At 37.3% G+C, this 144,179-nt stretch overlaps 7 protein-coding genes across 8 annotated transcripts; all 7 read left to right on the forward strand.

Annotated features, from left to right (window-relative positions):
- The first annotated feature begins 26,854 nt into the window (after positions 1 to 26,854).
- LOC104445314 lies at positions 26,855 to 29,836 on the forward strand. The gene is made up of 2 exons (XM_010059166.3): positions 26,855 to 27,321; positions 29,334 to 29,836. Exons 1-2 carry the CDS (start codon positions 27,013 to 27,015, stop codon positions 29,520 to 29,522), a joined length of 498 nt encoding a protein of 165 aa, XP_010057468.2. The 5' UTR covers positions 26,855 to 27,012; the 3' UTR covers positions 29,523 to 29,836.
- Positions 29,837 to 41,437: 11,601 nt separating this feature from the next.
- LOC104445315 (protein STRUBBELIG-RECEPTOR FAMILY 3) lies at positions 41,438 to 49,991 on the forward strand. The gene is made up of 15 exons (XM_010059168.3): positions 41,438 to 42,276; positions 42,715 to 42,844; positions 42,917 to 42,985; positions 43,403 to 43,468; positions 43,637 to 43,708; positions 43,791 to 43,862; positions 43,946 to 44,011; positions 44,140 to 44,205; positions 46,759 to 47,138; positions 47,224 to 47,612; positions 47,806 to 48,077; positions 48,288 to 48,426; positions 48,890 to 49,023; positions 49,173 to 49,329; positions 49,480 to 49,991. The coding sequence occupies exons 1-15, from the start codon at positions 42,198 to 42,200 to the stop codon at positions 49,540 to 49,542; spliced, it is 2,154 nt and encodes a 717-aa protein (XP_010057470.2). The 5' UTR covers positions 41,438 to 42,197; the 3' UTR covers positions 49,543 to 49,991.
- A 5,895-nt stretch (positions 49,992 to 55,886) lies between these two features.
- On the forward strand, positions 55,887 to 64,221 carry LOC104445316 (katanin p80 WD40 repeat-containing subunit B1 homolog KTN80.1). The gene is given in 20 exon segments (XM_039313809.1): positions 55,887 to 56,221; positions 56,778 to 56,908; positions 57,254 to 57,371; positions 57,547 to 57,773; positions 57,858 to 57,960; positions 58,613 to 58,683; positions 58,961 to 59,035; positions 59,113 to 59,256; positions 59,390 to 59,572; positions 59,574 to 59,712; positions 60,483 to 60,998; positions 61,560 to 61,616; positions 61,702 to 61,770; positions 61,841 to 62,444; positions 62,531 to 62,547; positions 62,648 to 62,772; positions 63,184 to 63,258; positions 63,351 to 63,463; positions 63,943 to 64,059; positions 64,149 to 64,221. Coding segments are annotated over 20 exon segments (2,982 nt in total). The 5' UTR covers positions 55,887 to 56,196.
- A 2,085-nt stretch (positions 64,222 to 66,306) lies between these two features.
- Positions 66,307 to 70,909, forward strand: LOC104429585. Its single transcript, XM_010042430.3, has 5 exons — positions 66,307 to 66,665; positions 68,631 to 68,680; positions 68,956 to 69,033; positions 69,370 to 69,919; positions 70,192 to 70,909. Exons 1-5 carry the CDS (start codon positions 66,528 to 66,530, stop codon positions 70,699 to 70,701), a joined length of 1,326 nt encoding a protein of 441 aa, XP_010040732.2. The 5' UTR covers positions 66,307 to 66,527; the 3' UTR covers positions 70,702 to 70,909.
- Positions 70,910 to 82,968: 12,059 nt separating this feature from the next.
- Positions 82,969 to 90,318, forward strand: LOC104447263. Of its 2 annotated transcripts, none has more exons than XM_039313049.1 (16): positions 82,969 to 83,321; positions 84,323 to 84,424; positions 84,532 to 84,639; positions 85,024 to 85,059; positions 85,216 to 85,326; positions 85,467 to 85,571; positions 85,648 to 85,766; positions 86,411 to 86,512; positions 86,871 to 86,987; positions 87,071 to 87,136; positions 87,436 to 87,502; positions 88,314 to 88,367; positions 89,242 to 89,337; positions 89,449 to 89,475; positions 89,585 to 89,620; positions 89,782 to 90,318. In XM_039313049.1, the coding sequence occupies exons 2-16, from the start codon at positions 84,365 to 84,367 to the stop codon at positions 89,932 to 89,934; spliced, it is 1,257 nt and encodes a 418-aa protein (XP_039168983.1). In that variant the 5' UTR covers positions 82,969 to 83,321; positions 84,323 to 84,364; the 3' UTR covers positions 89,935 to 90,318. The 2 variants fall into 2 exon arrangements, with proteins under 2 accessions (XP_039168983.1, XP_039168984.1); XM_039313050.1 differs by lacking the exon at positions 82,969 to 83,321 and adding an exon at positions 83,337 to 83,516.
- A 5,055-nt stretch (positions 90,319 to 95,373) lies between these two features.
- LOC104445317 (secretory carrier-associated membrane protein 3) lies at positions 95,374 to 99,962 on the forward strand. Its single transcript, XM_010059171.3, has 14 exons — positions 95,374 to 95,530; positions 95,636 to 95,716; positions 96,070 to 96,126; positions 96,271 to 96,387; positions 96,486 to 96,548; positions 96,993 to 97,026; positions 97,326 to 97,448; positions 98,127 to 98,189; positions 98,285 to 98,378; positions 98,621 to 98,666; positions 98,752 to 98,819; positions 99,204 to 99,252; positions 99,389 to 99,454; positions 99,578 to 99,962. Exons 2-14 carry the CDS (start codon positions 95,660 to 95,662, stop codon positions 99,662 to 99,664), a joined length of 924 nt encoding a protein of 307 aa, XP_010057473.2. The 5' UTR covers positions 95,374 to 95,530; positions 95,636 to 95,659; the 3' UTR covers positions 99,665 to 99,962.
- A 2,541-nt stretch (positions 99,963 to 102,503) lies between these two features.
- On the forward strand, positions 102,504 to 103,319 carry LOC104445318 (putative glycine-rich cell wall structural protein 1). Its single transcript, XM_010059173.3, has one exon. The coding sequence runs from the start codon at positions 102,519 to 102,521 to the stop codon at positions 103,083 to 103,085; it is 567 nt and encodes a 188-aa protein (XP_010057475.2). The 5' UTR covers positions 102,504 to 102,518; the 3' UTR covers positions 103,086 to 103,319.
- The last annotated feature ends 40,860 nt before the right edge of the window (positions 103,320 to 144,179 follow it).

Here is a 144,179-nt window from a genome sequence, read left to right on the forward strand (position 1 = left end):
CAATTCACTTGCAAATTGCATTATCTTCATGGCCAAAAACCAAAATTTATAACAAGCTAAACCCAGAAAAGAAGCCAGAAAAAAAAAAAAAACCCAGAAAAGATGGGGGGTGGAAAAAGTAGGCCGAAAACAGAGAGAAAAAAAGTCAACATTTTTTTTTTTTTTCTTGCTGTTTTGCCTAAGGTCAAACAGTTGACCCAGAAGTCCTGCCCCCCCTGATCTCCGGCGGGCATCACTCCGGCTTGACCCACAAGACGTAAACGAAGACGGCGTCGGCCCTCTCGATCCTCCCGATCCCGTCGTCGAAGTTGAGCGCGTAGCTCCACGGATCGTACTGGAACTTGTTGACCCGGTTCTTGCCGCCGCCGCCGCCGCTGCTGCCGCTGCTCCTCTGCTTCTTCTTGTTCTTGTTCTTCATGGCGGCTCTGGCCCTCCACAGGTAGCTCCTCCACTTCCTCTTGCCGTACTCGGTCAGCCACTCGTGGAAGCTCCCGACCAACCCAACCATCCTCCTCCTTCTTCTTCAAGTTAAAGGGTTTGACAGTAGATTGCAGAGAAGTGAGGAGGGTCTGTGTCCGTTTTATGGGGGAGGAGTCATGTGAAGGAACGTCTCTTTAAAGGACTGCAGCCAAGCTGCTGCACAAAGAGAGAGAGAGAGAGGAAAAGCGAGCTTTTTGCAGGTTTAGAGAGAGAGAGAGAGAAAAAGTGCAGAGTCCACTGAGCAGGAGCGTAGAGAGAGAGACAGAGAGAGAATGCCCTTTTGGTCTCGCTCTTTCTCGCTCTTCTTGGGATGCTCAAATTCGGTCATTTATGTCGATGCGCGCAGAGAGAGAGAGAGAGAGGGAGAGGGAGGGAGAGGGACAGTGCGTGGCGTCGCCATCGCAAGAGATGCAGCAGCATCTAACGAATCCCCTGTTCCTCAGTAGTCAGTACCTAATTTTCGAACTCCTCCCCACCACTTTTCTTTATTCCCCCCTTCTCCCTTTTTATCCTATGATCTCTTGATCTCTTTCTTTTTATGGATATTACATCATTGAAAGCCTTAAAATTTTATGCCATTGAATCTCAAAACCTTTTTCAATTCAAGATCTCTTTCTTTCCTTTTAGAGGTAGCATTATTAAAAATCATAAAACTTACCAAACGTTCAATTCAATCTTAGAACTTGTTATAATTGATGCAGTTGAATTCTTCCATTAACTCCATTCAATTATATTGACGAAAAGATGCTAATGTAGCTTTTTTTTAGCATTTTATCTCTCTTACGTGGCGTTACCTCACAAAACATGAAATATAAGACTTAAGTGACGTTGATTTGGCAAATATCCTAAGTTTTTAACCATAATATAAATTCATTAGATTAAAAGGTCCTCATTCTACTGAAATTAAAAAAAAATGGGGGTGCTGCCACCCAAGGGTTCTTTAATACCCAGACCGCTAGCAAGGGTCACTACATCTTGAAAATCAATTGTCTTAATCGACAATAGTTCAATACAGATATAGATAATTTTCATAATTAAAATATATATATATGATTATTTATCATTTTCTTTCTTTATTTTCCTCTCATCATTGGCCCTCATTGGTTTACTAGTGCAAGTCCCAGCCCTCACCCAGGCTTTTGCCAGATTTGGGTTTACCGGCTCTCATTGGCCAAAATGAAAGGAAAAAAAAATGAAGAGTAATAATAATAAATTCAATATTTTTATAAAATAGTGATAATTATCTATGTTAGCACTGCCTGCATATATAAGACAATTGTACCACGTAAAACAGTTGGCTTCCATATTAGTTTTAGAACTTAATTGTACTAATTTAACAATTTTAGAATTTAATTGCATTAATTTGACAAGTTTTAGAACATATTGCAATTTTGTGATAAGTTTAAAATTTTCAGTATGGTAATACTTAAAACAACAAAAATTAAAAACCAAAATAAGCTTAAATTTTTCAAGAAAAGCACATACTAACTTAAGAAAAACGTAAAGTCCATAGGAGCAATTTCCCTATTAAGGAAACATGCTGCTTTCCCCCTGGCAAAGGTCCCTGCTTGCACCTTGCCTTCTTCGAGGTTTGATTATATGGAGTTGATCCCTGCAAAATCTCCCCCTACAAAGAAAGGTGTAAAGGGTTAGCATTTCAAATCTCAAGAGTGCTCCCTCAAAGAGAACGAGAGTGAAATTTGGAACACTCGTTAAGGATAGAGAAATCTGACCCGATGAGAAAGAAAGGGATCACGTCCCAATTGAATAGAGCTTAGCTGAAATTTCCAGCAGAGAAAACAGAAGGGATGGGGGCCAATGAAGCTGGACGATGATCAATCAAATCAAAGCTCCTCACTTTTTACAAGTAGCTGCTTTGTCTCCAGCAGAAGAGCACCATCGAGCTGTGGTCCTCATTCATTATATTGCACATATTCTGATGATCCAGCCTCTTCCTTTTGTATCCGTCTCCAGCTATTTCTTGCTTTTCCATATTCTTCATTAACTCCCTTTTGTCATTCATTCTCCTGCTTTCCTTGCTTTTTCCTTTTTGTCCCCCTCATCCGTTTTTTCCCAACGCCATTTTCATCTTCTTCTTCTTCTTTTTTGGCTTATGTTAGTATCTTTTTTTCATCTTTTTGTGGGGCTTATACTAAGATCTTGCAGTATATTAATATGATGAGGTATACTCATTGTATGCAAATTACTGCCCTTACCCCTACAAAATGATAAGAGGAGGGAAACTGGCTAGCGTTATATTTGGAGTCAATTTTTTTTCAAATTTTTTTTTTTTATGAATATTGAATCTCTAACAAATGAAATAGTTGATTTTCTTGACAGGTAAGATATAACAAGTGGACTAGTATTAATTGTACATTTACTCTTATTGGTAGACAACTTAGAAAGGTATTTAGCGAAGAAAAGAGGAATATATATATTCTTAAAAACAAAGAAACTTAAGCACGACTTTTTAAAGATTACTTAAGGGGTTTGACCCCAAAAAAAAAAAAAAAGATTACTTAATGGTTGAATGCAGATTTAGTCCTTTAAGTTTTAGTATCAGTGCAATTTGGTCTTCCAAATTTTATTTTGTGTAGTCAAATTCTCTAACTTTTTTAGTTTATGCAATCAACGACTTGTTCCCACAGTAACTAATAGTGGCATGATAGGAGTTATTTCTTCTAAAATTTGGAATATTTAGTTGAACAAAATAAAAGTTAGAGAATCAAATTGCACGAGTCTTAAAATTATACATAAGCCAGTACTTATTTACTTGTTTGTCTTCAGTTTTATGATTTGGAAATTTTCGTAAAGGGATTCAAGTAAGAGGTAAGGTGAACTATTCTTAGAATAGAATAAACTCTCTTTTTGTTACGTCAAAATAAAATAACTCAAAACTAGTATTTCTCCCACTTCTTATATCTATAATATTCACCCCCACATAAATTTTTGGAATTACCCACCACACCATTTTTGACGTTTTTTTTTTTCCAAAAATACCCAGTACTACCCTATCAAATTCCTCTTCAAAGAAGTTAGTTTTTTCATGCACTCAATTTTAACAGTGTTCAATAAAATGAGCCTCGACCTATCTAAATTTAGAGGTATCCAACGAAAAATTTTCAGGCCTCGCAATGATTTTCTACTCCATGTCAACTGACAGCATCACATATTGGCTAAAATCTGCCAAATTCAAGCGACGTCGCAGTCAGAATTAGCTGGAATTTTGCATCACTTTGTGTCATTTCACTTCGATCTAGTTGGAAAGTGCCTCGTCATGGAATGTATCCCCTTTCGCAGAAATTTCTCTGCGCAAAAATTTATGGAATTTTGGCTTTTAGTATTTTGCCACAAGTCTTTCGGAAACTGCGTCAACCCCGCAGCGTCTTTTCCTGCTCTCTATAGTCTCTTTCATTCTCTCGTGTCTTGGGTACAATTATTGACAGTAAAGTTTTATTTTATAAAAATATGGATGCAGTTAGTGTATATGCTATGAAAATTACTATTATGGATTACCGAGTTACTAGGATTACGTTAACATATGTTAAAAAATTATTATCATATCAACATAGTGCTATCTTATACTTATGAATTAATTTTGGACACGGTCTGATACTCAATTTTCAGATCAACATTTAGCATCCAACATAAATGTTTCAAAAGATGATAGGAATATAAGTTAGTAATTTGACTTGGAAGCATCCATGAACTGGTCGTGTATCTAATTTTGTGAATTAGTGAATTAAATCTCGCATCCTGCCCGTGAAGTTAGTTACTTAATCATGTAGCTAGAAGGACGCCTAGTAGTGTGCAGAAACCGAATCCTAGGGTTCACGTGGGAAAAGATTGCTTGGTACAAAAAGTCATAGGATCCCAGGATGAACAGGAATCAAAGTTTAAGATCATAGCAAGAAGCTAGGTAGGCTAGATGCCCAACAGGCCCTAATAAGTTAATAATAAATGTACATATTTAATTAGGTAAAAGGACGTAATTGGTATGTATGGGAACCTTTGCTTGGACCAAAAAGGGGTTGAAACAAGAGTGATCTTCAATGGCAATAACAAGTTCTACAAGTTGGCAACAACTCTAAGTCGACATGTTGGGATTATGTGCCCTTGTTGTTCATGGTCCGTGATCATGTTAGTCTATAAAGACCGATGCACGATGATCCACATGCTCAATGTGTTCCTAATTTCATTTTCACAAAGTTCAATTACCAAAAAAAAAAAGAGTAGTGTTTTAGGTGAAACTGTTCCATAGTCAAAACAAGCATAAGGAAATAGTAATATGATAACGACCATTTTCAATGGCAACCTCTATCTATATTGAAATTTCATATGTGTCATGATGTAAATTTCAATTGCATTTCTTCCTTGAAATCTCGATAATGGCCAAGTCTCTAGCAAAGATGAAAAGATACATGGAGTGGGAGATCCTATGAACTTTGACTAGGGTCAAGTATGAGATCCTAGGAACAGAGGGCATGCACCAATAAATATTGTCACTTTATACATCAAAAGGTGCAAATCTTGCCCCATTGTTTGCTCTGCAAGCGTTGTTCAAGATTCTCATGTAGATCTGCTCCCCACTCTCTCCTCATTTTGTCCCTTTTGAGAGTAGCTTCAAGGGATGGCACGCTCAGAAGATGAGCCAAGAGACCATTAGAATAATCAAGATTAGGTTGCTTGTAATTTTTTTAATTAGTAGGGTGTCCTTTGGTTTATCTTTTGACCTCATTCCAATGAACCTAATTAGCAGCTGTCGTCTTTTGTTAAATCCACGTGTCTATCTTTGGATAATATTCTATAAAGGTCCGCAATTTTTTGCATGATTCCAAGTGCACCCAAGCACAACGACTCTAGACAACCCTCCAATTCAAAAAATGGCAGGAATTGATGGGCTTGAGTGACTTGATTCCATCTTGTTGAGCCCATCTTAGAAGGAGAACAGCATTTTGAAGCGGAAAATTGTGGACCTTTATAAGGTGGGATCAAGTTACAAAAGCCCATCAATTCATGCCATTTTTGAATTGGCATGTTCGCCACCTCAAATGTTGCAGGGGGACCCGAAGAACTTGCTCATTCATTAAGTGTCCCCATTCGCAAACTAAATCAAAGATCAGCCTGACACCAAGAAGTTCTCCCGCTGTCACCTATAGGTACTGTTTAAGATTTTTTTTTTACATTAATTGTTGCTAAAACAAGATGTTTCGTGTTACGCCAAAAAAAATTATTTCCTGGTCTAGCCATGTAACTAGAATCATATCCTACATGATTTTTTAACAACTCGGCCCGACGAGAGCGTGAAGTTATTGCCAAGGAGCGGTTTCTGGCAGGCTTTTAAGATGGCAAAGGGGCAATGCATAATCTCGTGGAAAGTGCCCACCTGTTTGCCAAAGAACAAAATTCCCAAGACTCAATTTGGGACGGGCCAAAGTGGACAAGACTTTGAATGAATTAATTCAAGGGTGTTCAACATGGTATCAAAGCAAGACCCCATGCAAGAGATGTGTGGTTCAATGATGAATTATGTGAAAGCTAGTGGGCCTATAACAATCGATTTGATAAGGGCATGGGAAGTGATTGTTGGGGCTAGGGGGCTTGAACAAAAATCAATTCCTTACGGGCTTTTAAAATGGCGAATGGGACAAGAATGAACCCGATTGTGCACCAAACAAAGGAAAGCTTTTTGAGAATATATATGTGAAACTTGAATTAACTCACAAGCCTTGTAACAAAATGGCAACACTTAGTATTAGAACTTCAATTTTTAAGCATGCTTAGGTGAGAGCATAATCAAGATAGGTGACCTCTTAGGAAAGTATCTACCTATACATCAAAAAGCAAAACCATGAGGTTCGATAAGAGATAAGCCAAAGTGAACAATATCTCAAATGAGTTAATTTAGAATGTCATAGTAACATCTAAATTTATTTACTCAATTAAGTAAAAACAAAGTCACCTGCACATGGACGATTAACAAGAAAATTACTTCAATTCTAATTAATAAGTCTAAATAAGACCAAACCAGAAAGATCACAAACTCAATTCTTTTTTGGTGATAGATCACGAACTTCATTAAAAAAAACAAATCCAATAGAGTTTCCATTCACTCCTCAAATTTGTTAATTGTAATGTCTCACCCAACTTAAAACTAATTGAAGTTCAAATCTTAAAAGTAACTAATTCATTCACTTTAAACTTTTCTGCTATGATTTCTAGTCCTAGTAAAAGTTACACCTAATTTACACAACTTAAGTCATCAATAAATTCAGCTCAAGTCATAGCAAGCCAAGTTAACTCGAAAGTCAAAATCATAATCATCTTATGACTAGCAAAAATTGAAATTAATTTTTAAAAAATAAAGTATATTGAATTTGTTTGATCAAATTCCTTCCCCATTCATTTTTTTTTCTTTGAACCCTAGTCTTTCACCATGCTAACCAACTTTCTAATCAAAATAACTTCACTAGATAAATGTATATCATGGCTAAATTCAACAAAATGCCAACAAGAAACTTACTGGAATATACCAATTTTCATTTGTTTGATAATTTTTTGAAATCTCATTAAATTAGGTAAAAACATATGGATTACTCTTTTACTTTCATTGTATCTATAATAGGTGAAAATTGTTTTATGCGAGTTTCACTACAAAATAATTGAATTTTACATATAAGGAGTCATTATATTTCCCTCATGTTGATTTCATTTTCTCTTTTGGTCAAAAGAAAACTGTCCAATATCCGAGAATTTTCTATCGAGAATCCTTTTTATATGTACTCCATCTCCATCTCTGGTTCTTGCCAATTCCATTTCAGTGGCAATTTGTGGTCGAAAAAGCACCATGACTCATAGGAATAATGGTGTCATTACCATAGGAACAATCACATTTATATATGTCATACCGTCAAACTAATTGTTCATTTTATCTAAGTATATTTCTCTCTTAGCAGTCTTAACTGTGAAAAGGAACTTCAGTAGAACCCCTCCTTAATTTGAGATGGTGTTTACAGTTTATTAAGCAATCTTCTTCAGGAAGTTGATACGGCCGTCTAAGATGTTGCACCTTTAAATCAAGTCTTACTAAATACAAAACTTATATCACTTTTATAGTATCAGCACCATGTGGTTGGCTCAATCATTAAGGAACAGAAATGTGAGCATGGATTATGCACATAACACGTTTGATTCCTTATACCACTAGGCACAAAAAATTGATAGTTTGAACACTTACCCGGACTTTGGTTCACATCTTACCTAGTCCATAAATATACTACTTGCTCCATGAAATTAGGGCAGTATTTCAGGGACCTCCGGCTTACCTACCCGAGTTGGAATTTCTAGTCATAAACAGAAAGACCATAACACAACCACACCTTCACCAAGTGAAATCTAGGTTGGGAGGTGTCTGATGTTTTAGCCCACTATGAGTTAGAATGTTTCACAAAATTGAATCTGAACGTAGCCAATTGAATCGAGGGTATAAACTCGATTGATCAAATGAAAGAGCCTCCAAGTTGGACTGCTCAATCGATATTAACCCTTGAAAAGAGAGTATGTGGCAAAATCTCTCAAATCGGCATGCAACGTGCACCTTCGAGATCGTCGGCCGAAACTAGACAATCGCTAAAAACCTTCAGAAAGAAACAAGTCCAACACCAATCATTGGCAACCGACCTTATTTGGAGTAAAAGAGAGTGGACTGCGACCCCAAGGAAAACCTAACTAGGTACAATGTAAGGGACAATGACATGGGGGGTTTCCTCCAAAATGAGGGATTACTCTCGTAATTTCCCCCGCGGCTATTACAACAATTCGTCCATTCGTTTGGGAAATGAAGAGTCCAATGTACGGGACAGCAACCCCCCAAGAATTCCGTCAATAATTAGAACGATCTTTGCCCTAGGAGAAATTCCTAGATTGTAACTCCTAAACCCTTTTGTCGCCGCTACCTCGATTCACTTCATAGTCGATGTCAACGACAAAGGATCGAACCATTGTTGTTTCCGCCAGGGTCCCTTTATCATCTTCTCTCCCTCTTTACATGGTTTTTCTCCCTTTGGCATTCCACGGGAAGCACGCACCCTCTTTTTCAAGGCAAAATCTTTACTCTCTCACTATAGATGCTAATGAGCTGCCTCACATCCACGCCGCCGCCCGCGGCACCCCCACCGTCCTCGGAGTTTCCCCCCTCGTCGGGGCATCTCGTCTACGTGCCGTTCTGCCTCAAGGACCCGACTCTGAAGGCGGACCACTTCGAATTGGATAGAGCGCTACGATCCAGCTACCAATTCCTGGTCCTACGTGAGCCTAATCCCTCACGTGGTGGAAGGACATGTCTTGAAGGGCTTCGCGATGGTGTCGGTCGGAGAGACAGTTTACGTCATCGGCGGCCGGCTCTGCCACAAGGAATGACTCACGTCTCCGATGTTCTAGCCGACTGGGTCGACGTCGAGGTGGAGATACTCTCGACCGTCATGAAGTACAACGCGAGGACCGAACAGTGGTCCGCGTGCGCGTCGCTGGGGACCCCGCGTTCGGATTTCGCGTGTGCCGTTTGGGACGACAAGATCTATGTCGCGGGCGGGCAGTCGAATTTGGGTTGCGCTAGGGGGATTTCGTCCGCGGAAGTGTATGATCCGGTTCTAGACGAGTGGAGCCCTTTGCCCGGACATGAACACCATGAGGTACAAATCGGTCGGAGTGACATGGCAAGGCAAGATCCATGTGGTGAGCGGGTTCGTGGAGCGGCTGAACTCGGACCGGACGTTCCCGTTCATCACCGAGCGAAGCTCGGCCGAGGTTTTCGACCCGAGAACCGGGACGTGGGAGCTGATGGTGAGGATGTGGCAACTGGACGTACCCCCCAACCTGATCGTCGCGGTCGACGGGAAGCTGTTCAGCTCCGGAGATTGCTTGAAAGCTTGGAAAGGCCGCATTGAAGCGTACGATGCGGAGCTCAACATGTGGAACGAAGTCGAGAACTCGTGCCACCGCGAATTGTCACAACCGGCCAAGAGGCTCTTTCTTACTGTGGCACCCATCGGGACTAACCTGTACTTCTTGCGAGGTTATCGATTCTCGGGCGAGAGCCGCCGCCGATCGTCTCCATGGCCTGCAAATTCGACACGTTGGCGACCACCCGCGACGCGTGGACGAGCTTCGAGCCAGTCGTGGAAGCGGCGGAGAAGGAGCTTTGCAGCCACTGCTGCGTCGTTAAGCTCTTGTAATAAGCTTGATCCGAGCCTAGACATGATCCATCTGGGTCTCAACTGAGCCTACGCTATGCACTTGAATCATACTTTATAAGGTTCTGTCGCGTAAAATCTTGTTTTGGTCTCGTCGTACTATCACTGCCACCTGAATTTGTCCGTGGTGTTTGATCAAACTCAAAGAAAAATTTTAGTGAAAAATCGCATGAGCAATGGAGCTAAAGATCAATTAATGGTCATTGCGAAATTAAACTTTCTCCCGAATATTAGCTTTATCGACTGATAATATTTTTTCCATTACTTCTATGCACCATCTCTAAGAAAAGGAGAGGAGAAAATTTTGAGAAAATTTCATATAAGGATTTGAATTGTTGTCATTTTTTCAAATAATAGCTTATAATATACCTTATTTTAAATAAATGTCTGAAGTGCTATCGTATTCTTAAATAAAAGTTTAAAGTGGATCTTATTTTAAATAAAGGCTTAGAGTGCCATTATATTTTTAAATAAGGGTCTGAAATGGAACTTATTTAAAATAAAGATTTGAAGTAGCCATATTAGTCTTAAAAAATGACATAAACTTATCAATCGAAGGGAATTTTTTCGTCTTTTACCTTTTCTAAATCTTTTCCTTTTTCTTTTATTTTTCTTTTTTCTTTTTCCCTTTTCCCTCTGCTAGACATGGCGAAGGTTGCCAAAATCAAGCGAGGGCCGCCCAATGAGAGCAACGGCAACCCTTGCCCTCGCTTGGGTTGGAAAGGCGAGGGCGACCCTTGCTCGATGTCGGCAATGGCCGAGGGGGGAAAGTGGAAAAAAGAAAAGAAAAAAATCAAAAAATTTAAAAATATATATACTCCTTCTCCAATAATCAAGATAAGTCACTAACCGGCAAAAACTATTTGAGACAAGGTAGCCACTTCATGCTTTTATTTGAGATTATTTGACCACTTTATATCCTTATTTGAAATAATATCTATTTCAAAAACTTATCTGAGAAAATGATAATACTCCGTACATTTTTTTGAAATTTTCCCAGAAATTTTCAAAGTTGGCTTATGTTACGGGATCAACCGATCAAAGGACTAGTATGCCAATGTTTCGACCGGTTTGACTGATTGGACGAAATGGAGTGGAATGCCCCCCCTCGGTTCGACCCGGTTTCGGATTCCCTTTGACTTGACTTGGTAAAACAGCGACGGAGTCTCCGATGAGGATGTTTTATTTTAGTGTCCTTTCTCCTCCCTCCCCAAATTGCCCGCAATTGGAGGGGCTTCCCCTACACACAAAGGATGATGACATTAGAAGAAAGCCCAACTTTGTTTGGAAAGCATTGGGCCTCTCAAGCAAAATGGTGGGGCCCAAGCACTTTTGGGACATTGGTGGGCCCCCACCAACTTCCTCTGTTTTTTTTTTTTTTTTTTTTTTTTTTTTCCCTTCTTTTCATTGGGTCCTCTTTCAAGGATAGATTGGACTGGATCATTAGGAACCTAGCCCTAGGTGATAGGCCAGCATCAAGACTCTAAGTTTGTCTGTCTCTGTTTTTTTCAAAAGTTCCTTGGAACGGGCACAAGATGCTTTTTTGGATCGAGGAAAGACGGGGAATTGATTCTAGGGTAGGGCGAGCACTAGGACAAAGAATCAAGAATCTTCCATGTTGGCCGGTTTTTATCTTTTGGAATTAGAAACCGACCAATGGATCTTGAAACCAAACTAATCGATCATATAAATTGTTATTGCAAAAGTTTCTATTTAGAACGCCAATACGACCTGCAAATTTTAGAATTCAACTTCTCCACTTTTGAAAAAGTTCTCAATTTAAAGACTTGTAGGATTTAGTTTTTTGAACCAAGTCCACACAAGTGTTACCAAAGTTTATTGCTCAGAAACCGAATCGGTCTCCATATCAAACAACTCACATAAATCGGATATGACTAGTTTAGTCCAGTGGTTCTCAGATTGAGCTCACCTCCAAAGGAAAGAGGATTTCTATGATTCTTGGAGGATCGATTCACGTCCTCAATAAGCCATGTTCTAGTATGTTTTATTATACTTTCTATCAATAATATCATCATACAATTATTTTAAAGATTTCAGATAAACATACGACAAATATTCTTTGTAATTTAATGACCACCATCCTCGAAAATCGGATTATTGGAGATTCGTAGAAAATTCGTCCCTCCAACAATTTCAAGTGTCCCCTAGGCTAGGCATAGCGTTTTGTTTTGTCATAGATTGAATTGACCCGATTGCTCATCCCCAGAGAGGTAAGATGATTCGCATGGTTGTCAAAAGTGTTCTTCCCTAATCCGACGATCACTAATCCTCAAGGAGTCCACATCACGAGGGATTCATCAACAAAACAGCCCCTCCCTTTACGAATTCCAAGTGGTCCTCCAAAAGGCTAACGAGACCTAGTCCTCCCTCTCTCTCTCTCTCTCTCTATCTTTTCTCCTTTTGGGTCGTGTCTTCAGGGGCAGAGAGAGAGATGAGTGAATAGAAAAATGGGGTGGCGGTCCAAGCTGGGAAGGAAGACCAACAGGTGCCATGAAAAGAAGAGAAAGCGCGAGAAGATCACGTGAGAGCCAAGCCAATGGCTCTCGTTCCACGGCCGTAGGGAGACATCGCGCGACCCACACGCACCGTGAGCACGAAGAGTCGAGTTAAGCCCGCCCCTCGCGTCGCGTTCCAACAGCTTTTCTCTTCCCGGTCGAAGTCGAAGAAGCTTTTTCTGGGGCCCCCTTTTTTTGGAGCCGAAAGCTCCTTCCTTTTTCCACGACACTTCGACCCCCCCACGCGTTTTTGCGCAGGGACTGTGCGGGAACAGTTTTTCGGCTTGTCTGGCACCAAGAAAAGAGGGAGAAGAAGTTGATAATGATGCCATTCGTGATCTTTCGGCTGATGGTATTAGATTCTTTGGAACTCTTTTTTAATCTGAGATAGAATGTCGTCTCGGAATTTTCAATTGAATCGAATAGATTTCTGGATTGTTTGGAGAATGTTCGATTGCATTGTTCGTTGGTTCGGAGGAATTATTTCAAATCCTGAAAATGCCGTTCATTCAAATGGAGGAATGCCGTCTTCTCCTTTGAACTTTCGATTCATCATCACTTTTTAAACTGAGAATGAAGGGATGAAACTAAATCCTCCACGCCTATTATAAGTAGGGAATTATGTGTCGCGTCCCTTGTTCTTCCGTGTCCTTGCACAATTTTTTGTCGAATGAAGTCATCCGAAAGTCACTTTTGAAGATGGTTGCACGATTCTTTTTTTGATTTTGTCTTTTTCAATGTTTATGGTCTCCTTCTTCGTTCTCTTTTTAACTTTTTATTATTCTGATTTTTCTTTTTCTTTTCCTCACTATTCATCTTCTTTTTATGGCGTCCCACGGTTGCTTGATAGGGCCAGTGAGGGTTATCGAGGTCTCGGCAATGGTTGACGACCCTTGTCCAAATCTTTGGCATGAGGGAGCTGCAATCCTCGCCTACCATCATTGAGGCCCTAGTGAGCCTTGCCTGGCTCTTTTCAACTATGGTGGGGCAAGATAAGAAGAAAATGAACAATTGTCTTCTTAGTGACGAAGTGGGAGGAGATGAAGACATAATGAAGAAGATGAATAATGGTGTGGAAAAAAAAAAGGAAAGGAAAAAAATCTAAAAAATAATTGCAAAAGAACGTGGTTTCTTTTCATTTTTCCACATCAAGCATCAATTTTTCCACATCAGCTATCAACTATTTTATATATCAATCACTAGTAGCCATGTCACATAAAATAACCAGTGTAAATTACACCACCACATAAAATTTTTTTCCAATTTAAATTTCCCAAATATACTATATTGAAAAATCATCAAAAGTTTTAGAACTACATTAACCGAATTAAAAAGTTTATAACTGAATTTAATTTTTACAATATATTTGGGACTTTTTGGGTAATTTTACTTATCTTGTTACAGCAATCTCTATATCCTTGCTCAAAATTTAAAGCTGTTTAATTTCTATTTTCAAAATGATTGATGTACTTTTAAAATGGCTACTGTTGGTGTTTGGATCATTCTAAGATGGATTGTGCTGACAAAGACCTATCACTGTCGAAAGATGCTGACTTAGATCGATCTAGATTTTCTTATGCTCCGGATGTGGTGTTCTACGGTACAAAATATTGGGCTTAGATGGCCTTAGGTGCCTATTGGCATTGCATATACGCAAGATGTCCTAATAAGAATGTGATATGTCCAATCTGTCCAAATAAACATTCTCGACATCTAATGCAATATTCCTGGGAGCAACTTCAAGGGATAATATGAATGTTGCTAAAAATGAAGACTATTTGCAGACGATTTTGTAAATCAACTAAAAGGACAACTATTATAAGGATGTGAATAGAAGGCAAAAATAGACGTAATCAAATTTTGAAATTTGTCAAATTAATGTCATCGAATACCTCCTTTGACTCCATCTAATTTGATTGAAAGAAAATACTGATTTGGAATACAATTTTAGTGTTTTCATTAAATGCATTGCGATGATGTAGTGCCAAGTAAGTAATAAGCTTCAAAGACTAAGAAAAAGGAAATATTATATTTGTTTCTTAGAAAATTTTCTATGGAAAAATATTTTCCTCATTTTTTAGCATTTGAGTTGCTTAAGAAAACAAATTAATGAAAAATCATTTTTTAATCAAAGGAAAATGTATACTTAAATTCACAAAAATAATTGATTTTTTTTACAAATAAAAATTCATTTTGAATATGACTAGACATAGGAGTTTGGATCAAAAAGCTCGATGCTTGAGCACGGAACCTTGATTCCTTCACTCGGGTCTTCAGCAATCAGGTCCACATCCCTAATGCTTATGCTTGGATTTCTAGTGGCCATGCCCTCGTATCTTGGTCGTGGGCCCCAATACCTCAAGGTTGAGATTGATTTCTTAGTGGCCAAGCTTGGGTCCACAAAGGCTAACCCTAGGTCTCTCGAAACCGGTCCCAAGACTTCAATGCCCATGCCAAGGCTATCCTAGTGACTATGCCCACATACCCAGTTCCTTCGCCCAAGTCACTAGCACCAGGCCTCGATCCATTGAGGCTGAGCTCAAGTCTCCCACAACCATGTTCAGAACAAGCAGTGCACTTCCAAGTCCTTAGGGCGCGCATGACAAAATTTTTGGAACATAAATCAATTTCTATTCTCCGGACAAGTTTCTAAGCAAAGAAACTCATTTGATAATGACTCAAAATTTTTATTTCTGAAACAGAAATTCGTTTGATAACAAAATAAAATTCTTGTTTCTAGGAATATAAATTGATTAGATAACAAATAGAAAATCCTCAAATATAAAATAATAGTCGAAATAATAGCAATACATTACAAAAATTGAAAATACAATTTCATGGAATTTTCAGCATATTATGATCCCTTGTTATTTTATTGACAATACTTTTCCTAAACGTATTCATTTGGTTTCCTCATTAGTCAATGTATCGTTTTCAAGCTCATCTTGCGTAGATTTAGACAAGTACTGCGGATCTCCATTTAGGAAAAAGTTCTTATCCATCTTGTCCTGATCACGGATGTAATTATGCATGGCACAACATACAATTACAATATGTGCTTGCTTTCGAATTGCAAATGAGGGCATGTGCCTCAAAATGAAAAAAACAATTCTTTAATGCCCCAAATGATCTTTCGATTACATTCCTTAGAGAAGAATGCCTATAGTTAAACAATTCTCTTATAGTTGTTGGCCTTCTCGCTGTACCCCTATAATCATTTAAATGATATCATTCACCTTTAAAAGAAGTTAAAAATCCTGGAGTTGCTGCATAACCAGAATCAATCACATAGTATTTGCCTGCAACAAGGTATTCATACATCGGTCATAATGTGTAACTATAAATATGATCATAAAGAAAATTACTCTTTAAAGAACAAGCAAATACCTGGTGGCGGCCAAGAAAATTCCAAGTGAGAAGTCTCGAGTGCTGCTAAAAGCACTCAACAATCGTTGGCAGAACCTTCCCAACCAGCATATACACAAGTAAATTTCATATCAAATGAACAAATGCACATCACATTCTGAGTGGTGATGCCTTTTCTACCTCTAAATAGGTATGATAAACTCTTTTGCCAATTTGAGAATTGCTTGCAATACTTTAGTAAAGTATTTGCTGATAATTTGTCCTGAACGTTGGAATCTCTTACATAAATCTCTATTTGAGTTTTTGTGACAAATCATAGATAAGAAAATCATGATTTGTTCATCTACCCCAATATATCGACTATCTTCCAATCAACATTTTTCCTTCATTAGATCACAAAGGTTGAGAAAGATATGTCTCTCCATTCTAAAAGCCTCATATACTCTATCGGAATGCCCATAAAGAACCTCCCTTATCTAGTGCGGTCCTAATAGGTTCTCTTGTGTGTTTGGACATATCCACGGTAACAGTTGCCAATCATGTTATCAGTATATCAAGATCAAAATCATGTTATCAGTATATCAAGATCAAAATCATCAAAATCATGCTCAATTGATTCAACCGATGCTACTTAACCATTATACATGCTACTTTCACCTCCATTCATATTACATATATCATCACACAAAATAAGAACATAAACCCATTAGATAATGACTCCAATAGTAATCAATAATAGCAATAATGTCATCATAATTGCAACTTAAAAAAAAAACAAAGTCTCAAATACATAAGTCATATAATGAAATTAAGCAAAATATAAATCTATAGCATGTTTCTTAACAACTACTTAAAGAGATTCAAGAAATCCACGTCTTCTTTTAGGTAGAGAGATGATGGAAAGCCTCTCTCCAAGTGGCATTAAAGGCATGCCTAATTCACAGCTTTATTGTAAAGATTCTGCTCCAAATCAAGCATGCCATTTAGAACGACAACCACAGCTCCTATGGAATAAGGGTCTATAGGAGGTGGGACATGTGAGGTTACCGAGCCACTTATTGATTGAGTCGTCCTGAATTTGAACATTTCTTGAATGGCTTTACAGGTGCCACTAACATCATAGTTGTTACTCTTTCTTCTCCTCTTGGAATTTAGAGTCTTATTCAACTTATGCTTCTCACAAACTGGGGTGGTAGTCGCGTCAGATGTAAAAACTCCTTCATCAACATAGTGTTCATTAGATTCCTCCGGATCACTTATCATAGCATCACCACCATTGTCGCCATTAACACCATTGTCTTCTCCCTTCGACACCAGTAAGTCTTCTACATTTCCTGCTGCATACTCCCTAGTGGCATATGTATCATCAAACACAATACAAAGATCTGAATACTAAGGAAGCCCATCATTCTTGAATTTAGCACATTCATTATTATTCTGCAAATTTCATACTAATGACATACATCAACAATTACATCCACAATAAGAATAAATGGACCCAAGTAAAGTAATACATTAATATGAGAATCCCATACACTTGAATCATCCACAATAACCGTTTTGTTTACATTATCCCATCCAAATCCAAATTGTGAAAGAAGCTTCTTAAAACTACTATTCTTCTACAGAATTACATTAAATTCGAGTTCTGTTTGTTTGTTGAACTCGGCATGTATGTTATTCTACCCTACTTTATTGTAGGTACAAGTGGGGCGATTTCTCTTTTTCACCTCTTCTATTAACAAACTTATAAGCGAATTGGTCAAAGGCTCAGTCCACTTTGCTAGAAATGCTTCTTTGTAGGGTGCCATTTAACCTGATTGAGTATTCAATGAACCATATCATATAATGTACCAATTCAAGAACAAAAGCTTTGATGTAACGTTCTATTACTGCGCATGATAAAATTTCTACTTCTCTATTTCTCTGTTTCTTTGTTCCCCGGAACAGGTTTAGAACAGAAATCCGTTTAGTAACGCAATTAATCAATTTCTAACTAGAAATCAATTTCTATTTCAGAAATTTTGTCATGCGCACCCTTAGTAGCCATGCCCAAGGACCCTTTTCCCGCGTTCAATTCATTGGCGCCTAGGCCCAAATCCATTAAGGCAAAGTCAGATCCATAGAAGTTGTGCCTAGATCCATCAAGGATGAGCTCGGGTCCATAGAGGCCGGGCCCTAAGCCTTGATGTCGATGCTCATGCCAAGGTCACTAGTGGATGCCTAAGTACTCGGCTCCCACACCCAACTCACTAGCTCTTGAGCTTTGGTCCAATAACATTGAGCCCCACTCCTCAATAGAGTGGCCTAGGTTCGTAAAGATTGGGTGCACGGCCGCGATGCCTGTGCCCTAGTCCATAGCTACCATCCCTTGCTCTTTTAAGGCTAGGCTTGGGTCCACAGAGCCAAGCCTGAGACCTCGATGTCTATGCCTGGATGCATAGCAACCATGCGCATGGGCCCTTCGGCCAAGATCCATTGAGCTCAAGCTTAGGTCCTTGACTACTCAACCTCAGCCCCTTAGGGCCGTGTGCAAGACTTCAGTGCCTATGTCTAGGTACTCGATTCCCCATGCCAAAGTCATTGACACTCAAGACTTGGCCGAGCCTCAGTCCACAAAGGCCAAGTCCAAGACTCTAGTTCACGCCCAAGTCCAAGTGGTTATGCTCGGGTACCCAACTCTTACACCCAAGTTAAGGCCCTTGTCTCTAGAGGCCAAGCGTAGGACTCCAATACCCTTGCTTGAGTCCGTGGCCGCCATGCCCTAGAATTTAGCTCCCGCACCCAACTGGTGCTTGGCCTCGATTCCTCAATCGTAGGGCCCGTGTTCATAAAAGCTGGTCCCAAGTCCCTTCAAGTTGAGCCCAAGATCGCGATGCTTAAGCCTTGGTCCCTTGCGACCGTGTTTGGGCACCCAGCTCTTGTGTCAAAGTTACCAACGCCGGGGTTCAAGTCCATCAAGGTGGGCCCAAGTCTCTAGTGCTCGTGCTTGATTCGTAGTGGCCAAGTGCAAGAAACATTGGCTAGATGTCCCTAGCAATAACTCTCGCGCCCAAGTCATTGGGACTCTGGCAAATGGATGTCCCTTACATCACATGAACATCGTACATCGCAAATCAAGCTTATCCTTCGAGACAAAGGAAAATATCTTTTAATTCATTTTTTGGATTTCAATCAAACACTAGATAATATCATTATTTTTCTTGAAAAAATGAATTCTTTAGAAATGGCAAATTTTCCATAAAACAAACGGAACAAAAAACTATGGCCTTTTTACCAACTTAAATAGATCAATTAGTTGATTGAGTAGGGTCACCGAACAAAATGTACGTTGATCTGGTAAACTCCCCGCGATGAGAAAAGATTAAAAGAAACAAGGCTAATTAAAAAGAAAAAATGATTAAAAATTTAAACAAACGTACTTGCTAATGTGGGTTTTGTACGGAGTTATATTAATTAGGTGATTAAGTAGCGTCACCAGGCAAGAGATAGTTGGATATGGTAAATCGTCTGCAATATTAAAAGATTAAAAGAAACAAGGATAAAAAATTTAAGAACAGGAAAAAAAAGGTGCAAAATTTAAGAAAAAACAGAGCAAATTTGGGACATTGAAGAGATTGGTGGGTGGCAAGGCCATCGATCTTCTCCCGAGTCTCGACAAAGAGCTGGTGACCTTCCCCTCCGTCGTGAGTTCTTTCCTTTTCTGAAACTTTTTGGCCTTTTTCTTCTAATTTTTTTTCAAATTTTTATTTGGCCAATGCAGTGACCATGTTAACATTATTTTCCTTCAAAAAAATATTACAAAAAGAAAGTCGAGTCAATGTTTTCGGTCACTCAAAGTTAATGAAATTAACGAAAGCATTTGATTGTATTAATTTAATAAGTTGTAAGACTTAATAACACTTTTTTATATAGGGTTAATACTCTGAAAAACCCCCAACTAGTACATGTGTGACAAATTTACTCTAAACCATTTTTTTTTTACTATGAAAAATCTAAACTAATACACCTATGATAAATTTACCCCGACTAACCATAAAAAAAAACCTTAAATTGGTCATTTACCCCAAACTAATTTATCTGATTGCCAAAAATCACAAATTGATACATTTATAACAAATATAATCCTTGTTAAATTGGATTAATATCACAAAAAAATCACAAAAATTGTAAACTGTGACAAATAGAGAGTAAAATCCCAAATTGGTATACCAGTCAATTGTCACGTGTCATTTAACTTAATAATTTTGCAGTAAAATTTTACGGAAACTAATATAAGGTAAATTTATCACAAGTGTACCGGTTTGTAGTAAATTTGTCAAATGTGTACCGATTTAGGGTTTTTGGTGGTCAAAAAATTAGTTTTTGGTAAATTTGTCACATGTGTACCAGTTTAGGGTTTTTCAAAGTATTAATCATTTTTTTTTATAACTATTAGAACTCGACACCACTTCACAATAAGTTTAAGGATTTTCAATATACTTATCACTTTATTTGCATGTTTCGATTTAAGAGGCGGGTAATCTCTTTTCATATTCTTTTTGCCGAGACCACATAAAAGGAATCCATGACTCGAGATACAAGTCGACATAATCTCATAATTACAATGATACTGTCAGCCTAAGCCTACCAAGCACCTATATATTCCACCCTTTAATAATTGATTCAACTATAGCCAAATCAATCCTAATTCTCAAGGAATAATAAATAATGTGTTTCGTGCGCACGTGCATGTAGAGGGAGTTCTAAACCCTACAAAATGAAGAAAAGGAAAATCTATTAATGGATACCAAACTGAAAGCACTAGTCTCCCCACTATCAAGAATTAGTGGAAAATTAATTGGGTTTAGTGGAGAGGAAAAGTACTAACAAAGTCCTAAAAACTTATTGTAGCTTATTGTATTAGTGTAAATTCAATTCCTAAATTTTTTAATTGGATCAATTTAGTCCTATATCTTTCACATTTATGTCAATTTTGTCAATCTAGCCAATTTTAATCGAAAATCGCTGACATAGATGTTGATTATCCTATATGGTACGATCAACTAGTTAACATGAAATTTTTTTGATAATATATCAATATTATCTTTATTTTTTATGATTTTTTTCTGTTTTCTTTTTTTCTCTTTATTTTGATTTTGGGTTGAGGGCCAGTGAGGGTCGCCGACCTGACACTTGGTGAGGGCCGCAATGCCCTCACCTAGGGCCAACGAGGTTAGCTGGCGACCCTTGCGAGCCCTCAACCCCCAAAAAAATTATAAGGAAAAAAAGGAAAAAGCATAAAAATATTTAAAATAATATTTAAAAAAGTGTCCACGTCATGTAAAACGGCCGACGTTTACATCAACAATTACCGATTAGAATTTATCAAATGGACTGAATCGACACAAATACAAAAAGCTTATGATTAAATTGGTCAAACTGAGAGGCTTATAATGGAATTGATATCAACTCAATAGCTTTAAAACTACTTTTTGATACTTCTCTCTCCGGCGGAGTATTTCCAAATTAAATCCTTGGAGTTTGATAATATAAAAAAGGGTTAAACACATCATCTTTCACATCGTGATTTAATCACCTTAATCTAATCACTCAGTTGAATGATCCGATGCAAGGGAAGGAAGCAGGTGGAGCCAGATGGAGACAAGAGGTTGGGGAGACGTGATGGGGGCAGGGGCAGCGGCCCGACACGGCGCATGTGAGGATTCAAATCCGAGCGGTTCTTCGGCTTTTTTTTCGAAGTATTGATGACGACCACGACGGTGTCGTCGGACACGGTCGCTGTTCGTGGGGGATGCCTGCATCCGTACGATCGAGCGGGGGCTTGTCTTTGCCCCATTTTCGCATGGACAAAAGTACTATGCGGTATCAATGCATCGTCCAGAGACCATCAATGCTTTCCGGATTGATTTGGTAGTGCCGGTTGGAACATTTTTGAATCCGTGGCCATGGAGTGTTCCCTAAGCGACTCACGAATTTTCAATGAGCTCAGGGTTGATTATGAAAGGAATGTTTCGGTGGGTTACAATCATGGCTCGATTGAGTCGGATTGTGAGCATCCGGAGTACCATCGATCCTCCTTTTTAGCTGTCCGATCTATGCTAACATATGCTCTTTTGCTCTGCTCTCGAGTCGATGGCTTACGAGCTTGGGTTTGCTAACGACGAGTATTTTTTGAGACCTTCATTTGTGAGAAGGTCCATGATGATCAATAACATCGGGAGCGACATGTGGAGTGACCTACTTTTCTTTACTAACCATATAAGCATGACAGGATTTTTCCCATTCTTTTTATGATTTGAAAGCCTTTTTTAAGATATGCACATTTCAAGACGCACAAACAGCTTGTAAAGTTACTATAACCAGCTAAATTACTTTTTGTATATTGCAATTGCTGTTCATCAAATTCTGGACGTTGAGTGAAGGACACTACGAAAATTGAGAATTAAAAAATACAAAAATTCGAAATTTTTTTGTTTATTTATGATTATTTGGAACTTCCTTGCTTCACCAGGTAGGATCTTTATTTTTTTATCGGTTGGGCCACGACAACAAATGGAAAAAGCTGAGTTTTGGAGCTGTCATTTGGCCCAGGCTGAGGAATCGCTTTTTGTCTCGATATCAGCCATTCATTGGGTTTCCTTCTCCTTTAAAAAAAATTTAAATTAAATTCCAAGAGGGGAAAGTTAGGGGAAAATGTGTATTTTCTTGGCTTTGGCTGTTCTGGTTTTTGGGCACAACATGCATGGTCGATGGGGATTTCCTCATCTTTGAATGTTGCAACCATGTGTTGCCAATTATTAATTTCCCCACCAACTTATTAGTGTCCCTTTGCTATGAAATATCAACGTGGACATGTCTGGGATTCCAAATCGTAACCTCATCTATTATGGACATGCGATTATTTGCAGTCACATCTAAAATCCGCTTGATCGCCAAGGCTTGACCCGTTCAATACAAGAAATTTCTCCTTTTTTTTATTATCATTAATGCCCTTCATTTATCGTAATCATAAAAACAAACAATTGTTAATTAGGGTCTATAAATGCAAAGATAGAGATCCCTAAAATAAATTGCAGGTAAAATGCTGATGTTAGTCTTTATTTATCAACTTTGGTCGATTCAAGTCCCTATGTAAAGATTTAGGTCGATAAAGCCTTAAATGTTATGTTTTTATCGGCTTAATGTCGTGCGGTTGACCTCATCACTAATTTCGTATTTCAAATTCATTTAGATGGGACTTGTGTTTAAATGACAACCTTATCGATGTAAACCACGTCCATCATGGCTGTCTGTAATAGTTTTTTGGCTAATTATTTACCTTTGGCTTTAATTTTTTAAAATTCAAAATCCAACTTTGTTGTTATAAAGAAATCGTATATTTGAGGGAAGAGAAAATGGAAGGCGTGTAGAAAATGGGGTAACACAAAATGTCTCACGAGAAAAAATGTAGAAAAAAAATATTAAAATTTCCACATTTTTCTTCACCTATTTGCTCTTTTCTCTCCACCATCTTCCAAACGAAGCATTGGGGTCACTTAAAATTATTCCTTAATAATGGTTTTGGCTTGCTCTGAAGCCACCTCAATTATGATATTAATAGCTCCAAATGGACGAATCTTGTCGAACAGTGACTGAATAGACTAGTGGTAACCTGTGGTGCTGATCAAATACTACTTAATATTAACATGGTGACGCAAACAATTTAATTAATTTATTTCTTGCCTCAACATGAACAAAAAAAGAATAATAGATAAATTTCATATGATAGTCAATGATCTTCAGTGAATTTTGTAATCACTTACTCAAACATATTCGGAATGAATATTACGTTTTGCTCTTTTGCAATTTGTATAATACACACATTTTGACATTTTCCAAAATGTAAAATATTTGAAGCCCTCGCAAATGAATTCCCTGTAATTCTTTGAATTTTGGATAATGTTTGGAATTTCGCCGGAAAATTAAAAATTCGGACATTTCAAAAGTCCATCATAATCTTCTCTCTCTCTCTCTCTCTTTCTCTCTCTTGCACTCTTCAGTTGAATTATTAAGCCCCTTTGCATCAAATCAAGTAGCACGTTCGGACCCCAAAGCCCAAGGGCACAAGTCAATTAATTCGGCGTCTATCATTTCCTGTCCCCTCGCCATTTGTTGGCCAAAGCAATCTTTACTCCTGGAAAAAAAAAAAAAAAAAAAACTGCTTTAACTTTCATTTACTCTGAAAATCTTACGATCTTTTCTCAGAATAATTACTTGAAAGTTCAACTTCTCATGGAAGCATAAGGTGGCATATGACCATGAAACGAGTAGCTTTTTTGAAAGATTTTCCTAACTTTTAGGTCTATAATTGAAGGATAAATGCCGCATTTCATACAGTTGGTAACACAAAAGTATGGTCAAAATTTCCGGCTGGTGGTTAGGAAAAAAAGGGAATGAAAGAAAGGAAGAGAAAAAAAAAAGGAAAAATATAAAATAAACAAGAGCATTAATCTATTATTAACAAATTATCCACATCCAATAATACCGTAGGATGGTCAGCACCCACATCAACGATTTCCGGCCAAAATTTGCCAAATGAAATGAATTGGCATGAATACAAAAATGTGCATGACTCGTTTAGCAAAAAAAAAAAAAGTTTAAGAATAAATTGACATAATTACAATAATTTTTGAATATTTTTGGTAATTTTTCCATTTGAGCGATTGTTTTGACTGTCAAATTTGTTCAGGCCTTTTCAAGTATTGACTTCAACCAAAAAAAAAAAAAAAAAAAAAGTATTGTCTTCGCCTTGGGCAGGAAGATAAAAGGCGAGAGAGGAAGGAAAACATGGCTTTGTTCCTATATTTATTCCCAAATGGAATTCCCTATGTGCCTGTTTGGTATGTGGTTTTGCTCTTTATTAATGTTGTGACGTTCGCCGTTTGACTATAATGTAAGCTCGCGTAAATGAAACTTTACACAATTTAATACATTGGCATGTGGATGCACTTAATTTTCTTTCGTAACTTTTATATGCTAACAATTGTTTTTTTTTTCTTTTCAATTTACAGATTTTGGAGGCAAAATAGATAGGGATTGATTAATAGACTTTCTTTTGTCGAAAAAAATTATATTCATTACTCAAAATGATTCAAAGAGATGCAAAAACTCTAGCGATCATCATTAAAGCCAGGGGCGGAGGACTTGTACACAAATAGAGTAGAGAAGTGTCGAATCCCCAAATATATTTTTATTAAATTTCCAAATCTATATCGGAAGAGGATAACATTCAGATCTAGATCAAGAGAGTTCAAACTCTTAAATCAAGAACCATATCGGGAGAAAAGAGCTCTCAAATTTAAATCGAAATAGAAGAAAAAGCAAGAAAAGATTGATAAAATGCAAACAGGATCGACAAAAGAGGGAAAGTTGTGTTTGGCATAGTCTTCTATATGCTACGTTAATGCATTTACCACTCTCATTTTTCTTCTCCGCATAACATAGATACGAAGGTCCTTTATTTCATCTTTTATCTCATGTGTGTATATCTTTATCATCATAGCCGTTGATCAACAAAAATAAGCTTTCAATTTAAAATTGTAACTGAAAACGTCAATTTTTGAGAACACGATTATATTAGATGCTTTTGGAGCAACTGAATTTTCATGGAAAAAGGCTTCGTCGATTAGTTCTGTGCTTGTCGTAGGTCGTGAAAATATGATCGAACTAAGTAAAAAGAAATAAATCTATAGAAAACTGTTTATATGGACTATAACTTCATCGAGCAAAGTATTTTTCCTTTCACTTTATATTTTTGTCAATTTAAATTTCTCCACCGATTGAAATCGTTCCACCAGAAATAATGAGATCAGTCCTGCAAAATTGAACTCGTGAGTTTCAATAATTACTTGGAGTGCATGAAATGATGAGACATCATATGTAACAAGATCAATCGAGTGCTCAAAGAATTTTGATATCTCGTTTGTTTTTATGGAGAAAATATTTCGGGCATGTTTGGGAAAGCTTCCATCTGTTGGCCCTTGCCTTTAGTATTAAGCTGTGCATGTCAATTCCTAAATCAAGTCCATTACATCATAGAAATGTTAAAGTCAATTACTCAATGATATCATGCTTTTTATATCTTGGGAAAGTTGTTTGGGGCTTTCGGCCATTGGATCACTGAAAGATTTTATGGCGGCAATGGTTTGAAAAAAAGAAAAAAAGACACTTAAAGTATTTATATGACGTGTTAAAATCACGACACATTATAATTGAAATTTTAGGGCCGGTAATGTTGGACACAACCTATCCACGCGATACGGATACAATACAGATTGTTAGATAAAAACCAAATATGACATTATACGATAAACCTTATATATTACACGAATTACCACATTTTATCTTAATTTAATAATCTGAAATGCAAAACGTGGAGAATGCCTCTTAAGTTTGAGCTCGTAAAAGTAGACATATATAATATGATATAAAAGGAGACATATATAATATAATCGGTTGGTACATCTTGGGGACCGGCTCTCTTGTTGCATAGGCACTATACATTTAGATCATAACACCTAAATCTCTAATTTCAAAAATGCACTAAAACTCCTAACACTTATCACGAAAGTGCAATTGATTTTTAAATTACAATCAAGTCTTAAAATTTGTCATAAATCTACAATTAAATTATGAAATTTTCAAAAAGTATAATCTAATCCTAAAACTTATCACGAAGTGAAGACATATATAATATAATTGGTTGGTACATCTTGGGAACCAGCTCTCTTGTTGCATAGGCATTATACATTTAGATCATAACACGTAAATCTCTAATATTCTTATATTTCAAAAATAAACTAAAACTCCTAACACTTATCACGAAAGTACAATTGATTTTTAAATTACAATCAAGTCTTAAAATTTATCATAAATATGCAATTAAATTATGAAATTTTCAAAAAGTATAATCTAATCCTAAAACTTATCACAAAGTGCCATCGAGCTTTAAAACTTTCGAAATAAAAAATACAATCGACTTCTAAAATTCGTTATGACGTGCAACTGTATCCTAACAAGCATTTCTGTAAAATTTTAAAATTCAATTGTACTTTCGTACTTTCTTTCGAATTACAAAACTCGAAAGTCAATAGTTTTTTTAGAATCGATACAATTCGTGAACACGATCACGACACGCGAACAGAATTGCAAGCGAGCGCCCTTTCTTTTTCCAGGGCTATAGAAGTGACCCTCCGTGCTTGTCGTCATAAAGAGGACACTCTCCAGGAGAGAGAGAGAAGCAGCTCAAGCAAGCACCTCTCCACCTCCCAAAACTCTCTCTCTCTCTCTTTCTCTCTCTTCCCCCCGCCGGAGGCAGTGCAATGCGGTGACACGGACGGCGGCGACGGCGAGGAGAGATGGAAGCTTCAAAGTGGTCCGACGGGTGGTCGCCGATGGGAGCTCCCGCGGTGAGGCAAGAGCACTGGCGGCACTTCGACAACTCGGTCAACGCGGTGTCGTTCGGGTTCGTCGCCACCGCCATCCTCATCTCCATGTTCCTGGTCATGGCCATCTTCGAGCGCTTCCTCCGGACCAACTCCCCGGAGTTCTCCGCCGCCGCAGACGCCGGGGGCGATCCGGGGCGCCGCGGAGGCGGCGGCGGAGGAGGCGGCGACCTCGAGTCCCAGATGGGGTTCAACCCGAAGCTCAATTACCCTTCCCCGAAGGTTAGTTCGGTTCAAGCGAAGGCATTGTTTTTTGAACTTCCATTTTCGCTGTTCTCTTTCTTTTCTGGCTCTGGTTTTCGGGATCAGTCCTTTTTAAGCTCGTTTATGTTCTGAGTAACATTTCAACTGCAATCTTAGCAGAGGACAGAGCACATTCTGCCCTCTGCTGGGTTCGCATTTTGAGAGATTTTCTCTTGCTTTCTCTGTTCTTGTTCTTCGTCTCCGGGACATAAATTTTCTTGATGAGCCAAATGGGAAATCGGGTGTTTCCAAAGGATGATGTTGGGAGCGGATCCCGGCCATGGGAGATGGCATTTGCTATGGGGCTGATTTGCTCTTTGGTTTGGGATCATTTCTGACAATTTTCTGGATGTTATTGGCTTTTCCCTTTTCCCTTTTCCTTTTTCATTCGCTGCACGGTGTTCTCATTAGTGGCCTGACAAAGTCTCGATGCAAAGGCTCCATCTCTCTCTCTCTCTCTCTCTCTCTCTCTCCCCATGTTAGTCTCTCTCTCTCTCTCCCCATGTTACTGTGGTTTTTGTTTTTACTGGTGAACTTGGTTTTACCCCCTTCGTCTCCTTTTTCTGTTTTCTGTCCTCTCTTTTGTTCTTTTTCTCTTAGTCAACTGGATGATGTTGGCGTCAAACAGGGAACCCTTTGCGCTAAAATTGTCATTGCTCGTGAGTAAAAAAAGTTATCTACGAGACTTACGGCTGACACTGCTTTGCACTAACACTGTCATGATTCCCCTTGTCTATCCCAGTTACTTGAACTTTTTTATCAGGGATACAACTGCGTTGCGATATGGAAAATCTAAAGTGTGATATGCCCACATTGTATAAAGAACTCATGTGCTCCCTCACTATCTTTTGGTCATTTAGCACCATCAATGTCGATTGAAGACGATTGGACCTTTTTAATCCTCTGCTGTTCCTTCTCACACTGACCAAGAAAGGAGAACATGATTGTGGTGAAGTGCAAATCTTTGTTTAAGTTCTTGCTTTATCTGAACCAGCAGCTAGCACAATCAAGATAGGGATGAGATATACCACCTTTTTGAGAAGTCCCGTTTTGTGGTTTTATTATTTTTAGTAGGGTTAGGGTATTATACTATTGGAATCTGAGTTAAGGTGTGGTGTAAAGCTTCCATCATTACTAGGATTCAAGCACTTATGAAGCCAATAGAGTGGTCTAGCATGAATTGTTTTTGGCCGAATTTGTCCAATTATTCGCGGCAGAGCCCATAACTTTGCATCTTGTCTGGCCAGTAAGTGAAGTCTTTGCTTTACCATGAAGAATGTGTCGGAAAAGGCATTTTTATATTTGTGCACCTGCATCAGGAGATGGCAGGTGGCGCATGGCAGAGTTCGAATTGTCTATTCCGTGAAAGCAGCATGACATTGACGAAAATGTAGGGGTTTTCAGTACGACATTAGGCCCAATTTCGAACCAAGAAGGTGTTAATTGTAATTAATTAAGACAGATCTGTTTCTGTATGAGGAGAGCGAAAACTTGAGTAGTTCTTCAAGCAGGTTTGAAGTAGTTCTTCAAGAAGATGATTTCACTGCCCTCGAACTACTGCTATGCTACAGTTTAGAAATATTAACGCAGTGATGACTGGGGATACTAGATTGCAATTCGGCGGACGTTTTATCGCGCGACATGTTCTTGTTGACAGATGTTCTCTCTGTTCAAGATATTGGCTATACTGATGCCCGTGATTTGTTTGTGAAGTTTTTTGTGTCCTGTTTCGTTTACTGCCTAGTACCAAAGCTTTCCATACCCGATACAGAGTCGACATAATACCCAAATCTAGCTGCAATTTGTTACTAAAAAACTCAGTGGCTGCTGCACCAATGCGATCTTCTGTTATGTTGCTGTATTGAGCCCTTGTTGTATAAGGGCCTGATTAGATCTAGCTGTTGCTCCATTGTGTCAGTTAATCGCCATCGCATACAAAACATTTGCTTTGACATGCTTTACATAGCACTAAATGGATGTCGTACTTGCAGATGACTGTCTACACAAGCGGCGTCTCCGTTGTTATGCCGGGAGACAATATTCCGACCTTCATCGCACGCCCAGCTCCCGTGCCTTGCCCACCAGAGCGCGCCTCCTGGCCTCTCCATCAACACCTTCCCTTCCCTCATCATCCAGCACAAGGCGCTAGCTCGAACAGAAGCTCATCCTCCGCTCAATAACAAGCAGACATGGGGAATGGCAGATTTCGTTGCGAGGATTGTGGTGATTTACGATAGGTTCAGAGCACAAGTTGCCAGCTCTCAGAAGCGGCACCCCAAACCCGGAAGCATGTCTGCCGGAGATAGAGGTTGGGATGCTCTATTTTTTACTCCTGAGCTCTTGTATTTGATGTACATAAGATTCTCGAGGTTAGGCCTGTGGCTAATTTATTCGAATCATCCTGCAAAGTTGCAGAGAAGCCCTGTATGAGATTTAGTAATGCATAGTCCATCTTTGAAGAATGTTGTCATCTGGCAGGTTGGTACTTTGGCAATTGACCTTTTCATCAAAATAGATTTCTTACAAAACTATATTATAAAAAATAGGCTTTAGGGTCGCTCATCGCCCTCTTAAACCTAGCACAACTTCTAACGCTTCGCATAATATTTACTTCCTTTCAGAATTTGATTTGTCATAAATAGTCAAAGCCAGAGCAAATTTTGCACCCATTATAAAGCCAATTCGAAATTCAATATGTGGATAAAAGAATTTGAAAGGCATTTTTCGAACACATAAAAGGTCATTGAATTTAGAGATTGTTATATCTTATCAATTACTGAACTTCTTCTTATAATAATATTTTTGCTAAAAGTGATATTTTTTTTTTTGGGTCAAAACAAAAAGTGAAAATTGACTTAGTAGGAAAATTACACCGAAACTACAATTTGAAAATGAAAGAGAAGATTATACCCTATTCCAAAGATAACTAGCCCTTGATATAGATATATATTTAGTTTTATATACTGATTTTAATAACGGAGATACATAATATAAAAGACCTTTTTGAAAAGATATCCATATCTTTGCTCAAAAAAAAAAAAAAAAAAAAGATATCCATATCAAGAATACATAGATTATTCAGTGTATAGCCGATTGAAGTTAAAATCAAAGATATCCATTTTGTTTTACTTATGTCGTTTAATTATTGCAATAAGCATCGGTTTGTTTATCTATTCTAAAATGAAAGACGTGACACATAGAGTCATCCTCATAATCAAAGGTGTTACCATATTTATCATGTCATATATTTTAATTTATATATGAGCTAGTTTGCGGAACATGTGAATAAAATTAATTCACCTAAGCCCAAAAAGGAAAAAAAGAAAAAAAGAAAAAGGGGTTCCGATTCTGGTGCATTACAATGTGCCTATATAATTGGAAAATATCATAATATTGTAATATCATAGGTTCATAGTATCTATTTCTATTGGTAAATAACTACAGCATGACAGGGGATAATCTAGTCACAAAAGTTAGGGAAAAAAGTAGGAAAAAAAATCCCATGTGATTTTGTTCAAATTTTTAGATTTACCATATGTTTATCTAAAATATTTCAGTTTACTTCAATTTAATTAAATGGACCAACTTTATTTACTTCTATAAGCTACATATAAATAAGCTATCTTATTATGATTTTTTCACAAAAACTCTCATGTTTCTTTGTCTTCCTTTTTCAAACCAGGAATTCTAGGTAAATTAATTTTTTTAATTGGATATAGTCTCATTGTAATCTTTCAATTAAGTGAAATGTATATGTTCAAAGAAACTTTGCATGATGAAAATGATTTTATACTTAAAATTATATCAAATTTTATTTGCTCTCAAGAAATGGAAATATTCACATTCAATGAATTATATTTTTAAGAGGAATTTCACTTAATGAAATAATTCTACAACGAATATTGTGAAATTCTAATATTTAATAAAACAAACATGTTATAAGGTTGCTTAAATTTTAATTTTTAATTTTTAATTTTTAAATGTGCTTTAAATTTTCGAAGTGAAACAATTTATTCAATGTTGCCTTATTATAATTATTCTAAAATGTATTTCAAAATTATATTCATATTTTTTAAAGTTAAATCTGTGTGACTTTAATTATTTATGATGGATGGGATTTCGGAAAAGAAAAGATCGGGAAAAGTTATAGAAATTTAAACACTTTTGAAAATAGAGTAATTGTGATAGGATAAAGGTGGCGATGACTAGTAGGTAATCTCCACCACAACTGTCACGGCAATAAGAAACCTATTTTGGTAAATAGCTTATAGAGAGATCTATTTCAGAAATTAGTTATGGAAAAATATCTATTTTGGATTGAAAGTCAATTCTCATTCGGAAAAACAAGGATGACGACAGAATTAATGGTCATCTTCTTTTAATGAAAACTGTTTTGGGGAAATTATTTTCCAACTTTATGTTATTTGAATGACAAAAAATTAATAGATATACATAAAGCGTTTCCTATAAATTCAAAACAACAAGTTTAAATTGGAGGAAATGATTTTCCCTTCGGTAAGAAATAAATCATTTTTCCTAAATCATGGAAAATATTTGTCTTTACATGAAATTTGCAGTGAAACAAACGCACACTAAATTGGAGATTAGTTTCGAGAACTGAAAATCCAAATAAAAAATATATTTCCTGAGGCACATATAAGAAAGGGTCTAGAATGATCCCAAGAAATGACACAGCAGAAGCGTGAATCTAGGTGCGGTCATTGTCTAGTGCACGACCTTTTCGGACAATAAGAATTGAGCAATGAGATTCACTTAATTGATGTGGAAGTTTCGGCGTTCTACACTCCTCGTGTAAGTCGGGATACAAAGCTTGTCATTTAAGAAAATCACGGCATGGAAAACCGAAGGAGAAGCAAGTGTTTCTTGTCGTTCATGACCATGAACACCAAACCCTACTTGATTACAAGTATTTGATTAGTATTTGCATTATCACCCAGAGACAAATCTCAAATCTTACAAATGAGCAGCAGAAGCTTAAAGACAACAACCTCTTTCTCGTCTCTTTCCCTCTGTTTTGTGATAATTACCTCATGTGACAGTGACATATGACTAATAAGTCAATCAAAAGTGAGAACAAATTTTATTTGGCCCCACGTAAAATGAAATCCATTGCATGCGGGCGATGATGAGCGTGCATAAAGTGAGGCGGTAAAGGAAACTTGAGTTTGGCGGCAGCAAGTTTTCATGTTGATTTGTCTTGATTTACTTGCCACTTTAACTCTCGTTACTTGGTTGTTTGAGGTTGAGTGTTATTTCACTTGTTAGAGCATTTAAATATTAAATCATGTGTTCATCTAATGATGTAAGTTTTTGGATAAATTGTTGGTGATCCCACAACATTTTATATGGTATTTAAGTTAAACATCCTACTCCTAAACCTTAGACCAAAGTCCACCCTTTGTACGAGGGGGACGTGAGAATATTAAATCATGTCTTCATCTAATAAAAAAAATTCACATGTCTATCTTTTAGAAAATCACCGATGACGACACGATAAAACCGATTAGACATTAGTAGAGAGAGCGGCTAGCACAATGGTCTCATGCTCATTTGCCTTCCATAGGATTTGAGTTCAAATAATCTCATGAGGAAACCTTTACACCCTCAACTAAAGAGAGGTGTTATTTTCGAGTCAGAGATGATCATCATTCAGACCTGACTTTGAGGTTGAGATCGAATTTTATTCTCGAACTTGTCCATTATTACTTTTCTATATTTAAATCTTCAGGTTCAGTCGAGTTATAAATTTAATGCATTCAATTGTCCTAAGTTGAATGCATATTGTCTTTTTAATCATAGAGGCCAGTTTTTTAGGGTTCAATTGGAGAACGTGTTAAGTAGCAAAATGAGTGATGCGAGATCAAATCTACGGAAAGATTGAGATAGATTTGGGATTATTATCTTTGTGATTTTGGTGCTATGATTGCATAGCAGGTGCTATCATTAAGCTTTATAATCTTTACATATGTCCCATTTCATTTTATTTGTAAATAAGGTTATTACAGGATTTGTTTGAGTGTCAAAGTTGTTGAGATCCCAATCCTCAAAACACTTGGATTTTCAAACTGGGTTCCTCCTCGAAGCTGCTGCCACTTAGGGGTGAGCATGGTCCGGGTTGGTCCCGGCCACCCCTAACCCTAGGACCAACCCGCGGTGTCGGTCCTCAATTTTAGGACCGAGGACCGACCCTATTGAGCCTAGGACCAAGGACCGGACCAACCCAATGGGTTCGGTTCGGTTCCTGGTCAACCGGGACCGATCGATAATTTTTTTCGTCTTATTTTTTATACTCCATAAAAAAGCAAACCTACAAATTCAAATTACACATCCATCGACAATGCGACATTGTGCAACTAAATTATAAATACCAATACATATTTAGCAAATTTAAGATGACACAATAATAGAAATTTTGTACCTGCTAACCGCTCATCGAGATATGAGACAAGATGGAAAGTTCTTGTAATCATCTATCTTTAATATTCATAACACCATATGCAAAAGCATTTTCCTGCATTTGATCATGCAGAGTCCACTTAACCAAAAAATGAGCTACACACCACTTTTTTTTTTTTTGGTCGAAAGCTTCACATCACTTGACTAGCATTTGATCATGTAGAGTCCACTCAACCAAAAAATGAGCTTCACGCCGCTTGACTAGCAAATCACCGTAGCAATTGCAGTACTACTCTACTCTTCAAAAACTTCTACCATTTGACACAAATTGAAAAGCAAAGTGTAGCTGAAATTCATTAGTAAAATACAATTAAACCATAAAAAGTTCAAAATACTTAATATAAACTATGAATATATAACTTCACATCTTGTTAATTCACTTGAACTTCTAAACACCTGAAAACAAAACAAACGACGCATAATTAATACTTAACAAAAGTTTTAAATTGAAATTACTATTAGTGCTATTGTTACAACATCTCAATATAATATAATATAATATAATAGCCATTTTACTTAGGTTTGAATATATAAAAGAATTATAAATAATATAATATAATATACGGGGTTGGTCCAGGTTGGACCAACCCAAAACTTTTAGGACCGAGGACCAACCCGCACAGTGTTGGTCCTGGAATTTCAGGACCAAGGACCGACCCAGTCCCCTTGGGAACCGGGACCAGACCCGGCGGGGTTGGGCCGGTCCAGGTCGGTCCGGGTGGTCGACCCTAGACCCGCTGCTCACCCCTACCTGCCACTTGATGTCAGGTCGCAAAGAAATCAATTAGCTTTGCACCCAAGTCTAGCCGGACATGATGTGCCTCCGACCAGACTAGGAACTAGGAAGGTGGATTTAGAGCTCCTCTCATAATGGTTTTTCTTTTGTCGGGCTCCTTTCAGAATGTTGGGCTTGTCAAGTATTATAATCCATATGTTTAGTAATATATGATTTAAAACTATAATATTTTAATGGAGCGGCTAATTCAATTTTAAATATTTTAAGCATTTTGATAATTTATCAATATTATCCTCTGGTAGGCAAGGACCGCCGTCGTGGCTTCTAGCAAAAGCTTGACCCTTGTGGTCTCTAGCAAGGTTCACCCTTGCCTAGACCACCCTAGGCAAGGGGGCCTCTTTGAGGCTTGGCAATCAAATAAAGGACATAAGAAAAAAAAAAAAATGAAAAAATGAAAGAAAATTTTCAATTTTTTTTTAAAGATCAATATCACGAAAAACCTAAGAATGGTATATAGTAATAAATTTACTTAAAACTATTTTTTTACTAAAAAACCTAGTACACGGGTGATATATTTACCCTCCGTTAATTTTGTCAAATATTGTTGTTAAATTGCCGATTTGGATGCAAGTTCACGTGGATTAATTAATGGGCTAATATTACAAAAAATCTTAAACCGATACACCCATTACAAATTTATCATAAATTTATAATTTGTGACAAATTTACTTCAACTAATTTTTGAATCACTAAAAATCACATATTGGCGCATGCGCGACACAATTATCCTCTATTGATTTCCGTTAAATTTAGCAAGATTTCTAGATTATCTTCCCTCCATCAAATCCTTCATTGCCGTCTTTGCCTAAGGTCGGCGAAATTGCAAATACCATTTAACAATAACTCTTAAATGACACTTTTAGTAAATCTAATAGTACTCTTGACAAAATGGCTCAACTATAGAATCCGGAATGTTGTAATTGTTAGAATCCCTAGATTTATGAAGAAAAGTTGCCAACTCAATTGCTAAAAAATACTGCTTATGCTCACTTTTAAGAGGAAGTATTGATAGAAGGTCAAGTAAAACTCACAATGGCTTAATCGGTCGTTAATGCTCTTACACGAAATGCCACAAGCCATATGGTGGGGCTTGGTCAAGCAATTTTGTCATGGGTGGCACTAGGGTTACTAAATGCGTCACTAAAGAGTTTTTGCTAAATGGTATTCACAATTTCTACCGTCTTAGACAAAGACGATAACGAAGGACTCAATAAAGAGGAAGACAATCTAGAGTTCTCACTAAATTTAACAGTAAATTTTCAAATACCTAACAGAGGATAAATGTGTTATGTGTGTATTAGTTTGAGGTTTTTCATGATACCAATTTAGAATTTTTCGTGGTATTAACACATTAACTGATAGCAAGTCCATTTGGCATTCAAATCAGCAATTTAACGGCAATATTCAAAAAGCTATCATTTGTGTATCACTTTGGAGTTTTTGGTGGTCAAAAGATTAATTTCGGATAAATTTGGACCAATTTGGAGTTTATCATGGTATTAAACTAGTAAAATTTTTAAAAAAAAAATTGTCCATGTCAATGTTGATCATGCCACATAGGAGACTAATATCCATATTAATGATTCCCAACCAAATTTGGATAGAAGAATTATATTGGTAAATCGTGAAAAAGTTTAAAACTAGTGAAATTGATATAATTAAATGGTTTAAGATTAAATTGGACATTGTACTATAGATTTAGGACTTTTTGAATAATTATCCCCCTTTTGAATCTAGATGAGATAGTTTCGTGAATAATGTTGTAACTTTGGAGGTACTCAGACACCTTATAAAAATCGCAATACCCCTGTTTAACTGTTAAATTTTTTAAGGAAACCGTGCCAAGTAACCTCTTAATTTCTGAGTGAAAGACGACTCTTTTCTTAAAAAAAGAGCAAGAAGTAGTTGCTGCTTGTTAGGAGGCGCTCATCTATTGGTAATTTTATGGAACATTTAGGCGCTCAATCCTCATTCTCTCTTCTCCTACTTCCATGAGCAGGCCTTACTCGATGGACCGTTAGATTTGCATCACGTGTCCAGTAAGCACAAAGGAAAACTCTCTCTATCTAGTTGGGCCGTGGAGTAGTTGGAGACGTCTACGGCGGCGCCCCCAAGTTTTTTTTTTTTTTTTTTTTTTTTTTTTTTTTGTCATAAAAGCATTTCATTCATTCATTCATCAGTAGAAGTGCTACAAGCGATACTAAGAGAAGATTCTGAATGTAAAATGTCCCACAGATGTTGGGAGGCCGAAGATTTCCACACTAGAGGAAGAGTTTTTGTGCGGTGTGCTTTCGCAATCTAATCGGCTGCTTGGTTGGACTCTCGCGGGATATATGTAATACTCTTCAAAGGTAATTGGGCCAGCAAACGTTTGCCTTCTTCCATTATATTGCCATATTGCGCAAGGCCCATGGAATTTCTTCCCGGCCTATAAACATCTCAACAGCTAGAAACCATCAATTTCGCATTTGTACTTGCATTCCTGATGCCCCTTTTCCTTCACGTGCCGTACGTGCCCAAGTTCACTAGGCGAGGACTCGTAGAGAGAGGAGGAAGTGATTGCGGTTTTTGGGTGTTTTTGCAAACACTATTTTGTCTTGTTGTTGAGTGCGTAAGTGGACGATGGAGACGTTCAGCGATCAACGGCTACTCATAATTCAAACAAAAGAGAAAAAACAAGTTCACCTGTACCCACTTCAGCTAAACTGTCTTAAAGTTTTTCCACAATGACGGTTTTTTTTCTATAAGGAGCGAGGATATAAGATATATCTAGGTTATCCAGAATAGTCTGCATCATGCTTGAGAGCTTCATGTAACAGTTAGTTAACTTAGAAAAGAAAAATTGTAATCCTGGTGGCAATACGCTTGTCCCCACTACCCAAATTGTATCTTCAATTTGAAAAACACCATTTGGTCGTTTGTCACAAGAAATGAGATTCCAACCCATCATGATTACTTTGCCCAACCTACATGCATTTTGTATAACTATAAGACAAAGGTAAGTTATTTTAGGATTGAGGATTACTAGTACGTCACATTACTTACCTTATAGTAATTTGCAATGATTTAGATATTGGTGTTGGTGTATATTCCAAAATATGTACAAACTTGGCGGCACCCTTTGGACGCTGAATGCGTTTCAAAATTTGACGAGCATGATATTGATCTTTTAACCACTGATTAACTTGTAAGAGATCTTCGACAAAAAAAAAAAACTCGTAAGAGATGATTGTGCATGAAAGAGGCCCCCAATTTCGAACCAACGTGCTCATTTTATATCTAATTCGTTTTCTTTTTTAAATGACTGTCAAGAAATTAGTACCAACCTCATTTACACTAGCTGCGACAAGTAAATCTCTCGAGAAATATTCAAAGGGCCTTTGCCTCTAGTTCTAGACAAGTCCGAGAGCACGGCAAGTTGAAGGATTCAAGCTCGCATCACATGATGGGATCGAAGCACTATTGCCAGTTGTGTAGTGGCCCATGAGAGCCTAATTCTCCTTTGCCATGGGATTCACATTGTCACATATAATTAATGTATGATCCTTTCTGGAGATTTCAGGCATTTTTACATTTAAAAATATCAAAATACGCTAATCGCATAATCAAGAGAAGAGTCAAAAGTCGAAAGTAAGAATTACTCCACTCATAACGGCCGATACCCTTTTGAGTAATGTGTACATACACTCCAAAATCTATTGTCCATGATTCTTAGCCTCATGAAGCTTGCAGGTAGTTTTTATATTATGGTCATATGGAATCCTGATAATATCATCTAATCATCGTAAATAATTGATGATGCTTCCACCATAAATCTTGTACGCGCATTGATTTCCGTGTTCTTAGTCTTATTCATCTAGAAAGGGTTAGAATTTTCAAATCTTCAATAATTGTGCTGACTGACTACGAATCTAGGAGATTTCGTCCGAGAAAGCAAGAGTTCTTGAGATCAATTCCTATTGATAATTCTCTGAGTCACTCCCAAGAGCCCATCCCATGTGGTCAAGATGGGGGCGTCGCTGTGCCATCGAGATTAGTCAATTATCAATTGGCGCTGGACATCTGAAGCAACAAATCAAAACCCCCAAATTAACTCCAAAATTCAAAAAGGGAAAAAGGGAAAATTCCCAGTCATATATATAATGTACAATAAATTCCATGAGCAGGCCTCGCTTGATAAATCATAGGATTTGCATCACGCGTCAATTAAGCATGAAAGAAAACTCTCTCTCTCTCGTTGGGCCGTGGAATCGCCGGAGATGTCTGCGGCGGCGGCGGCAGCGACCCCAAGTTCGCTAGGTGAGGACTCGTAGAGAGAGGAGGAAGTGATTGCGGCTAATGGTGTTTTGGCAAAACTACTGTGTCTTTCTGTTGAGTGCGCAAGCGGACGATGGAGACGTTTAGCGAGCAACGGCTACTTATAATTCAAACAAAAAATGACAAAAAAAAACAAGTTCGCCTGTACCCACCTATAAAAGCTAAATTGTCTGGAGATTTTCCACAATGCCGTTTTCTCTATAAGGAGCGAGTATATACAATAATATCCAGGTGTACGACATTAGTCAACATGTTCGAGAGCTTCATGTAATAATTAGCTACCTTAAGAAAGAAAAATTGTAGTCCTGGTGGCGACACACTTGTCCCCACCACCCAAATTAGATCTTCAATTTGAAAAACACCATTTGGTCGTTTGTCACGGGATTGGTAGAAGCATACAAGAAATGAGATTCCACCCATCATGATTACTTCCTCCAACCTACATGCATTTATATACCTACAGAGCCAAGGTAAATTATTTTAGAACTGGGGATTGCTAGTATGTCACATTACTTACCTTATAGTAATTTGCAACGATTTAGATATGTTGCTGCTGAATATGCTAAAGCTTGTACAGACTTGGGGGCACAATTTGGGCACTAGATGGGTTCGAAATTAGAAGAGCATGATATCGATCTTTTAACCACTAGTTAACTTGTAAAAGATGATTATGTGTGATGTGTGAAGGAAGCCCCCCCAATTTCGAACCAACATGCTCATTTAATAATGACTAATGAGAAATTCATATTCTCCTTGTTTACACTAGGGGTGAGCATGGTCTGAATGAGTAATTCCAAGATAGGAACTAGGAACTAAGAATCACCCATTAAGGATTGGTTCGAAAATATTAGAATTGGAAATCGCCCATTGATTTCATAAACCTATTCGAGAATCGAATTGGACCGGTGGTCCGGTTCCCGGATTGGTCCATGGAGCCGGTCCCTAATCCTTATGAATTAATATCATGGTAAACCTAATTTCTGTGTAGAGTACTAAAGCTTGTTTGGCCTTAAATTATAGGGATGATTAAGGAGAGACCTAATTATACTCTTAAAACGAGCTATTAGCTCTCAATTTTATATCTTGATGACAAAGCGCCATAACATTTATGGACATCACCACGGTGTCATCCATCCTCTTCATTTGTTTATTTTGTTTTGATTGAAAAAGCAAATAAATTGATTATTAGAATGAACAAAAAAATAAGGAGTTAATCATATTATGCACCCAAGAGACCAAATTAGTCAATGATGTTTAAAACTACATATATATTAGTTGAAAAACTACAAAATAATTAAGTAAATTGAGTTGGAATTTCTTTTTTTAAATATATATACTTACCGGTCGGTAATCAAAATGGCAGTGAGCCAATGGCCCAGTGATGCTATTTTTCTTAGCTGCTGAAGGACTAAGCTATAGCCTTTCGAGTAGGATTGTTGTTTTTGTTGGTGGCTATGTATCCTCGAATGTTGCCATATTTCATGAATTATCTACAATTTCTAGACTTAAAAAAGCTTTTTGATTCAGATCATGTGAATTTCACATGATAATTCATCTTTGGTCGAACTCATTTGAATCAAAATCATAGTAGAATTTTATAGAGTCGTGTTTACTTTTTCTAATTTTGAGTCTCGAGCCATGCTTATTTGTTTTTTGGTACTCTTGAAAAGTCACAATCAACCCTTTTTAACTTTTCCATTGAAATTTAAAATATTATTCCTATTTCCAAATTTATAAAAGAATTAAATGAAAAGCTACGTATAATTAATATAAAACCCTTTTTGGAGATTTCAAGCATTTTTTACTTACAAATGTCAAAATATGTTGATAACAAAATCTAGCAAAGAGTCAAAAGTCGAAAGTAAGAATCACTCCGAACAAAGTGACTAATACCTTTTTGTGTGACATGCACGTGGACCCTCAAAATCGATTGTCCATGATCAATAGCCCCATAAAGCTAGCATGTCGATTTTATATTATAGTCATATAGAATCCCAAATCATCCAAAAACCGTAAATAATTAATGGTTCTTCCACAATAAATCTTATACGTGCATAGATTTCCATGTTCTTAGTCTTATTCATCTAGAAAGGGTTAGAAATTTCAAATCCTCAATAGTTGCGACAAGTGATCAACCATCTGAAAGCTTCACCATGAAAAGTAAGAGATGTCGAGATCAAATCTTGTTGTTAGTTCTCTTCGAGTCACTCGCAAGAGTCCATGCCATGACGGAGGTGCTCGTCGTGCCATCGTGATTAGTCAATTGTCAACTGGCACTGGCCATCCGAATCAACAAATCAAAACTCCCAAATTAACTCCAAAATCCAAAAAAGGGGGGAAGAAAGGAAATTTCCCAGTCATATACATACAAATAATATATATATAGGAGGACCATAGCAAGACCAACAAAGAATGCGGTGGGCCCAATCCTAGGACGAAGTCGTGGGTTGCCTTGCCGCTCGTCTCGCTGTCCTGTTCGTCAAAGTGCAACCTTTTTTCCTCAACCGAGTTCAAAAACACCATTAAAGAAAAGACGTCCCGAGAAACGAAAAACATCGATGACGTGACGTTGTTATTCTCTCTCTACGCGCAGCTTGCAGTGCTAAAAATCGCGACTTTACAGAAGGAAACTCGGCTCTCGAGCTAAAGTTAGTACCGACCGACATCGAGAACCTGCTTTCCTTGGCAACCCTCCTGCTGCTTTCGCCCCCGTCTGATCACGCACGACCCTCGAATCTTGCCCTTTTTCAAGCGCATTGAAGGGGATAGATACCGGGACATCACTCGCCTCGATTCGCTTTCCCATTTTTACTGGAGTTTCTTGTTTCGGTCCGGCAGGGTGGTCTGTGTACGAATACGTATCTCGTGCGCTGCCTGCCTTTCTGGGTCTCTCTCTCTCTCTTTCTCTGTGTGTCTCGGTCCTTGCGCTCGCGGGCTGTTTCGCTTTACCCTCCTCTACTTCACCGCCAATGACTTGCGGAGAGATCATTCTGGGTCTGTGCCTGTGACGTCCCTTCTTGGGATTTTCGTGCTTCATTCTTCTGGTACACTCCTCGTTTGTAAAATCCCGGTTGGCGAGCTGGGTGGAGTGTTTCTTTGCGTTTTGTGGTCTTTTAGGCTCTTGGGTCGTCGTTGTTTTGGCCATTGAGGCCGTTTCTTGTCCGTTTCCTGGGAGAGTGAGGTGCGCAGACGAGAACGGAAGGAAAAAGGTGGGAACTTTGAAGCGTGGACTGTACGGAGCGTCGTGGGCTCTGCGAAATTGAAGATGGTTTTCCGACGATTCGTGGTGATGCTCTTCATTTGCACGGCGTCGGTCTGCGCTGGCCTCACTGATCCTCGCGATGGTGGGTGAATCGTCACTCGTGGCAATTTGCATTGCGTGATCTGGGTTTTGAAATTGTGTGCGTGCGTTGGGTCCGTTGTTTTAATGTTTGTTTGGTTCATGCGAAAGAAAATAAGGACTGCTGAACAAGATTTGTAGCAGCTTGACTTGGCAAACACTCGCATTTTTTTCCCAAATTTTACAAGTGTAAATCTCTTTGGTTTTGTTTGCGAGCTGTCCTTTCTCTGTCCTTGGTTGTTGTTCACTGTTAGGTGACATAGTCGTTTTAATGAACAATTTTCCCGAAGCAAGCCCTAGTGGAGATGCATTTCAGTAATGCATAACATAGATTTGTGTGCTTGTGTGGTCTGTTTCTCTGTAAATCATCAGCTGTTGGTTTAACGTGTGAACTGTGAAACCTGAATTATGTACCTTATGCTAGCTTCTTTCTGCTTTTCAGTGGCGGCAATCAATAGCTTGTATGTTTCACTGGGCTATCCGCCTCTACGTGGGTGGTTACTTGTTGGAGGCGATCCCTGTGTTGACAATTGGGAAGGTGTCGAGTGTGTTATCTCAAACATAACGGGACTGTAAGTCAATTTCTCTCGCTCCCTTTTACAAGTATATTGATTTAATTTACTAAGTCATTTTGAGTCGGACAGAAATCTGAGCGGAGCCAATTTGGGTGGAGAATTGGGCGACACTTTGGACTTTGCATCACTCTTGTCGATGTAAGTGAATTATTTGCCATTTCAATATTTGATTGACATCATTACAATCATCATTTCGTGAGATCTGTATGACCTTGCTGCGTGTCTGCTTAGATAGTATCAATGGGCCTTAATCTAGTTTGCACCTCTTATGACTGAAGTGTGTGACACGAGGTTCCTTGGGAAGCTGAAAACTCATATCTGCTCTTTTCAATGCAACATCAGAATTAAGGGGTCCATAGTCAACTCTTGATTCTTGAGAAATCTCATAGATGATGGGCATAGAAGAAAGAATTAGCAGTGTCTGCTATGTTACTGAAACTTGCATGCATCATGTTGAATGAGTGAATGAAGATACGTACTTCTATATGTAGGAAACTGAGTCGTGGACATGCATTACTGGCAAACCTTTTGATCCTTCTAATTATTTTTAAGCAGTGATTTCAGCAACAATCAGATTGGAGGGAGTGTTCCATCCCATGTGCCGCCTACCATTCTTACAATGTATGTGCGAACTTTGCCAATGAAGTTTCTCTGTTTTCCTAATATCAGAAGCTTTCATTTATGAATTGCTATTATTATCAAAGGGACACTTCATGTTGGGCCTTCCTTTCTGTTGTGGATTGTATTTTATGTTTCCCCATCATCTGATATTACTGCTTATTTCTTTAGGTTGTTGGGCAATAACCATTTCAGTGGAATAATTCCGGACTCGTTTGAAGAGCTAACGAGTTTGGCACATCTGTAATCAACCATTTCTAGTTTTATCGTTTTTCTCCTTTTTATTTCTTCTTATGTTTCACTCTGATCTGACTTTCTGTTGCAGGGATTTGTCAAGTAATAACCTCACTGGTCCTTTACCTCCATCATTTGGAAACCTGTCAGCTGTTACCACATTGTGGGTACATATCATTGCACAAAAGGATCATTTCCTTCAAAGATTTGATATTTCTAATGGATCATATAATCTTCTTCTTACAGGCACTTGCAGAATAATAAACTCATTGGGACTCTGAATGTTCTAGAGGATCTCCCTCTAATTGATTTGTATGCTTCTATTTACTCGATCCTACTTCCACTTTGTCTGCAGATTCTAGTTCTTACAGAAACTTCTCTTCACTAGAAAATATATGCTGCCTTCATAAGTTGAAGACTAATAATATATTTATGTGTAGGGATATAGAGAATAACTTATTCTCTGGGCCTATTCCTCCAAAGTTGATGACTATTCCAATTTTCAAGTAAGTTTACTCTGACATGCTGCTTAAAGGTGAATTTGACACTTGCTGCTCGTATTCCCCTGAAGTATGTTAATGTTGGGCTTGTTTCGTACTCACTTTCAAATTAGTCTTGATCATTGATATTCCAAATTACGATATTGTGATGAAATCTGTTGTACTTTGTGATGTTTGGTTATCCATTTATTTATCAGCCTTTTCAATAATCTCTCTTGAAAATCTAGTACCCTTGGGACCTATGGCATCTCTAATATATATTACTAGAGATGCCTAGATTCTGAGAATAGTAAAATTAGAGATTCAAAATGGAAAAATAGGGTGACAACTAGTTTACGACACCATTTCAAATAATTACTAGGATTGAAGAAAAGGAAGCATTCTTCAAGTTTAAGATGACGAACAATTCACAGTGGGCCTTCATATGCTTTTTGTTTCCTGTGAACTCTTACTTTGGAATGAACTAGACCCTACAATAAACACTTCCCTCATTTCCTATCCATTTCTTGTGTCAAGGATTTGTAAGTGTCCTTCTGGATCCTAAACTGTTGGTGTTTCAATTGGTAATTTTAAATTTCTAGTTTCCATTTCTTCAATCTTCAATTTATATTCCAATTTTATTTTATTTTATTTATATATTTATTTTGTAATTAAATTTTAGTTTTATCTTCTATACACAGGTGGTGCATGAATTCATGCATAAGCAAGTCTTATTTCCGGTGACATATGTTGAGTAAACATAACCATAGTTACTTGTATGGTGGCTAAATTGAAACTAGGAAAGTTTCAACAAATACCTGTTAGCGAGTATTAAAATTGGAAGATCTTATTGCATTTCTTAATTTGTGTTTGTTGTTGTAATACCTGAGAAAAAACACATACCTTATAATTGAAATCTTTTTAACACAAAAGACTGGTATCTTCCAATTTCGAAATAAATAAAAAATAAAAAATAAAAAGGTTTTGAAGACTTCTTGCACTTTAAATCCATTTTAAACCACAAACTTTTTGAAAATTAGATTCTCAAGTATTTTCTCTTATTTAAAAAATAAATTTCATTGTCTAAACAAAAAAAATGGGATTTGATGACAATAATTAGATTGGAGAAGATATTTCCACACTTCTTTGGCTTTGTGAAGTCTGAGAAGAAAAATTCCTTCTGTTGTGTATCGCTTATTAATGCATCCTCATCATGCAGTAAGATGAGTGGTTATGGACCCAGGAGACCATCTGCATGGGAGCTGTGAAGGTAGAGTCCCGATTGGTATAAGAAAACCCGGGGGTGCTATCATCTAGCTTTGTATAGGCTAGGTTCATGAGTTGGCAATTAGGGGACTCAAGCCATTGACATCTGCGACAGGGTTAAACCACTGTGTCTCTGGCCCCCGGCTGATTCTACCGTACAAACCAAGAATAGAAATTAATTCCCCCGGAACACAACTTGCAACTTTCATCGAATCGTGCTCTCCAAAGAGCAACTCTTCTCAAAATCTCTGGGGTTATTGAGTTGGAATCTCATTATAACTAAGGATTCTTGTGGTTTTGGGGGTTTAGCTACAAGGAGAATTAGGAATGGAGAGCTTCCCCCCCCCTTTTTCACCCGATTCTTTGGTCTTAAGAATGATGATACAAATTTGATTATCTTTCTCTCATCTTTTCAGTTTTCACATTCATTTGAAAGATTAAACAAGCAATAATCCTATATTTCGTGCTCTTATTTCTTTACTATTTCATCTTCTATCTATCTTCCTTCTTTATCCTTTCCCCTCAAGAAAAGCTTCTTGGTGTTTTCACTACAAACAAAAGATAGTGAAGGAACTTATTATGGTCTTACTTGGGTTGTAGAAAAATTCATCTTCCTTCCTCTCATCCAATCCAACATATATTCACATCACTGAAGCTCAAGATTATGGAGAATCCAATCAAACTTTGTCTCCATTCATCAAAAGAGCTAGAGTTTAAAGTATTTAAGAAGAAGTTCAAATGATTTTCGTGCGATACAATTTTAACAATCGTTGATGGTCCACCTTCTTTTAGAAACAATTAGTTTTTAAGGAAATTTTTACTAATGTCTGGAAATAACTGTAATTAACAAGAGGTTGCAAGGTGTGGTTAAGTGGACCCACTTATGGATGAAGTTGCATACGCCCAATGTATGGAAAATTTCTCCTTAAAATTTTGTTTGTAATCTTGCGATATCTAATTATCAACAAATTTATCAATTTCTTCAACATTCACATCTTCAAATGTACTGCTGTCTGATCCTGTGGCATCTCTGGTGTGTGTCCATATATGTATAGTCAAATCTGGTGGAGTTGCTTAATGGACCAAGTAATCATGATGCCTGATTCCAAAGCCACTGATGTTTGAGAAATGACTAGTGTGGTGAACTCTTGACCTTATGTAATTAAGAATTCTCCTCATGCTTCTTTTTGGCAATTAACAGCGCTGCTATGATCACACCCTGGTGATTATCAGGCAGTGTGAACCAATTTCCAATTTCTAGTCTATACTTGGTTTTGTACTTTCTATATTGTCACCATAGCGTTGGTCATGCAGAAAAGGTGGAAATCCTTTTAATACAAGTGTAATTCCATCACCAGCACCAGCACCAGAGCCAACCTCTGCACCTCCTCCATTCATAGGCCAGCCACCTCCGAGCGTGCCTTCTAAAGATGGAAATGGATCTAGAGCAGAGGCACCAAAATCTGCTCATTCAGAGGGAGGGTTGAGGGTTAAAAAGGTCATTTTGATAGCTGTTATAGGGGCTCTGGTGGTCGTTGCGATTACATTACTGTGCCTATGCTTGTGGAGATGCAGCAAAAAGAAGCAAATGAATGAGATGGGCGAGAGACATAACATGGGTGTATATGCAAACAGTCAAGGGGCTGCTAAAAGCAAAGATTCATCACGACAACCTAACATATATACGGAGAGACGTTAGTCCATGATTACCTAATTTTTTGCTATTAAATTTATTATTACATTCGTGTTTAGCTTGAAAGATGGTTTAAATTTCATCAGAATTTCCACGAAAAGCTGTTCCAGAACCTTTAGGCAAGATGGGAGAAGACCATGGAAGAGCCGGTTTAAGTAACAGACAAATGGATGTGACCAAAGCATTGAGCTCGAGGCAGAAGAAGGACCAAGTAGGAGACTCCAGTTTGCCCTTGCAGCCTGTGGTTTCTCCTCTTGCACCACCCATTCTGAATGAGAAGGTTATCAGAAATCCTGTTGTTTCTGCTCAGCCAACTGTACAGAAACGGCCTTCTGAGAGAACAGTCTCTTCACCTTCAGTCCCGTTTTACAGCATAGCATCTCTTCAGGAGTTCACAAACAGCTTTTCTCCCGAAAACTTTATTGGAGAAGGCACACTCGGAAGTGTCTACAAGGCCGTGCTTCCTGATGGAAGGGTAAAATATCATTTGAACTTGATCACTGTTTTTGAGTTCTCTGGAAGGCAGCTTTTGAGCCTGTTTGTTCCTAACGTGAAACTCTTTTTCCTCTCACCTTTTAGATGCAATCTTGCCAACTCTATCTAATCTCCTATATTCACATTATTCCTGATTTAATATATCATGATTTCGTTCTTTATGATTATTTCAGCTTTTAGCAGTCAAGAAGCTAAAGGCTGCGGTTTCCAGGCACCAGAGCAATGAGAAATTTGGTGATCTGGTGTTGAGAATCTATAAGATTCGGCATAGCAATATTGTGGAGCTGGTGGGCTACTGCGCTGAGCATGCTCAGCGGCTACTTATTTATCAGTATTGCCGAAATGGGACACTGTATGATGCCTTGCATTTGGATGATGAGGTCCATGGAAAACTTTCATGGGCTACGCGGATTCGTGTTGCCATTGGAGCTGCAAGAGCCTTGCAGTAAGTAGAGTAACTAATTTTCTTTATCTATTGTAAATGTGAGCTTGCGGTGGAAGAGATTGGCACAATAAAAGTAATGGTTGTTATGGCTACTTGTTTATTAACCTCCTTGCTCATGTCTTAAGTTTTAAATGTTCTAGGCGGGCTTTCACGTCCCAATTATAGTCATTAGGCCGGTAAACTCACAGTATCTTCTTATTTGGTGGGAAGGTATCTGCATGAGGTTTGTCAGCCACCTGTTGTGTACAGGAACTTTAACTCTACCAACATCCTTCTAGATGATAAGCTCGAAGCACGAGCCTCAGATTGTGGTCTGGCTTCTCTAATATCATCTGGCTCTGGAAGTCAGGTAATGCTTCACAAAATGTACCTTGTTGACTTGAATCATGATCTTGTCTAAGTTGATTACGCTATATTTCCATTCCATTGAATGATGTATAAGGAGTTATTGGGAGTAGCCATAGATGAGATGCTGAGGAAAATTAAGATTGGTGGATAGGTTTTTTAGGCCCAGATATACTAAGTAGGATAAATTGAATCGGGGATCTCATGGCTGATTTGGTAAAAATTTCTTTAGCTGTAAATTATTAGCTTTTCCTTTCTTTGTTGATTAATCCTTGCTGAGAAAGTTGCTGTCTCAACTTTTTGGAGAGTTTATTGTTTCCAAGAAGAAATTTACTGAAGGTCAAACTGACTATTCAAATCAACGAAACTTTCATGAACAACATGATTACATGTCTATGTCTACCTTATTTTAGATGCTAATTTGGGTTTTGGTTAAGTTTTTTTAACATTGACTGCTTATATCTCAGCTTTCCGAGCACCTCAATCCTAACGGTTACACCGCCCCAGAATCTGAGTCAGGTGCCTATTCCTGGCAAAGTGATGTGTATAGCTTTGGAGTTGTAATGTTGGAGCTTCTCACTGGTAGGAAGTCACTTGACAGGTACACAATTACCTAGAAAAGCCTATTCTTTTCTTTCTTTTTCATGTCTTTTTATTCTATTCTGATGACTTTAGATTTGAAATCTGGTGCTTGTCTTTGACCTTCACTGCTTCTTTTTTTTGCCATGATATCTTCTCTTGAAAAATTAGGTCAAGGCCTAGAGGGGAGCAATTTCTGGTTCGATGGGCAATACCCCAGCTTCATGATATCGATGCGCTGTCAAAGATGATGGATCCTTCGCTTAGCAGTTTCTATCCCACCAAATCATTGTCGCGCTTTGCTGATATAATCTCTCGATGCGTGCAGGTATAGTAGCCTCACTCTTTTTTGCATTTTCCACATAAATATGTTTGATTAGGCCTTAAATTTTTCAAGGGAAACAATTTACTAATCCTTTCAAAATCAAGCATAATTATTGGCAGCTGCTTGGTTAACACAGATGCATTGTTTCTGCAGAGAGAGCCAGAATTCAGGCCGCCGATGTCTGAAGTTGTGCAGGACTTATTGCGAATGATGTGAAGCAAAGTTCAAAAATCACCCTGAGACTGAAGTGTATTAGGTAACTTAATAATGTCTATAGCAATGGTCATGGAGGAGACAACAGAACCCAGAATACTTTGATATTTAATTACAGTGCAGTATCAGCTACGGTAACCTCTCGTCCGTTCGACCGATGGATCAGATGTTCACGTCGGGGTCAAAACTTTTATCGATGTAACAATAGATGGGTTTTTTAGAAACTTAGAGATAGATGTCTTGTGCAGTTGATGACAAGTTGTGATTGTTTGGTTTTGTGATTCTTTTCCTGTGCACCAGATGGACAAACATCTTCTTTCGGCTTGTTGGACATAGGATTGTCCCATGATTCAGTTTACTCAGTTCTTTGTTCATTTCAACAGTTTCTGTGACTGGTGAGAGACTACATCTCTTGCTGTTGATCTCTATAAATCTCTTCTTTTTCCCTTCAATTTCCATTTCTCAGATGTAATAATTGAGTTTGGCCAAGAATGATTCTCATGTCAGTTATAATTATTGCACATCATGAGGCATCTTTCATCATCAAAACATAAATACTCCAAGGTGAAAGAAATGAAAAAACGACCAAACGATAGATCAGAGAAAGCAGACAACAGATTTAAACGAAAGAATAAAGACAAATGAAGGTGGAGACAGAGAATATTAAAGCCTGTCTTAAGGAGAGAGCAAAGAGGGACCATGTTGCTTGCACATGTTGCAGATGGGAGACGGGCCAATGGGGGGGAAAAGAAGGTCATTCTGGTCTCTTTAAGAACATGAGTAAAGAAGAAATAAAGTGAGCACATCATGCTCTTGTCTCTGTCATTTTTGCTTGGGACGCTTCTAATTCCATAATGACATCTCTCTGTCTCCTTCTCAAGTCTTGAATAATTCATTATTCTCCTCTTCTTTTCAATAAAGCCATTATGCCTCTTAAGACATTTTCTTTTTGTGCCCTTGATTTCCATGATCTTTTAGATGCTTCTTAGAATAAATTATATATCTGGTTTTCAAATATTCAAGAGCCTTGCTATTGTGCAACTTTTCATTCTCTAGGTTTCACGTGATGTACTTTTTATGAGTCCCCTTTACGTGGTAACCTCTGTTGCCCTAATTTTCAATTACGATCAGCCATCCGTTTGCAAGCATTGTCGTTGCTTATCTACTTTTCTTTTTTCTATAAGTAGGGTTAACCGGAAGGGCGGAACGTTAAATTATGTTCTACACAATATCCATAATGAGAACGAACATAACTTTCGAGATGTCGTATGAGTTTGGATTAAATATTTCGAGATAGGTACAAATGCTGACCTAAATTAACTTCAAAAGAAAAAAATACGGGGTGCATATTCTTCTTTCCTTTTTTTCTTTTTTGATTGAGGGCATCCATTATTTAGTAGTACTTTGGGATCATAATTAGTAAGACATGGACAAGCACCAAAAAATCTTAAATCTGTTATAATTGTGTCGATTCAATCATAAACTTTTTTATTGTGCCAATTTAGTTATGAACATTTGCATAATTTGTCAATTGAGTCTTTTTAGTCAAGTTTGGCCGAAAATTATTAATGTGAATGCCGACTGTCCTACATGACAAGATTAGTGCTGACATATTTTTTTCTTCTTTTTTTTTCCCTTTCAATTTGGTCAGCAATGGCTAACGGGCCCTCGCTGATTGTCCCCATGGACGGTGAGGTGGCCCTTGCTAGCAGCCAACGTCCGTTGAGCAACCAAAATGAAAAGGAAAAAAAAAAAGAAAAAGAAAGAAAAGATAATAAAAATTTAATTTTTAAAAAAAATTATAAAAGTTATTTATATTAGCGCTGATTGTGCCACGTGAAATAGTCAGTGTATATATCAACAAATTTCGGCTAAGATTAGGTAGAAAGACTCAAATCAACTAATTGTGCAAAAGTTTATGACTCAATTAGTACAACTTAAAGGTTTATAATTGAATTGGTATAACCGTAATAAGTTTAAGACTTTTTTGGTAATTTTCCTAGCAAGACACTGCATATGTCTATTAGAATCTTTCATTAGCCAAAGTGTGAACCCATCAATTGGAAATGGGAATAATTGCTCAACTTGTTCCTGTCAAGCCGACTACAAGTATGTTATTTGATTGAAAGAATTTTTCGAAACTTAATTTTCTGGATTTTCATACATTTGGCTTGCTGAAAATAATCAGTCATCGAAAAATTATTTACGGTCAAAGAAAATATACATACTTGAAACTAAGAAAATAAAATTTCTTAACTTGAAAACTGGGAAATATCCTCCTAAAAATAATTTCTCGAAAAATATTTTCCCAAAATAAACACGCACTAAGCTTACAAATTATTTCCTCTTAATTTTAGGTGCCATTCGGTCATTTCGAATGTCGAGAAGACATCATGGACCGATTCATAAATGCGTCGACGAATCAAACCTCCCCATTATAACGGTCAAAAACACAGCGGAAGTATGTATGTTCGAACCGGGATATGCATTGATGATGTGCAAACAACGTGGTGCACAGTGTCATTTATCACCTTGTTTTGTTGAAAAATAACTATATGACCCCCACAAAAAAAAAAATATATATAAAAAAAAAAAGAATATTCAAGATTATTCAAGATTTTTTTTTTTTTTTTTTTATCAACAAATCATCCGACTTAAATTTAAGATTTGTATGTTAACGTTCCAATTTTTTTCTTTTGCTTTTGATCTTTTGTTTCCCAGAATAGATAAAGAATAGAAATTCCGTTGGTAACATCAGTTAAATTTTTCATTCCTTGGAATAGAAAAGTGGCAAAGGAATAGATTTAAAACATAAATAAAAAGTAGAAAAAATAACTTCTTATTCTCGGAAAAAATTTCTAGATATAAGTTTCTTTCTTTTTTTCTTCTTCCTCTTCTAATTAGTTGTTGGAGCCTTGCCGCCCATTGCCATCAGTGCTCGCCACGGTCATTTGCCACCTTCAGGGCTGTCATCCCCTACCGTCTGGCGTTTGGCTATAAGAGAAAGACAAAAAGAGAGAAAAAAAGAGAGAAAAATCTGAAAAAATTATTTTAAAAATTATGTATAAAAAATTTGTAGGTCCTACCAAACATATTCATTTCTTTTTATATTTGATAATAGAAATTTTATGAAATTACCAACATATTATTTTATTCGGAAACTGTTCCAAGGAATAAAAAAAAAATAATTATTTCTGAAAAAAAATTATTCATGAAAACATAAATGTTATCAAATGCATCCTTATTATTTTGTTATAACAACTTTTTTTTTTCATGATTTGCATGTCCACACAAGACCCAAAAAGCCTGCATGGCTCCTTGTTGAGGAAGTTTCCTCTCGCGATCATTGAGTTGGAGGAAGGGTTACCATCAAGCAGCAGTAACACCAAAAGCAAAAATAAGTTTTTTTAGTGGTTCGTTATTGAGGCCAATATGAATACTGAAATTTAGATGTTTGTAAGCCAAAATGTCCTCCAAATGAGAGAAATAATGGGGGTGTTTATAGAAAGGGGATTAAAAAAAGATCGGTTTAAAATATTAAGCCACGTGGAAATCTTGGTGTAAGGAGCTGACCGTAAATAGACAATTACTTGTCAACGGATATGAGTCGATCATGAGTTATTGCGTGTCAGGAGACACGGACACCGAGCCCACTAAAAAGGATTAGCGAATAGCGTGAGCTATGCTTGATGAGCTCATCTCCGAGACCACTTAGTTAAAACTCTTTAAAACATTCTAAGACAAGAATAATTTAGCATCCTACCATCCATCCCAAGTCATTCTTACATGAAGCAAAGCTCTGGTGAAATAAACCGACAACTTGCCCCTATTGACTCATTTAGCTTTCATTGAACTATAACAAAAAATTATGTCAAGAGGGTTAAAAAAGTTAATGTTCCATAAATTTACGTCAAATTAATTTTTTGTTCAACTTTTCTTGAAAGCTAGAGGAAAAGGTTGACTATATATATGGGTCTTCACAAAATAGGGGGACTAAGGAAATTAAGCATAGAATTTGCACCCTAATCATCTTCATGGAATTGATTCTCACATACATCAGGGCTTGTTCATTTAACAATTAATGAATGATTTGAAAAATAGTTTCCTATAAATGAAAAATTTTTTCATTATCCATAATAATTATGTCTAAATATTTTCATGAATGATAAAAATATTTTTCCATCCATACATTTTGTAGAAAATAAGCAATCATTTCAGAAAAAAATATTCATATCATATATTTTTTGCAAAATAAACTGAGTCTAGATTTTAGAAAACATCAACCAAGTATACTTTCCTAATTTGCTGAGTTCTGGGCCAAACGAAGCCATCAAAATGTTTAATTGGGCAGTTGAGTAATTGACCCTCAGGTGGTTATATCTAAAGATTCAACGAGAAGGGAAAAAGACCTTTTTTTTTTTGTCCTAAGGCATCTTTATTTTATTTTATTTATTTATTTTCCGCCATTGAAGAAGAGAAAATATATATTAGCGGCAGTTTAATGGTAGGTAACTCGACCTTTCATTTGGTCACTTTCCATGAAAGAGAAAGAGGCTATTAAATGGAATCACGAATCAACTGACTTTACATAATTCAGGAAAAAAAAAAACAATATTAATTTTTGGGGCTTTTAAGGTGTCTTTGACGATAGATACAGCGTTGACCCGTGTACCTGTACCTTAGCTAATCTTTTTATTAAAATTTTATTGGCTTATTTTTTATTTAAATTTTATTGGTTTCTACAAGTCTATATTATAATAATTAAATCGGCCACCGCCATTTCCAAGATTTCATCGGTATTTGAGTGAATCTCTCTTGCCGAGACACAGTCAAGACACCTTCCTCGTCACTATAAAAAAAAAAAAAAAATATATATATATATATATATATATATATATATATAAAGCAGAAAAAAGGATAAAAATTAGTGAATTGCATTAATATATAATATAGACACAAACCCTTTCGGATTCAATTTTTTTTATTCAAAATGATGGGATCATTTTATTAAATATTCCTCAATAAACTCTATGGATAAGCTTAGTGATTAGGCGGCGAAATGGTATGCACGCATGACGCAAATTGGATTTCACGTACAATGGATTCTATGCTCATGCCACTCATCAAGGTTTCAGCTCACATTTTTACCTCTTTTGAAAAATTTGTAAATTTTTCCAAGAGTTCCAAATTTGTATATTTAAACAAAAAATTTCCGTTACGAGGAAAATCCCCAAACATAAAGTAATCATACCTATGCAAAATTATCGACATGTTCCTCAATCATTCATAAAAAACACCATTTCTGTTACTTTCTCTTTTAGTTCGACATTTCTCACCATCCCCATTTTTTGGCAGCACGATGGAGTGCATGCTAATCAGAAGTCGGGTTGAATCTTGAAACATAGTCATGTATTTTTACCTTTCGCACTCCTGAACGATGGAAATTTATCCTTTAGTGCCTACATGCCTTGGATGATCTTCATCTATCGTCTTCTATTGATGATTCTCAAGATTTTCGCAAATGAATTTCTCTTGAATTTACTTGTCCAATAGGGTCCTTATAAATTAGCTTGGCATGCGACCAAAAACAAATATGGCTGTGAAAGTTAGCTGAGCGTGTGAAGGTGAGGGAAGGGAAAAAGACGAGGAAGATGAGAGAGAGAGAAAATACCCCTTTTTCTTTTTTTTCTTTTTTTCAAGGTGGTGCCACGTTAGCATTTACATTGAAAAAGCTTTTCCACATCATAGGTTGGCAACGTCTGTCAACCACCTCAACTGGATCTCACCGAAATTGATGGACGCGATTGGAAATTTGTGCAAATAGAAGGATTCGATGAGTCAAATTAGAGGCAAACGAATTTAGACAAGTTTTGACCCCAAAAAAAAAAAAAAAAACAAGAAAAAAGGAAACCAGAAGGACGAAAATCGAAACTTTTACCAAAGGAAAATTTACGGAATCCGATCCCAAACGACTCAAAAGTATGGTACATCTAAAATGTCATACTTCATATCCCAAGACAATATTCTAATTGCTACTTAGAAACGTTCCTTTCCAAACAAAATAAGTAAAATAAGATAAAAAAAAAAAAAAAAAAAAGCCTCGTCCACCGACCGACGTGCACGAGTCTAACAAAAGAACAAACCCAAAGAAAATTAGAGAAAATCCAAAGCCACGTCACCCAATTTTCCACTAATTAATTAATCAATTTCAAAAACAAAAATAACAGACAATTTCAATTTTGGTGGCCCAGGAAAATCCCAGAAAGAAATTCCAGGGGGGCAATTCGGTCATTTCACTCGACGGCCAAGACCAGCCCAATCATGGTCTGAAGAAGAAGGAGCGTTGCCTCAGCAAAGAGACTAAAAAGGAAGACTGTCTTCCTCAAGAAAAAGCAAAGCGGGGAATCAAGAAAGCAAGGCCTTCCCGTTCTTGGCGAGCACTGTCGAAATCTCACGCGCGAATTTCTCGCGAATCCGTCGTCCTTCCTTCGTCCCTTCCGAATCTGTGAATCCGATCCCCATCTTTCGTCTTGTCCGGAAGAGCGTGAGTTTGTTGTTCAGAGCTTCCTTCGGGCTGGAGGAAAGTCTCGGGTTCCGGCTGCTTAATCTTGGGGGTTCTGGGTTCTGGGTTTTGGCTCCCGAGTGGCTGGGAGGAAGATGTCCAAGCGGGGCTACAAGCTGCGTATCCTTCTCGTTGGCGTTTTTTTTTGAATTTGGCGTTTCTTGAATGTTGAGGTTGCCGTTGGCGTCTAGCGTTCCTTCTCGCGGTGTGGCGAAGTGTTTGAGTTTTTGGGTCGGGAGAGATCTGTGGGTGCTTTAGGTTCGTGGGCAAGCCGCGCTTTTTGTAGTTTGCTCGGAAGGGTGAGATTTGATTTTGGGTCAGTGAATAGAAAGATAGCCTTTTTCTCTTCTTCTTTTTTCGCGGTCGGAAAATCCAAGGAGGTTAGGATGTGTTTATAGTGCTGCTGACTGGGGGGGCTGGAAGGAAATGTGCACTAGAAAGATTCGTCAATGCCGGGAGATTTTGTGTCAAGGGTAGTTCTTATCCTCTCGAAGGTTGGCATAGTCCTCGTTAGGAAATTAGGAGTCTGCTTGTTTCTAAATGCGATGGCCCTGGTGATAGTCCTGAATATTAGTATGCTTTTCTTTCCTTTGCGATTTTCGGTTTTTGTGTGGTGGATAAAGGGATGTATTGCTTGCTGGGTGGATTTGTTTCCTTTGACTCGGATTTTGCGCAGAGGAATTTGTGGCCCATTCGTCCAATGTCAACTGTCTCAGTATTGGAAAGAAGGCATGCCGGCTTTTTCTCACTGGTGGAGATGACTGCAAGGTCAATCTATGGGCCATCGGCAAGCCGAATTCCTTGATGGTTAGTTGAGTTAGCATTTTATCTTGCCTTTTCCTTTTTCTTCTAATTGATGTGCTGCTAGATAAATTCTTTGTGCTATTCTAATCTTCTCTTCGCTGTAGTGCAAATTTGAAAGGTTACTTCTTAAGTAAGTAGTTCTGTGGTTACTTGTAAACAAACGTCTTTAGGCAGAATGAGCGCTGATGCTAACTCTTAATGGCAGTCGTGTCCTTCTGTGTAACTGTAATTTATATCACGAAAACTGAAAACTAATTTGATTACCTAAAATTTGGAAGAGAGCGAATTAGTGGTGACAACATCTGCTTGTAAGAATGATTAATAATGTTTTTATGCTTGACAATGCAGAGCCTTTGTGGTCATACAAATGCTGTAGAATCCGTAGCCTTTGATTCTGCAGAAGTGTTGGTGCTTGCTGGAGCTTCTTCTGGTGTCATTAAGCTGTGGGACGTGGAAGAAGCAAAGAGTAAGTTGATTAAATTCTTCAATAGTCAAGCATTTGAGTTATCACTTGTCTGAATAAGAAACCTAGATATGTACTCACTTGATCACAAGCAGGAGTCTATTGCATATATGGCAGTGTCATTATTGTTTTTTTTTTTTTATATATCAATTCACTCTTAATTACTCTTGAAGCGTAGTGGTTCGTGGTCTTACTGGACACAGATCCAATTGCACCGCTATGGAATTCCATCCATTTGGAGAGTTCTTTGCATCTGGTTCCACCGACACAAATCTGAAGATATGGGATATCAGGAAGAAGGGATGTATACACACGTACAAGGGTCATACTCGAGGCATTAGCACCATCAGATTCTCTCCTGATGGTCGCTGGGTTGTTTCAGGGGGAAATGATAATGTTGTGAAGGTAAATTGGTTACCCTGTGAGGCACAGCCTTTGGCAAGATTGCTCTATTCCTTCGTCGAGTAAAGCATTTGACTGTTCATACAGGTGTGGGATCTAACTGCTGGAAAGCTTTTGCATGATTTTAAGTTCCATGAAAATCATATCCGATCTATGGATTTCCATCCCTTGGAGTTCCTACTTGCTACAGGTAATTGTCGCATTGAGATTTGTTGAATCCATTATTGCCATTAAAAAATTACTTTTGGTCCTGACATTATTAAAGCATAATTTGTTAAACACAATGATGGAAAACCTAGAGTAAAATACTTAGGATTATGTAAAGAGTGTCCTTAGGAGACTTGAGACCGAGTATGTGAAATGCTTTTGAAATTGTGTTTTTGTTATGACATACTAGAAGAATATGTTTCAAATTCTATGTACTTTCGTGTGCATTAAAAAAATTGTAGGAGCAGTTTTAGGTACTTACTGAGTTGCCTTAGGGCACTTGTCAACAAGACCTAATAATTATTCAGTAATGCGTGATATCTAGACTTAAATTTGTGTCTTTTTGTGATGGAAGCTCCTGAAACACTTATTTATCTCCGGAATATATTTAGTAACATCTGCATTTGGCCTTTGGATGAGTAGACCTTTAATTACATTTGTCAATCCAACAAACTATTATAACTCACTAATCCTCTTTCACTGTTCACTATTGTCTTTCTTTTGTGTGAAATTCAGTCTATTTCATTTGTATTCTCCTTTTTTCTTCCTTTACAAGTTGGATAGTGTAAATATTCTTTTGAATTTGTCTGTACTTCTGATTTCCAGTAATCCAATATGGATGATTTCTTGTCCAGGTTCGGCAGATAGAACGGTTAAATTCTGGGACTTGGAAACGTTTGAACTAATCGGATCTTCCAGACCTGAGGTATCTAATGGCTAGGTTTCTTGGAATTAATAGTATCATTTCCATTTAGTTATTTAGGATTTTTCTACTCCCTGCTGTCGGGGTCAGAATATATCATAATAAGAAGTTGCAAATTGTCCTGCGTCATATATGTGAAAACTTACCTGGAATTTTTCCTCATAATCGAGATGCTTGTTTTTAACTGAATCTTCGCAAATCTCTCATCTTTTATAATAATCATAGGTTCCTGAACAATGCTGGCTTTACCTTCATGACTGAATTTTATTGTTTATTTCAGGCCACAGGAGTACGTGCAATTGCCTTCCATCCTGATGGGAGGACCTTGTTCTGTGGTTTGGAGGATAGCTTAAAGGTCTGAAACATCCTAATCATGAATTTTATCACATTTTGGAAGATGCTGGCATGTGATTTCTTGCTTGGTAAATGTAGGTTTACTCATGGGAGCCTGTAATCTGCCATGATGGTGTTGACATGGGATGGTCAACCCTTGCTGATCTTTGTATTCATGATGGAAAACTCTTGGGTTGCTCATATTACCAAAGTTCTGTTGGTGTTTGGGTAGCAGATGCGTCGGTAATCTCTAGTCACCTTCATCTTTACTACACTAGAATTCCACTACCCTTTTCTCCTGTAAAGATGGCTTTTCCTATACAAGTTCATTAGTTCAGATGGATTTTTCTCTGATGGTGGTACATCCTCTTTTCAGCTTATTGAACCGTATGGAACTAATGTAAAGCCTCAGCAGAAGGATAGTGGGGATGATGAAATTGAACACCAAGAAAGTCGTTCCTCGGCTAAAGTTGGGACCACCATAAGATCAACTTCAATCATGCGCTGCGCCTCTCCGGATTATGAAACCAAAGACATAAAGAATATATATGTGGATAGTAAGTTGGTTTTTATGTACTTTTATATTACTGTCAAATTCATATACCAATATGATAACACATGGTCCTATGCAAAGTACTGGAAGCTTAATGGCCTGTACTACTGGATGGAATGTATATATACAGTGCTCATCAGATGAGGGTAAGGAAGAAAGCTGTAGCTGCATATCAAAAGTAGTTTGTTATTTTGAGCATCTATCACAATAGTATTTAGTGTGATTGGGTTCACCATCAAGTACTTTGGGCAAAGTGGAGGATTATCACTTTTTTTTTTTCTCTTGTTCTAATCTATTGTCAGCCATAAATGTTTGCATACATAGGGTTTTCCTTAGCAAGTTACTTTCTAGTTGTCAGTCTTCACAAAGGAAAGTTTGACCTTGAATCAGAGACAGATTCTAACTTGTGTAAAGGATAAGTAGTCCTTGAACTTGGTTTTCTTTTCTTCTGTTCTTCTTGAGTGTACAAAGCTCTGTGAGTCTGACTTTGCAAAGCTGCATCTTCAATTATTGATGCTTCCATTCTTTGCTGGAGGCACTTCTGGTGGAGAGTTTCTTTATCCCAAAGACTTGAATCCTGCCTATCCTCTTCCTGGAAGACAAAAGTTTGCTGGCTTTAATTGGCATCATTTCTTGCCCACAGTTTCAAGTCTTCTTCCTGCACAAAGCATTAACTCCGTCAAGGAGTTTAGTTTCCCACTTGGTTGGTGGTTCTTTGATGAGATATGAGATGATTTAGATCCTGGATCCTTTAAGAGTACTTTTAATGCGTATCAGACATATTACTTTCCCCACGTTTACAGGTGGAGCTTCTTTTAGAATACTCATGTAGTGCATGTATTATTGCTGAACACTGGTTTACATCCTAAAGTATATTATCTTGTTGTTGATGTGTTGCTCCATCCTCTTTGTGCAGCCGCTAGTGGTAATCCTGTTTCTTCACAGCGTGTTGGTACCACAAACTTTGCAAAAGTGACTCAACCGCTGGATTTTAACGACACTCCTAATTTGACACTACGGAGGCAGGGTTTGGTAACAGAAACGCCAGATGGATTAAGTGGGCATGTTCCTAGTAAATCTATTACTCAACCGAAAGTTGTTAGTAGGGACAGTCCTGATGGAAAAGACTCATCTCGAAGAGAATCTATTACTTTTTCAAGGACTAAACCGGGCATGTTGCTCAGGCCTGCTCATTCGAGGAGGCCGTCGAGCACCAAATATGATGTCGACAGGTTATCAGCATGTGCTGAAATTGGAGTGCTTAGCAGTGCAAAAAGTGGTTCTGAAAGTCTTGTAGATTCATTTTTTAACATCAAAGTTGCACCTGAAGATGGAGCAAGAAATGGCTGTGAAGACAATCATTCGAGTGTCAAGAATGTCTCTGTGGAATCTGAGAAGGTGCTACCACTGCAGACACCTAAAACAGAAAAGTGTAAGCAATTTCTCTTGAATATTGATGGTTCATTGGGTCATGTCTACGACTTTGCATAGAAAATACGAATTCAAATTGAATGAATGCAAAACAATGTTACTGCATGAATTTTTCAAAAAAGAAAAAAGAAAAAGAAAGAATAGGATGAATCCTTATAACAATATATCTTGCAATGCTTATTACCCAATGAGTGACTAATGGGGAAATTGTTAAAATAGTGTTTACCATACTTTTCATTTTCTCTGAAGAATCTTAAGCAAATCATTGCTGTAACAGTTTCTGCAGTTCAAAAATATCGATTTTGCAATGCTATTGCTCTAAGACCATGGTTGTTCATGCCGTTGGTAATGTAGTCCTAATCCACTGGTTTTACGTAGGAGGTAGAAGTATGAAAGCATATCTAGAAATTAGCCAGTGCATAATTTTCATTGGTAAAGATACAGCAGTTGCTTCTTTTGAAAGTATTTATGCCATAGTTGAATAGTTTTGTTGGAGACTCAGATGCCATTTTGTGAACTAGATCTGAAAATCTGCTGACGAAGATTTGTTATTGTGTTCAAGGTGACCAAACTGTCAGTTTCAGAGAAGAAATCAACTCTGTCAAGTTTGTCAATGGAGGTTAGCTGCTGCTTGCTGATTAGGTTTAACTCCTAGTAACTATTGAATAAAACTGACCTTTTCCCCTCAAACTTGGTTTTGGCAGTTGCAGTTGTGCCAGGCAGGACGCGCACTTTAGTTGAGAAGTTTGAAAAAAAGAGAAAAATTGAACAGCACTGAAGATCAAACAATCAATACACCTGAAAATCCCACGTTAGATAAAACCCCTCCTCCCTCTCTTGCAGAGAACGAGGAAAAGAGTGACAGATTAAACATCGTTGAACAAAAGGCAACAAGAATGTCTTCTCATATGGTAACCCCTGAGGATAGAACACCTGTTACCCTTGTTGGCAGTACTGAAGATCAGTCAACTGTAATGGCTCCTCAAAGAGAATTACCAGCTGATGAATCAAGTAAAACTCCTCCATTGCCGGTTGAGGATTTGGAGATTCATCATGGATCAAATGTCAGTGAAGATAAGGCGACTATTTTGTCTTCTCAGACAGTATCAGAGGAGGATAGCAAACGCTCTACCCTTATTCGCAACTTCCGTAGAAGAGACAGATTTAAAAGTACTGAAGGTCGATCCCCTGTAATGGCTACTCAAAGAAAACTACCAACAGATGAATCAGGCAAAACTTCTTCTTTGCCAATGGAGGATTTGGAAATCAAAGGTGGATTGAATGTGAGTGAAGATAAGGCAACTAGTTTCTCTTCTCGTGCACCACCGAGGGAGGATAGAGCACACTCCGCTCTTGTTCGCAATGTTCGAAAAAGAGACAAATTCAAAAGTACTAATGATACAATTACTGTAATGGTTCATCAAAGAGGACTATTGACAGATGAAGCGTCAACTGTCTCAGTTGAGAGGGTTGAAAGGAGACAATTATCTAACAACATGGAGAACCCACTAAATAATTTGCCCCCTCACTCAGTACCTCCAACGACCACGGTAGAACTTTAAACCTTTTTAAATGGTTTAAGCGGCTAGCATCGAATCCATGATAGTGTGTTTTGTTTCCTGGTTGCTTATCATGTTTCTCAACTTACAGAGAGGGGAACCTCAATATGTGGGAGTGAGTCAGACTCTGTTAACCATGAGGATGTCACTGAACTTCTACTGGGAAATCATGAAGTTTTCTTAAGTACTCTCCGTTCTCGCTTGACAAAACTACAGGTAGTTTAGCTCTTTTTGAATGTTTACGTGGTTGAGTAAGGCTAATTTGTATATTGCATGTCCCTGTATACTTTCGTTTTGTATGTTGGCCTCCTTACACTCTGGCTATTCCTCTAATAACTAGTCTTTTATTCCCCACCACAATCGTACGACTTGCCAGGTAGGGTTAGCTAAGGGTTGCAATTATGTTGGCACCATTTCTAATACTTGAAAGACATAGTATTAGCAGAAAGTATTGCAGTTTCAGCAAAGTGTGATGACCAAATGCTTCTAAATTCTAATGCGTAAATCTAATCACCAAATGGATGGTTCAGAAGTCATAGAAATGGCATTTTGACCGACTATGTATTACTTTTCTTAGCTGCACTTCTACTTGGTAGTTGCCTTGACAATTTTCTCTTGTTTTTCCAGGTAGTCAGGCATTTCTTTGAAAGGAAAGATATGAAAGGTGCTATTAACGCATTGAGGAGGTTGCCGGATCATTCTGTGGGTATCATCATATGCAGTTTATCCTAAGATCCCTGATGTATGATAATTCCTTTATTTTTCTGAGACACGTGATTGTGATTGTGGTGCAGGTTCAAGCAGATGTAATCAGCATCCTTACGGAAAAAATGGAGATGCTGAACTTAGATTTATTTTCTTGCTTGCTTCCTGTTCTTGTGGGTTTACTGGATAGCAAGGTAGAAAGGTAATGTGGTCACAAATATATGCTGTTCGGCTTAGTTATGTTGCTAGAAATAGTTATCTGTTTGAAATGGTGTTTTTACCGTCATTGCTGGAACTGTACAACGGGAGTTATGAATGCTTTTAGTATCTATAAAGGAGCAATGACATGATTCTGGAGCATTAGTTATTGTATTTCCAGAACCTAGCATGAATTTGTCATTCTTATGTGTATTTAACCTTTGATACCTAACTTGTTTGCTTACTGAAGGTTTCATGATGCAATGATCTCTTGATTTGTTCTTTTATATTATAAATCCGGTGCTGAAAGTTCTGTGTTGATTGCTTAAAAGAAATGGTTGATGCCTAGTCCTTTTAATCAGCAGTATAACTGAAATCCTTGATATAGATTATGTACATTTTTCAGCGATAGTAAGTCTCTGGATTTGGTAGCTTTACATCCTCTTAACTGATTTGACATTTTCCTTTTTCCAAAATTTACAGGCATTCATGTGTGTCTCTCGAGATGCTACTAAAGCTTGTAGCAGTTTTTGGTTCAGTAGTTCGGTCAACAGTTTCTGCACCTCCGACTGTTGGTGTTGATCTACATGCTGAGCAAAGGTTTTCTTCGTTGGACTGGGCACTTTCTATCTCTCATTTGGCTGTGTTCTTGATACTGGGTACTGACAGATTTGTATACTTGATCTCAGGCTAGAGTGCTGCAACCAGTGTTTTACAGAGCTGCAAAAGATCCAGAAAATCATACCTATGCTTGTGAGGTAGGCATGTTGGGAGTTGTTGATGAAGTTTATATCATCCCTTTTAACTTGGAAGATGTGTAACCACCCACTGTTTCATAAATATCAGGACCATCTTTTTTTTCTACAGTATTGCATGATGTCTTATCTTTGGAGTTTGGTTGATGAATTCATGAGCAGTGTTGCTTCATATTATATGCTTAACGCTTAATGGGCAAGCTGTAGTTCTGACGCACCCACATGATTGGTGTGAACCTTGTATTCTGAGGTGAAAGCAGAATGTTGCCAGATGAATTTGATTTGCTTTTCTTTTCCTTTTTCTTCATTTTATAATTGAAACTAGAGAATAATGGGGCCTTTGTTCATTCGTGGATTCCACATGACATAAACTTCTCTGTTGCTTCTATTGCAGGAGAGGTGGTGTAATTGCAAGAAGCGCTCAGGAATTGAATCTAGTCCTTCAACAGTGCTGATGGACCATACCATCTGCATCCCTTTTCTGCTTACCTGCAGAGTCCAGTTGGATGACATCTAACAGAATACTCGTGTACATGGACACCGTCTGTCCTTAACTCGGAGTTTGGCTTTACGGCTACTGATTTTGCCGCTTCCATCGATCAGTTTTGCTTGGTTTCTCATGAGGCAAATGCCCGAGCACTACGCGCATGGAAAATTAAGCTCGAAGACTCAAGAGGCCTTGTTCGGGGCATGACTCCATGATATTCCGAAAGAGTAGGATCTCTCAATTCTTTGATTCTGTTGTATGGTGTATCTTATTGTATCTTCTATCTGCCCCCCCATGTAATTCATGTGTACTTCTCGCTCCCGTGTAATTCATGTGTACTTCTCGATGGTATAGTGAAAATCCACTTTGTTCATCATAGCCGAAAGAGCTTGTCTACTGTGCATCTAAGTTGTTAGAATTTCACTGTAAAATGAGGATGCAATTGTATCTTGTCATGAGGAAGCCTCCATTAAAGATCAGATTGTCTTAGCTTACCGAGTCAACATTATAGGAATCACTCTGATCCTTGACACATTGGGTCCATTGCCAAAGGATTCATGCAGAAGTGAGTTGAAAGAGGGTGGTGAGCCACAAGGCTTTGAGTGGGAATGAGCCTAATTAGTGTGGTGCATCTGAGAATGAGCATAGCAGAGATACGTGGTTAGGTTGATGCTGCATATTCACTTTGCCTCCTTGAATGTAACTTTCGGAAATTTATGGCGTCGATTAGAGTCCACAGGACGGCCCTGTCATCGGAGGCAACAAATCCGATGACACGGGTTGGTGCATGCTAGAGGAGCCTGAAGATTAAACCCGTTCTGCTGGTGCACACAAGCTGGACAACGTGCCGCCTTGTCAACTATGCCATTCTCTTAGATAAAATTTGACTGTTTGATGTTCAATTACTACAGCTCTACGTGAACCTGAGGATGACAAACTTGGTCACATCCCCAGAAAATGAATGCCGAAAGTTCTGCATCATTCGAATATCACAATATCAAGTTTTACGAAAGGTTCTCACTTCTTTGTTTTTAACTTAATGTTAAACAATAAGGGAAAATCGGGACGCAATCGAGTAGCTGTGATCGATCTAATAATGCGTTTTTGCTGCAGATTCATAGAAAATGTTCATATTACAAACCTGAAAACACCAGGGAAAATAAATTAAATGAACAACTGATTAAAACCGATCATGATCAACATGAATTGCAAGAGTGATATTGGTATTCGATGTTCACGTAGAAGCTGACAATGGAGGCCATCCATTCCAGAGTAGCTATATATATATCCTCTTTAAAATTCCTCTAATTCTTTCTTGTCATTCTGTTGACTGATTCCCAAAATAGATAACAGAAATTAACCTCCTTAAGCCATAGAACACCAATAACTTATCCTCCAAGAAAGGAAAAACTAGAAAAAGGTTAAAAAAGCAAAAAGAAAACAAAAAACAAAAAACAAAACAAAACAAAACAAATATATCTCATAATCTTTATATCAAAACCCAGAATCACATATCCTCTCTCTCTCTCTCTCTCTCCAGAAACCTGCTTTCCTCTTCCAATTTTTTATTTTTATATTTTGGTCTTGTAAGGCTTTGTCAAACCTTTTTTTTTAGGATTGAGGTTTTTAAGTAAGGTTGGTTTGGAGTCAAGACGGGTCTCGAATGATCTTCGTTTGATGATGATACATACTGGCTTGATCGCCAATTTGAAGGAAATAGGGGGGTTTTGTTGTTTGGGCACCGACCAAGGCCAGGGCAAATAAGATTGGAGAACAGGAAGAAAAGGTTATTCTATCCCAAAGCGTGTGCATTCGAGTCAAAGACAATGGAGATGGGGAGGTGGAGCACATGGGACGAGCTCTTGCTCGGAGGCGCCGTGCTCCGTCACGGGACCGGAGATTGGGACCGGGTCGCGTCGGAGCTCCGAGCCCGAATCGTTTGGCCGTGTGAAATCACCCCAAAGGTCAAACTATATCCTCTTCCCTGAGCTCCTATGGTAATATTAATGTTACATGTGATATCTGTACATTTTAGGGTTTACCAAAATTATGATGTTCCCTGTGAATTCTCTCTCTCTCTCTCTCTCTCTCTCTAGTTTCCTTATTGCCATGTCATTCTAGCTTGTGTGCACCAATAAGGAAGAAAAAAGAAATTAAAGAAAAAATGTAATTTGATTTCTATTTTTGAGGGCGTGTACTGATGATGCTAATCCAAGAAGAAGCCATGTAAAAAGGAAATGCTATATTTCCTTGTTTGGTCTTTTCCTGTTTGGGTTGTGTTTCCCTTATTATTTTTGTTGATTTGAATCTATGTTAAATTAGTATGAATTTCTTGATAAATATTTGGGACTAGTTGCCAAAATTGGGAAAGAAGGCGTGTAGGTGATGGGAAGCTACTCTCGTCTCCTGTTTTATTTTATATTTTTTGTGCATACTTATTCAATAAATCTGGAACTTCTGTTTTTAATCTTTTGTAATTTGAAGTTGACGTGTCCACACGTATGCCTTCCGAGACAAGCATGTCCATCTAATTTTTTCAATAGAAAATTAGATTTGCCTCTAAACTTTCAACCGATACACAATATTGTCCTGAACTTTCATTTTGTTGCAACTGTTAACCCTCAATTGTTATTTCCATTATGACGTACAATTCACACGACTTTTTGGGAGAAAAAGGTGTATTTTTATTTTTTGGAAGAAAATTTTCTTTTACCTTAATTGAGTGAAGAGAGAGAGAGGAGAAAATAAGTTAAGTGATATATCAGTAGTAGAGAAAAATATCAACAACAATATTGAAAAATAAAAGAAATTGTTAAAATTTGATGATTATAATATTAAACCTGGTAAGATATTTTAAGAAAAAGAAACATAATTTGTAATTTAAAGGGAAAATGACCTTAATAACCAAAAAGGGCAAATTCCAAAAGTTAAACATATTTTTCAATGGTTAATTAATGTAAAAAATGACTGATCAACAAAAGTATTTAAAAAATCACCTAGGTTTCATGAATCATCCTTTGTTGGGTTGAGAACATCATTTCTCTCTATAATTAAAAAAAAATTGTGGTAATAAATCATTTTTACATTGATCAACCATTTAAAAGTACACAATAAGTAACTAATTACTTTCATTTGAACTTTTATTAACGAGCCTTTCTTTTGTAATTACTTAGTTTGTGTTTACTTTTTTTCCTTAAAATATCTTAGTTAGTTCTATTAAAGTGGATAAATTCATTAAATTATTTTTGTCTAATATCGTTTTCAATATTTACCTTTTCAATTATTGGTGTTTTAATTGATTTTTCCTTTAAAAATGAGATAAAAATGACCCATTGACCCTTAAAAATCTGTGCATTGTCCATAACAACCGAAAAAAATTAGAGGGTCAACGGCTATAAGACGATGAAAATTTAGGGGTATTGTGTAACTGTTGAAAGGTTGAGAGCAAACGTGTACTACTTCCAAAAGTTACGAGGAGTTTGTATAATTTTTCTTTATTTCACCCCTTTTATTTCATCTCTCACTTAAATACTTTTAACGTGTTGACCATCATGATGTATTAGCAAATTTGAATTATTTATAAAAAAAAAGAAAAAGAAAGATCCAGATAAGCATAAGTACTTTTTATTTGCTCTTCGTGTATAGTATTATATATCTATTGCATTACAAAAACAACTAGAGCTTTAGCAAATGCAAAAAGCTTAGATCAACAAGTAATAGAGTCAACAAATCTAAATGGGTCACGTAAAGACGTTATAAATATTAGAAAAGCAGACTTATACCATAAAAACTTAGATAAAGGCTTAGATTGAATAACCCAAAGGTGCATTATCTATACTTCTACTGGTGCAAAAGTTCGTCATCTTCTGCAAAACTGTCAATGCAGTCGCTAACTACATATTAAATGTAAATTCCACGTTGTAATGCAGGTTTGCAAAGCCAAGTATGAGGACCTGCAACGGCGATTCTCAGGTCACACGTAAGTAGAACTCTTTTCTTTCTCAAAAGCCGTCGCGATACCATCCTCATTTCTGCAATCGTAAGCAGTGTACGGTAGCCATGGTTGTGTAAGAAATGTAATGGCATTTTGATCGATTGGAGTGAGAGACATTTGCTTGTCTGAGAGCCTTTCATCAATCACTAAAAGTAGTGGCATCGTAATGCTTCGAGCCTTCACTGGCTGGGGGACCAAGTTCATCGCCATTATGGTTGCTCTTTGATTGCGGGCTCATGCTTTTCATGTTTCTATTTTAGAGCCTGGTTCGAAGAGTTACGAGAACAGCGAATGGAGGAGTTGAGGCGAGCCTTAGAGCAATCTGAAAGCTCCATTGGGTCAGCAATCTGATCTTTTTGGTTTATCTTGTGTCCCAAGTCGCCTTATAGACTTGCTTGTCCATGTGCATCCATTGCCTTTGAAGGGAAATTAAGGACATGAAATGTGTAAGAACCGTTATTACCCGAAATCTGCTGAATTCTAGATTGAGTTGGAGGTTACCCTGTGATTTTAACTATCTAAATTCTGTGGACGTCGATGCTCACCCTTTGACACCGGAAGAGTCGGTTTTTCAGTGAGATATAGAATTGATATATGGTGAGTCCGACAGGGGAACATCATGTGTCTGTCATTCTGTTGTTCTTTGATTATGGACTCATGTTTTTCTCTGTCAGGATTCTGGAATCAAAGCTCGAATATCTCAAGGCAGAGGGCGGACCTTATTCCAACGTCGATTATGACTCCAGCCGAACAGTTTCGGTTGTACCAGTTCAGAACTCATATGGAGCTAAATCATATCGAAGACAGATGCCGGAAGGTGCTCTCTCAGATAGTTTCACCCAAGAAGTCTCCGCTAACTCCTCATCAGATGGCCGTGTTCAGCTTTCAGTTTCAGCTGAAGGGAAGGAGACTAAGCCACGTACTTCCAAGTTGTCTAAGCGAGACAGGGATCGCAAGATCGATGTGAAGCTCCAGGAGCTATGCAGAGGTCAAGCAGGCTTCCTTAAGAAGAAGAGAGGTCTGAGAAAAAGGAAGAATTGTGCTGTGCAAATTAAAGAAGGGAGTGTAGGAGAAAGCGAATTCATTGGCCCGGTTGACGTTTTGATGGATTCTCAGAGTCGTAAGCGTCGGAGAAAGGAGACTGTTGATGATCTGATGAGGATTTTTTATTCTGTTGTTGAGCACAAGAGCGCCAACATATTCTATCGCCGACTCAATTGCCAGGTGAAGTTTAGATTCAGTGCATAATTCAAAGCCAGCTCTTATCGATGTTTGCCTGCAAATCCTACTTCGATTAACTTGAATCCTACTTCCGAATTCTGTTTATCCTGTCAAGTTTAGATACCGCTGTTAATGCAACTGAATATGCAACTTCTCTATGATTTGTTTGATACCAATGTTATCGCTTGGAACTCTAGGACTAGTCATGTAACACAGTAAGAAAAATAAGAACAAGCGTCTGACTCTACATGTTCTGTTGCATTCATCTGTCGCAGAAGAGAGGAAGATACAAGAGATTGATCCGCCAACACATGGATTTTCACACCATAAAATCAAGAATATCGAGCCTCGCCGTAACATCTTCCGCAGAAGTGTTCCGAGATATTTTGCTCCTCGTAAACAACTCCTTGGTCTTCTATTCCAGAAGGACACGGGAGCACAAGTCTGCATTGCTCCTGAGAGACATTGTCACCCAGAAACTGAGGCAGCACTACAAAGGGACCGAGTTCGTCCACACCGCCGACGTTCCGGTCAGGCCTCGAGGCGCCCCTCGTCGCGGGACGCACAAATTGCCCCCGAGGGCTTCGAACGCCAATAGCACGGTTTGGACAGCGTCACTGGGAAGCAAGAGTGCAGGCAACTCCGACTCTTCGCCATCGGCGGAGTCTTCGGCTATCGGCGAGAGAATTTCGATCTCAAATTGGCGGCGGAAACGTAAAAATGCCAACGATGGCCCAAGATCTGTGAGGTCTAATAGGGGAAGGAAGAGAGTTAGGACTAGGTGAACAAGTACATGTATTTTTTTTCCTTTAGAAGGATGGACTTAGATGCAAAAAATTTGTAGGTTTAGGGTCTTTTTGTAGTACATTAATCCTAAAGGGACAATAGGCTTTGTGGCTGCCGTTTGTTGTACATTCACATAAGTCTTACTTGTACAATCAGAACTCCATTGTTTCTATCGAAATATACTGTTCTTTTTTTATGAATTTTTAATATATATTGGTAAGTTTAAAAAAAAGGGCTTCGGTAACTTACCAATACTTTTACGAAATTACCAACTTATTTTGATAGTTTGCAAATTATCAATTTCGTGCTCACATTCTGAATATTATTGGCATAACTTGCTCCGCACTAGCTCTTATATGAAATTATCAACCTAGATTAGAGTAATTTATCACCATTTGTTAGATTAAATTGTCAACCATTTTTCATAACAAACTCTTATTTGAATTCCTTGCCAACGTTCAAATTTTTTTCTTGTTCAAATTACAAACTTTTCTATTGAGTTAACAATTTTTATTTGACTCGGTTAGCAATTCCATACATTTACCAACACTATTGCTAAGCTTTATCAATTGATGTGACTCGCCAAGTTTTATCCCGATAAATTATCTCTTAATATTGAATTACCAACTCTCTATTGAGAAAAAAATTTGTAACGACTCTAATGAGGTTGATAATTTTTACAAAGAGTTGATAAATTCAATATGTTGATAAGCAAGACAAAATATAAATTGATAATTCAATGGAAAAGTAGGCAAATTCAGGGAAAGCACATAAATAAATGGTTGTAAATAACTCAAATGAGAGTTGGTGAATCGGAAATAGTTGATAACTTGATGGAATCCAGTCATAGAAACAAAAGTTGGCAAGTTCTTATAAGTTTAAGTCTTTTGTAACAAAAAAGAATAGGAATTGGTAAATGATAAAGAAGCCTAATACATGTTGGCAAATAAATGAAATGAAGGTTGGTAACTCAAAAGTAGCTAGCAATTCAATCGAAAAAAGTTGATAAGTCTCTCATAAAAATTTGGTAAAGTAAGTTTATGTCGTTGGTTAAAAAGGGACAAAAGATACGAAAGTTTGTTATTTATAAACTATTAAAAAAGTGTTTATAATTTCATGCTAATCTCACTTTGCTACCAATAAGTTATCGAGAAATCAGGTGATCAACAAATTTTTTTACCAACATTTTTTTTCGCCACTTGCAACCCCTTCAAAAATCTACTACAAAAAATCCGTCAGTAAAATGTAAATTACCTTTGATAAGTCTCTGATAAAAATTTGGTAAAGTAAGTTTATGTTGTTGGTTAAAAAGGGATAAAAAGATACGAAAAGTTGATATTTATAAACTATCAAAAAGTGTTTATAATTTCATAATAGTATTGCTTAATTACTGTTATCGAGAATCAGGTAATCAATAATTTATTACAACAACAATTTTTTTCCACTTCCAAACCCTTTAAAAAATCTACTACAAAATATCTATTAGTAAAATGAAAATTATCTCTAAATTCTCTATACAATCTCAAGCTTTGTACCTTGTAATTTGGTTGTGGATGCCATAAGAATGTCCATATCTCAGAACTCACATCAGTTAATGAAGTCTTTTGTATGCTTGGACTCTAGATATTTCAAAACAACATCGTTTCGAATAGACATTTCATTTTTTGTCCCCAAAAGAGTGAAATATATCGGGTCAAATGCATGGAAGGCGACATATTAGGGATAGGAGAACCGCATCGCATACCCATAGGTGATATGAGGCTAAATCTTCTCGATCCGTCTTTTCACTCAAATTGAAAGTCTTTAAAAATCTACCCAGATGATGTGAGTTGTTTTGTCAACAAAGAAAAAGCAATTCACAGCAAAATATAACAGAAAAGTATAAGTGAGTCTGGGAAATATAGATAGATAAAACATGACAAGGACGTCACATAACCTTCTTTTTTTCACTTCTTCCACAAACAAGAAAAAGGAAAGGAGCAAAAAAAGACTGTCGAAGGAATAATTGAAAATCAGGATGCCTTTTTTAGGCCCATCAAACTTGGGCTGCATCTAAAATATTGATGAAACCATTATCAGCTTGAGGACAGAATTTTTCCATTTGGGCTCAGCCCAGTAGAAAGTATATTCCATTGAGTTTTTACGAATTGCAAAAGTTAATTACGAAATTGAAATCACAGAATAAAACCCAAGGAAATTACAAATTGATCGGGAAAGATACTTATAAAAGGATATCACTTTTTTCTTAACTTTATTTAGGAGGAATGAGGATTTTTCACTTAATATTACAGAATTACGATTTTACATGATATTCGGATTAAAGATGCAAAGAAGTTACTTGTGATGGTGTGAAATTTTGTTGACCTTATATTGGATGGTTCGTCGCGGCCGAAATATTCCTATCACGTTATCGAAATCACTACAACAAAAAGAAAGAAATTCCTGTTATAGATGGAAATAAGAATCTGCGAAAGAGAGTTGTGTAATTATGCGAACTATTTATTGGGTTTATAAAATAATCTTTTTAAATTTATGAGATATTATGATATCAATTATAACTGATTTGGAATACCAATCAATAAAGATATCCGTACAATCATAAAAGATATGGAGATTCTTTCAAATATTTTTTTTAATAGATCGAATGAAATTCTTATATTTTGTATAAAAATAAAAATAAAAACATCATTGAAGAAAGAAACAGGAGGTCGCTTCAATATCAATTTTTCTAGGGTTTAATATGTTCCTCACCAAGCACCAATCACCTTTCTCCGGACCAAACACTTCATTTAACAGCCCACGAAAGTCTGTTGAAGCATCATGGTCACGTGCTTAAGATGCAACCATAATTTGGTCATTTGCTTTACTGTTAAGCAAATTCAATTTATTATTTATTTATTTCATGAAAAATGAATAATTTTGAAAACGTTTTTCTAAAGCTAATTACTTATATCGCTTTAAAAATAAATTAATGAAAGATGTTTACCTTTCCAAGAATAATTTATGTCTAAATATTTTTGTGAACAATGAAAATTTTTTTTTTATCTTTTTTGTAAAGCGATACATGCAATCATTTTGAGAGAAATATTTTTCAAATCATTAGTGAATCAAATGCACCATAACACGGCAAATCACCAAAGGAACATAACACTAATCGATCCTAAACTTTAGACAAATTTGCAATGTCATCTTTAGATTTTTGATTTCTTTAATATGATATTTTTACTATTCCTAAATGTTTCAATATAGTTCTTTTATTTTATCAAACAAGAGAGGAAATCACTACAAGCCCCTAAATGTTTCAAACAGAAAGACTTTCTCCCTTATTAGATAAAAGCACAAGGATTACACTAAACATTTAGATAGAGTTAGACGATCATATTAAACGAATTAAAAGTTTTTCACGAAAGACAATGGAAATAAAAAATAAATAAAAATATTTTTTAGCTTCAAACCGTTCATATATTGATAAGATTTCATGAAATTGAACGAATTAAAAGTTTAAGAATGACGTTGCATATCAAGCTGAATTTCATAAACTCTTGGCGTTGTTTTTTCAATCATGAACGAGACATTTGATGACAAGGAAATAGGAAATAGGAAATAAATTATTAAAAAAAAAAAAAAAGAGCTTGCAAACCGTTCATATATTTGATAAGATGGGCCCTTTCACTTGGACATATCCAACTTTGAGAGTGATTGGTTAGACGATGACATGTTTTTCACGCCTAATGTGCTAATCAAAGTCTACTAAAAACCTTGGATCGCCAATCATTGAATTTTCTAATTTTCATTCTCGGATCGCTACTCATTGATTCTTTTATTTTATTTTCATTCTCCTGCTTAATTTATATCCACTTGATGTGGGATTCGCAAGACCAATCGCAATCTCCTTCTTTGGCTTGACGTGGGATTTCATAAGACCAATCGCCATCTCCTTCTTTGGCTTTTCCATTTTTTTTTTTCATTTTGTTTTTCCCCTCAAGTGGTCATCGAGATTGGAATAATCTTGATACGATCACGACCATTCGGGGGGCGTTAAACATAGTTTTATAGAATGAACCCCAACAACCAGCTTCATAACTTATTCTTGGATCTAGCCGTGGAATTCACGGGAAACTTGTAGCTTAAGCCTCGTGACCCCATTAAAAAGAAGAGAAAATCGAAGATGGCATCATCCTTAGAAGGTTATTCAAGTTAAACGTGATGATTAGGTTAAGCATCGCATCGCATCGCATCAGTCAATTCTCTTTCGACCCATCAACACGGATGCATTCAGATCGAGAAGATCCCTCGAAGGTCAATGAAATGTGACGTGAGAAACCAAATCTTAATTTATAGAAAAAGAGAGCATTATTGGCCTTCAGTTCAACCCCCTGATTGACTCTTTGATTTGCTCCTAGATATACTTTATGAGAATCAAAAAGTTAGTAAGTTTAGGCGTGATCTAATCGTCATGACTCTTGACAATCCGTTGGGATGTAGAAATTCTAAGAGATTCGTCAAATGAAGTCAACAGCTCCTCCACTATCTTAATAAAGTAGAACAACTTCTAAACTACTCCATCGACCTTCCCCAGCTAAACCAAAGAGAGAGATTATTCGATGTAGAATCAAGAACATCCCCAGTTGATACCTTTTGGCAGCACTCAGGTTACAATATTAGAGAAAAGAGGATAGGTTTGGTCGACCCCACTTGCCATTACCTAAACAGTGAAATAAAGATTGAATACAAAGTTCTACGTGGTGAACATTTTGCACATTTTCCAATGGTTGGGTCTATTCCTACTTACCTTTCGGGCACTAAAACATAATATTTTGCACATTTGCCATTGCCTAGACCGTTTAGTAATTGTTTTTTTTTCTACAAGGGGTATTTTGGATTGTCGAATTTGTTTATTGAAAAAGTAGAAACCCTCCGATTGGCTTGCAAAGGCCTGCCGGTGTAATTTTCTCCCCCTAATTGGTTGTTCCAACCCCGCCTGCTTTTCTAGATTTATTATGCACCGATGCTCTTGATGTAATTGTCTCAAACGGTGGCTAAAACCCATCAAACAAGGATAACTGAAAATTGCCGGATCGAGTTTTCTTTATATTGCCTGGCGTATAATTTAATTTTTTGTACCTAACGGTCTCGATATAGTAGGTGATTAGAAATGAGGGTAGGAAGTTGATCAAGAATTATCTCAAAATGACCATACCCAAATGAGATTTCACACTTATTGAGATGTAATAGTATAGTTTCAATCTCCCAAGGCTGTCTAAGGAATTATTTACACCAGTCAAGTAATTCTTTTATTATGTGGGCAAACTTTAATATATAATATTATCAAATATATATATGTGTGTGTGTCTATATATAAAATAATTTAAGGACAATGGCTTAGTTACGGCAAAACTTGTCTGTGCCGCCACGTACTGGATATTTTTTTTGACGTACTGGATTTCCATGGGTGGAGTTTGGTACTGACAACTTGCTAGATTATTATATATTTAATTTTTGATAATTGATCTAATCTAATGCCTCCACGCCTACCACTTCATGAAATTGTGATTAGTGACCAACCTGGGATTCCGATTCAAGCAACCAGATTATTACTAATATATATTGTGGAAGGGTATCCAATAATCATTATATATATATATATATATATATATATATTTCATTAATTAAAATTCTTTCCGAACTCTCATGAAGAATTGTACATTTCGCTTTTGCCATATATATCATTATTATTTTTGAAAATGTTAAATAGTTGTGCTTTGGAACAAGAATATTTATACTTGAAGCGGGTGGTTTTTTTGAAATGTGAGATTGTCAATTTCCAAAGTGAGTTGGTGCATGTCATTTCTGTTTTCAATTATTTTAATTGATGTCTCGAAATACTCATAACGAGACTCAAATTTATAAGGACCGCAGGTGTATTTCATTTGATTTCATTGTGCAATTTTAATAGTTTCTAAGCATACCAACATATGTGAATTCCATTTTCAATAAATAATATTAAAAAGAAAACAACGTGAATTGGACTTGCAAAAGCTCTCTCCATTAACTTTTTCACTAAGGTCAAAAGATTTTTCATACTCAATAATTTAAATATTTCTTCGTCTTTTCTCCACTATGCAGTGATTGATTTGATGACATAACGTTAATCGCTTGACTAATCTCTATAGATGGACCAGTCAATCTGCATAAATTACAAGTACCGATGACTTCTTCAATATAGAATATAAGCGACTCATTCCTTGGGTAGATTATCGCCTTTCTTCATGATAAAATCATCTCTATAAGTCAAATCATCAGATAGTCAACATGACTTTTTGCCAATCTATCTTCATGATGAAACTTGTAAGAAGGGACACTAAAGTGGAAGGCTGTTCTCTTAATGATTTATAAGTTCGACATCTCTAATTTAAAATAAATTAATTTATAATTTTACCTAACTTTAGGAAGAGATTCATCAACATATAGGCTTTTTAACTGCTGATATGTGCTTTTCATTTTCCTTCTTACCCAATTTTTCTCCTCCTTTCTTCTTCTTCCTTCCCAAGCAGCCTCATCCTCCGCCGTGGAATTTTTTTTTCTACAAGGGGTATTTTATATTGTAGAATTTATTTATTAAAAAAGTAGATGAACAAAACCCATCAAATAAGGGTGGATGAAATTGCCGGCGCGAAAGAATTTAATTTTGCGTATTTTACGGTCCCGATCAAAAGTAGGTGATTAGTAAAAAGAGGAGGTGATTGTATGTATGTATCTTTTGACAATTATTATATATTTCAATTTGCCCACATAATAAAAGATATACTTGACTGGTGTAAATAATTTCTTAGATTAGAAATTTAAACTAAACTATTACATTTCAAGACAACAACTTAGATGGCGGCAAAACCTGCCGATGTCACCACGTGTTTGAAATACTGGATTTTCACGGGTGGGCTTTGGCACCGACAAGTTGCTGGATCATTGATATTCAATTTTTAATCATTAATCTAATCTAATATGTCTACGCCTCCCACTTCATGAAATTGTGATCTGTACCAACTTGGGATGCCAATTCAAGCGACAATATTATTACTAATCTTTACTGTGGAAGGGTGTCCAATAATTATTATCTTTATATTATTTCATCAATTGAAATCTTTTCCTAACTCGCATCAAGAATTACGCATTCCGCTTTCACTGTATATATAATTACTATTTTTGAAAATGTTAAAAAGTGTCCTTGTGATGCAAATCTCATTAGTTGTGATTCGAAACATAAATAGTTATATTTGAAGCGGGTGACTTTTTTGAAAAATGTTTATCACTCGATTTTCAAATTGTGTTGAAATGCATGATTTCTATTTTCTGTGATCTTAATCGATATCTCGAGACATTTGTTAATAAGACCTGAATTTAAATTGCTACTTAAGGGCTACATGTGTATTTCATTCGATTTTGTTGGTACAATTTAATAGTTTCCAATCATAGCAACTATGTGATTATTCCATCTTCAATGGAAAACACATGGATTAGACTTGTAAAAGCTTTCTCCATTAGCTTTTTCACCAGGGTCAAAAGATTTTTCATACTCAGTAATTTAGATATTTCTTCATCTTTTCTCTGCTATGCAGCGATTGATTTGATGACTTGATGTTAATCGCTCGACTAATCTCCATATATGGACTAGTCAATTGCGTGCATTACAAGTACCGACGATTTCTTTAATTTAGAATTCAGCAAACTCATTTCTTGTTCACATTAATGCCTTTCTTCGTGATATAAAAAAATCATCTCTTTCGGATCATCAGGTAGTCAACATGGCTTTATGCCAATCTATCTTCATGATGAAACTCGTCAGAAGGGACATTACAGGGTAAGGTCGTTCTCTTGTTGATCTTTAAAATTGATTTCTCTAATTTAAAATAAGTTTATTAATAATTTAACCTAACTTTAAGGCAAGTGACTCATCAGCATATGGGCTTTTTAACTGCTGACATGTGCTTTTCGTTTTCTTTCTTTCCCAATTTTCTCCACCTTTCTTCTTCTTCCTTCCCAAGCAGCCTCATCCTCCGCCGTGCAGCCACCGTCCCCGCTCGCCAACCACCGATGCCAGCCGTCGCGATGCCGCCAGAATCGTCACCCCTCCACCTTTGCCACCATTTCTTTCTTTCTCCAAGAGAGGCGATGACAATGACAATGATGGCAATTTGAGTTTCCTTTCCGAGATTGCATGTACGAGAGCAATCGACAATGCATATAAGATGAATTCTTTTGGCATTAGATTGTTATCAATGAGAGCGATGGTTACCTACATAACTCTTCTTTAAAAGTCTTCCCAACTATAGCAAAGTCTCCTCTTATCGAGAAAGATGCAACAATACACGTAAAATTTTCGTGATGAATTTTTTTTTCTAGAGGCATGTCATTATCATTTCTCTAAAAGGATTCGTACCCATGACCCCTTTAATATTCACTTACTACCGTGGTCATTTTAGGTTCTTCACGAGCGTGACATAACCGTCCACATCACCCGGCATTTTTAGTCAAAATTATCCGCAACTTGCGAAGTTCGAATTTGAGCGATAGAAAGACAAGGACGGATCAAATTGGGTTTGTCACTCAACTTTTGGCCATGAACAAGATTAGCTAGAAACCCTAGAAAGAAAAGAGAGAGCCAATAAATTCACCCAACAAAAAGGAAGAAACATAGACCTAAAAGAAGATCTCCAGGGAGCAAAAGGATCCGAAAAAACGATACCGTGGGGGGCTAAAGCTAAGGCTTCTCCATCACTGTCTACTTTTCTATAGCTTGTTCATGAAATTAGCAAGGAAAATAGTCAACTTTGATTTTCTAGTTTGACCTTACCTAATCAATGAGATTTTTTCGAGGCTACCTAAGTTGAACTTCTGCCTTTTGATTTATAATTCAAGATGGTATGCAATAAATGATATGATCTCCATCACTTGAATGCAAGGACTATATACAGCATGTTCTTGAAATTTAGTAGGGAAATAGTCAGGTTTGATTTTCTAGTTTGACTTACCTAATCAATGAATTTTTGTTGAGGCTACCTAATCTGGACCGTCACCTTTTGATTCATAATTCAAGATGATATACAATAAATGATACGATCTCCATCACTTGAATGCAAGGGCTTTATAGCTTGTTCTTGAAATTTAGTAGGAAAATAGTCAGCTTTGATTTTCCTAATCAATGAAATTTTTTGAGGCTACCTAATCTAGACCGTTACCTTTTGATTCATAATTCAAGATGATATCTAATAAATGATACAATCTCCATCACTTGAATTCAAGGAATATATAGCTTGTTCTTGAAATTTATTAGGAAAATAATCAACTTTGATTTTCTAGTTTGACCGAACCTAATCGATGATTTTTTTTAAGGCTACCCAATTTGGACTTTTGTCTTTTGATTCATAATTCTAGATGGTATTCAATAATGATATCACCTCCATCTATCCGTATCTAGGGCTTTGGTCCACACCTACAAAGGGACATTTATTTTGTCATAATTAGATTGCATGATGTCATCTTATGTCAATTTCCCTTCCTACATCATGCGAGTTAGCAAAAAATAAAATAAAATCCAATTACCTAAAATTGAGAGGATAGTCCAATTTTTATAGGTGTTATAGCAATTTTATCATGAACAAGAAAAGTGGGTTGATCAAAATCAAATAGAGCGCACGTGTCGCTCGCCGGATGTCACGTGTTTTCTGTGAGCTTTCGCCCAGATCGGTGGCATGCTTCACTAATTAAGGGGAGGCAACGGAAGTATTTATATGCCAATTAAACTTTTTGATTATTATATAAATTTTGACATTTTCTGCTCTTTTTTCCCCCTTTTTTTGGTCATTTCCTTTGTCTTGTCGCGTTCTTCGAAAGTGCCATTTTCATGGCATTTGGTGATCATATACCAGTGGTTATCAATTAAAAGAAATAATGAATTTACGACGAGAAACTATTTTCATCTCATCTACCGTCTCCAAATTAAAACACTTAAAAAGGGACTCCGATTCATCGTGAAGCCAAGTAATTTCAGGCCGTTGAGTACGGCAAGATCCAGGGGAGGCTCATCGACGCTCGTTAGACCCCGGATAAATTTGGTCTAGAGGGGAATTTGCTCCGTCTTGACGGAACCTAATGATCTAATTAGACAAAAGTCGATCGCTATAATGATGGCTGCAACATGCGTTTCCTTTCTTTAATGTTGTAGAGCAGGAAGAATAAAATAAATGTACTAGGATTGGGAATACCATCGACACGTTCTATACTAAATCCGAGATGGGGTATCTAGGAATCATAAAAGAAACTAAATTAATTAATTAAAAAAAAGTTGCTGTTCACTTTTCCAAAGAAGAACCATAATTATTTAGTTAATTAATAAATAAATTATTTTTTTAATCATGCTACGTGGCCGCTAGGCAGCTCACTTTTACTCCTCCCGGTGAAACGCTGGTTTTGGCGCCCAATTTTTCTCGAGTAGGTCACCCAATTTGTCGTCGCTATTTGCCCCTCGAACATGGTTGCTAATTATAGATAATACTTAGGTCGAAGGTGGCACGTGGCCACAAGACACCGGTCCGATTTTTTTTTTTTTCCCTCTCATGTCAAAATCCTTCTTGAATCATATCGACTATTAAAGTTTCATCTATATCGCAAAAAGTGAACAATTCGAAAAATATGATACTAAAAGATGAGAAAACGAAAAGTATTTTTATTACGGACGTAGATATTTAGACATAAATTATTATTGATGATGAAAATATTTTTCATACATTAATTATTTTCAAAAATGTAAATAAATTATTTGAAAAAATAATTTTTAAACGGAGCTTAGGAATATGTCCTAGTGATATTTTAATTTTGAGAGGACACTAGCCATAGATTGCTATCAAAATTCTCAAAATTGGGACAGCATTTTAATTAATAAATTGTTTATTCAGAAGCGGTGGAAGGCCAAAGGTAAAGATATATGGTGGGCCCCATCATCCCTATATATTTTCTACATTTAAATTTCATTACTCCTCGTTTGATGATATCAAAGCGTGGCATCATATCATATTTTCTACCTTTAATTTTCATTACTCTTTGTCCAATGATGTCAAAGCCTAAGATCATGCCGTATTTTCTACATTTAAATCTGTTTATCCAATAGTATCAAAGTCTAAGATCATACCATATTTTCTACATTTAGATTTCATCACTCTTTGTACCATATTTCTACATTTAAATCTATTTGTCCAATGGTATCAAAGCCTAAAATCACTCCATATTTTGTACATTTAAATTTGTCCATCTAATGGCATCAAAGCCTGAGATCATACCATAATTTCTACATTTAAATATGTTTGTCCAATGGTATCAAAGCTTGAAATCACACCGTATGTCCATCTAATGGCATCAAAGCCTGAGGTCACACCATATTTTCTACAATTAAATTTCATTCCTCTTTCACATCACAGTTGAATATATTTGTTTCAAGAAAAATAAATGATTTCTAAAAATGATCATTTGTATTATTATAAAGTAAATAAACAAAAAATATTTTCATTATTTACAAAATACTAACACATAAATTATTATAGATAATGAAAAGTAATTTAATTGACTAATTATTTTAAAAATATAAGAGATTATTTTTTCAAAACATTTTAGAAAATATTTATTTTTCACGAAACAAACTTATCCTAAGACTCTTCATATTTGTTTAAAACTTTATAACTCTCTTGTCGTGATGACTTTTCCACGGTTCATGCCCGAGGTCTATCCCTTCCTTCGCTCTTGACAAGATAATCTAGAACGACACTCAAGCTAGGATTCACATCCACTGCATCCAACCCTCGATGAAAAAAAAAAATTAAGCCGTCGGGAAATAATCTAAACAAAATTCACGAAGCAAGAGGGGGAAAAAAACGAATGCAAATTCAAAATTATTTTTCATCGTTTCTAAAATATATATATATTTAGGTCGGAATCGCCCGACAAAACCTTTTCCCCGAGCCGCGGTTTTAATTATCCACCAAATTTGAAGGTGGCTTCCTCGTATAAAAAGGGCAAACCAAAATAATAAAAAAATAAAAAAGGTGGAAAAAGGAATAATTATTATTATTATTAACTCAATATCAGGAAACGCGAATTGTAACAGCTGTCGGTTAAAATCAACGACCCGGACAACCTCCGAGCAGATGCCACGAGAGATTTTAGAGAGAGAAAGAGGAGAGATTTTAGAGAGAGAAGAGAGATTTTAGAGAGAGAAAGAAGAGAGAGAGAGTGCTGTACCTCGTCGGCGAAATTTACCATTCTGGCGAAATCGCAAGCTCGCTCCTTTTCGCTTTCCGCTTTGCTCTCTCTCTCTCTCTCTCTCTCTCTTCCTCTGTCTTTCTCTCTCGGTCCCCTCTTCGAATCCCTTTATAACCTGGCGCTCCCGATTCTCCCGTCTCCCGTTTCTCTCTCTATATCTCTCTCTCTCTCTCTAGCTTCCTGTGTCGCTTGCTTCCGGGCGTTCCTCGGCTGCTGCTGCTGCTGCTGCCGGCCCTTCCCTCCGTCGAATCGTGGGCAGGATTCGGTTCCCGGCGATCGCGCGTTCGTTTCGCGGGACACCCCCGAACAGGTGGGATCGAGCTTCATCCCAAGAATCCAGGAGAGAGAGAGAGAGAGTGGAGGGCGGCGAGGATTTCGGTGGGGGGCGTTGTGGGTTCCGCGAGAGTCGTTCTGGGTTCGTGCGTTTTTCGCGTTTCGGGAGGTGGGTTGGTTCGGAAAAGTCCTCTGAGATCCGGAGAAGGAAGAAAGGAACGAACTTGACGCGGTACTTGCATGCGGGAGCATTGCGGAGTTTTTCGTTACTGTGTTTTGGCCGTCCTTGAGTTTTCGTGATTTGTTCTGAGTTTGATGATCGGATCTTTAATAGACAGTGCATGGAACTTGCTGCGTGTTCCTGTTTTTTTGTTCCTCGGATAGCAAGGAATCGAGTCGATTAGTTGCAATGTTTGCTCGGTTGCCTTTTATTACTATTATTATCATTAGTTTTTTTTTTGGCTTTTTTGGCGGGGATCGTTCATGATTAGATTTTGGGGAGATTCTTGAGTGTGGTGCCAGATTTGCATGCCTTCTGATGCCTTCTGGGGGTTTTAGATTCTAAAATCTGGAGGGTACCTTTGATTCCCCCCATGTAATTTCGGTTGTGTCTGGCATTTTTTAGCTCTCAAGTTGTCAGGGGAACTTTTTTCTTTTTGGCATTGAGTTAATCGTTCAAGCATGTGGACATTCACCGGGCTTCAAGTGCTTTCACATACAAATATATCCATTCCTTTTATGACGTTTCTTAAACAGGCCGTAATACGGATCATCTCGTTGGAAGTTGTTTTAGTGAGTTATAGAAATCTTTGTTGGGTCATGATTTGTTTCTTATACTTTCAGTTGTAAACTTTGGATGATTTCTAGCTTTCCTATTAGTATTTCTCAATTGATTATTTTCAGAGGGAAAATGTGACCAATTTATGAATATTAACACCTTTGAGAACGCTAGATTGGTGATATGAACTGTGTTGGTTTTCTTAGCATGAAAACTTGTTTGGAATGATTTCTGATTGGATTGTATCTGTTTTGCCTCAGTGGAAACTTTGTTATGAGAGAAAGTAGAAGCATCTGTGGTCTATGAAGTCGATCAAATCATGGAGACTTCTCATGAGGAAAAAGAATGCATCGTTTGATGGGGTGAGTTTGATATTTGTTCCCTGTTCACATTTGGAAGGCTTTGAATGCTTTTTCATGTTTATAAGTTTGATTGTCATTTTCAAAGTTCTTGACATGGATTGCTGTAGGGACTATGCGGGTTCAAGATGAAACAACTACCATTTATGGGGATCATCTGTGTAGTGATGTTGTTTATTGTATATAGAACGACAAAATATCAATACCGTCAGACGGAGGTGAGTTCACTCTATCAATATTTGAATTTTATAAAATATAATTTATGAAAATTAGCAGGGCAACAAGGGACTTCAACCTGTATTCTTTTGGCCTTTAAGGATCTTTGAGTCTGCCTAATAGTTAGGCTACAGCACCGATATGGTTTGAGGGATAAAATGAAGCAATGGAAAATAGTAGAATGTAATGTCTAGAAAGAATTCATTGAAATTGGCCCCTTCTATGGTAGCTGGCTTCACCACTTGCCAGTTTTAATTTCATCTGATTAGGTTGTTGCTGTATCATCTCTAGACCTTCCAACACTTACCTGTGAAGTTGAAGTTATGATTTGTTCAATGCATCTTTTAGTGAACTAATCCTTTTGTTTTGCATCCTTTTTTTATCAGATGGAAATTAATTTACACCCTTTTGACACACTAAAGGTGCAAGCTCTACTCGCCATTGTTCACTTTTGAACATTTGCCTTTGGAATTGAATTAGTGTTGCTGCTGAAGTTCATGATGACTTTAAGGGCTGGATGATGGCTTCCTATGATGCATTTGATGATCTCTTTTGTTGTCCCTTTTTGTTTCCTGCAGGAATCTCAGGGTCTTTCCCGGAGACTAGGAAGTCTTCCCCGTGGCATCATACAAGCAAGATCAGATTTGGAGTTGAGACCATTATGGTCAACAAGTAGTTCGAGGTCAAAGGTCAGACTTGGTGAATAGAATGCTTCTGTAAAAGCTGATATGATATATAGAGATACTGAGATACTAGGGGTGCATTCGGCTTTACCATCAATTGCATTGCATGTCCCGGAACATGAATTGAGGCCTTTTGACAATTTTAGGTTGATGTCTCTAGCAATGAGGTAGATGCTCCCAGGTACCGTTACTTACTGGCAATTGCTGTTGGGATCAAGCAAAAGTATAATGTCAATGCTATTGTCCAAAAGGTAATACTTTCAAGCTTATGATTAAAGATGGGCTATGGTTGAAGTGAGATTCACTACCTAATTTTCTTGAATTCAGTTTCGTCCAGACAATTTCACAGTTATGCTATTCCACTATGACGGCAAAGTTGATGCTTGGGGAGATCTTAACTGGAGTAACAATGCCATTCATATAGTTGCTCGAAACCAAACCAAATGGTGAGTTTGACCTTCAGCACTTTGAGTTTGAGATAACTTTTCAGGAATATGCTCTGTGAGTTGAGTTTGAAAACTTAGAACTAGTGTACTTTGTGAAGGGAAAGCTGGTGTAGTGTGTAATTTAAGCAATGTCTATAGGTTCAGAAACAAAGTGAACTTTGTTAATTTAGCTGCAGAGTCTTATAGCAAGTTTATCTTGCCATTTGAGTATAAATTTACAACTCATTTGACAAAAGTCTTATTTCTAAAAATAGTTTTGAATAGAATCTAGAGAGAACAGCTGCCTTTGGTTAGTCTGAGCTGTGATTCCTTTTGAAGAGTCTTATAGCAAGTTTATCTTGCCATTGGAGTATAAATTTGCAACTCATTTGACAAAAGTCTTATATCTGGAAATAGTTTTGAATAGAATCGAGAGAGAACAGCTGCATTTAATTATTCTGAGCTGTGATTCCTTTCTTCTTGTCCTTGGCTAGCTGTATGCTGTTTGAGATGATGATGTTGTCCCTTGTCTCTTCTTTTTTTCTGAACTTATGAGTTGCTCTAGAAGTCTTCTTGCATGATTCTTAAGCAACACATGCTTCTGCAGGTTCTCAGGCAAAACTTTGTGTCTCCAACTCACATTTGAATAAAACTTTCTGTTGCAGGTGGTTTGCAAAGCGTTTTCTACATCCCAGCATTGTGTCAGCATATGATTACATATTTCTCTGGGATGAAGATTTAGGTGTGGATAACTTCCATCCAGGGAGGTAATAGTAATGAGCATAGTTTTAACATCACGTCCGAGCAATTGTTATCCATATGCTATCTCCAACCTGTTTGCTCTTCACATGCTATTCTCTCTCTTTTTATTCATGCAAACTTCTCTGCAATTTATTTACTTAGTAAGTGTACCCTTGTAGAAAACTTTAGGATTTTAAAATTAAGTAAACTTTCTTGTTTTCTGTGGGTTCCATGAAAAGGAATGCAATTTTATCTCCCATTTCTAGTCCGTTCTCAAGGTTCTCTGGTTCTAATGTGGCCTTTTCCCTCTGTTTGGTTAGCTCATACTCCCAAATGATCTGTGATTTTTCTCTGATTGTTTTCCGTTTTTTTGGCTGCTCCCAGATACCTGAAAATAGTAAAATCAGAAGGCTTGGAGATATCTCAGCCTGCTTTACATCCAAACTCGACAGATATACATCACAGGATAACCATTCGTTCGAGAACAAAGAAATTTCATAGGTGAATGGGATGTAGTTATGTAAGGTCCTTATACTACTGTGGCACAAAGTTTTGAAGGTACTTAAATCAAATGCATGATGCAGGAGGGTATATGATGTGAGAGGCAGCACGAAGTGCACAAATGTCAGTTGGGGGCCGCCCTGCACTGGGTAAGTTCTGCATGGGATGACTGTTAATTCTTTTTTACCTTGTTCTTTTCCTTTTCACTAAAAGATTTGATGGGTAATGTCATAGGCCTAATTCTGTTCCGCAGTAGTAAAACCTTTCTTTTAACGTTAATGGAGTTGGTGGGACCAGTGTTCTTGTAGGAGCCTCTGTAGGACAATGTCTCTCCATCAATGTCATAATTCATTGGTCTTTCGTGAATAAGATATACTCAGAATGCGACGTCTTAAGATATTATTTGTTGGGAATTTGACAGTAATACACATTCTTTGGCTAACTGTAGATTTGTAGAGGGAATGGCTCCTGTTTTTTCAAGATCTGCTTGGTTTTGTACTTGGCATCTTTTGCAGGTAATATTATGTTACTCGCCTGTCTTCATTGGCATAACTCATGTTTAACTATTTAAGCATGTTAATGTTTCAATGGTAGTTTATCCTTTTAAAATAAATACTGATGTAACAGTAGAAGCAGTAGAGCTTTCACTTGATTATGGAGCTTAATTCTTCATCTGCAAATATTAATCCTTGGAGAAGGCATTCAGCAAAGTCTTATGCTCAGATCATTTTTCCAAATTTGCAAGCAGCTTTTCATGTACAATACGCATTTTTGGGTCCCCAGATGTCATTGCTATTTCTGTCTGTTCATGAGGGTAATATTTGAGTTTTGGTTTTATGTAACTTTTGTTGTTATTACAAGCTAGGTCTGTGAGGCTTAAATCTCTAGGTGGTTGATTGACCCCTCCATTCCTTGATAATCGACAAAGATAAAGTGACCTGGATCCTTGGCATTTCTGTTTAATTAGACTGGCATTATACCATACATTCATGGTTCTTTTAACTTTTCTCATTCATGCTTTGCTTTCGTTCCCTTTTTATTGATGGCTTTTTCCAGTAAGAGGGAATCACTCTTCTACGAACTAGCTTTGTTCTGTTTCTTTCTCTCTCTCTCTCTCTCTTTAAAATTATTATATGTCAGAATATGATTATATCATTGCCTTTGGTCTTTAACAATTGGATGCATTTGTGTAATACAGTAACATAATACAGTAACATAATCTTTTTTAACTCCTAAGAGTCTCCATTGGTCTAGAAAGCTACAACTAGGTCTTTGTTATACTGTTTCTTTCACAACATTAATCACTTTTTGATTACTCTCTTCCAGAATGATCTAATCCATGGATGGGGAATGGATATGAAACTTGGGTACTGTGCACAGGTATTACTCGAGTTTAACTCGTCAACTTTTGCATTAATGATTTGCCAATTATCTTTTCTTTTTTCATAAACACTCATGGAATAAGTACCTCCTAATTTGGGTGGGCTGTTGCATCATCTTTGAAGCATCATTTTGTCCTTGAAGGATAGGAAAGATTAATTAGGGGTCGAGAGCTATTGGTGGAAGAGTGGGTTAGGGTACTCTTCCTGAATTTGAATGTAATTAGTGATATAAGCAAGCACTAATTTCTTATTTATTGGGCATATCATCATTGCAGAAATTTCATGAGAAAAAATTGCTGCCCGTGAAGGTTCTTATCATTTTTGTGCATTTTACATTTTCCCTCGAATCACCACAGTTGATGTTAACATGCAATGTGGAACCGTTTCCTTCTGATAATTTAGTTCTTATCAGCCACTGAACGAAGATTTAGGGACATGATTACAGGGTAGACTCGGATCATTGGGAGGCTTATAAACCTGTCAATTGTCAGAAAGCATTTCTTGTTATTAGAAGTGAAATTTCTTTCACGTAGTTTCTTTGAATTCTTCTTCTAAACCTTGAGCATCATAATTGTTTTGCCTCTTGATTTAATCTCCACAATATGTTTGGAACAATTTCTATTGTATCAGAATCAGCTATGATACCCTTGTAGAAATTGTGGATACCCTTGTTGAATTGGGTTGTGAAAGTATATAGGCTCTAAGGTGTCCTCCCATATTTCGCTCTTATCGTGAGGTCAATATCGCTGGTGTGTGACCTGTTGTATTTAAGTTCTAATTATAGGGAAGTGGAGTGACTTTATTGGCTTCATTTTGGGGGATCTAGAAGGTCTCATGTATTAATTTCTGTATTGTTGTAATTTATGGAACAGGGAGACCGTACGAAGAAGGTAGGAGTTATTGATAGCGAGTATATATTTCATAAGGGTATACAAACTTTAGGTGGAGGTGGTCCACCCGGGAAAAAGGTTTGTTTCCTTCCCTCTTGCCTGTTCCCTGTTCGAGTTGCTCACTTGCTCTATAATCTTTCAACTGTTGTTTTCTTGTGCTAAGTATGTGCTCCATTTTACTTTACGCAGGGTTCAAATTCTGAAGAGTTGACAAAGGTAAATATTCGTGTGTCTATAACTTCATTGTACTATAAACATCACAACAGTCGCTATTTTCATCACTCAGTGATGAGTCTGATGAGTTTACTTGTTGCTCGTCTTGCAGAGACACAGCGCTCCATCGGTGGACATGCGAGCAGAGGTGAGACCTGTTCCTTTGCTATTTATTCCTTATTGAGGGCCATTTCCATCTGGTTGTATTGAAAGAAAAAAGACGTCTTCCAATGCTTTAAGTGACTCTAGTTGGGAGGGGAGAAAGAAATACACGGGACTCTTATTTGGACTTTGCCTCTGTCTGAGCAGATCCGGAGACAATCGACATGGGAGCTTCAAGTCTTCAAAGAACGGTGGAATAAAGCCGTGAAGATGGACAAGAATTGGATAGACCCGTTTCCTAAAGACATGTTTATAAGAGATGAAAAGCGTAGAAAGCGTAGTAGGCGGCATCGCCAATGAGTGCCAAAACCCAATGGCCCCAGGGAACAGCTCGGTAATGTTAGGTTCATCTTGGCCACTCGCCATCCACACTCAAATCAATTCTGCTCTCATTTATACCTGTAACATCTTCTTTAGCTCTTTTAGCATGCCATTCGATGTCGGCAATTAAATTCATTGTTTCTCAACTTGCTCGGTTGTGGTCCTTGGCCATGTAAAAATTTTGCCCTTCACATCCTTCTCAAGCCCCAGCATAATCCCCCAGGTGTAAGAACATTCCGAATACATTGGCTATACCATATGATCGATCATACAAGCACTTAAGAGTTTTGATTAGAGAGCACTCTTGTTCTGCACGATCAGATATCAAATGGCTATACAGAATGCCACCCCTTTACATTGGTTGAGGCCTCAGTTGTTCTCTGATGGGTTACAGTTGTATTATTCCTGAGTTAAGCAATTCAAAAGCGCCCGACCATCGGAGCTTGTTAGCCCTTGCGGTCGGCGATTAAATTATGAATGGCTGAATCTGAAAAATTTCAGTTTTGTGAATGAAAATTGGTACTTTCAAAGACGCTGAAGGGGCAAGGTAGCCCTGCTCATCAAATGGGTGGGCAAATTCGTCCTGCGCAAGCTGTTCTTGGACTCTTTTTATGAGAATGGTAATGGTGGTGGTGTCATGGTGGTTTCTGAAATTTTTATTCGGTTCTTTGAGCACTTGGAATTTCGCTCGATGTAGTCATTTCGTAAGCAATTTCGTAAGCGAAGCGTCATGCCAACTTATGCATCACCACTTGTGGTCAACCTAACGCCAACCCTCTCTTGTCCTCTCTTTGTGCTCCCGCCTCGGTGTTGTTCTAGTCAAGTGGCGGCAGGCGGTGCGGTGGCCGGCGGTGGGCTTGACTGCACGGCGCCTCGGTGTTGTTCTAGTCAAGCGGCGGTAGGAAGGGGAAAGGTGGCTGGCGGTGGAGCTTGACTGCACGGAGAAAGCTCCACTGCCGGCCATGACGGTAGGAAGGGAGGAGAAGAAGAAGAAGAAGAAAAATGGATACTCGTGATACCTGCCTCTTTGCAAATCTGTACAGTGAACAATCAATTAATGGGGTTATTCATCACCTCAACAATTTTAATTAGTCTACTTGATGGAAGGATGATATTGAATCCAATTCAAAAGGTTCGGCGATTAAGTCAAATCAAAACAAAGTTCGGAGGACTCTGTTGAATACCGAGCAAAGATTTAGAGATAATTCGTGACATTTTTCTTAGGAGAAAAATCAAATAATAAGATGCATGGGGGACTATTAAACACGGTTCCTCTGCCTCTGAGCTTGGTCAACATCGTTCCACATTTGAACAAGCTGAGAAGATTCTTGGTGCCATTCAGATTGTCTCAGCTTGTTCAAATTTGAAAAAAGGGAATGGAGAAGAATCCCTTGGTGTGCTTTTGATTTACACGAGGACAAACGTACGGAGCTCAAACTTAGCCGGCTTGTTGTCATATGTTGACATTGCATTGTTCGACCTCTTGGTTTCCAGAAGATAATAATATTTTTTTTTTCGGAAAATCATTTGCATTTAGTTGGGTTTTCCTATGGCATCCCAATAATGTCAACGATGCTAGGGTGACACTACAATGCAAGAAAAAAAATAGTTAGTTAACCGCATTAGCTTAGGGGGTGAGTGTGGTGCCGATGTACCGGGTCGACTTTTAAGCTCCACTCATGTTTCATTGACTGAACTAATCTATTCCTTAGTTTAATACATATAGACCGATTTTGGCTATACTTTGATTTGATGGGTTCGAGTTGAAGATGTTGATTGTACGAGTTAGTTTGTCGATTTAATAGATAAGTTGTTGATTTTATGGTTGTCGATTGGCAACCTAGATGTCGATTTACGAGGTTGATGTTAACCATAAGGTTCTTAATCGATTACCTAGCAACTAGAAGCTATTTGGTCCGATTCCATCATTGTTTGATGATCTTCTATGATGATTGTTTGGCTTCCAAAACTGAAGCATGAATTTAGAAGAGTCAAGGTTCAAGTTTCTATGCGTTTTAATGCATTTCATAGTTCCTAGGTCTTTATTAAGTTTTTATAGTTTAATGTCTTAATTATTTGAGTAGTTCCATGTATTTAAATGTTGTACTATTTCCTATACTTTTGTTTTTTTTTATACCTAGAGAACTCTATACAATCGGTAGCCGGCAAGTAAACTCTGGAGTGACGCTAATAGAGGATCCATCACCCCAACGTCATAACACCAAGTACCTCCACTGGATTTTGAATCCCTCACCTTTGAGCAAAGATCAACGGAAGTCTTATCCAGTGGAGCCACCATGGCCGGTGGTTGCTTTTGTTTATCTATAAATAGATGTGTAATCTCATTTGTAAAAAAACAAAAATAGAGAGACTTGAATATGGAGAATATATTAGATTATTCTATGTGTGAGTGAATTTCTATCTCGATTCTTTATAACTTAAAGGTGGACTTTTTTTTTTAAATTTTTAATAGTGAGCCAAGAAGCCTTTTATTCTTGGTTTGTGGATTTTCCTTTAGGCCTTGGTGGTAAACTTTTCTTATCTTGGTTCTTTTCTCGATGGTGAACTAAGAAGTCATTTATTCTTGGCTGACGATTTTTCTTTAGACCTTAGTGATGAACTTCTCTTATTTTGAAATCCTTTATCCTTGGCGGTGGTTTATGCTCTAAGCCTTGGTAGTAAATTTCGACAATCCTAACCTTTATCCCTGACAAGTGGCGTGTCATTTAAGCCTTGATGGTGATTGTAAACCATCATTCATCTACCAAACATCATCTAATTATCACTCAAAACAATTTGCCCATCCTCGCACCCTCGTCGAAGCTGCCAAAGGATTGGCCAAGTTGATGAAAACGTCTAGTATTTGTGTTACCAACGATCCTATCTCTTTAAAATCGAGTTCGAAGCAATTCTTTGTGAATTCTTTGATTTTGGCATGGATGACTTACCTTTGATCGAGGTTTATCTAATTCAAGAAATTTGAACGGATTAAGTGTCCGAGAAGTCGGTTGAGTGGATGAGCACTCGATTCGATGTTGGCAGATCCCGCATTCGAATCAAAGTGTCCCCTCATTCAAAATAGATTCAGGACTCTTGGGTAAAACCTCATTTAAATGGAGTAGACAAAAAGAATTGTGCATTTGCAGAGATTTTAGGGGGACTACTAAAAAAGTTATAAACTTATTATACGATGCCAATTAAGTCAAAAATATTTTAATTTGACCAATTTAATATGAAATCTTTTAACAATCATTCTAACCAATTTTAGTTGGAAATCACTAAGTGGTATGATCGATATTGATGCGAACAATTTTAGAAATTTTTAAAAATTTCTGAATTTATTCCTATATTTTATATTTCATTCTCTTTTTTCTTTCATTGTGGCTAGTGGTCTTGCGACCATTGGGTGAGGGTGAAGCCATCGCCTCCCCACCAGCCATTGCGAAGGTGGTCCTCACCTAAGTTTGGCGTGGGCTTGCACTTTTTCGGCAGGTGAGGGCCTAGGTAAGTTTCAAGCACGATCACAAAAAGAAAAAAAAATTGGAGAAGTCTTTAAAACATTACACAAATTGCCCATATCAATGCTGGTCACATCATATAAGACAATTGATGTCCGTGTCAGTAATTTTTGATCAATTTTGATCGGACTAGCTATATTAGCAAATCATTAAAATTTTTAAATTAAATTAGTTGAATCAAAAGTTTAGGATCTAATTGATATACATATAATAATAATAATTTTATGATTTTTAAGTAATTATTTCTTGAATTTTTATTTTGACTTTGGAACATCATATAGCCGACAGCCGGCGGCATAAATCAAGGGGAGCACTAGCGCGGGGGCCCACCTCCCATGACACTCCACTAGTCACGTAATGGGGATGCGGAATTTCGAACCATTTGCCTCCCAAATGAGGGGGCAGGGCGTGAACTAGCGCGTCTGCCACGGGTGGGTTTATTTCCCGGGAAAATTTTATTGAGCTAAAGTTCAAATTTCCAATAACGTTAGATACAGTACGACTGCCGTGCCGAAAGGGTGAAAACCAAAGGAAGCATAGGAAGAAATGAAGGGCTGGCAGACAGATCATAGAAGGGACCAACAAATCAAACATCGATATGGCCGGTAGTCAACATCGACAATGTCGATTTTAAAATTTGATCATGACACGTTTGAACTTTCCGCAGGAGAGGTCAAAAGAGAAGGGCGACGTTCCCTCCCCCACAAATTATAATTTCATCATCATTGAGAATATTTTTTTCTTCATTTGAATATAAGTAATTTCACACAGCATCCAGAAGTGGGGTCCAATATGGAACGACCTCCAAGAGAAGACAAAAATCACAAGGGCTAAAATATTAAAAAGGAGGACAGAAAAAGAAAAGGAAAAAACCAGAAATGCCAATTGACCACTCTATGATAGAGTAGCTACTAGGGATAATTTTTTTTTTCTGGCAAAAAAAGAAATTACCTATGGATTAGCTAGCTCTCTCTTATGGGTTAGGTGAGTTTTGATGGGACCATTCAGGTCTTTTTTTAGCAGCTCCAGGAAAGTAGCCTTCCAATAGCATAGACATTTCCAATCTCAAAAATCAATTTAAATGATAATTTTCAGAAAATCATTTCTTGGTATGCAAATTGAACAATTGGGATGTACGCATGCACTCACTTAGAAACTATAAATAAAAATGTGCTGGCCCTACTAAGATAATCACTGGGGCTTATGTATTTTCCTCATTTCTAAATGATGAATTAGGCAACGGTTGCTTGGTCCATGCAATATTTGAGGTTCATTAACATGTTCGTGAAATTAATTGGGGTTTCGCTAAAGTCAGATTAGGCAATTGAAAAGTCTAAAGGTAATTTCGGGGTGCGTCCGATTAGCATTAGATCTCTAGTAAATAAGCACCATTTATAATATATAGTTTGCTCATTTGCTGTTTGACAATTCAATTGTATAATTTTTCCGATTATTAAATAAACATAATGATTTGAATTACGCATGCGATATCTCTATTTTTGATGTGATCGTTCCTAAAAAATACTATCTAAAATGCAAGTCAATGCACGGAGTTGATTAACAAAGTAATATGAGAAATTCTATTATCGGATAAGCACTATGATCTGAATTACATATCCGATATCTGTGGTTTCGATGTAGCCGCATTTAAAAAAAAACTATCTAAAACGCGAGTCAATGCATGAAATTGATTAATAAAGTAACACGAAAAATTCTAATTCGTCAATTTTTTTTTTAATTTCATTTCGGCCCCCTCAAAAAAGTCTTTATTCCACAAATAGGAATGTTTTCTACAAAAAAAAGAAAGAAAGTAGGAACAATGAAAAAAATAGAAACAAATTAGGACACCCCTGTTTTTTCACCCATGAAACCTCACATGGCTATCTTCAAGGAAGGAAAAAACCTCTCTCTCTCTCTCTCTCTAGCATTTCAAAGCGTACGTATTTGTCCGCGAGCTGACCGAAGACCAAGTTGTCTCTCTCTCTCTCTAGAAGAGCTTAACTTTCGTGGAAAGGCTCGAGCTTTCAACTGCTGCGAGCGTTTGAATTCCTTCTTTGGTAAGCAAATTTCTCTCTCTCTCCCTTCCCCTGTTTGCGATCCCATCGGAGGTGTTTCACACTTCTTCTCCCTCTCTCTCTCTGTCTCTCTCGCTGTGGCTGCAGAGCTGAGGCGAAGCGTCTTGGACCATGGCCGGCCGTTACGACAAGAACCCCTTCGACGAGGAAGAAGTCAACCCTTTCTCTGTAAGTCCCTCCTCGTCGAGTTTTCCTGCAATTCGGGGGTAACCCAGTTGCCAAGTTGGGATTTTGGGTGTGTTTCGTTTGGTGATTGGGTGGTTGAGGACTGGTATGGGCGGTTGGTGCTGAGGAGGGGACGGATGAATGGTAATTTGAGGTTTCTGATCTTGGGTTCCTGGCGAAGGGCCTGACTTTTCGTGGGTTTGAGCTGTGGGGGATATTTAGTTGGTCTGGATAGTTGAGTGGAATCATGCTTGAATTTGTGTTGTGATCGGTTGATTGATTAGATCTGCCTATGAATTCTTTCATCTTTCTCTTTGTTCGTGATCAGATTGTTCTTGATTGACTTTGACTTTCAGGACCCAGCAGTCAGGACCAAAGCTTCCACAAAATATGGCGGGGGTGCGTTTTCTACGGTAAATGCTAAAATTCAAGTGAACTTCTGGGTTTGATTTACTCTCTCTGTTTGTATCACGGTGCTAGGGTGCGATATCTTGCTCTAGTTGCATGTTTTATCTATTTCTTTTATCTGTTCCTCACATTATATGACTTTTTGCCAGAGTACTGGGGGTCTACCGAACTCAAGGCTTTCGCCACTTCCCCCAGAGCCTGCAGACTTTTACGATCGTGGTGCAACAATTGATATTCCTCTTGACACGGCAGGATCAGGTTATCAGGTTGGTCATAGAATTTAAATGTGCATCTTCATTTGGTCTTTCTCTATTTGGAAGTTATTTTGTCTGGGCATCTTATCCGTCACTAATTTTCAATATAGGATTTGAAAAGGAAGGAGAGGGAACTCCAAGCTAAGGAGGCTGAACTGAAGAAAAGGGAACAGGTTATTGCACTTCTAGTTTCCAGCGTGAACATGCGTTTCTTTGGATTGCCATCTACAGAAGATATAGGATCATTGTAAGATAAAACAATAAGAGACAAATGAGAGGATCCACCGCTAACTTGCGATAAAACAGTGCTGGTCGGACTAGTGATATCTATTTTATGCATTCTCTGCTATAACAACCACAATGACTCATTTTCTCTCTAGCAGAAGACATGCGATGATTCTCATTCTCTACTAGGTTTAACTTGACTTATGTAAAGAGCATTCGGAAGTGAGTGTTAATGGTGAAGAGCATGATTACGAAATTTCACTAAAACAGAAGAATAGTATGTAACAAGGGTTTGGAAATCTTAGGCTCTTAGGTTATACATAACAGGCACTGTATTAATTGGCTTAGTGACCCTGCTGATGTGGTGTTTCTTCTGCTCCTTGTGCTTGCAGGAAGTTCGACGGAAAGAAGAAGCTTTAGCTCGAGGTAATTGAGTTCTGGAACACTGGTCCTATTTCTTTGGAAAATTAGTATATTTAGTTCTCCCTGTAACCTAGGCGTGTGTTACTATATCCTTTGGGAAGTTATTAGTTGATTCTCCATCTGAAGGTCTGTGGGTTATTGGGTTATCAAGGGATATTTTATCACATTCAGATCAATCGATTGGCATATTCTTTACGATATTCAAGATGTTGCTCACCTCATTTGCTCGAAGCAGTGAGTAATGTCGTTTGAGTTATTATCTTCATCTGACATGGTTATGTGAATTGCAATCTTTTTTGCAGCTGGTGTTACAATAGAGGAAAAAAATTGGCCACCGTTTCTCCCCATTATCCACCATGACATTGCAAATGAAATTCCGATTCATCTTCAGAGGTTACAATATGTTGCATTCACAACATTTCTAGGTATGCAAAAATTGATTGATTCTCTTCTTGAGATGACAAGATGTTACCCATGACATTTGACTGCTAGTAGCCTTGTGCTGTACTCTTCAACTCTGAAATACTGAGTTTCTGAAAATTTATTCTGGCGTCATGTTGCCTAAAATCATATATAAGATATCATATCCTTTTGGTTTGCTGAGTATTATGATTGGGTCCGGTATCCTTGTAAATGTGTAATGTCATTGTCAAAACCCAAATTAATTAAGTTTTGCATGTTGTGTTATGAGCTGCCATCAGTACCCGTAGGTTTTACATTTTACCATTCAGTTTGTTCTTTTTCCTAGAGTTTGACATTTGACTTCTAGGTAAATCTCAAGCCTGTGAGATATCCAATTAATGATATGGATCAATATGGTAGTTTTTGCACTTGATGGCATGGAATTGTACTTGTTCGGTGTTATAATCCACGCTCAGATGTCTGTTCCTTAACCTCTAATCCTAACTTAATGGGGTTAACAAGACCATTTCTGCATGGCCTGACCTGATTGACTCTTGCTTCTTTAAGATATTAAGTTGCTACATAAGCTTGAAAACCGCTTGAGTGGTTCTTGTAGTTATCTTTGCTGATAGTTTAGTTAAATAAAATAATAAGTATGCTTCAGCACACGCTTCAAAATAATTCAAATTTATACTATGCAGGAATGGTGCTATGTCTGTTTTGGAACATAATAGCCGTGACAACAGCATGGATTAAGGGGGAAGGTAGGTTTGCAGTGATGATAGTTTACTTCATGCACATGATGGGGCAATCAATTTGTGAGATTTCCCCTTATTTGAGTTCTTGGCTCTTTTCTTAGGTGTTAAAATCTGGTTCCTTGCACTCATCTACTTCATCTCGGGAGCTCCAGGTGCTTACTTTCTGTGGTATCGCCCACTTTACCGTGCATTTAGGTATGTCATCCCACTACTCCTATATGGGTTTATTTTATGCCCCATTTTAGTCCAATTCTACTATGTTCTGTTATGTCTCCCTGACTTTGCAATGATCTCAGAGAATAGGATGCTAGCTTTGGCTATTTTTTGCTGATTAAAAAGTCGGTTGGCCAATTGCTGATCCTTGAACCAGTTGGTTCAGTTGTTGTTACTTATTCATATTCTTTCATTTGACATGTTATTTGCATAAATCATTGCAGGACTGATAGTGCTATAAGGTTTGGCTGGTTTTTCCTGTTTTACTTGGTAAGTTAACCAGACTTGCAATGCATTTTGTTATTTTACAATTTTTCTTGGTCTGATCAAAATTTTTTTGTCCTTGTCCCTGCAGCTCCATATAGGCTTTTGCATCATCGCTGCAGTTGCTCCCCCAATAGTATTCAAAGGAAACTCTCTCGCGTAAGCCAGCCACTATGATCTATGATTTACGTCCCACTTCATTTCGTGAGGATTTTAGTGTTTACTTGGTAAATTGTGGATGCTACCAAGGTCTTAGGTCACAGTAAAATATGGTACCTTGCAGCTTTCAGTTCCTTTTGCATTTTTAGATATCCTCTCTAATTCTGAACCTTCTTTCAAGTGTTGGCTCGGTCCAGGAAGAGTCCCCTTGCTTTCTTAACCTGCTTATTAACTTTATTTCCCTCCTTTTTGCAAGATTTTCCGCTAAATTGCTCATTTGCTTATGCTTAAGCAGTTAGCACAATAGGCTTATGGGTTAAACTAGAAAGTGCACAACTATATCCTCTCCTCCGAATTGCTGACCTCCTTGCATTTTCTAAACAGGGGTATATTGGCAGCAATTAATCTTTCAAACAAAGGCGCCATAGTTGCGGTAAAGTTTCCCATTTATTTCTTCTAGGCATTTGTCTCAGGGCACTGTGAATGCCTGTCTACCTTTTCGCCAAATTAACGATCTTTAAGCTGCTAGCGAAGTCCTACCGGACTAATGCACTTTCATCCTTTCACAGATCTTCTATTTCGTTGGCTTCGGGCTATTCTGTGTGGAGACGTTGCTTAGCATCTGGGTCATTCAGGTCCTTTCTTATCCTTTCTTTGTGCCATAAAAACCTATTGAATGCGTTGTTGCCACACGCTGAACTTCATTTAAAGATTTCATTGAAGTTGCTCAAATTTTGCATTGACGCCTTTGGTTGCAGCAAGTGTACATGTACTTCCGGGGAAGCGGGAAAGCCAATGAGGTGAGGCGCGATGCTGCCAGAGGCGCCATGAGGGCGGCATTGTAAGCCAGAATCCGGAAGCACGATGAGTCGGTTGGTTTCGCTCCTGTTCATACTTGTCTGTACGGTTACCCTTTGTGGTTAGTGATGCTTTGTCGAAACCAAGATTATGCATTTTTCGCTCGGCTCGAGGGATCATTGCAAAAATTCCATGTTGTAATCAGGGTGATGTAGAGTTTTGTTGTTTTACAAGTCTCAACAGTGTTGAACCCATACGTTGAGTTTGAAGTCGTTATTAAAGTTGCGAGCAGAGTTCCCCTCAAGCAGGCTTTGCTGGTGTTTAACCGGCGGAAATTAGAGAAAACGCGAGTCTGCATAATTTTTCAAATTTTACTTAATACTCCGACAGACGCGTTTCAAGATCTTTGTCCACAAAATCTGAAATTTGCACATTATACGATATACAGTTCAATGTATGACTTTTTTTCATGTATTATTCAGATTTGAATACTATACTTTTAAACAACCGGTGTGGTGGCTCTGCTGGATAAGAACTCCCGTGATCCTTTGTCAGAGGTGAGGAGTTTGAAATCTAGGGGAGACATTTGGCGACTTAAGTGTGACGTGGGGGTGGTAGGTCCTCCAACTTACGTGTCACCTGGGGGTTTATGCAACAGCTGTCAGGTGAAGCGGTTCCTCCGGCCCAAATAAAAAAAATACTATACTTTTAAGGCAAATACAAGTAAGGTTGGGAAATCGTTAGATGCATGTAAAACACAGTCAAAGGAACATGAGGAGATTGCTAAGAGGAAGTTAAAGCATCAATGACTTATAAGTTAATTAAGATGTATTAACCGTTTCACCTTACACCATGTTCTCGATATCAAATTTCTTTTGCCAAACGCACTCCCGCGCATGTACCTTAGCACGAACTTTCTCCATGTCGTGAATCGAAGCAAGCTCCATATGAAATGAATGCATAAATCCATGATGAGGGGAGGACGAGAGTGTACAATCCAATGATTTTGTACAAAAATTGTCCTGTTAGAACAAAGGAAAAACACCTAATGCACGAGCAAAACTAGATACTCGTTGGGTGATGGAAACATGTGAAAATATTAATTTGATGCAATTAATGCTTCGGACATGTTGCGATGGGGCTTCATTAATCTCCCGGGCCGTCCAAACCCCAGATCTCAAAGATTATCTTCAAAGTCAAATTAAAGCCTTTAATGCTCCCGAAATGTCAATTGAAGAGGCCCGCTTGGATTTCTCCACGAAGACTATTGATATCCCAGAGATGCGTTTATTTCACAAACAATAAATATTTTAAAAAATATTTTCTTGAAAATAATTATTTGTATGACTTACAAAAATGAATAATAGAAGAAATATTTTCATCATCCATAGAAATATTTAGACATAAATTATTATTGATAATGAAAATATCTTGATTGACTAATTATTTCGAGCTATATAAGCGATTGATTTTAAGGAAATGTTTTTCAAATTATTCATTTTTCATAAAATAAGCTCACCCTAATATAGTAGCCAAAGTCTTGATAATTTATGTGAGAATCTATGTATTTTACTTGTCTAAGCCCTAGGGTATGGGCGCATAACCCATGATTAACTTAAGTTAACCACATAATGATTTTTCAATATACAATACAGAACTGATAGGAACTACCCTCCTATGCCCTTATTATTAATCAATGGAATCAAAAAAAAAAAAAAAAAACACTTACGGATTTTACTGTACTTTTCTTTTTTGTACTGAATGTGATCATTGTTTTGAAAATCGAAATATTTCTTATGGGTACGTATAGAGAAGGTCCATGTTTGCGGGGCCCCATGTTGGTGACAAAGGAGGCAAGATAATTCTGAGAAGAGAGAGAGAGAGAGAGAGAGAGAGAGATCCTTAAAATCCTTCAATTTTAAAAATTGGTACACATGAGGATTGGAAGATTGGTTTCTCTTGTTCATATCCTTTCAAGTACTTCCCAACATTATGATGAGAAAAAGTTCGAATCAAAAACGAAATTCTTTTGTTCTTTTATCCGCCTGTTGTATTCCTGAATTTTGGAGCTTCCTGGAGCTTGACTCCAGGCTCCTAATGGACCCATCTGGGAAAAATCCATAAACCCATAAACCATCTTATCTGGAGGACGGGAGTTTTAAACTCCCCATCTTCCCATTGCCATATAGGAACGGTGAGCTATGCTTAGTGAAGATTTGCTTAATTGAATAGTTGCATGTGTATGTACGACATTATGTCTAAAACATGTTAAATGTATCGTGTCATGTAATCCACTAGATATATGTGTTGTGTTTGGGTTTCAAGCGTATGTTATGAATAAACACGTCACGTTCATAGTAAACCGAAATTCAGCAAAACATGATTATAGCATGTAATTATATGAGTTAATCCATCAAAAAGGATTTTTCTATCTTTAGGAAAGAGTACACGTCCCTTTTTCACTCCTTTCGGTAAAGAGTCATATGTGAAAGAAAAGGAAAGTTGCACCAAAAGGCCTAATGCAATCTAGTCTTAACTGGTTGGTGCATCCTAATCTTAATTTTTTTTTTTTTTTTTAAAATTAGAAGCATTCGAGTCCTCACAATCAATATTTCTCTCATTATCTTTCACGTCACCCTTTGCGGCTTATAAGATAATACTAAGTTCTTAAAATATTTTAGAGAAAATGACACAAATGTAAAAAATAAAATAAAAAAAATATGTAAAAAAAGTTATCTCTATAATTAATTGCCGGTGAGTACGTCTCATGTAATAACAGTTAATGAACTTAATAAGTGTGCACGACCTACCCTATTGTCAATACCTGTCCCCTCAACCGTCCTCCAACTCACAGCCACCATTAATGCCCTTTTAACTTTTTCTTCCCCCCTCTTCCAGCACATGCCCCCACTTAAATATTCCCTCAGAGCAATCACCCATTTCCTCTCATCAATTCCACACCAATTCACACTCCAAAATCTCTCCAACGCAATGAAGAACAAAACCACCACCGCCACCGCCAACACCGCCATCTCCCTCCTGGCCATCTCCTTGCTGCTCATCTCCACCATCTCCCTCGCCTCGGCCCGGCCCGACTCGTTCGGGCCCGACCGCAAGTCCTCCAAGGGAAAGGGGGCCGGGGATGACAACGGCGGTCCCGGCGGGTTCTTCGGGGCGGGCGACGGCGGCGGCTTCGGGGACATACCCGGGGTGGCAAACGGGTGGGGCAGCGGGGTCGGCGGCGGGTACGGGGCCGGATACGGCGGCCCGGGCGGGGGGTACTCCAAGGGAGGCGTGATTAGGCCCACCGTGGTGTGCAAGGACAAGGGCCCCTGCTACAAGAAGAAGCTGACGTGCCCGGCCAAGTGCTTCACCTCCTACAGCCGCTCCGGGAAGGGTTATGGCTCCGGCGGCGGCGGTGGCAGCTGCACCATGGATTGCAAGAAGAAGTGTATTGCTTACTGTTAAAAGTGAGTGAGGTAACTTATGTATTAAGAGGGAGGTTTCCTAGTAATACTCTCTATATATGCTTTGGCATATGCTATGTATGTGATCGTTTTGATGCTCTGTTTTGTAATGTAAGCTGCTTGGCTGAGATCAGTTGACTCTATAGTTCTACTACTCTGGTCTTTGAAGGTTTAGCAAAATATGGTCATTATGAATAAATGGTGTGCTGGCATATTAACATAAGGGTTTTCTTCATTTGATTATCATCATTATTATTATTATTTTTTAAATTCGTGGGGAGACTTTGGTTCTTGATGCACTGTTTTGTGGTTGAAAATCAAGGAAAAAGATATATATAGTGGAGCAAAAAGGATATAGCTAGGGGTGGTGGGTGATTTGGGGGCATGATGGGATATGATGGATCTATTTCTTGAGTGGATTTAATGGGGCCCAAATTTCATGACAATACTGTCGAGATGCTTGTTTTTTTTTAGGTCTTTTATTTGAAGTTGTATTAACGGTTGAAAAATTGGCATAATATTACGTGGATAATGTGGTAAATTTTTTTTCCATAATTTGTGAATCATTGTCCGAAAATGTAACATGTGTATGATATCGTTCAAGATGTTCGAGGAGTCATTTGTGTTGACCGTGGCATTTTCTATGTACGCGTGGTCAAAAGTTTTAGACCCTTTTTTCACGTGGCGGCAGGCTTCTTTTTGGCTCATATTATCGTTATTCAATTTCGGTGGAACTTTTTCATAATTTGCAGCTACATAGCCATTACGATAACTTTGCACGATCCAACACAGCCCGCTCTAGGGAAAAAGAAAGGAGGACATAAACCAGGATTATTATTATTATTATTATTATTATTATTATTATTATTATTATTATTATTATTATTATTATTATTATTATCGATATCATCATTATTATTATTATTATTATTGATATCATCATCATCATCATTATTATAACACGGAGTGGTTGAAATTTTGTGTCTCGACTATCCTTCGCAGAAGTTCACAAATTATGCGATCCATATAGAATCTACCAAAATACTTAACCACTCGACATATCTCCTCCGGGATTTAGCTGATGAAGTATCAACTATCTTTAAACCGAACTAGAAGAGTTCTTTCCCTGCTAAACGATTCGTCCTCGTCTTTATAGTTATTTTGGAAAATGATCTTCACCTGATTTGAGGGATGATACCACTGGTGGTCCCTGTATTCTTGTTCGAAATTCAAAAGTACCCCCATATTTTTCTTTTCAATATGGTTCATGAATTTTTTTTAGAGCGAATGAGCAGCTAGCTTTACCTTGCGATTGCAACCATTGCCGAGGCTCATGACCACCTCATGACGGCAGCACGCTATGAAATCGCCGTTGCTTGAGACCGCAAGAGTCATATGACCACCTTGGGGTGGTAGCGGTCCCATCTTGCAAGGTGGTTGAGGCATTAATTTTATGTGCTACACCCCAAAATGGGAATCCCAATTAAATTGGTCTGGCAAAATCTGGGTCAACATCTTTTTAAGGCATTCGACTCACATCAAATGAATATCCCATTGTCTCGTCGGAATTTATCTCTCGACCACATACATTTCACTAAGTTTTTTGGTTTTTATTTGAAGGGATAGGTTCTGCCCTGATTCCCCATAGGAATTTAATGGATGGTAGGACCTGGAAAATATAGACTTTGCAACGACATTGAATGTAAATAAACTATGTCGAAATTTAATTGACAATTAAATTTGAGAATGCAAAGATATTATGTTGAAATTTGATCAACAACGTGGATCTAATAGCTATAATTAAGAAACACGTTGGAATTTAATTGGTGACATGAGTCCGGAAAATAAAAATACAATATGGGAAAGTAATGATAACTGAAACATAGCAAATTTGTTTGATTTGTGCCGAGGGTATTCATTTGATGATTGGTGGTATTTATAGTGATCGTGCCATAATTATTCTTGACTCTTTTTGTGTAACAGTTGTATCCATTTTCCTCCATCTCTGCAAATTTTGTGCCTATACCTTCACGATGCCATGATGTTTTTCCCTAAACGATCGTTCCTTTGAAAATGTCTTCCATTGTAGCTGTATATCAACAATTGATTGGTAGTGAACATTTATGTGCATTGCTATTGATATCGATCCCTGGGGTGTCAATTACGGGTCGCGTGCTCGACAGTATTCACGCTCTAGTCCTGTGCTTATCCGTATTGACAACTTGGTCGTTTTTGGCTGCAAACACATTTCAAAACGCACTAGAATCCTTTTAAATGAACAAGAGAGAGAGAGTAGGAGACCAATCTTTGTAGAGTGCGTTTATCCGAGCCCGACGTCCAGAAATCGAACTCCGAATCGGCTCGCATCGAGATGGAACTTTTTCAGAATTTGCTGTTACGCAGCCAGCACGACAACTTTGCACGATCCAACCCACCCCACTTTAGGGTAAAGAAAGGACATAACCTGGGATTATCATCACCATCACCATCATCATCATCATAATCATTATTATTATTATAGCATGGAGTGGTTGAACCTTCGTGGCTCGACTATCCTTCGTACAAGTACACAAATTATGCGGTCCACGTGCATTGATTCGAATGTGGCATCTGTCGGATCTAATCAGTGTACTTAAGCACTCAGCTTTATCTCCTTTTCTTGGATGTAGGGGATAAAGCAAGGACGATGTTAAACCGAAGTAGAAGAGTACTTTCCCCGCTGAATGATTCGTCCTAGTCTCGGTCGTTACTTTTGAAAATGATCTTCACTTGATTTTAGGAATGATAGCAGCAATGGTCCTTGTATTCTTGTTCGAAATTCAATAAGTATCCTTGTATTTTCTGTTAAATGGTAGAGAAAGCGAGCGAGCGAGCGAGCGACTTACTGGCTGTATTCATTACCATCTCATGGTGGCAGGGTGCTTTGAAATCTGAAACCTCTCTGTGTGCACGCAGAGAGAGAGGACGGTTTCTGTCCCTTGAGACCGCAAGAGTCATGACTACTTAGGGGTCGCCGCATCACAGACGGTGGTTGAGGCATTAACTTTAGGTCCTACACCCCAATATGGTAATTCCCAATAAATTTGGCCCAAACACAACTAGGGCAACAGTCGTTTTAATGTTTCGAGATGAATATCCTATTGTTCCGTCACAATTTCTCCTGCGACAAAATATCTTCCATTGACGGTCTATTCATCGGATTTATTTGGAGGAGACAGGTTTTGCACTGACCCTAGACGAAAAATATCACAAGTAATAAGGAAATCAACAGCATTAATTCAAATATAATTGTACAAATACAAATCGTGCCAGAATTTAATTGAGATAGGGCATGGAAAATACAGACTCTACAATGGAACTAAACTTAACTACACTGGAATTTAATTGACAACAGAGATTGAGAACGCAAAAATGCTACGTCATAATTTAATTGACAATGGGACGTTCATGAAAAAGATACACATTAGAATTTTATCGATAATGTGGATCTAAGAATTACAGCTAAGAAATATGTCGGGAATTTAATTAGCAATACGAGTCAAAAAGATAAAAGTACATAATAGGAAAGTAAAGATAACTAATAATAAATGTCTTTAATTTGTGTCAGAGGACTTTTAGTAGATGATCGGTAGTATTCACAGTGATAGTGCCATAACTGCTCCTGAGCAGTGCATTGGTATCCATGTTCCTCCATCTCTGAAGATTTTGTGCCCGTGCATTCATAATGCCATGATCTTGTTCCTTGAATGTTCCTTTGAAAACGTTTGTCCTATTGCTTCGTGACCTCAATCACTTTGTATTTCCAACAACTTCCCTCTTGAAACGACCATCCAATACTCACCACGAGTTTTACTCTCTCTTGATGCCTTGATAGCTTGGCAATCTCATTAATCGATATCTTTCTCAACCATTGTCAGCCATACATACGGCGACAATTGATCGCCAATAATAATTGATGTGCGTCGTTGTTGATATTGATCCTCGAGCATGTGCTTCACAATAATCACGCTCTAGTCACATGCTTATCCATATTGACAACTTGATCACTTTTGATACAAACACTTTCCAAAGAGACCGATCTTTGAAGGGGAAGGCGATTTGAGCCCTGTGTTCGGAAATCAAACTCTAAGCCGGCTCATACCGAGAGGGGCTCGCATCGAGTTGGTGCTCCGGCGGAGCCGTGTTGCCAGGCCGGGGCGATCTTGTGAAGATGTCTTCTTGAATGTCGGTGTACGGCTCTGGTGCCCGCCCATACGTATTTATATAGGCAAAAGGTCATCAATTTACTCGTCGAGGAAGAGCGAGCGCAGACGCGGGTCACTCATCTGGACACGAAAACGCGTGGGGGCCAAAATGAATCAATTTTGCATTGATGGATCTTGACAGGAAGCCGTTCTTTTGTTTTTGTTTAGGGAGTATATAAAACTCCTATCGAAAAAAATTTACAAGTCGAGACGTGGAGCGTCCAGTGACTCGAATTGGGTAGGGCTATTTTTGCCTTCTACACGACTAAATCCACTCTTATTTTACTAGATAGACAAGATCGTCCTTAATGGTTTCCTTTTTTTTTTGCATAGTCTCCTTTAGCTTAGTTATTTTCTTTTTATGGTTTTCAGTGAAATTTAAACTTATTGCTATCAAGAAAAGAAAAAAAAAAAAAGTCTTTTCTCCATCATTGCTATTATGGCAACTCATTTATTTTTCATCCCTTCCATGTCAGAAGTTTACTCCTTTAGCGAGCTTGTTATTTTTCAATTTCATTAGTCTAAAAAAAATATATCAAGTCCATTGATTTACTATGTCTCGAATTGGGTAGGGTTATTTTTGCCTTCTATACAACTAAATCCATTCTTATTTTACTAGATAGACAAGATCGTCCTTAATGGTTTCCTTTTTTTGCATAGTCTCCTTTAGCTTAGTTATTTTCTTTTTATGGTTTTCAGTGAAATTTAAACTTATTGCTATCAAGAAAAGAAAAAAAAATAGTCTTTTCTCCATCATTGCTATTATGGCAACTCATTTATTTTTCGTCCCTTCCATGTCAGAAGTTCACTCTTTTAGCGAGCTTTTTATTTTTCAATATCATTAGTCTAAAAAAAATATATCAAGTCCATTGATTTACTATGTCAAAGAACTTTTGTTTTTTCCTTACTATTGGCGAGCCACTTTTAATTGTCCTCAACCAGGCAACTGTTGCCAAAAAAAAAAAAAACAGGAAAACTGAGCTAACCTGTAGTTGAGGACAGTGCTGTAAGACGTGTCGACTCAGCTGTGGACATTTCATCCACCCTCACTCACTTTAGGCACAGGAGACTATTATACATGCTTACCCGGTAATAGCTAGAATTGAAATACTGACGTGATGTCTATCTTTATTATCGTAAGACTCCCTAATTCCCTGTCTATCTTTGTCTTCCCGATAGAGAGGGAGTAAGAAGACAGTGCGGGGTCTCTCACTCAAGGCTGTTCTCCTGCCTATTTCCTTCATGAGCCTTTTAAGGACCTGCTCAAGTCCAAAACTTATTGTTATCAAGAAAAGAAAAGAAAAAAAAATAGTCTTTTCTCCATCATTGCTATTACGGCAACTCATTTATTTTTCATGCCTTCCATGTCAGAAGTTTACTCTTTTAGCGAGCTTTTTATTTTTCAATTTCATTAGTCTAAAAAAAATATATATCAAGTCCATTGATTTACTATGTCAAAGAACTTTTGTTTTTTCTTGGGCTAATTCCATAAAAAAGCACGGACTTTAGGTGTTGTCTCAAATTTAGCCCGAACTTTATTTTGTCTAAAAAAAAAGTACGAATTTAGGTGTTATCCCAAATCTAGCTTGAACTTTATTTTGTCTAAAAAAAAAGCACGAATTTTAAGTATTGTTCCAAATCTGGTCCGAAATTTATTTTGTCTAAAAAAAAGGCACAAATTTTCACTTGTGTCCCAAATCTGGCAATCCGTTAACCCTCATTCCATAGTCATCCAACATGGCATTTCCACATCAGCAATAATATCCAACACAGCAAAATGATGCTGCATTCGAGTGTTTAGAGGAAGTGTTAAATTTAAGTTTGTCTTCCAATGAGGTGAACTTTACAGATGATTCTCATGGGAAAAATAATTCAGTAGCTTCAGTTCCAGAGGACGAGGCACATAACTAGGGCCATTAGATCAATTAACAATTGGCAAACTGTTTGCACTGTTAGAAGTTGAGTTGAAAGCAGAAGATTACATTGCCTTAAAGCGAGATATTAAAAGCGTGTGCATCTTGTAGTTAAATAGAGATGTAAAGCTTATTTGTAATAGAATTACTTTGTTTTGTCTCAAATAAAGTTTAGGCCAAATTTGGGACAATACCTAAAGTTTGTGCTTTTTTTTAAACAAAATAAAGTTCGGGCCAGATTTGGGACAACCCCTAAAGTTCGTGCTTTTTTTTAAGACAAAATAAAGTTCGGGCCAGATTTGAGACAACACCTAAAGTTTGTGCTTTTTTATGGAATTGGCCCGTTTTTTCCTTACCATTGGCGAGCCACTTTTACCCGAGCACTTAAGACTTTGTAGGAGTTTCTGATACACATTAAAGACATCGACATGTAAAAGTTATGCACGTGAAGCATCTTGGTGTTGCTTTCGTAAAATACTCCATGAATGATACAAATATTTGTCAATCGCAAATGAATGAAATTTTACTGGCATATGAAAATTTTTGCTTTAATTAAATCTCATCTTTTGAAGCTTCATGTTGGGAAATGCAACTGTGATTTCGTTTTGGAAAATCTTTGAAGAGGTTTTTATCTTTATTTTATTTTATTTTTGCATCTGCTTATCCCTTAAATATATAAAGACAACTGATAAGATAGAATTTGATAGTGATGTACACAACAAGTATTAAAGTTCATAAACGTGTAATTGTTTTTAAAAGAGGTTTAATTTAAAATCTTTCTAGATTCTACTTGACAGTTATTCCGTAAATTTGCTCGACAATATAAAAAAGAACTAGGTTTCTTGAACTTTCTCTCCTCCACAAAGCTAATTTCTATAGGAGTAAAAACTAAAATTAAAAAAGAAAACATAGTGACTTTAATATTTGGTTTTTGATTGGTTTCAAGTCCGTAGTGTCGGTGTGAGAATTCAGGAATTGAGGATTCGCTTTTTTGGAAAAAAAATGTTGATTTCTTTTATTAATAATAAGAGCACAAGAATAATTGACGGCATGTGAGATATGCTTTTGGTATTTTTGTGGGCTATTAATTTTTGGATCTTCCAATAAAAGAAGGTGATTGAATCCATGGGCCTTGATCCAAATAGTTGGCTGGCCCAATGAAATTATATGTTCGAGCTAGGTGAGACTTGGGATTTTGTATGAAATAGCCCAATAGGAATTCGTTTAGTTTTTATATATACCCATTATAATACTTTTGAGCATAAGCATACAATGATAAACACCTATGAGCAAAAGAATACTATAAGTGCCAAAAGTTATGCACGGCACTTATCTTATAAAAAAATTCACCATATTACTTAAGTATCAAATCAAAGAAAAAATATTCACTCAAGTGCCAATAGAAAAAATCCCAGCAAAAAAATAATGTGACTTTTATAATTAAAAATTTTATATGATTTGACATATTATTTAAAAAATCCAGTCCATGAGACATTTTCACATAGCGTGCTTGGCACTAAAGTAATCATTTTTTAACAACAACTGGCATTTGAGTAATCAATTTATATAAAATTTGGTACTCAAATGATCACCATTTATAACTTTTAGATAACGTCATTTAGGGGTTATATGATGATTGAGCACGCCGGTGAGCCATGTAGGACTGAGAAATTAGTAAAATATAGTGACGTCTGATTTTTGATTACCCAAATCGGAGTTGGTACTTAAGTGATTATTTTTCTAAATAGTAATACTTAAGCGATTCGAAAAAACTTTTTGGTATTAAAGTGAGTACACAACTTTTGACACTTTCTAGTATCTTTCTCCCAAACATATGCAACTCAGTTCTAGATACAGCTTTTTAGCTAAAGGTGATACCAGGCGACTGTAATACAAGATCACTGAACATAGTTAAGAGTTATACTAATGTAAACTTAATAAACAATAAACACATCTATCTTCGCAGTGGTAACATCTGATTTGATCGGCATAGCAAGTCATGTCATATTGTTATAACTTGGTTTCTCGTTCGTGAAAGTTACACCAACTTCATTATTAAGGGGGAGTCAATTGCGATCTAGAAAGGTTCTTTTGACTGAACTTGCAGAAAATTCTGTCTTTGACTTGTGGAAGGAAAAGTGTAAAGTGAGAACACATCAGAGGGGGATCTCCAAGCAAAAGAGTCCCATGGAAAGTGCAATCACTCCTCCACGTGAATACAAGCAGAAGTTACTTCGGTGCTCGCCACACCTAATAATTTTCCCACAAAATCCAGAGCCCTAACTCAACCTTCCCCTCTTTTCTCTCTCTACCCGACCCAACCGCCGCCCTCCGCCCCTTCGCCGCCATGTGCCACCCGCCACCTCAGGCGACGGCAACCACTGCGACCACCATCCCAGCACCAGTGTTGAGTTCGTCTCGTCATTTGCAACCACTTGTGCGCTTGCTCGTTTACCACCACTTTTTGCTAAGTGACAATCAAAAATAAGTTGCACGGTAAAGCTCGCAAACGGGCATGTCAAACCTTGTGAAACTCCATATTTGTACCATACGTTAAAGTTACTAAAAGTTTTCAACTTTTTTTTAGAACATATTTCCAACCTTCAAAAGTTACACTTCGGATGATGAAATTACTAATCAATGGTATCAAACCTTCTAAAATAGAGAAATCTAGTGACCAATATGAATAACTTAATTGCCATGTATCATCTTCTATGTGAAAAGTGAAATATTCGATAGACACTAACTAATATCTAAACACCATCAAATCTTGCTTTTTAACTTTGAAAAGCTAATAAACATAAAGAAGAATTAACTCTAATCACCCATATGGGGAATTGAAAAAGCTTCCAAGAACAATGACTAGAACACGGTAGAGAATTAAACGCACAAGAGACATTGAATATAATGAAGTTAGGGACCCTTGCATCTGCTATACGTCATCCTTGCTTTTTTTACTTATTAAACCAAATTCCCCATGTGAAGCACACGACTGAAAGGCCTGAATTGGGTTACAGGCTTACAGCATCTTCTTAAGAACTCGGATGCCTCCTTTAACATCATGATTTGCTAAAGTGCCATCTTTATAATCTCCACTTAGTCAATTCCGTAGTTGTCTTTGCTTTCTTTTCTTTATTCCATCCAGTGGAGCAAATGATGCTGCAAGATAAAAAAAACACAGTTTTTGTTGTCTATCTACAGAAATGAAGAGTTCTGGATCCACTACTTTTGAAATTTTCACGGGGTACACAGATTTGATTTTGTAATCTTAACCTTTCGAGTTGTTGCTTAAACCCCCTAACCTTTGATACTGATGTGCCATGGTCCATGAAATTTGAAAAGTTACACGTTTATCCTCATTAACTTTGGCGCCATTAAGCAACAGCCCCCGGACTTCTAATGTATAGTCATCAGTTTTTCCATTTGCACAATCATTAAGTGTTACTCAAACATGGACTAATTCACTCTTCTTGGCCAAAATAACATTTGCTAGATTTCTTAACTTCATTTGTCATGCATTATGCTCTTTTTTTTTTTAAAACTTCATTAACCATAAAGTATAGGCTTTTTTCATCAAGAAGATGAGTTGGTCCTTATTTGAGTAACATCTAATAATGGCCATGTGAATGATCGTTTGTATTGCTTGAAATAATTAGTTAATGGATAATATTTTCATTATTAATGACAGTTTATGCCTAAACTTTTTTGTGTATGATAAAAAAATTTATTTCATTTATTTCTTAAGTGATTCAAGTAATTATTATTATTTTTTAAAAAATGTTCTTTAAATCATTCATTTTTCACGAAACAAATGGAAACTGTATATCATATTTTTCTCCTTTATGTTGACATCGTATCCACCCTACTTATTATGACATAGTTAATTAATCTCATATGATTATAGCAATTCCCTTTAAAAGTTCTTCTCGTCGGAACCCGAACTCTCGATCACCATGATTCCTAAGGTCCAATCTAGAGTTTAGACATAACCGGCTAGGTTATTTCTTAAACTTTTCAATTAGACAGTTAGCATCAACTTAAAAAAGGTCGTCTGGAGATACAGTCGTCATGGCCTAAACTAAAGTCACTATCCAATCTCACATCATAGTGAAAAGAGAGGATTCCCACCACATCTCGTACACCGGAGCTAAAATCCCAATTCAAACATTTACGTGAGTCGATACGCAAGCATTTTGGATCTATTAAAAAATGAAAGAGTTGGCGAAGAGGTAACGAATGTCAAAAAGTGAAGTTTAAAAAGCAGCAGGACCTCATTTCAATAATAATGAATTTGAAGGGCGTGCTGTAAATTTTGTGCTTTATATATAACTTGTCACCAACAAGCTTTTTAAACATCACGCCTCTCAAGCTCCAAGTCCAAGAACTTGTTCAAAGCTTCCATTTCATCTCTAGAGGATCAAACACCAGGAAATCAAGAAGAAGAAGAAGAAAGATATGGGGGCGGTTCCAAGGAGTGCCAAGATCGACGGTGGACGTTCATCACGGAGGATTCCTAGCCGTTTGATCCCGAAGCGAGGTCGAGTGAAGGTGGCGATCGCGGCGGCGCTGGCCCATCGCTTATCTTCCATCTTCTCTCTCAATCCCAGAAACAGATGTGCTGGTTCTTAGGTTTCTCAGTGACCAAACTTTCACCATATTTTTTCAAATTTTTTGTTTCTTCTGTTTTCTTGGGGGAGGGAGATGGCTTTTCTTGTCTTTTCTTCATTTCATATTTATCTTGCGGATATGTAGTATAAGTGCTATTTGTTCTCGTAAATAGGATTTTGGATACTCGATATTTTTCTATTAAATTTTAAAGAAATAAAGGTCGGTTTATCTATTAATTCTCATCATTTCCACTTGATTATTTTTGGTGATAGCGGCAACAATCTTTTGAATCACCTCGTTAGTGAATGACATGTATCCGATTAATTAGAATAGACATATTTGCATATACATATTTGGAAAATCTGAATAAAAAATTCAAGTTTTATGTATATTTTACCCAAATATTATTCGAATCGAAAATTCGAATATCTTGAAAATAGCGACACTACCAACGTTTCCACAAGGCAAAATAACAAAACAAAAATACACCACCGCTTGCGATGGCCGCGCGGTTAAGGCTTGGTACTCTCCACACCAAGGGGAAGAGTTCGAGAAGTGCTTCAATGCTCAACGCGCGACTTACATGGATGGGTTTCGGGTTTTCTCCACCAACGAAAGGTTTCAGTCACAAAAAAAAAAAAACAAGAAAACAAAAATACGATTTCAGGTCAATCAGGCCCATCGTTTCAATTTTGTCTTGAATTGCGAGATTTCACTGCCTAGAATTAATGCCAAGCAGTAGACCCAGCAGACTTTGTTGGACCAAGTACCGAATATTTCATCCGATGGCTATTTTGCACTTTTTAGGCCTCTTTTTGGTTCCGTGGAAAAATATCCTCAAAGGGAATTCTCATTTCAAGTAGTCAAGTCATTGGATTAAGTTTCATATTCTATTAAATTGATGACAAGATATTTTGGTATTTTTTGAAAATAATTATTTACCTACAACAGTAGTGATATGTGACCAACATATCTACCAGACTTTGTAACCAACAACTGGTGATGACGATTGTTATCCACAATGAAATTGAGACTTTGATGACTGTGTGATTATATACTTTTTTTTTTGGGGGACAAAGTAGCATATTTATATTTCCATATTTTGTGGTCATATAAATATGGAAATAATGTCTCAATAATGATTTAGCTAGGTTCTCCAGTCGTATGCCTTTTTGAGGAATTTTATTTCATGTAGAATCAAAATCCATGTCTTGATTTCTCCTCAAACATGAAATATGTAGAAATTGGCCCCATTTCTGAAGGAATTTAATCTTCCCTTAAATAGGATAAGGTTGGCTATTACAATTGATAATCCTACAAAATCTAGATGACGTAGCCTCCGTACGAGTAACATGATGCAACGCTTCAAGGCACTAACCAGTCATCATTGAGAAAGTATACCTGAAATTTTAAATTTTGCATATAATGCTTAATTTAGTGCTTCATCTTTCACTTGCTCTATGTAGCAAGGATTTTATCATTGACATAACGTAACGTTATCGTTTTCAATGATCCAAACTGATGGAATGATAAAATCAAACTAAATTTGAAAATTAATAAATTTAAACTATTATTCAAAAAGTTGCCGTACTAAAATAGATGAACAGAAGATAAGACATATAGAGGAGCCGCCGCAAAGAATGAGGCCGATGGTCACCTCCGACGCATTGCCCGGAGGGGATGCACCTGTCCCGTCAAAATCTCTTTTGATATCTGATGAACAATCCCCCACGTGAATAAACACGAATTCATTGGGGACATGAATCGCTCCGTAGTGCGTGCGAAAGTGGCATCTTTCGCTATCTCCACTTACTTAAATTTTACGTGACAAAATCGCCCCTCTCCCCTTTTATATTTTCTTTAAACAGAATCCATCTTATTAACCCAATTCAATCACATGATAATAGATATTTGAATATATAAATATGAGATCTTGACTGAATTTATCAGAGTACAGTCCACGTATTTGTTATATGGTTAACTCTATTCATTAAGTCATTAAAAAAATATGCCCATTAAATGTTGTCTGATAGTATCAAAATTTTTATTGTTGTTGTCTCGGGGAGACAAAAACTTTAGTATGATTAATTGTAGTGAGACATTTACGTACTTGATTACGTATTGGATTTACTAAGATAACACTCTCCGTTTAATTATTGGTGGGCTAGGCGAAAAGGGTCAAAGTAGACAAGTCCAAATTCAAAAGGGCCTCACCTCAATTATGATGAATTTGAAGGGCCTATTGGAAAAAGTCGTTGTCTATATAACAATCCGTCTCCACAAAGTAAGGCAAGTGCCCGCTCGAGCTTTTCCAACACATAAGCTCCTCTCAAACTCCAAATCGCTAGGGCTTCTTCAGAGCTTTCGTTTCATCTTCAGAGGATTCATTCGAAGTGCCAAGAAAAGGAGGAAGGAAGAAGAAGAAGAAGAGGAGATGGCGATTTCAAGGAGTCGCAAGATCAACGGGGGCACGTCGCGGAGGATTTCGAGCCGTCCGATCCCGAAGAGAGGGCAAGTGAAGATGGGAATCGTGTTGGGATTGGCTCATTCTTTCACTTCCATCTTCTCTCTCAATCTCAGAAACAGGCGGGCTTAGTTTTCTTAGTGACCATCATGCACTCACCATAAGTTTTCTGCTTCTTTCTTTCTCAATCCCAGAGAGAGAGAGGGAGAAGATGGGCGTTTTGTTGCTGTAATTCTGGAAGAATTAGGAAACAACGGTTTGGTCTTGTAAATAGGAGGTTTCTCTTTTCAAATTTGTACCCCTTTTTGTAGAATGAAATATAATTTTGCAGATGATTTGTGGTTCTCTTCTTCTCTATTTCTCTTGTCTATTGTACAGTTGATAAGAATACCGTAAGGTATATTAAGATCGGTATATAAAATTGGTATATGGAGTCATGTGGTAGACCGTGAGTGAACAGACAAATAGCTCAATTTTAACACCCAATTACAGTTTGCCACATCAATTTTTAAGTTAAACTTGGTAAACATGACATTTCTCTTGGGAAGAAACCAAAATGGCGATGCAGTGAAACCAAGGGCGAGCGAGGGCCTTCATTGTTGGTTGTGCGATTCTACAAATAAAAAATGAGTCCATCTAGCGTTGTACGGATATGTTAATTAGGACCTTTGATGCCGTGGCAAGGTTTGGATGATGAATTTGGGCAAGTTCCAGACTTTTTATTCCATGAGTGTTATTTTAGAGTCGTAACTCAAAGTGAACATTATAAAAATAGACGTAAGTCCGATTTGCTAAAGAAAAGAGATTGGGACAGGCTAAACGTGGCGTTCACATTTATAGGAACATTATTAATTTGCATAAAATTGATCTATTCTCTTTTTCCCATGGTCCAGCTTGATGCCCTTTCTACAAAAATCCATCATGCTCTTTTTTCTCGATGGGGCACACAAGAAATCGAAAGAAATGATTTGACATCGCAAATTGATGCATTACTATGTATTGATACATTAGTTTGCCTTTAGGAAAACTCTGCAAATTTAGGGGCAATTATAGGGCTTAATTTTAAAATATACACCTGATTAGATCCAAATCTAATTGTCCACCAGACACGATCCGACACAAACTGCGGAGATGTCCCTACCAAATAGTTAAACAAAGCATTCCAGCTAAGGTTCATTGAACACGTTATCCTTCTCGTTCAATCAGTGTTCACAAGTCACAACCACCCATCACTTTATATTTTATAGGTAAGAGCATGTCTAATTTCTTATTTCACAATTTTTAATCGATGATTCTGCCCCCTTACTTTACTGCTTAAAAAAGAGAAAGGCAACAACTTTGAGATCTTCAGATTCTATGATTAATTCAATATTACTTAGGTTAAGTGGAGTGTCACATGGATCACGTGGAAAGAAGAACGGTTCTGGTTCTTCCCCTCCAAATATCATATTAGAATGGAGGTTATGTTCTCATTACCTCATATGATTTGAGAATTCTTTAATGTCACAATGATATCTCACAATGCGTCTCTATTGAATTTATATATATATTTTTGATATAGATGCGGTCTTTCTTAATCTATCACTTTAGGTTTTTGGATTGACTTTCGTTTGTCTAATAGTGCATACATATGTGTTCTTTAGTCGGACTTTATAACCGCGTTGCGCTTGGATTTGTATTATATTACCAGTCGAGGAGTTTGCATAGTTGGGCTTGACATAATTAAATCCGCTACATAATGATGTTGTCACCATTTAATGAAACCTACTGAAGGCAGAATAAGACATGATGAGACCTACATAATGATGTTGTCACCATTTAGATGAGGACATCTAAACAAGATTGAATCGAAGAAGTTGACTCATGTCTGACTGGATTGCGTAAGACATAAGAAGACATGTTTCAATCTTGCGTTAGAATCGACATTTTTAAAGAGATTGTTCACTTCAACCCAAGAACAGAAAAGTAAAAAGAAGTCAGTGTTCACATTTGGTTTGGCTTTTAGCCAACCAAATTATTCGTTTTTGAGTTTCCCTCGGCATAATGCCGAATTTAAATATTAAAGAATTTTGTAGTGGCCGAAATCATCATAGTTTTGGTCCGTCTAGGAGACCCCATGCCGGTCGTGACTTCTATCAGCCGGTCAAAAACTTTCGAAACAAAAACCCACGTGTTCATGAAGCACATCGCAAGACAAAGAAGCATATCTGATCTTTTTTTTTTTATCGAACAAAAGCAATAAATAAATAAGGAAAGAAAGAGATTCCTGGCCCCCATCCAATACTTTACCAAATATATTAAGATTATTTTATGTACAAAAATTTGATTTGTCCGGCAGATTTAAAAGTACCACCCTCAGAGGATAAAATTTGTGCTCCTTAAATTACAAAAAGTAAAAGAAATATCACTCATAAATATTTTCATTCGTTCAATGTTGTTCTATCTAATTTGTAGAATATGTGATGACATGATAATTGTGTTCACGATAAAACTTTATACGATGTAAAAATAAACTTATCTAATCGATCATTTTAGAAAATCCTAATTAATTCGAGCATATATCATATGAATAGGCAATTAAACTAATTATGTCAAAAGAAAGAAATCCATTAGAAAGTTACATACTTACCTTTACGAGGTATCGCATCATAGTAGAGCAACTCGAGAGGTTATATATCTAATGTAGCATTAACTATCAACGCATCGTGAGCTTAATACATTAATATAAAAAGTCGCAATTTTTTTATGAGAAAAAAAAGTATTGCATTTACGTAGTATGTAAGTTTTTTTTGACCAAATATTGAATGCCAATTAGCAAGCTAATCTAATTCCGCATGTTTTTGAAGAATTCTATTCCAATATGATGATGTTAATCCCACAATTACCACATGAAAGAGAGAGAGACAGTGTGTGTTTTGCCTTTTCGGATTTGATCTTTTAAATATGTATTAGAGTCAGTTTATTTTGAGGATGCATGGTTTTCCGTTCTTCAATCCCACTTTTCTTTTTCCAGATGATTTCATGCCAGTTTGCACGTAAGAAAGAGTGCTAAAGAGTGTCATCTTGCATCGCGTGACTACTGGGTTTGAAGCCTAAACTTATGAATTGATTTTTAGCATCAGCAAATGCAATGTTGACATTATAATGTAATAGGTTATGGCACTTCAGTGGAGGAATTTTACTCTAGTTTGATTTGTTGGGGAAAAAAAAAGGACTGCCATGATTGACCACTCATTGAATTCCCTAACATTCAAGTTTTGTTTATTGAAATTACATTAGTGATTTGTTCATCGAAAAAGATATCGTAGCATTATTTGAAATGCCATGCAATAGTGAATTTATCATTTCAGTGATGCTACTTGTCATTTTCGAAGATTAAGTGAATGAAATGAAGATTAAGTGAATGAAATGTGAAACTCAATAAATTTAATGAGCAACGAAAAAGTTGTGACACAATGATGAATAATGCGAATGACTGCTCCCGGTGCGCTTCTAATAAACAAACAATGATGTGAACAATATGAATTGATTAGAGACCTAAATTATTCCATTATGCGTGCAAAGGTTGCATCTTTCATGATGTCCACTCGCCATTTTCGAAGAATAAAGTTGCCCGGATAACTTAAACGAACAAAATGTGAAAATAAAAATTTAATGAGCGATGAAAATTGTGGCACGATGAATGAGGCGAATATTCGCTCCCATAAATTGTCGGAAGCGGGTCTCTTATTCTGATAAACAAACACCCACGACAGCAATATACATTATTAATTAGAGACCTGAATTGTTCCATTATGTGAGGAAGGTGGCATCTTTCATGATGTCCACTCAGTTGAATTCACGTGACAAAATCAACCCTCTCTTCATCATTTTTACTTAAATCCATCTTATCAAGTTAACTCAATCGCATGGGAATTAATGTAGATAAATATTATCATAAGAGATTTGGACTGAACCTTGATGAAAACAATTATCCCATTAAATTTGTTATATTGCGAATCCATTCATTATATGATTTATGCCACAAAATTTGACCATCACCAAAATCTTATAGTGCAACTTATAGTGCCAAAGTGCGTGCTATTTTCAATTCAACAATCTCATTTTCTATCATCTTGGTCAAAGTGTGACAATTACGTACTTGTTGATCTCTCTCTCTCTAAATTATACTTAGTGATTTATTTAGACAACGGGAGACTCGATGGGCGAGGTCAAACATGTCAAAATAGACCAGTCCAAAAACGAGGGGCCTCACTTCAATTATTATAAATTCAAAGGGCATATTGGAAAAAACCCTTCTCTATAAAACGCCTCCTCACCACAAGGAAAGGCAAAGTGCTCCCTAAAGCTATTCGACTCATCACTCCTCTCAAACCTCCAAGTCCCAAAAGCTCCTTCGAAGCACCAAGAAGAAGAAGAAGAAAGAAGAGAGATGGCTATCTCAAGGAGCGGCAAGATGAACGGCGGAGGCATGTCGCGGAGGATCTCGAGCCGTCCCATCCCGAAGAGAGGACAAGTGAAGGTGGGGATCGTGGTGGGATTGGCTCATTCTGTTGCCTCCATCTTCTCGCTCCACCTCAGAAACAGATCTGCTCAGTTTTCTCGGTGACAAAGCACGAGGGAGAGAGACGGGCGTTGTGCTGCTGCTGTTTTTCCTTAGTAGTGTTTTTGGAATCGTAAGAAGAACGGTTTGGTGATGTAATTAAGAGGCGTTTCTCTTCAATTTTGTACAAATCGTTGTGGAAGGAAATATAATTTTGCAGATGATTTACGGATTTCTCGTCCTCTATTCCTCTGGTTGAGCAAATTAGTTGACATTCATGTACATCGAACGATATTTCATCAACACAATAGCCGATATGATCTCAAGCTTTGCTCTAATTAGGTTTTCTTCTTCTTGTTTCTCGGTCCGAGAAGGAGGGATGGGTGTTGGGTTGCTGTTTTTCGTGGTTAGTGTTAACCACGTTGTTGGGAAACTTAGGAAGAACGGTTTGGTCTGGTGAGTAAGGTGTTTGCCATTTTCATTTCCTACAAATTTTTGCAGAACGAAATAGTTTTGATTTAAGGCTCTCTCTGTGTTGAGAAACAGAGTAGTTGACGTTCATGTACATCTGACCAGATTTCATCAAACAAAGTACCCGATATGTTCTCAAGGTTCGCTCTAATTAGGAATCGTATTGTGATTCAAACTCGAATATTCTCAACCCCAATACATTGGTTGACCAATCAGTCAAATCCTTGATCAAAGTTTTGAATGTCAACTCCACATAATCCAAATTCCACTTAAGTGCCTTTCTTGGGTCTATTGTTTCTGGAGAGCTGAATAATAATGGGAAAATGGCACATCTGACCATGTCTTTACCCAAACTCATTACAATCTCAAGAGAATGTTACGTATATTAAGATCCGTATATGAATTTGGTACGTAGAGTCATGCGCCGGGTTAAGAGTGGACATTTAAATAAGTGGGCCAACTTCAATACTCAATTACAGGTTACCATATATATCATATCAATTTTGTAATCGAAATTCAGTAGACATCGCATTTCTCATGAACAAGAAGACAATATGACAAGCGCAAAACTAGGAGTGTGCAGGAGGGGCATCATCATTGCTGGTACGATTCTACAATTACGAAATGCGTCCATCTAGCATTTTGAGAATATGCTAATTAGGACCTTCAATGCTATGGCAAGGCTGTGATGATCGATTTATGTCAATTTCGAACTTTTTATTTTGTGGGGACGATAACTTTATAAGTGAACGATCATGACGGATATGATAGCTACTTGATTCGCTAGAGAAAAGAGCTCAGGATGAGGCAAAGGCGGCATTCACATTTGCAGGAACATTCTTAATTTGCATAGGAGTGGATCAATGTTGATGGTAGCAAGGTGAGTTAAGCCAGAGAGAGGTAGAGAGAAGGGAGACAAAAAAGAAACATTTTATACATAGTCTACAGGGAAACTTTGCAGATTTAGGTGCTAGTATAGGGCTTAAATATTAAAATTACACAAGATTAGACACAAATCGGATTTTCCAGTAGACACAATCCGACAGGAACTGCATTCCACCTAAGGTTTTTTTATTTTTATTTGAGCAAACACCTAAGGTTCATTGAACATGTTTTGCTTCTTGTTCAATCAGCGTTCACAACCACTAATAATCTACATAATCGAGGTTAGTGTACGTTTAATTTTTAATTAGATTAATCCGTACCTTTCCTTCTTTTTAATTGATGATTCTGCCCCTTACTTTAATTTCTAATTTGACATCTTTAAATTCTTTAATTCAATATTAACTACATTAAGTGGAGTGTCACATGGATCATGTGAAAAGAAGAATGATGCTAGTTATTCTCCCCCAGTTATCATATTAGAAAGGAGGTTACATTCACATAATCTCATTCATTTAGAGAATTTTTCTTAATGTGTGTGTATATTATATGCCGTATAATGAAAAGCTACTCAAGACAGAATAAGATGCGGGGAAGACATCTACGTAAGATTTGGTCGAAGAAGTTGACTCATATTTGACTGAATTAGGTAAGACACAAGACATGTTTCTATCTTACGTTTGAATTTACATTTTTAAGACATCGTTCGCTTTGACCAAAGAACAAGAAAAAAAAAAAAAAGTCAGTGTTCACATTTGGTTTGCGCTCAGCCAACCAAGAAATAATAAAGAATTCAAGGAAAAAAATGGTGGGTGGAGATCATGGAGTAAAGGATATGGGTTGGACCGTCTCGACGGACCCCATGTCTATCATGACTTCCATCAACCGGTCAAAACTTTTGAAACAAAAGCAAAGAATCGTACTTGATAAATTCTAATCGAACAAAAGCAAAAAAGAGTAACCAAAAAAGAGAAAGTAATAAAGCTACAAAGAGACAAGAAGATCCCTGGCCCATCACTCAATACTTTAACTAATAAATTTAGATTAATTATTGTAATATAATATGAAGCATTCGGCATATTTAAAGGGGCTGCCATCACTGAATAGAGTTCATATACTCTTTAAATTACAAAAGATAGCGGAGGACACCTTGCAGAAAAAAAAATTACATATTAGTGATTCGAATTAGATTTAACTCTCTTTCTCTATGAATGCTAGCTATATTTACTGATAAGACAGCTTGAAAAAAGGTATACCTAAAATTTTAAATCATTTGTACGGTATTTAATTTAACGTCGCAATTTTTCAATCGCTCATTTGAACTCTTCAGCTTTCAAATTTCATTCATTTAAATTACATACCACACAATAACGATTTCATTATCAAGATAATGCCACGGAAATGGATTGAAATGAATGATTTTGAGGTTCTAGTTTATTTTCCCCTTGATCTATGGGTACCAACTTTTGAGTCTGCAAAAATTTCAGGAAAAGAGACCAAAAACAGAAAAGAAAAGTAGAGTGGGCACCACGAAGGATGAGGCCAAAAATTAATAGCCACCTCCCAATGAGTGCGTCACGGGGGGGTGCACCGGCCACGTCATGAACAAACCCCCACGTGAACAATGTGAACCTGAATTATTGCAATAATGCGTGCAGAAGTGGTGTCCTTTCACGATCTCCACTTGCCTAACTTCGTGGGACGAAATCACCCCCTTCCTCATTACTATTTCTTTTAAACTAAAAAAAAAATCCATATTATTAGGTTTACTCAATCGCATGGCAATTAAAATTATGAATACAAGTATAAGTATATGAGATTCTGAACTTTTTGCATTGTGATTAATTCTATTCATAACGTCGGCTATATAGTGAATTTGTTAAATTTTGTTTGATCATGTTGCGAACTTACAAAGCGTTTCTTCCTTGATTTAAAAATGAAAATTGACGTTGTTTGTACTGGTTCCCATTTTCTAGAACATGCCCAATTTATTATTTTGTGTAAAAAACGTCAAAGTTTAATAAATTTACTTCATTTCCTTACAAAAGCATATGTTGCATAAATGATTATGCTATTTTTTATTCATGTCGAAAATTACAATTTGATTTTTGTTAGATGCGGGAGTCTTTTTTATTTTCTAAAAGAAGCTTCAAAACAAGTTTAATGCGGGAATTAAATCAATTGAACCAATTTAGACCAATTCCCAGATGAATCGGTGATTCCAACCTTGGAACCAGACGAAATGGCCTAACATTGATAGGTTCGTGGAGTTAGGAACAAAATCGATTCAATGCCAGTTCTCTCTAGAATTGATCTATATAGCCGACCTCGACCCGATTGGGTTTGGTTCAATTCACTTCCGTTCCCAAATCAAACCAAACTTGATGTCCACCCCCATTAACTTTTACCGTCGCTTTCTTAAGAAGACAAAATCTAGAGTGTATTCACCTCACAATTGTAGCAGCAAGGGAAATGAAATGTTCAATGTTACAATGTTAGTGGCAAGTGGTGTGCTATTTTTGATCCAACAATCTCACCTTTAAATCATCTTAAACATGGTGCGACATTTCCGTACTTGGTAACATGGACAATTTTGGATTTATTTAGGTAATACTTTTTGTGTATTATTCATGATTTGTTTAGACAATATGAGAGTTGGCGGGCGAGGTCAAAAACGTCAAATAGACGAGCTCAAGGGCAAGGGGCCTCACTTCAATTATAATGAATTTGAAGGGCATATTGGAAAAAGTTGTTCTCTATATAATACAACCGATCACCGGAAAGCAAAGGCAAGCGTTCGCTAAAGCTTTCCAATACATCCCTCCTCTCAAACCTCAAACCTCAAACCAAAAAAGCTTCTTCGAAGATCCCATTTCATCTTCAGCGGAACGATTTGAAGCACCGAGAAGAAGAAGAAGAAGAAGCAGAGAGATGGCGATCTCAAGGAGTGGCGAGATGAACGGCGTAGGCGTTTCGGGGAGGATTTCGAGCCGTCCGATCCCGAAGAGAGGGCAAGTGAAGGTGGGGATCGTGGTGGGGTTGGCTCATTCTGTTGCTTCCATCTTCTCTCTCAGTCTCCGCAATAGGCGTGCTCAGTTTCCTTAGTGACCATGACCAACCACTTTCCATAAGTTCTCTGCTTCTAGAGAGAGAGGGAGAGAGATGGGAGTTGTGTTGCTGTTTTTCCTTGGTAGTATTCTTGGGAATCTCAGGAAGGACGGTTTTGTCTTGTAATTAAGAGGTTTTTCTTTTTGAGTTTGTACAAATTTTTGCAGAACGAAATATAATTTTGCAGATGATTTGCGGTTCTCTCTTTCTCTCTCGTTGAGCAACAAAGTAGTTAATATTCATTTACATCGGCTGATGTGATCTCAAGCTTGCTCTGATTAGGAGTTGTGTTGTGATTCAAACTCGAATCTCCTCGACTCCGGTACATCGGACTCGACGAAAGTAAAGCAGAGGAGTGATGGTGATGGTAGCTAGGGCAGTTTAATCGGAGAAACGTAGGTATGGGTTTCAGAATGAAAGCAAGCAATTCTGGCATGAATCCTGAGCATGAACAACTTGCTCAAAAGGAATGCAAAGAGGTAGTCCGACAAGGACTAATTGAATCGACAGATTCTTAGTGGGTATGCAAAACCTTTTACATCAACAAGCAAGTTGAGCAAACCAGATGTTCTCAACTACCAGCCTTTGAATCAATTTCTCCATGATGACAAGTTACGTTTGCCAAACAAAAAGACCTTATCATCCGGCCTTTCTGATGCCAAGATATACTCCGACTTTTTGGGCAAGATTTTGGCAATCCTTTCATTTGGTCTCGAGACTGCACCATCATTGTTCCAGAAAGCGATATGCAAGAGGAGTAATATGACTTGCGCACAGCTGGAATTTATCTCTACAATCGGGCCGCTCTAGTCCAAAAGCTTGTGATGATTCTACCTTAGATGATGGAGATCGTGCCCCAAACCTTCAATCTCATCACGAACGTTTCAATCAGTGTCCTGTGTGACAAGGATCATTGCATTTGCTCAAGGCGGCTGAGAAACTTTTATTATTGTCCATTCATCTTATAAGAGTATCTTGTGAATGCATGTGTGGTCGTGTCTTTACAATACGATGTATTATTGTCTTGAAAGTGCATCTTTTGGATTGGCTCCCACCCATATAAGAGCGACTTCTCTTGAAAGTTGAATGAGACCAGAGTTCGAGAAACTCTCTAGTTCATATACACTCTCTATGGCTTTTTGAACACTTTTTTTCTCTTCATCAAATTCTAATGTCATCAAAAGCTTAAGATTATTCTCCACTTGTTTCTTTATGGATCAAAAAGTTTGAGACCTGAGATATTTATGATATAAATTAATGGTTTATAAAGACTAAGATACAGTCCCATATAAGCCCAAGAAAAGGGCCGTGTGTTGCGTGATAGTATATCTGCCTCTAAATACTTTAAGTTTATACCATAGATTCCTCATTAATAATATGATTTTGTCAGGGGCTGTCGATTACAAATCAATTGAAGGGATTTATGAAGGAAAACATTGTCTTTGGGGAACTCTGTAGATTTATGTGCAATTGTAGGGCTTAAATTTTATAATTACACATGATTTGATCCAAATCTTATTCCCACCAGGCATAATCCGACACAAACTGCAAAGATGTCCCCAGCATATATAGTTCAGCAAAGCATTCCAGCTAAGGTTCATTGAACGTGTTTTCCTTCTTGTTCAATCAGTGTTTAGAACCACCAATAATTTATATGATCTTGGTTACAGCATGTCTAATTTCTAATTAGACTAATCCCTCCCTGTCCTCCCTGACTATAATTGATGATTCTGCCCTTTACTTTTAGCAATAAAGAAAGAGAACGGCAACAACTTTGAGATCTTCAAGTTCTTTGATTAAATCTCTCTCTCTCTCTCTCTCTCTCTCTCTCTCTCCCCACTATTCATGGAAATGTAAGGAAAACTGCATCTGTGTATAAATCAATATCTACAAATTTAAGTGAAGTATCAGATGGGTTATGTGAAAAGAAAACGATGCCGATTCTTTTCCAACAATTAGCATAATTAGATTGGAGGTCACGTTTACATGATCTAAAACAATTTGAAATTTTTTTAATGTCCCTATTGCACATCAATTTATATAATTCCTTATTGGTCGAGGAATTTGCCTAATTGGACTTGCTATAATTAAATTAGCTACATAATAATAATAGAAACCTACTTAGGACAGAATAAGAGATAAGACGTGTTACAATCTTACCCCTTTTTTTTCGGTCGAATGTTGCAATCTTACATTGGAATTGACATTTTCAAAGACAATGTTCACTTTGACCAAAGAAAAGAAATTAAAAAAGAAGAAGCCAGTGTTCACATTTGGTTTGGCTTTTAGCCGACCTAAAAAATTCTTTACGAGTTTCCTTAATGTGAAACCGAATTTAAATAATAAAGAATTATGAAAAAATATTGGTGGGTGAGATTTTGGAGTAGAGGGCATAGTTGGTCCGTCTTGGGGACCCCATATCGATCACGACTTCTGTCAGCCGGTCAAAAACTTTCAAAACAAAAACCCACGTGTTCTTGAAGCATGTCACAGGACAAAAGAAGCATTTCTGATAGCTTTTAACCGCAAAAGTAAAAGCAAATGAATAAATGAATAAAAGTAATAAAGCTACAAAGAGAAAGAGATTCCTGGCCCATCACCCAATCTACTTTACCTAATAAATTCACATCATTTTATTCACAAAAACTAGCTGTATTCGGCAAATTTGAAAGTGCAGCCATCGCAGAATGATGTTTATGCTTCTTAAACTTAAAAAGAAGAAGAAAGAAACATTATTTATAAGTGTTTTTATTCATTAAAGTTGTACTATCCTCTTTTCCAGTGACGATAATGTCACAAAAAACTCTTACTTATAAAAGTTTAAAATGTCGTTTGCAGCTCAAACAATAAGGTAAATCATGCAGAGGAAGATAACACATTATTTTGCTTAAAACGTAAGTCCTCAATGAACGAAGTAATCGACAAATTATATGACTTATTTGTAGTACAAGATGACGATACGACAAAGAAAAAGAAATGTCAAAGTTACAGCCAACGCCAAAGTGTATGCAATTTTTAATCCGACCATCTCACCTTTCTATCATCTTAATCATCAGGTGACATTTACGTAACCAATTACGTAAGCAATTCTAGGATTTATTGAGATAGTGATTTGTTTATACAATGTGGGAATTGGTGGGCGAGGTCAAACATCAAAATAGACGAGTTCAAAAGCAAAGGGCCTCACTTCAATTATAATAAATTTGAAGGGCATATTGGAAAAAGTTCCATCTCTATATAAGAACCCGTCACCACGAACAAAGGCCAAGTGTTAACTAAAGCATTTCAACACATTACTCCTCTCGAACTCTAGATCTAAAACCTTCTTCAAAGAACCAAGAACGGTGTAGGCATGTCGCGGAGGTTTTTGAGCCGTCCGATCCCCAGGAGAGGGCAAGTGAAGGTGGGGATTGTGGTGGGGTTGGCTCATTCTTTTGTCTCCATCTTCTCTCTCCATCTCAGAAACATATCTGCTCAGTTTTCTCGGTGACCAAGCACTCGCCATAAGTTTTCTTCTTCTTCTAGAGAGAGAGAAAAATGGGTTTTGTATTGCTGTTTTTCCTGGTTTTTGTTTTTTTGCAGATCTTAGGAAGAACGGTCTTGTAATTAAGATTTTTTTCTTTTTACTTTTGTACAATTTTTTGCAGATCGAGATATAATTCTGCAGATGATTTACGGTTCTCTCTCTTTGAGCCACAAAGTAGTTAAAAATTCATTGATCAACGAAGTAGCCGATATGATCTCAGGCTTTGCTCTAATTAGGAGTTGTGTTATGACTCAAACTCAGATTTTCTCAACTCCAGTACATTAATTGACCATCAAGTGAAGCCCATGAAAAATTTTGAGTCTGTAAAAATTTTGAGGCTTTACATACCACACACAGTAACGATTCATTATCAAGATAATGCCACGGAAATGGATTGAAATGAATGATTTTGAGGGTCTAGTTTATTTTCCCCTTGATCTATGGGTACCAACTTTTGAGTCTGTAAAAATTTACCAACTTTTGAGTCGATCTCAACGAAAATTTGTATTAAGTGTGACTTCATGGGTGGTGGAAAAGAGACCTAAAAAAAAAAAAAAAAAATACAGAAAAGAAAAGTAGAGTGGACACCACGAAGGATGAGGCCAAAAATTAATAGCCACCTCCCAATGAGTGCGTCACGGGGGGGCGGCGGGGGCGCACCGGCCACGTCATGAACAAACCCCCACGTGAACAATATGAACCTGAATTATTGCAATAATGCGTGCAGAAGTGGTGTCTTTTCACGATCTCCCACTTGCCTAACTTCATGGGACGAAATCACCCCCTTCCTCATTACTATTTCTTTTAAACTAAAAAAAGTCCATATTATTAGGTTTACTCAATCGCATGGCAATTAAAAATTTAAGTACTAGTATAAGTATATGAGATCCGAACTTTTTGTATTGTGATTAATTCTATTAATAACATCGTCTATACAGTGAATTCGTTAATTTTGTTTGATCATGCCGCGAACTTACATGGTGTTGTTTCCTTGATTTAAAAGTTCTTACAGGGTGTTTTTTCCTTGATTTAGAAATGGAAATTGACATTGTTTGTATTGGTTCCCATTTTCTAGAACATGCCCAATTTATTAATTTGTGTAAAAAACATCAAAGTTTAATAAAATTTACTTCATTTCCTTACAAAAGCATGTGTTGCATAAATGATTATGTTATTTTTTATTCATGTCGAAAATCACGGTTTGATTTTTGTTGGATGCAAGAGTCTTCTTTATTTTCTAAAAGAAGCTTCAAAACAAGTTTAATGCAAGAATAAAATCAATTGAACCAATTTAGACCGATTCCTAGATGAATCGGTGATTCCAACCTTGGAACCAGACGAAATGGCCTAACATTGACATGTTTGTGGAGTTAGGAACAAAATCGATTCAATGCCGGTTCTTTCTAGAATCGATCTATATAGCCAACCTTGACCTAGTTGGGTTTAGTTCAGTTCACTTCCGTTCCCAAATCAAACCAAACTTGATGTCCACCCCCACTAACTTTTACCATCACTTTCTTAGGAAGACAAAATCTATAATGTATTCACTTCACAATTGTAGCCGCAAGGAAAATGAAATGTTCGATGTTACATTGCTAGTGCCAAGTGGTGTACTATTTTTAATCCAACGATCTCACCTTTAAATCATCTTAATCATGGTGCGACGTTTCCGTACTTGCTAACATAAACAATTTTGGATTTATTTAGGTAATACTTTTTTGTGTATTATTATTAATGATTTGTTTAGACAACATGAGAGTTGGCGGGCGAGGTCAAAAACATCAAATAGACGAGCTCAAGGGCAAGAGGCCTCACTTCAATTATAATGAATTTGAAGGGCATATTGGAAAAAGTTGTTCTCTATATAATACAACCGATCACCGGAAAGCAAAGGCAAGCGTTCGCTAAAGCTTTCCAACACATCCCTCCTCTCAAACCTCAAACCCAAAAGCTTCTTCGAAGATTCCATTTCATCTTCGGCGGAACGATTTGAAGAACCGAGAAGAAGAAGAAGAAGAAGAAGAAGAAGAAGAAGAAGAAGAAGAAGCAGAGAGATGGCGATCTCAAGGAGTGGCGGGATGAACGGCGGAGGCTTTTCGGGGAGGATTTCGAGCCGTCCGATCCCGAAGAGAGGGCAAGTGAAGGTGGGGATCGTGGTGGGGTTGGCTCATTCTGTCGCTTCCATCTTCTCTCTCAGTCTCCGGAATAGGCGTGCTCAGTTTCCTTAGTGACCAACCACTTTCCATAAGTTCTCTTCTTCTAGAGAGAGAGGGAGAGAGATGGGTGTTGTGTTGCTGTTTTTCCTTGGTAGTGTTCTTGGGAATCTCAGGAAGGACGGTTTTGTCTTGTAATTAAGAGGTTTTTCTTTTCGAGTTTGTACAAATTTTTGCAGAACGAAATATAATTTTGCAGATGATTTGCGGTTCTGTCTCTCTGTCTCTCTGTCTCTCTCTGTCTCTCTCTCGTTGAGCAACAAAGTAGTTAAGATTCATTTACATCGGCTGATATGATCTCAAGCTTGCTCTGATTAGGAGTTGTGTTGTGATTCAAACTCGAATCTCCTCGACTCCGGTACATCGGACTCGACGAAAGTAAAGCAGAGGAGTGATGGTGATGGTAGCTAGGGGAGTTTAACCGGAGAAACGTAAAAATGTGTTTAAGAATGAAAGCAAGCAATTCTGGCATGAATCCTGAGCATGAACAACTTGCTCAAAAGGAATGCAAAGAGGTAGTCCGACAAGGACTAATTGAACCGACAGATTCTTAGTGGGTATGCAAAACATTTTACATCAACAAGCAAGTTGAGCAAACCAGAGGTTATCAAGTACCAGCCTTTGAGTCAATTTCTCCATGATGACAAGTTCCTTTTGCCAAACAAAATGACCTTATCTTCCGGCCTTTCTGATGCCAAGATATACTCCGATTTTTGGGCAAGATTTTGGCAATCCTTTCGTTTGGTCTCGAGACTGCACCATCATTGTTCCAGAAAGCGATATGCAAGAGGAGTAATATGACTTGCGCACAGCTGGAATTTATCTCTACAATCGGGCCGCTCTAGTCCAAAAGCTTGTGATGATTCTACCTTAGATGATGGAGATCGTGCCCCAAACCTTCAATCTCATCACGAACGTTTCAATCAGTCTCCTGTGTGACAAGGGTCATTGCATTTGCTCAAGGCGGCCGACAAACTTCTATTATTGTCCATTCATCTTATAAGAGTACCTTGTGAATGCACGTGTGGTCGTGTCTTTACAATACGATGTATTATTGTCTTGAAAGTGCATCTTTTAGATTGGCTCCACCCATATAAGAGTGACTTCTCTTGAAAGTTGAATGAGACCAGAGTTCGAGAAAATCTCTAGTTCATATACACTCTCTATGGCTTTTTTAACACTTTTTTTCTCTTCATCAAATTCTAATGTCATCAAAAGCTTAAGATTATTCTCCACTTGTTTCTTTATGGATCAAAAAGTTTGAGACCTGAGATATTTATGATATAAATTAATGGTTTATAAAGACTAAGATGCAGTCCTATATAAGCCCAAGAAAAGGGCCGTGAGTTGCGTGATAGTATATCTGCCTCTAAATACTTTAAGTTTATACCATAGATTCCTCATTAATAATATGATTTTGTCAGGGGCTGTCGATTACAAATCAATTGAAGGGAATTATGAAGGAAAAATTGTCTTTGGGGAAACTCTGTAGATTTATGTGCAATTGTAGGGCTTAAATTTTAAAATTACACATGATTTGATCCAAATCTTATTCCCACCAGGCATAATCCGACACAAACTGCAAAGATGTCCCCAGCATATATAGTTCAACAAAGCATTCCAGCTAAGGTTCATTGAACATGTTTTCCTTCTTGTTCAATCAGTGTTTAGAACCACCGATAATTTATATGATCTTGGTTAGAGCATGTCTAATTTCTAATTAGATTAATCCCTCTCTGTTCTCGCTGACTATAATTGATGATTCTGCCTTGTCCTCCCTGACTATAATTGATGATTCTGCCCTTTACTTTTAGCAATAAAGAAAGAGAACGGCAACAACTTTGAGATCTTCAAGTTCTTTGATTAAATCTCTCTCTCTCTTTCTCTCTCTCTCTCTACACTATTCATGGAAACGGAAGGAAAACAGCATCTGTGTATAAATCAATATCTACAAATTTAAGTGAAGTATCACATGGATCATGTGAAAAGAAAAATGATGCTGATTCTTTTCCAACAATTAGCATAATTAGATTGGAGGTCACGTTTACATGATCTCAAACAATTTGAAATTTTTTTAATGTCCCTGTTGCACATCAATTTATATAATTCCTTATTGGTCGAGGAATTTGCCTAATTGGACTTGTTATAATTAAATTAGCTACATAATAGACAAATCTTACCCCTTTTTTTTCGGTCGAATGTTGGAATCTTACATTGGAATTGACATTTTCAAAGACAATGTTCACTTTGACCAAAGAAAAGAAATTAAAAAAAGAAGAAGTCAGTGTTCACATTTGGTTTGGCTTTTAGCCAACCCATAAAGATTCTTTGCGAGTTTCCTCAATGTGAAACCGAATTTAAATAATAAAGAATTATGAAAAAATATTGGTGGGTGAGATTTTGGAGCAGAGGACATAGATGGTCCGTCTTGGGGACCCCATATCGATCACGACTTCTGTCAGCCGGTCAAAAACTTTCAAAACAAAAACCCACGTGTTCTTAAAGCACGTCACAGGACGAAAGAAGCATTTCCGATAGCTTTTAATCCAACAAAAGTAAAAGCAAATGAATAAATGAATAAAAGTAATAAAGCTACAAAGAGAAAGTGATTCCTGGCCCATCACCCAATCTACTTTACCTAATAAAGTCATATCATTTTATTCACAAAAACTATCTGTATTCGGCAGATTTGAAGGTGCAGCCATCGCAGAATAATGTTTATGCTTCTTAAACTTTAAAAAAAGAAAGAGACATTATTTATAAGTGTTTTTATTCATTAACGTTGTATCATCCTCTATTCTGGTGATGATAATATCACAAAAACTCTTACTTTAATAAGTTTAAAGTGTCGTTTGCAGCTCAATTAATAAGGTAAATCATGCAGATGAAGTTAACGCATTATTTTGCTTAAAACAGAAGTCATCAATGAACGAAGTAATCGACAAATTATATGACTTATTTGTAGTACAAGATGACGATTCAACAAGGAAAAAGAAATGTTAAAGTTACATTGCCAACGCCAAAGTGTGTGCAATTTTTAATCCAACTATCTCACCTTTCTATCATCTTAATCATCAGGTGACATTTACGTAATTGGTTACGTAAGCAGTTCTAGGATTTATTGAGATAGTGATTTGTTTAGACAACGTGAGAATTGGTGGGCAAGGTTGAAAACATCAAAATAGACAAGTTCAAAAGCAAAGGGCCTCACTTCAATTATAATAAATTTGAAGGGCATATTGGAAAAAGTTCCATCTCTATATAAGAACCCGTCACCACGAACAAAGGCCAAGTGTTAACTAAAGCATTTCAACACATTACTCCTCTCGAACTCTAGATCTAAAACCTTCTTCAAAGAACCAAGAAGAAGAAGAAGAAGAAAAGGAAGAGCGATGGCGATTTCAAGGAGTGGCGAGATGAACGGTGGAGGCATGTCGCGGAGGTTTTTGAGCCGTCCGATCCCCAGGAGAGGGCAAGTGAAGGTGGGGATTGTGGTGGGGTTGGCTCATTCTTTTGTCTCCATCTTCTCTCTCCATCTCAGAAACACATCTGCTCAGTTTTCTCCGTGACCAAGCACTCGCCATAAGTTTTCTTCTTCTTCTAGAGAGAGAGAGAAAAATGGGTTTTGTATTGCTGTTTTTCCTGGTTTTTGTTTTTTGCAGATCTTAGGAAGAACGGTCTTGTAATTAAGATTTTTTCCTTTGTACTTTTGTACAAATTTTTGCAGATCGAGATATAATTCTGCAGATGATTTACGGTTCTCTCTCTTTGAGCCACAAAGTAGTTAAAAATTCATTGATCAACGAAGTAGCCGATATGATCTCAGGCTTTGCTGTAATTAGGAGTTGTGTTATGATTCAAACTCAGATTTTCTCAACTCCAGTACATTAATTGACCATCAAGTGAAGCCCATGAAAAATTTTGAGTCTGTAAAAATATTGAGGCTTTACATACCACATCCACACAGTAACGATTTCATTATCAAGATAATGCCACGGAAATGGATTGAAATGAATGATTTTGAGGGTCTAGTTTATTTTCGCCTTGATCTATGGGTACCAACTTTTGAGTCTGTAAAAATTTCAGGAAAAGAGACCAAAAACAGAAAAGAAAAGTAGAGTGGACACCACCAAGGATGAGGCCAAAATTAATAGCCACCTCCCAATGAGTGCGTCACGGGGGTGCACCGGCCACGCCATGAACAAACCCCGCGTGAACAATATGAACCTGAATTATTGCAATAATGCGTGCAGAAGTGGTGTCCTTTCACGATCTCCACTTGCCTAACTTCATGGGACGAAATCGCCCCCTTCCTCATTACTATTTCTTTTAAACTAAAAAAAGTCCATATTATTAGGTTTACTCAATCGCATGGCAATTAAAAATATAAATACTAGTATAAGTATATGAGATTTCGCACTTTTTGCATTGTGATTAATTCTATTCATAATGTTGTCTATACAGTGAATTCGTTAAATTTTGTTTGATCATGCTGTGAACTTACAAGGTGTTTCTTCCTTGATTTGGAAATGGAAATTGACCTTGTTTGTATGGGTTCCCATTTTCGAGAACATGCCCAATTTATTATTTTGTGTAAAAAACATAAAAGTTTAATAAGTTTACTTCATTTCCTTACAAAAGCATATGTTGCATAAATGATTATGTTATTTTTTATTCATGTCGAAAATTATGGGTTGATTTTTGTTGGATGTGAGAGTCTTCTTTATTTTCTAAAAGAAGCTTCAAAACAAGTTTGATGAGGGAATTAAATCAATTGAACCAGTTTAGATCGATTCTCAATTGAATCTATGATTCCAACCTTGAAACCGGACGAAACAGCCTAATATTGACAGGTTTGTGGAGTCGGGAACAAAATCGATTCAATGCCGGTTCTCTCTAGAATCGGTCTATATAGCCGACCTTGATCTAGTTGGGTTTAGTTCAATTCACTTCCATTCCCAAATCAAACCAAACTTGATGTCCACCCCCACTAACTTTTACCGTCGCTTTCTCAAGAAGACAAAATCTATAGTATATTCACCTCATAATTGTAGCAGCAAGGGAAATGAAATGTTCAACGTTACATTGCTAGGGCCAAGTGGTGTGCTATTTTTGATCCAACAGTCTCACCTTTAAATCATCTTAATCATGGTGCGACATTTCCGTACTTGGTAACATGGACAATTTTGGATTTATTTAGGTAATACTTTTTGTGTATCATTAATGATTTGTTTAGACAACATGAGAGTTGGTGGGCGAGGTCAAAAACGTAATAGACGAGCTCAAATGCAAGGGGCCTCACTTCAATTATAATGAATTTGAAGGGCATATTGGAAAAAGTCGTTCTCTATATAATGCAGCCGATCACCGGAAAGCAAAGGCAAGCGTTCGCCAAAGCTTTCCAACACATCCCTCCTCTCAAGCCTCAAACCTCAAACCCAAAAGCTTCTTCGAAGATTCCATTTCATCTTCAGCAGAACGATTTGAAGAACCAAGAAGAAGAAGCAGAGAGATAGCTATCTCAAGGAGTGGCGAGATGAACGGCGTAGGCGTTTCGGGGAGGATTTCGAGCCGTCCGATCCCGAAGAGAGGGCAAGTGAAGGTGGGGATCGTGGTGGGGTTGGCTCATTCTCTCGCTTCCATCTTCTCTCTCAGTCTCCGGAATAGGCGTGCTCAGTTTCCTTAGTGACCAGCCACTTTCCATAAGTTCTCTTCTTCTAGAGAGAGAGGGAGAGAGATGGGTTTTGTGTTGCTGTTTTTCCTTGGTAGTATTCTTGGGAATCTCAGGAAGGACGGTTTTGTCTTGTAATTAAGAGGTTTTTCTTTTTGAGTTTGTACAAATTTTTGCAGAACGAAATATAATTTTGCAGATGATTTACGGTTCTCTCTCTCTCTCGTTGAGCAACAATGTAGTTAATATTCATTTACATCGGCTGATGTGATCTCAAGCTTGTGATCTCAAGCTTGCTCTGATTAGGAGTTGTGTTGTGATTCAAACTCGAATCTCCTCCACTCCAGTACATCGGACTCGACGAAAGTAAAGCAGAGGAGTGATGGCGATGGTAGATAGGGGAGTTTAATCGGAGAAAAGTAGGTATGGGTTTGAGAATGAAAGCAAGCAATTCTGGCATGAATCCTGAGCATGAACAACTTGCTCAAAAGGAATGCGAAGATGCAGTCCAACAAGGACTAATTGAACCGACAGATTCTTAGTGGGTATGCAAAACCTTTTACATCAACAAGCAAGTTGAGCAAACCAGAGGTTATCAACTACCAGCCTTTGAGTCAATTTCTCCATGATGACGAGTTCCTTTTGCCAAACAAAAAGACCTTATCATCCGGCCTTTCTGATGCCAGGATATACTCCGTTCTTTGGGCAAGATTTTGGGAATCCTTTCGTTTGGTCTCGAGACTGCACCATCATTGTTCCAAAAGCGATATGCAAGAGGAGTAATATGACTTGCGCACATCTGGAATTTATCTCTACAATTGGGCCGCACTAGTCCAAAAGCTTGTGATGATTCTACCTTAGATGATGGAGATCGTGCCCCAAACCTTCAATCTCATCACGAACGTTTCAATCGGTGTCCTGTGTGACAAGGGTCATTGCATTTGCTCAAGGCGGCCAAGAAACTTTTATTATTGTCCATTCATCTTATAAGAGTATCTTGTGAATGCACGTGTGGTCGTGTCTTTACAATATGATGTATTATTGTCTTGAAAGTGCATCTTTTAGATTGGCTCCACCTATATAAGAGCGACTTCTCCTGAAAGTTGAATGAGACTAGAGTTCGAGAAAATCTCTAGTTCATATACACTCTCTATGGCTTTTTGAACACTTTTTTTCTCTTCATCAAATTCTAATGTCATCAAAAGCTTAAGATTATTCTCCACTTGTTTCTTTATGGATCAAAAAGTTTAAGACCTGAGATATTTATGATATAAATTAGTGGTTTATGGAGACTAAGATGCAGTCCCATATAAGCTCAAGAAAAGGGCCGTGTGTTGCGTGATGGTATATCTGCCTCTAAATACTTTAAGTTTATACCATAGATTCCTCATTAATAATATGATTTTGTCAGGGGCTGTCGATTACAAATCAATTGAAGGGAATTATGAAGGAAAACATTGTCTTTGGGGAAACTCTGTAGATTCATGTGCAATTGTAGGGCTTAAATTTTAATTACACATGATTTGATCCAAATCTTATTCCCACCAGGCATAATCCGACACAAACTGCAAAGATGTCCCCAGCATATATAGTTCAACAAAGCATTCCAGCTAAGGTTCATTGAACATGTTTTCCTTCTTGTTCAATCAGTGGTTAGAACCACCAATAATTTATATGATCTTGGTTACAGCATGTCTAATTTCTAATTAGACTAATCCCTCCCTGTCCTCCCTTACTATAATTGATGATTCTGCCCTTTACTTTTAGCAATAAAGAAAGAGAACGGCAACAACTTTCAGATCTTCAAGTTCTTTGATTAAATCTCTCTCTCTCTCCACTATTCATGGAAATGTAAGGAAAACTGCATCTCTGTATAAATCAATATCTACAAATTTAAGTGAAGTATCAGATGGGTCATGTGAAAAGAAAAATGATGCCGATTATTTTCCAACAATTAGCATAAGTAGATTGGAGGTCACGTTTACATGATCTCAAACAATTTGAAATTTTTTTAATGTCCCTGTTGCACATCAATTTATATAATTCCTTATTGGTTGAGGAATTTGCCTAATTGGACTTGCTATAATTAAATTACGTACATAATAATAATAGAACCCTACTTAGAACGGAGTAAGAGATAAGACATGTTATAATCATACCCCCTTTTTTTTTGGTCGAATGTTGCAATCTTACATTGGAATTGACATTTTCAAAGACAATGTTCACTTTGACCAAAGAAAAGAAATTATAAAAGAAGAAGAAGAAGAAGTCAGTGTTCACATTTGGTTTGGCTTTTAGCCAACCCAAAAAAATTCGTAAACCTCAATGTGAAACCGAATTTAAATAATAAAGAATTATGAAAAAATATTGGTGGGTGAGATTTTGGAGTAGAGGACATAGTTGGTCCGTCTTGGGGACCCCATATCGATCACGACTTCTCTCAGCCGGTCAAAAACTTTCAAAACAAAAACCCAGGTGTTCTTGAAGCACGTCACAGGACAACAGAAGCATTTCTGATTGCTTTTAATCCAACAAAAGTAAAAGCAAATGAATAAATGAATAAAAGTAATAAAGCTACTAAGAGAAAGTGATTCCTGGCCCATCACCCAATCTACTTTACCTAATAAATTCACATCATTTTATTCACAAAAACTAGCTGTATTCGGCAGATTTGAAAGTGCAGCCATCGCAGAATAATGTTTTTTTTTTTTTTTTAGGTAAAGATCGCAGAATAATGCTTTTTTTTTTTGTAAAGGTAAGTAATATATTGATTTCGCAAAATAATGTTTATGCTTCTTAAACTTAAAAAAGAAAGAAACATTATTTATAAGTGTTTTTATTCATTAGAGTTGTACTATCCTCTATTCTAGTGACGATAATATCACAAAACTCTTACTTATAAAAGTTTAAAGTGTCGTTTGCAGCTCAAACAATAAGGTAAATCATGCATAAAATGAGGAAGATAACAAATTATTTTGCTTAAAACAGAAGTCATCAATGAACGAAGTAATCGACAAATTATGACTTATTTATTTGCATGCTAAGATGACGATACGACAAGGAAAAAGAAATGTAAAAGTTACAGCCAACGCCAAAGTGTATGCAATTTTTAATCCAACCATCTCACCTTTCTATCATCTTAATCATCAGGTGACATTTACGTAATTGGTTACGTAAGCAATTCTAGGATTTATTGAGATAGTGATTTGTTTATACAATGTGGGAATTGGTGGGCGAGGTCAAACATCAAAATAGACGAGTTCAAAAGCAAAGGGCCTCCCTTCAATTATAATAAATTTGAAGGGCATATTGGAAAAAGTTCCATCTCTATATAAGAACCTGTCACCACGAGCAAAGGCCAAGTGTTAACTAAAGCATTTCAACACATTACTCCTCTCGAACTCTAGATCTAAAAGCTTCTTCAAAGAACCAAGAAGAAGAAGAAGAAGAAAAGGAAGAGCGATGGCGATTTCAACGAGTGGCAAGATGAACGGTGTAGGCATGTCGCGGAGGTTTTTGAGCCGTCCGATCCCCAGGAGAGGGCAAGTGAAGGTGGGGATTGTGGTGGGGTTGGCTCATTCTTTTGTCTCCATCTTCTCTCTCCATCTCAGAAACAGATCTGCTCAGTTTTCTCGGTCACCAAGCACTTGCCATAAGTTTCCTTCTTCTTCTGGAGAGAGAGAAAAATGGGTTTTGTACTGCTGTTTTTCCTGGTTGTTGTTTTTTGCAGATCTTGGGAAGAACGGTCTTGTAATTAAGAGTTTTTTCTTTTTAATTTTTGTACAAATTTTCGCAGATCGAAAGATAATTTTGCACATAATTTACGGTTCTCTCTTTGAGCCACAAATTAGTTAAAAATTCATATCCATCGGATTGATCAACGAAGTAGCCGATATGATCTCGGGCTTTGCTGTAATTAGGAGTTGTGTTATGATTCAAACTCAGATTTTCTCAACTCCAGTACATTAATTGACCATCAAGTGAAGCCCATGAAAAATTTTGAGTCTGTAAAAATATTGAGGCTTTACATACCACATCCACACAGTAACGATTTCATTATCAAGATAATGCCACGGAAATGGATTGAAATGAATGATTTTGAGGGTCTAGTTTATTTTCGCCTTGATCTATGGGTACCAACTTTTGAGTCTGTAAAAATTTCAGGAAAAGAGACCAAAAACAGAAAAGAAAAGTAGAGTGGACACCACCAAGGATGAGGCCAAAAATTAATAGCCACCTCCCAATGAGTGCGTCACGGGGGGGTGCACCGGCCACGCCATGAACAAACCCCCGCGTGAACAATATGAACCTGAATTATTGCAATAATGCGTGCAGAAGTGGTGTCCTTTCACGATCTCCACTTGCCTAACTTCATGGGACGAAATCGCCCCCTTCCTCATTACTATTTCTTTTAAACTAAAAAAAGTCCATATTATTAGGTTTACTCAATCGCATGGCAATTAAAAATTTAAGTACTAGTATAACTATATGAGATCCGAACTTTTTGTATTGTGATTAATTCTATTAATAACATCGTCTATACAGTGAATTCGTTAATTTTTGTTTGATCATGCCGCGAACTTACATGGTGTTGTTTCCTTGATTTAAAAGTTCTTACAGGGTGTTTTTTCCTTGATTTAGAAATGGAAATTGACATTGTTTGTATTGGTTCCCATTTTCTAGAACATGCCCAATTTATTAATTTGTGTAAAAAACATCAAAGTTTAATAAAATTTACTTCATTTCCTTACAAAAGCATGTGTTGCATAAATGATTATGTTATTTTTTATTCATGTCGAAAATCACGGTTTGATTTTTGTTGGATGCAAGAGTCTTCTTTATTTTCTAAAAGAAGCTTCAAAACAAGTTTAATGCAAGAATAAAATCAATTGAACCAATTTAGACCGATTCCTAGATGAATCGGTGATTCCAACCTTGGAACCAGACGAAATGGCCTAACACTGACATGTTTGTGGAGTCAGGAACAAAATCGATTCAATGCCGGTTCTTTCTAGAATCGATCTATATAGCCAACCTTGACCTAGTTGGGTTTAGTTCAGTTCACTTCCTTTCCCAAATCAAACCAAACTTGATGTCTACCCCCCACTAACTTTTACCATCACTTTCTCAGGAAGACAAAATCTATAGTGTATTCACTTCACAATTGTAGCCACAAGGAAAATGAAATGTTCGATGTTACATTGCTAGTGCCAAGTGGTGTGCTATTCTTAATCCAACAATCTCACCTTTAAATCATCTTAATCATGGTGCGACGTTTCCGTACTTGCTAACATAAACAATTTTGGATTTATTTAGGTAATACTTTTTTGTGTATTATTATTAATGATTTGTTTAGACAACATGAGAGTTGGCGGGTGAGGTCAAAAACGTCAAATAGACGAGCTCAAGGGCAAGGGGCCTCACTTCAATTATAATGAATTTGAAGGGCATATTGGAAAAAGTTGTTCTCTATATAATACAACCGATCACCGGAAAGCAAAGGCAAGCGTTCGCTAAAGCTTTCCAAGACATCCCTCCTCTCAAACCTCAAACCCAAAAGCTTCTTCGAAGATTCCGTTTCATCTTCAGCGGAACGATTTGAAGAACCAAGAAGAAGAAGAAGAAGAAGCAGCAGAGAGATGGTGATCTCAAGGAGTGGCGAGATGAACGTCGGAGGCTTTTCGGGGAGGATTTCGAGCCGTCCGATCCCGAAGAGAGGGCAAGTGAAGGTGGGGATCGTGGTGGGGTTGGCTCATTCTCTCGCTTCCATCTTCTCTCTCAGTCTCCGGAATAGGCGTGCTCAGTTTTCTTAGGGACCAACCACTTTCCATAAGTTCTCTTCTTCTAGAGAGAGAGGGAGAGAGATGGGAGTTGTGTTGCTGTTTTTCCATGGTAGTGTTCTTGGGAATCTCTGGAAGGACGGTTTTGTCTTGTAATTAAGAGGGTTTTCTTTTTGAGTTTGTACAAATTTTTGCAGAACGAAATATAATTTTGCAGATGATTTGCGGTTCTCTCTCTCTCGTTGAGCAACAAAGTAGTTAATGTTCATTTACATCGGCTGATATGATCTCAAGCTTGCTCTGATTAGGAGTTGTGTTGTGATTCAAACTCGAATCTCCTCGACTCCGGTACATCGGACTCGACGAAAGTAAAGCAGAGGAGTGATGGCGATGGTAGCTAGGGGAGTTTGATCGGAGAAACGTAGGTATGTGTTTAAGAATGAAAGCAAGCAATTATGGCATGAATCCTGAGCATGAACAACTTGCTCAGAAGGAATGCGAAGAGGTAGTCCGACAAGGACTAATTGAACCTGACAGATTCTTAGTGGGTATGCAAAACATTTTACATCAACAAGCAAGTTGAGCAAACCAGAGGTTATCAAGTACCAGCCTTTGAGTCAATTTCTCCATGATGACAAGTTCCTTTTGCCAAACAAAATGACCTTATCATCCGGCCTTTCTGATGCCAAGATATACTCCGATTTTTGGGCAAGATTTTGGCAATCCTTTCGTTTGGTCTCGAGACTGCACCATCATTGTTCCAGAAAGCGATATGCAAGAGGAGTAATATGACTTGCGCACAGCTGGAATTTATCTCTACAATCGGGCCGCACTAGTCCAAAAGCTTGTGATGATTCTACCTTAGATGATGGAGATCGTGCCCCAAACCTTCAATCTCATCACGAACGTTTCAATCAGTCTCCTGTGTGACAAGGGTCATTGCATTTGCTCAAGGCGGCCGACAAACTTCAATTATTGTCCATTCATCTTATAAGAGTACCTTGTGAATGCACGTGTGGTCGTGTCTTTACAATACGATGTATTATTGTCTTGAAAGTGCATCTTTTAGATTGGCTCCACCCATATAAGAGCGACTTCTCTTGAAAGTTGAATGAGACCGGAGTTCGAGAAAATCTCTAGTTCATATACACTCTCTATGGCTTTTTGAACACTTTTTTTCTCTTCATCAAATTCTAATGTCATCAAAAGCTTAAGATTATTCTCCACTTGTTTCTTTATGGATCAAAAAGTTTGAGACCTGAGATATTTATGATATAAATTAATGGTTTATAAAGACTAAGATGCAGTCCTATATAAGCCCAAGAAAAGGGCCGTGAGTTGCGTGATAGTATATCTGCCTCTAAATACTTTAAGTTTATACCATAGATTCCTCATTAATAATATGATTTTGTCAGGGGCTGTCGATTACAAATCAATTGAAGGGAATTATGAAGGAAAACATTGCCTTTGGGGAAACTCTGTAGATTTATGTGCAATTGTAGGGCTTAAATTTTAAAATTACACATGATTTGATCCAAATCTTATTCCCATCAGGCATAATCCGACACAAACTGCAAAGATGTCCCCAGCATATATAGTTCAACAAAGCATTCCAGCTAAGGTTCATTGAACATGTTTTCCTTCTTGTTCAATCGGTGTTTAGAACCACCGA

Source organism: Eucalyptus grandis, chromosome 5 (assembly GCF_016545825.1).
Source record: "Eucalyptus grandis isolate ANBG69807.140 chromosome 5, ASM1654582v1, whole genome shotgun sequence".
In the NCBI taxonomy this organism is placed as follows: domain Eukaryota; kingdom Viridiplantae; phylum Streptophyta; class Magnoliopsida; order Myrtales; family Myrtaceae; genus Eucalyptus; species Eucalyptus grandis.

Excerpts from the sequence above, each read along its gene's own strand:
- LOC104445314 (XM_010059166.3), top strand. The coding sequence starts at position 27,013 with ATGGAAGCTTCAAAGTGGTCCGACGGGTGGTCGCCGATGGGAGCTCCC. Across the intron at positions 27,322-29,333 it reads TCAATTACCCTTCCCCGAAG|ATGACTGTCTACACAAGCGG; the intron begins GTTAGTTCGGTT and ends TCGTACTTGCAG.
- LOC104445315 (XM_010059168.3), top strand. The coding sequence starts at position 42,198 with ATGGTTTTCCGACGATTCGTGGTGATGCTCTTCATTTGCACGGCGTCG. Across the intron at positions 47,139-47,223 it reads TAACATATATACGGAGAGAC|AATTTCCACGAAAAGCTGTT; the intron begins GTTAGTCCATGA and ends AAATTTCATCAG. Across the intron at positions 49,024-49,172 it reads GGTAGGAAGTCACTTGACAG|GTCAAGGCCTAGAGGGGAGC; the intron begins GTACACAATTAC and ends TTGAAAAATTAG.
- LOC104429585 (XM_010042430.3), top strand. The coding sequence starts at position 66,528 with ATGGAGATGGGGAGGTGGAGCACATGGGACGAGCTCTTGCTCGGAGGC. Across the intron at positions 69,034-69,369 it reads CAATCTGAAAGCTCCATTGG|GATTCTGGAATCAAAGCTCG; the intron begins GTCAGCAATCTG and ends TTTCTCTGTCAG. Across the intron at positions 69,920-70,191 it reads ATCGCCGACTCAATTGCCAG|AAGAGAGGAAGATACAAGAG; the intron begins GTGAAGTTTAGA and ends CATCTGTCGCAG.
- LOC104447263 (XM_039313049.1), top strand. The coding sequence starts at position 84,365 with ATGAAGTCGATCAAATCATGGAGACTTCTCATGAGGAAAAAGAATGCA. Across the intron at positions 87,137-87,435 it reads TGGGGGCCGCCCTGCACTGG|ATTTGTAGAGGGAATGGCTC; the intron begins GTAAGTTCTGCA and ends GGCTAACTGTAG. Across the intron at positions 87,503-88,313 it reads GTACTTGGCATCTTTTGCAG|AATGATCTAATCCATGGATG; the intron begins GTAATATTATGT and ends ACTCTCTTCCAG.
- LOC104445317 (XM_010059171.3), top strand. The coding sequence starts at position 95,660 with ATGGCCGGCCGTTACGACAAGAACCCCTTCGACGAGGAAGAAGTCAAC. Across the intron at positions 98,190-98,284 it reads AGCATGGATTAAGGGGGAAG|GTGTTAAAATCTGGTTCCTT; the intron begins GTAGGTTTGCAG and ends CTCTTTTCTTAG. Across the intron at positions 98,820-99,203 it reads TTCAAAGGAAACTCTCTCGC|GGGTATATTGGCAGCAATTA; the intron begins GTAAGCCAGCCA and ends TTTTCTAAACAG.
- LOC104445318 (XM_010059173.3), top strand. The coding sequence starts at position 102,519 with ATGCCCCCACTTAAATATTCCCTCAGAGCAATCACCCATTTCCTCTCA.